At 38.6% G+C, this 118,198-nt stretch overlaps 7 protein-coding genes across 23 annotated transcripts in view; 2 read left to right on the plus strand and 5 right to left on the minus strand.

Moving 5' to 3' along the window:
- Positions 1-22,900, minus strand: part of itpr1b (inositol 1,4,5-trisphosphate receptor, type 1b) — a 68,544-nt gene extending 45,644 nt beyond the window's left edge. For 2 of the 8 annotated variants that reach the window (XM_088422634.1, XM_088422631.1), the window contains exons 1-39: positions 22,759-22,900; positions 21,364-21,474; positions 20,031-20,101; positions 19,593-19,708; positions 18,389-18,475; positions 17,993-18,151; positions 17,070-17,168; positions 16,836-16,919; positions 16,612-16,758; positions 15,744-15,848; positions 15,562-15,606; positions 15,445-15,474; positions 15,097-15,251; positions 14,899-14,998; positions 14,165-14,325; positions 13,187-13,328; positions 12,955-13,113; positions 12,701-12,873; positions 12,480-12,599; positions 12,216-12,407; positions 11,000-11,251; positions 10,342-10,483; positions 10,078-10,231; positions 9,822-10,015; positions 9,616-9,754; positions 8,833-8,887; positions 8,401-8,566; positions 8,119-8,286; positions 7,787-7,858; positions 7,279-7,416; positions 7,062-7,187; positions 6,779-6,979; positions 6,423-6,674; positions 5,588-5,713; positions 5,351-5,479; positions 4,248-4,265; positions 3,815-3,841; positions 3,467-3,587; positions 1,655-1,839 (exon numbers count right to left, since the gene is read on the minus strand). In XM_088422634.1, the coding sequence (XP_088278760.1) occupies positions 1,655-1,839; positions 3,467-3,587; positions 3,815-3,841; positions 4,248-4,265; positions 5,351-5,479; positions 5,588-5,713; positions 6,423-6,674; positions 6,779-6,979; positions 7,062-7,187; positions 7,279-7,416; positions 7,787-7,858; positions 8,119-8,286; positions 8,401-8,566; positions 8,833-8,887; positions 9,616-9,754; positions 9,822-10,015; positions 10,078-10,231; positions 10,342-10,483; positions 11,000-11,251; positions 12,216-12,407; positions 12,480-12,599; positions 12,701-12,873; positions 12,955-13,113; positions 13,187-13,328; positions 14,165-14,325; positions 14,899-14,998; positions 15,097-15,251; positions 15,445-15,474; positions 15,562-15,606; positions 15,744-15,848; positions 16,612-16,758; positions 16,836-16,919; positions 17,070-17,168; positions 17,993-18,151; positions 18,389-18,475; positions 19,593-19,708; positions 20,031-20,101; positions 21,364-21,455 (4,902 nt within the window). In that variant the 5' untranslated portion in view covers positions 21,456-21,474; positions 22,759-22,900. Of the gene's footprint in view, positions 1-1,654; positions 1,840-3,466; positions 3,588-3,814; positions 3,842-4,247; positions 4,266-5,350; positions 5,480-5,587; positions 5,714-6,422; positions 6,675-6,778; positions 6,980-7,061; positions 7,188-7,278; positions 7,417-7,786; positions 7,859-8,118; positions 8,287-8,400; positions 8,567-8,832; positions 8,888-9,615; positions 9,755-9,821; positions 10,016-10,077; positions 10,232-10,341; positions 10,484-10,999; positions 11,252-12,215; positions 12,408-12,479; positions 12,600-12,700; positions 12,874-12,954; positions 13,114-13,186; positions 13,329-14,164; positions 14,326-14,898; positions 14,999-15,096; positions 15,252-15,444; positions 15,475-15,561; positions 15,607-15,743; positions 15,849-16,611; positions 16,759-16,835; positions 16,920-17,069; positions 17,169-17,988; positions 18,152-18,388; positions 18,476-19,592; positions 19,709-20,030; positions 20,102-21,363; positions 21,475-22,758 lie in introns of those variants that run through there. The other 6 variants (XM_088422637.1, XM_088422635.1, XM_088422633.1 and 3 more) reach the window with 5 other exon arrangements.
- A 7,732-nt stretch (positions 22,901-30,632) lies between these two features.
- On the minus strand, positions 30,633-32,270 carry setmar (SET domain and mariner transposase fusion gene). The gene is made up of 2 exons (XM_088423680.1): positions 32,165-32,270; positions 30,633-31,479 (listed from the first exon to the last, which is right to left on the minus strand). The coding sequence occupies exons 1-2, from the start codon at positions 32,249-32,251 to the stop codon at positions 30,694-30,696; spliced, it is 873 nt and encodes a 290-aa protein (XP_088279806.1). The 5' UTR covers positions 32,252-32,270; the 3' UTR covers positions 30,633-30,693.
- Positions 32,271-43,596: 11,326 nt separating this feature from the next.
- lrrn1 (leucine rich repeat neuronal 1) lies at positions 43,597-53,644 on the plus strand. 3 transcript variants are annotated; one of them, XM_088424383.1, is made up of 2 exons: positions 43,597-43,826; positions 49,119-53,644. In XM_088424383.1, exon 2 carries the CDS (start codon positions 49,259-49,261, stop codon positions 51,410-51,412), a length of 2,154 nt encoding a protein of 717 aa, XP_088280509.1. In that variant the 5' UTR covers positions 43,597-43,826; positions 49,119-49,258; the 3' UTR covers positions 51,413-53,644. The 3 variants fall into 3 exon arrangements, with proteins under 3 accessions (XP_088280509.1, XP_088280511.1, XP_088280512.1); XM_088424385.1 differs by lacking the exon at positions 43,597-43,826 and adding an exon at positions 48,226-48,319; XM_088424386.1 differs by lacking the exon at positions 43,597-43,826 and adding an exon at positions 48,585-48,691.
- A 5,227-nt stretch (positions 53,645-58,871) lies between these two features.
- Positions 58,872-61,696, minus strand: LOC148418728 (vasopressin V2 receptor-like). Its single transcript, XM_088422770.1, has 2 exons — positions 60,838-61,696; positions 58,872-59,700 (listed from the first exon to the last, which is right to left on the minus strand). Exons 1-2 carry the CDS (start codon positions 61,694-61,696, stop codon positions 59,441-59,443), a joined length of 1,119 nt encoding a protein of 372 aa, XP_088278896.1. The 3' UTR covers positions 58,872-59,440.
- trnt1 (tRNA nucleotidyl transferase, CCA-adding, 1) lies at positions 59,553-68,549 on the minus strand. 3 transcript variants are annotated; one of them, XM_088423274.1, is made up of 9 exons: positions 68,459-68,533; positions 68,115-68,244; positions 66,770-66,963; positions 66,238-66,376; positions 65,535-65,661; positions 65,230-65,423; positions 64,176-64,429; positions 63,564-63,831; positions 59,553-59,700 (listed from the first exon to the last, which is right to left on the minus strand). In XM_088423274.1, exons 2-8 carry the CDS (start codon positions 68,242-68,244, stop codon positions 63,586-63,588), a joined length of 1,284 nt encoding a protein of 427 aa, XP_088279400.1. In that variant the 5' UTR covers positions 68,459-68,533; the 3' UTR covers positions 59,553-59,700; positions 63,564-63,585. The 3 variants fall into 3 exon arrangements, with proteins under 3 accessions (XP_088279400.1, XP_088279399.1, XP_088279398.1); XM_088423273.1 differs by lacking the exon at positions 59,553-59,700 and having other exon boundaries at positions 62,915-63,831; positions 68,446-68,549; XM_088423272.1 differs by lacking the exon at positions 59,553-59,700 and having other exon boundaries at positions 62,915-63,831.
- A 55-nt stretch (positions 68,550-68,604) lies between these two features.
- Positions 68,605-71,303, plus strand: arl6ip5a (ARF like GTPase 6 interacting protein 5a). The gene is made up of 3 exons (XM_088423275.1): positions 68,605-68,818; positions 69,559-69,773; positions 70,770-71,303. Exons 1-3 carry the CDS (start codon positions 68,640-68,642, stop codon positions 70,934-70,936), a joined length of 561 nt encoding a protein of 186 aa, XP_088279401.1. The 5' UTR covers positions 68,605-68,639; the 3' UTR covers positions 70,937-71,303.
- A 3,120-nt stretch (positions 71,304-74,423) lies between these two features.
- Positions 74,424-112,171, minus strand: frmd4ba (FERM domain containing 4Ba). Of its 6 annotated transcripts, none has more exons than XM_088423866.1 (24): positions 111,969-112,171; positions 98,252-98,317; positions 97,713-97,807; positions 97,508-97,600; positions 97,241-97,325; positions 96,573-96,629; positions 96,306-96,328; positions 91,825-91,908; positions 90,833-90,898; positions 90,428-90,485; positions 90,083-90,169; positions 85,141-85,217; positions 84,517-84,655; positions 82,511-82,646; positions 82,303-82,436; positions 82,078-82,194; positions 80,628-80,856; positions 80,475-80,531; positions 80,247-80,382; positions 79,023-79,187; positions 78,101-78,861; positions 77,879-78,005; positions 76,300-76,455; positions 74,424-75,377 (listed from the first exon to the last, which is right to left on the minus strand). In XM_088423866.1, coding segments are annotated over exons 2-24 (2,949 nt in total). In that variant the 5' UTR covers positions 111,969-112,171; the 3' UTR covers positions 74,424-75,376. The 6 variants fall into 6 exon arrangements, with proteins under 6 accessions (XP_088279992.1, XP_088279987.1, XP_088279986.1 ...); XM_088423861.1 differs by lacking the exon at positions 111,969-112,171 and adding an exon at positions 99,767-99,956 and having other exon boundaries at positions 76,310-76,455; XM_088423860.1 differs by lacking the exon at positions 111,969-112,171 and adding an exon at positions 99,767-99,956.
- Between the last annotated feature and the right edge of the window lie 6,027 nt (positions 112,172-118,198).

The following is a 118,198-nucleotide window of genomic DNA, read 5'->3' on the forward strand; positions in this document are numbered from 1 at the left end:
AAACACTTTGGTAGTGGTCAATTTGCAACACTGTTAAACACTTTGGTCGTGGATGGATGGATGGATGGATGGATGGATGGATGGATGGATGGATGGATGGATGGAAAGAAAAAAAGAGGCTTTGGCCATGCCCCAAACAGAGGGTATGGCTCAAATCTGGAAAAAAAAAAAACTTCCTGCACATGCACCAAAAAAAAAAAAAAAAGACACTACAAGGTACCGCGCACAACATGTAGATGGCTGGGGGAGTGCATGTGTCTGAAATGATCTTCTTAAAGAACCTGCAGGTGCTTCATTCAATGTGTTACAGATAGTTCTCCCTGGTTGGTAAAACCAAATATTATAAACCACGCTGTTGCTGTGGGGCTCACGGTCAGGTCAACCAACAAATGTCTGTTTTGATCATGGGAATACTTCAAATTATTTTTGAAAGAAGATGCTAATTTTCAGGAATAAAAACATATTTGGACTCTGTCAAGGTGATCAAAATCCAATTGGCAAGTCAGAGACAAGTCGAAACAAGTCCTGACTCGAGGACTACAGAACTATACTGTAATAACCTTATCTGTACCAAGACCTCTACTCTAACCTGTAAAAAGGCTGTAAAAAGTAATAAACTGTTGTTGAAAGTTGATTTAGATTGCTGTTTTTTCTTTTGTTATTGTTATAAGGGAAAGTTTTAGGTATACTTTTGCAATTTTTAAATAAATAGATAATGAAATTATTCATAGTTGTTTCCCCTTTTCCAGCGGGGGCTTTGCAACATATAATTAAAAAGCAATGGGTTAGCTCGTCAAATTAAATTAGCCTCAAGATGGCCCCTAATAATGACCAGTCAATGGAAATGATATATTTTTCTTCTCTTTTTAAAAAACTCTGTTTTATGTCCCCCTTCAGCATCTGAGCGTTTTCGTTTTGTGCTTCTTCTACCTGTAAGTGCGAACGGTGGCGTACATATGAGCCATGCGACCACCTGTGACAGGAAATAAGGATGAACTCGTTGGAGCCATGGGATGTCCGTTTCAATGTGCACATTAGGCAAGGTTGAGAAATCACTACGTCTGCTAACCGCAGCTGTATGAGTTGACTTTGAGGAGGGACGTTACATCAGACACTTCTAGTGTATACAACTGTCATATGATTATTACAAGAATTGCACACACAGCAGCTCACGTTCTTGAAAGTGCTTCCAAGAATTTTAACGTGATGGCTCTATTGTGTCATCCATATCAAACTTAACAAATTAAAGGCATACAACATTTTGCAAAGGAGCCTGCATGACGAACTTTGGCAATAAGTTGATACATCTTATAACTAGTTTGCCCTTAATTTGAAAAGAAAGGTACAATGATCCTGTTGCAACATTAAAAAAACTAGATACTAGACAAGATAAAGACTAGATACTGTTGTACTCACCAAACGTTTTGAAACGGATTCATTTCATGTTTCTGTCATCGTACAGCTGACTTATTAAAATAGTTATCAGTTACTTTTCGATCCTTCATTTTTACAGCTCAACATTATACATGTGGCAAATAAAGGGACATGTAAAATGAATCCCCTCAAAATAAATACTGAACCAGTTTATCTAAAAAACAAAGCCCGCGAAACTTTACAGGATTAACATTGAAAATGTTGAAGTCTCTTTGCCCACCTGAAGCCTTTCAATGATATTTCGATAGTCTTTGGAGGTGGGGACCCCAGAATCTCGTCTGAAGGTGTTCTTAGCGGACAGTTTCCAGTTGAGGAGGCTCTTCTGTACAACATTGTTGGACTTGACGAACAAGTTGTTAACTTGACTGTCCAGATCCACTGGGATGGCGATGGCTCTGCTCTTAGCTGGGGTGAAAATGATAAACACTTGTAAAAGGAAAAAAAACAAAAAACTATAAAGCACTCATCTGTAAATAGTGTGGCAATACATGGACAGATCCTGTCTTTGTTTTTTAGATTTGATGTAGCAAAGGTTTCTGACTATAAGCTGCTTTTTTTTTTTACTAGCCACTAGAGGGCAATCTCCTGGTAAACCAAAAAAATAGACAGAGAAAGACACTATCAAAGTATTGATTTTGAGTTTGAACTACTATGTTACTCACAACTCGGGGGCTCTCTTTACTAATAAAAACAAGCAGGTGTGTTACTGTCGTGTTGGTGCAGTATTCTAACAATTCAAGTGTGTTGGTGTTATGTTGAAAATATGTTTCTAAAGATGTTCAGTCTGTGTTGAAGGCGTGATGTTGCTGTAGCCAGACAGTTTGGGGGAAAAAAAAAGTTTTAAATGAAAACGACAATTTGAAAACATTCCATGCATTATCTTTCTCCGTAAAAATCTGATGTCAAAACCTGTGGCTTATAGTCTGGCACAATTTATAGTTTGTAAAAAACAAAACAAAAATAACAGTATACATTTTTATATTTTTACTGCACTGCAATGTTGTGGAAGAACCCAACAACGGGCCAGAGTTGAGAATTAGCATTAGCGATAAGCTCTACATGCATAAAATTGGCTGCAAGCCTTTAACTACGGTGATTCCACAAATATAAGACACACTTTTTCCCCCAAAATAAAGGCCAAAAGTATGGGTGCGACCTATAAATGGTAATTTCAAAATGTATTTATTCAACACCATTCGAGGAAGATTCATCCGTCAGCCACAAAAACTGAGTTTTGACGCACAGATGTTTATTTTTTAATAGGCCGTATTATCACTTACAGTAATGACCGTAACGGGACTAGCTAGAGAGTGGATGTCAGTTGGCTGTTAGAAGATGTAGCAGCTAACAGCAGCTTGTGTTAGCTGAAGTTGTTACGGCATTGTTTACAATAAAAGAAGCAAGCAGACTGAACCGACGTCTGAGTCCATCCTTGTTTACATACAGGAATATTACTAAAAGGGAGAGGATCATGTAAAGGTTATGATGTCTCCAGCTGATTCAATTAAGAGTGCACTTGTTAGAGAACACGGAAAGGTAATCATTTTGACTCGTTTATTAATAGCAGTCTTTTGGCTTATACACATATGATGAAACACAGATGCTGTGCAACTTCGGGTATTTATGGTAAAATGAACTCGAGCCGCGTCGCGAGGAAAGTGGAAAAAAACTGCTTCGACGCATTCAACCTTACACTGATGAGGCGTTCACTGCCTGCTCACAATGTGGGAAATCTCCAACACACTTAACTTGACTCGCCAGAAATATATATAACTTATGGATATGAACACAAGAAAACATGAAGAGTTTAGGAAGAGGAAATTTATTCTGTTTTGCGACAGTTTTTACGTTGTTTCCGAAGTGGCGGTGCAACTTATACACGGTAACATAGAAAATACCAGAATTTGACCGCGAAATGAAAGGTGCATCCTATTCACAGGTATGTCTTATATATGGGGGAATTATGGTACACCTGACTGCATTGTCACTATCAAATAAAGCTTCATCGATTCATTCAAACGTAATGTCTTACCGACGTCTGAGAGAACTTTAATGCAAGCCTCCACTGAAGCTTTCTGCACAGGGTTAAGCCAGTTACAGTGGTATACTCTGAAAACCCCCTGCAGAAGCTGCACAAATACCGGCTGTCGAGTCTGAGGAAAAAAAAAAAAATATTCATCACAATGATGCGGTATTACTTTAACATGAACTGTACAAGAACATTGGCGGTGAGCGACAAGAGCAATACGACTATCAAATTCCCCGACTACAGATTTGAGTGAGCCAGCTGTTTCCAGCCACACCAGTGGTTAACAGCTGCTTGCTACACGGTGAAAAAGAACACTAGTGATTACTCTCAGCCCTAGAGGACAATAAATACCTCAGTTATCTTTCCCAGAATGGCAGCCTGCAAAAGAGTGGTAGTGATATCATCGATAAATCTCGTGAGATCTCGGAAACGATAAGGGTCGGGGACCGAACCGAGTTAAAAGGAAAGCCATGGAGACGTTTCTCGTGGGAAAACGGCATGTGACAACAAAGCACATTACAAACTATTTGGCCGGGTAAGCACTACACCTAGGGCCTAAACATGGAGGGAGCATTTCAAGTCGTTGCGTCATCTCCACCCAGTTCCAGCAAAAACCTTGTGCAACACACCCATAGATTTGGGAAGAACAAAGTCAGAGTGCTGACTAAGACACGAGAAAACCCACACAGTGGAGATACGGGCACTTCTTCACAGACACAAAAAGTTGGAGGGCCGCTTGGGATAGCTTGAAAAACTACTTAAGGGAAGAGCCGTTCTTACTTACATACATACGGCGAGCCATCTAAGCAGAAAGAGGAATTTCATATTTTATGTTACATTACCCATTGACATCGATGAATCAATGGGCCAAAATTAGTTTATTTATCAAAAGAGTTCAAGCAAGCGCTAAAGCATCCCAACAGCCGTCGTTATGAGATGATTTTTCTTTTATTATTGTAACCATGGGGCTCTCGACTAGCTTTTGCACCGGCACGCAGGATTTGGGGATGTACAGCATGACCATATTTCATGATTTATTGTCTTGATGTAAAGATTGACAGTTACTCATATGATATGGAAAAATATTTGAATGCAACAATAACTGTGTGCAACAAGCAGCAGCTTGCAAAACACATCAAATGTTTTATATATCGTAAATTTCGGACCATAAACCACAACTTTTTTCTCATGATTTGAGCCCTGCGGTTTATAGTCCAGTGCCACTTATCAGATTTTTTTTTTTACTAACCACCAGGGGGCAATCCACCGGTAAAGCAAATGTGTTTATCTGTTCAAGGTGTCAATTTATGGAACAACTATGAAATAGAACCGAAAAGATGCGAATCAATGGCCGTGCTCAAAAAGTACAGTATTAAAAAATAACAGTTATGTACAATTTGAATAAATTCGATATACTGTATGTGTATATATATGTGTGTGTGTATATATATATATATATATATATATATATATATATATATATATATATATATATATATATATATATGATGTTGCTGTAGGCAGTTAAAGATTTTACATATATTTTATATATTTATTTTAAATAAAAATAAATTTGGATTTTGTTTTTGAATTTTTTGTTTTTGTTTTTTTTTTTAAACAAATTTTTGGAATTGCAGCTTATATACCGGTGCAAGTTATAGTCCAAAAATCCAGTATCTGTGATGTTGCATCTTACTTGTATTTTCTTTTTGTGATGGGTATCACGTCAGTAAAATAACATGAATGTTTTAACATTATTACATTACTAATTATGTGACCGGATGAAATTTCCACGGGTAAAATGTGATACATTTGCGGGTGAATCGACCCCAGCGTCGAATCCTGAATCGCCAAAAGCAAATACTGTTGACCGAGCATTTCAATTACCTGCAAGCTCGTGCTCTGATCAGAAAAGGGAGAGCTGAAGAAACATGTGACGATGCTCATGACTGTCTCCGTTACGTAACACTCCAGTATGGTATCTGCATGCTTCCTGTCACTGGTGTTGTTGCACACCTAGACAGAAATAAACACGTGTGATGCACAGCCACCGCATCATACCTCACATTCATGAATGACAGCCATTACTTTTCTTCTCAATTCCACGCGCCTTGCTTTGCTCACCCGACAAATGTCCACCAGGAAGTTTTCAAACAGCTTCCACATGTGGTTAGATGTATAAATCTCCTTCATTTCCACTTCGGTGTCGACGTAGCAGTGGTTCAAGAAGTTAATGTAGGCGATCTTTATCTACAACATTTGAAAACCTTGTATTTATTTTAGAAAGGGGCGGGGGGTACCATCCTGTTACCAAACTACGGTGGCCGTTCAAATCATGCCAGTGCTCTTTTTTACTTGTGCGTTCTTTTGTTCCTGTGTGCTCCTATTTTCTTGTGTGTTTTTTTCTTGCATGCTCATTTTTGCGCACTCTTTTGTACTTGTACTCCTTTTTTTTCTTGTATTCTTTTTGCGCTTTTTTTTCTTGCATTCTTTTTTCTTGTGTGCGCTTTTCTTGCATACTCTTGTCCTTGTGTGCTCTTTTCTTGTGTGTGCCTATTGCATACTGTTTTTTCTTGCATGCTTTTTTTGCGCACTCTTTTGCACTCGCGCTCTGCTTTTTTTCTTGCATGCTGTTTTTATCTTGCACTTTTTTCTTGCGTGCTTTTTTCTTGTGTGCGTTTTTTCTTGCATACACTTGTCCTTGTGTGCTCTTTTGTTCTTGTATGATTTTTTTCTTCTGTGCTTTTTTTCTCACATGCTCCTTTTGGATGTTGCATGTGGCATAATTGAAAATGTTGAAATTTGGGAAACAGTGAATATTTAAGATGATAAAATGGTTGAAATTGGAAGGAGGTGAATCGGATAAATAATGTGGAAGAAGATGCATGTCAAAATGTGAATAAAATAATAATGAAAATAAAAATATATCAAAACAATAATAATAATAAATCTTTCTTACCTCAGGAATACAGTCTTCATGTGTGACGACCCGCACAATATCATCCAGGGGCAACAGGGAGTTACATTTGATCTCTGTGTAGACGTTTTTGCCCTCAGTGCAGACGGCTAACAGTTCAACCAGGTGAATGTGGTACATCAAAGGGCTGTTTTCATCCATACGGTCCCGCTCGGAGCGCATCATTTGAATTAACGTTTGAAAGGATGCGCGATCGTTGTAGAAGACCAGGACGTCCTCTCCTGAGTTCACAAGCTGAAGGGGTCAGAAATATTAATGACACTCGTCATTTTGTTGTAAGATTAATGAGTCAAGATTTTAGTTCATTTAAGAAAAAAAACAAAAAAAAACCCTCAAACCTCAGCCATGACAACATCCTGACACTTTTTGATGAACTTATTCTCAGCCTTCACAATGGTTTGAAGAAACTTAAGATACTGGACGTGTCGGCCGTGCGTCTCAGCACAGTGGACAAAGTGTTGAACTACACGCTCATTAATCTCGCTGCAGAGTTGGAAGTTATTCATGAAAATGTGCTGCATGGTAATGGCCTCTAAAATCTAAAAGCAGAAAATCGATAATAAAACATTAACTAAAGGTCAAATTAGGCATCCAAACATCTGATTTTGGTGTGAGCCTCACCCCTGGGTTAAGAAAGAGATTGATATGCTTGTGAAGAAGAATTTGGTTTTGCTGGTTGCCTGCACAGAAATTCTGCAGAAACTCGTGAGCCAGTTTCATGATTTCCTGCATGCGGACGTCCTCACCCTGTTGATAGAAAACACGCAATTTCTTTTTGGTTTTTAGGAATATCCAAATGCCCATGATATAATGTTCACCCTCCAAAGCACATTGGGACCTTTTCATATGGGATCTGGAGAAGCTCCAGCACCACGCAGTGAGCTCCCATGTTTCTCAACAGCCTCTGCTGCTGTTTCTTACATTTTTTCCCAGAGCTCCCCTCTTGGACGCAAAGCATACTGAGACGCAGCAAAATCTACAGAAATGTGGAAAAATAAACTGCAGTCAATTTTAGACCGTAAGCTGCTACTTTTTTCTCATGCTTTGAACCCTGCAGCTTATAGCACAGTGCGACATAACTGATTTTTTTTTTAAACCAGCCTGCTATTCAAAACAAAATCAGGCATATTACTGTTGAGTTGGTGAAGTAATCTAACGATCCGAGTGTGTAGATGTTGTGTTGAAAATATTTTGTTGCTGGTCGCATTGTTAAACAAAAATGTTATATATGACAAAAAAAATGATTTACTGTTGCTATATTCTTGGCACGGCTTACTGTATAGTCTGAAAAATCCAGCAATAACAAACAAAACACTTGATTAAAAATACATTTTAAATTAGTATACCTCCTTTACAACCCTGTAGTTATAGTTGCTGGTGCTTTCTGTACTGCTCTTGTCCAAACTAAGTGAATCCCCCTGTAAAACAATGAACACAATACTTACAATACTCAACTGCAACAACTCAATTTTTGGCCTGCAAGCTGCTTAATAATAAACTTGTTCAAACTCTCCAGTTGGATTCACGTAAACACCTCATCAATTATCAGTTTTTTACTCAGCTTTGCCTTTAGAGTACATGAAGACACTTCAGCGGGAATGTGAGATTTTCACAGGGTTTTCTTTTCAAATTAAGAGCAAATTAAATAGAACATTATGGCAAAATGCAATATAATTACCTTCTTTTTGTTATCTGACTCTGAGGGTCCATCTCCATCCATCCCATCTTCTCCTTGTCTTTTGTACACCCACAGCTCGGACTTCTCCACAATGGAGCGCAATTGGTCAAGGTCTGATTTGATCTGCTTGTAGTTATCCACGTCTTGCCTGGTCACAAGGAGCTGGACCTACAATATATTGCATTAAGTTCCCTTTTAATAATGGATCAAAGATCAGGGTCACCCAGAACTTCAAAGTTAAAAAAAAAAAATGGGGAAGGAAACATCAGTGGTAAGCCTGACCTGCTTGAAAGCCATGAGAACTTCCTGCCTCTGGCTGAAGTGTCGGAAGAGCAGGTGAAGCGCTCCAGACACGAGAGGAGGATAGTCGTGCATGGTGAGGTGTAGAAGGACTCTTAGGAATGTCCGTCCGCCGTGGTCATCCAGGTCAAGTGGAGTGTTCTCTTCACTTCATGGAAAAAAATAAATTAAAATAAAATATATATTAAAAAAAAATATACGAACTATAAATATAAATATGAATAAATAACACAAAAATATGATGTCAAATAATAAATATAAATACATAAATAAACGTATAAAAAAATAAATACAAAAATATAAATATTTAAAAATATACAATAAAAATAAAACATTAAAATAGACTTTAATTATCTTTAATGAATCATGTTTCAAGAGCTCGATGATGTAGCAAAAATGGTCAAGAATTATTACCTTCCTCCAAATATCCCTTCTGCCTGCTCCTCAATATTTTCAAAGTCAAGATTTCCTGAAAGGTTGAGATCACATTTATGATTTATTCTTGAACTATTTTTTTAATATAATCTAGTGGGATAATGCAAATTATTCAGTGCCACTGACGACAATAGACGTTAAGGATCCATTTTTACTGGGCTTCAATGACAGCTATAGAAGCAAAGAAGTTAATAAGCTTCATATAAAACTGATCGAGGAAAATCAACTAAAAAAAAAAAATAATTATGCATTCTTCACTATAATACATTCTATTCGCTCCCAGTCATATTAAAATAACAGTCTGATTAATATTGAGTTTGAGGAATAAGAATGAAGTAATTTTGCCACCTGCTATCGACTGAAAATGACATCACTGTCGCTCCGGCCTCAGGTAACGACCAATCATGCTTCAGCTCTTTCCTAATCATGTGACATTCACAAGTTGAACAGTGATTGGTCATTACCTGAGCCCAGAACAATTGTGATGTCATATTCAGGCGACATCAAGTGGCAAAATGGCCGTCCCATTAGATTGATCAAAACAAATTGATTTTGCAACTTAAATCTTATTCCACAAACACATTATTCATCATAATACTGAGTTTAAACTAGAGGTGTTGTATGGAACCAATTATTGTTAAAAATATTGAATTTACAAAAAAAAAAAAGAGTCACTATAACACAAATTGGCAATAGGTTTCTTCATCTACCAATTAATTTGCTCTTAATTTGAAAAGTAAAAAGACGCTGGCCCTCACCTACCTGGCATGTGAGCGGTGAAATTATTGGTACCATTTTGGCTGGCAGCGTTTTCTGCTTGCTGGTTGTTTTCATCAAACTCTCGTTTGAAAATACAGAGTAGGCAGGAAATCCTGTAGTCTAGCCGCACGTTTAGGATAAACTGAAGAGGGAGGCAAAAATAAATGGCCTGTGTTTTTCCAACAAGAAGCAGTAATGTGAAGTCACACCTGTAGAATCTCAATGATTTTCAGCTTGGTGTCCATAACCATGATGTCTTCTCTCTCAGGTTCCGTTTGGGCTTTGACGACGTCGCCCTTTGGCTGATGAGTTGGAGTTGTGTGCAGGAGACTACCGCCTCGCAGGACCACCTGGGTCATTAGTTCCCCGACTCCATGAATGGACTTCATTACGTTACTTCCTGCTACAGAAACACGACCCTCAACCACGATGGGAATAGCATGAGTCAAATATCAAGATTCCAACCTTTGTTTTGCTCTCCTTTCTCGATCTTGTTAATGGGATATATGGTGCTGACGTGGACGCAGTCTAATATATTTAGCAGAATTTTCGTCAGCCTTAAGAGATCACTGAAGTTGTAGAAGCCAAAGTAGATGAGGTTCCTTGCCAGGTTCACGACCTAATGAAAAATCATTTGAGTATCATTGGTATTCAAACGAATTGGACACATACTGTAGCTACAAAAGGGAACACAATTTATGTTTATGTGGATTATTCAAGAAGAAAAACCTCAAAGGTCAGCTTGTTTTTCTCCTTGTCAGCAAAGGGAACATTCTGGGACACCACCTCTCGCAGGTAGTTTTCGACAAAATCCATGGTAAGGCAAAATCGCTCCTTGATTTCATCTCTGCTGGTTCCGTCATTATCGTAGCTAGGACAAATGGAAAGTCACACAAGGAAAAAGAAACATCAGCATCACTGTAAAACCTTTGTGCCGTACTTTGTCCGTTACGTCAAAGGCATTTCGCATCAAAGGGAAAGCATTGAAAGAAGAGACTCGGGAGCTGAAATTTTACCCACATTGAGACATCATGACAAAGTTCGACAAGTAGTTATCACACTAGCAGGAGCGTACCATCCCTTGACGAAAATACTGCAGTGATATGGAAGAAAATGACCCAAAAACGGTCAAAATACTGCACGAGGGTTAGCATACTTTCGTCCACAATACTGGACATTTGATTTTGGTCTGAATCTTTTGACTCATTGGAACTACTCTATTCATCCTAGTTCACTCAGTAGAGGACATTATGTCCAATCCAAAGATGTCTCATGTGTTTAGGTAAAATGCAATTCACTATGTAGTCTTGCTGAGACAAAATGGACAAACCAACAGACACAAATGAACAGGCCGAGTCTCCGGAGAATATTCCTCTAAGGAACTCACTCATCAATTGTAATTTGAGAGGGGATCTCAGACCAAAGACGGGCGTATTTGACGGGTGTGACCTGCTCCTGGGGGTCACGGTCCACATGCATGTGCAGCATGAGGCGGCAGAAAGACGCCCGCAGGTCATAGGGCAGATCCTCGTCAGACATACAGCGAAGGATCAAATCCACGTCCAGCTGCCCAGAGATCTTATTGATGGCCAGGTACTGGCGGTCCAAACACATCCGGGCAAATAGGTTGAGTTGGCACCTATGGAAAAATGACGTGGGTGACGTTTGCCAGCGACAACAGTATTTGCTTGAGGTCATTGCTGAACAATGTATTAAACCCAAAGGCTCACTTGTTTACGTGTTGTGTTGTATAAAAACATAAAACTAATATTGCATGGAATTTAATTGATATAGGTACAGACCCCAAAAGATTTTACCAGCAATTTATGATATTATTTCACAGAGTAGACCAAGAAAATGTATTTTAATAGTATAACATTAGGGCCCAACTGAAACGTATTTTTTCATGCCGATGCCAATTATTGGCAGAAAAAAAATACTGATATTCGATTAATGGGCCATTTTATTAAAAAAAAAAAATACACAATGAAAAAAGGCTCATTGGCAGGGCTCAACTGTAATAATTTACAATGTACATAGTTTTTGGCCAATGTTTGGAAGAGCCATCATATGACATGATCTGATATATCTTATGATATGATATGATGATATATTATATGTTATGATATGGTATGATGATATATGATAAGATATCATATGAGATCATATCATTTGATATATCATATCATATGATATATGATATGATATATTAAATGCTATATCATATCATATGATGTATCACATGACATGATATCATTTGATATATATCATGCCGTATCATAACATATCATATATCATAATAATGATATGACATGTTTATTCACACTGAAAATAACAAAGTTTTCACTCCTGTGGAACTATTACTATTATTTTCTATTCATTCTTTACTTATATATTGTATATTCTATTTGTCTATTATATTAATATGCACCAATCAGCGCAACACTCCCTATTTCATGGTCTCCCTGCTATACAATTACCATAAAGGTATTCGATTCGATTCTATTCTTCACAATAATAGAGTATCTCTATTCATTCCAATTGAACACATGGTATTATTTCACAGAGTAAACCAAGCAAAGGGTATTTTCAAAACATTTGACCTGTAGTAACTGACGACCTCATGGTCCTCCTTCTGACCCTCCTTTGCATCCTGGGCCAACTCTCGTACGCTCTTACTGCGCACATCTTTAAAATTGTCCTTCCAGAACAGCCACACCTCCTCTTCATCTTCTGCCTCGACTGGGTTATCGCCGTTTGTTGCTACTTCGACTTCAAACCTTGATAAAACTAATCTAATAAACAAGAGACCATTTCGGGTTTTTTTAAATGCTGCAAATACAATCAGCAGAATTGATAAGGCTCACCTAGTTTCAATGAGGATGTCAGCATTGCTCAGATCAAGCACTGCGTTACAGATAAGCTCCTGCGTCACAGGGATGGATTTGTTCATGGACACGCAAAGATCTGACAGGTAGTCCAAAAACCTGTGAAAACAAATACCAGAGAAATCTTACCTAATATTTTGATGTGATCACTATGCAACGTATTCATATGAAATCCCATTTGTTTTTATTTTTTTTTTTACCTTGGCTCCCGATTCTTCCTCACAAGAGTGACAAACGTATCTATTTCAGCAGCGGTGATGTGTTTTTCGAGCAACTTGCGGTTGTTGTGGAGTAGCGCAGTTATTGTGTCTTCTGCAAGTACATCATAACCTATTTGTTTCTGCATGAAGCGGAATTGCTTGGCTATGTATTCCTGTTAAAAGAAGAGAAGAGAGGATGATGACCCAAAGAATGAAGGCCACGGAGTCAGAGGGAAGCAGTGGTGTTGGCCCACCTGGTTCTTCCTGTAGTCCTGCTGAGAGTGACGTAAAACTCTGTAACAAAGTCTACAAATGTGTCGAAAGGGAGCGTGCCGTTGATCGCCCAGTTCTTCCAGGCGTAGCATGGGACCATCACCGCTATCTGTGAAAGGGGCTTGAAGAAGCTTGAAGATCTACAAAAACGGAGAAGAATTCCAACGTGAACTTTTGGAATTGTTGATGGACCTCCTGGGGATTGAAACAAACCTGCTTGAGGATATTCTGCTCTCGCATGAGTTTTTGCCGTTCTCTGTTGGGTTTGTTCACCATGATCTCCAAAACATCTTGTCCGCTGTTTGGGATATCCACGACGAAGAAAACCAGATCTTCCAGAAGCTTGGTCACAAACCTGAAAACCATATGTGTGGTATACGATAGAACATATATACTATACAATGCTCATTTTACCTCTTGAAACTGTTGGACTCGCTATCCTAAAAAACTATGGGTCCCAAAAATTGCACAATAAAATGGACAAAAAAAGTCTCAGGTTCCAACTGCAGTTACAAGACGTGAGCAAAAACCAACAACAGATATTAACAAAGGTCACGGTAAAATTTATTAAAAGAATACAATGAACTTACCTGGATCATCCACCATCATCTTCCTAATACCACAACTACTAATATAACTTAGTCCATTTTGTTGGAAAAGTCCCACTTCTTACTTTGAGTGTTCATTTGTTTAATTTCAACATGTTTTGATCCTCTTCTCGAGCTTCTGAAGTGTTTCGTTTTGGCCTTGTTACTTTTTGGCTCATTGTCAGCTGGTTGTGCATTATTTGACTGATCACCGATACTAAAAAACATTTATGTTATTTCGGGCTAAAAGATAGCACTTTATAGGAGGCCTTTTTTTCCACTAATAGCATTTTTAGCACTGACAAGATCCTGTAGACGAAATCTCACGACAAAGAGATCAAAACGAACATTGAGGACGAAGTTGCCAAAATCGTGAGTGGTCAAGTTATACTGAATAAAAGAGTAAATGGATGATGATTAATATTTTGGTGTAAATTTGTGTGTGTGTGTGTGTGTGTGTGTGTGCGTGTGTGTGTGTGTGTGTGTGTGTGTGTGTGTGTGTGTCAAAGTATGTGTCTAGGACGCAGGGAGACGAGAACACTGATTTATTGGAACATACAAATGAAGCAAAAAAAAAAAAAGGTTGGAAACTAGCCTTGTTTACCTTCTTTCATTCTGCGTAATGGTCCCCTTTTCCAGTTTGCCAGCAATTGACGCCAAAACTTTACTTGCATCATTGGCAAAGTCTAAATCCCGCACCTCCGCTGGGGGCACTGGTACAATGGCAAAAGCCTCCTTATCCTCTTTCACAGCTGAAGTTCCAATCTGAAAACATTTCAAATTGGGCAATTCAAAACAGCAGATTAATTGCAATCAATTAATTACAGTCATAGTTAGTGTTTTTTAATGGCGTTAACCACATTTTAATCTAAAAATTTCTGCTTAGCGTAAGAGAAGCAGCAAAATTTTAGCTTACCACATCAATGCAAAGCATCCAGCTGTGACTGCTGTCACAGTTAAAAATAGCAAGAAATACATGAATGTGGCATGATATAACAAAGCTCTTTGCCAAACTAAACTCGAGAAGACCCTGGGTTTGAGCACATCTTTTGCAAAGAGGCTCAAAGGGGATGAAAATAAAAACAGTTCAAAATAAATGACCGAAGTCACTTTTTGATTTTACACATCAATCTTTAAATAAAATAAAATTTAAAAAAAAAAAAAAAAAAAAAATATATATATATATATATATATATATATATATATATATATATATATATATATATATATATATATATATATATATATATATATATATATATATATATATATATATATATGGACTAAGGTAAATACATTTGTCCACTTGATAAGTGACATGCATTTTATTGAACTCACTCTTAACATAACAGGTTTTTCCTCTTCTTTGTCAATGGGGATGTTGGTGCTGTGTACCCATGTGTTGGTGCACAAGTGCTTTAGCCGCACATAGGAACTCCTTGAAGTGACAACAATGAGAGAAGTTGTCATTAGTGGAGGTGTCAGTCCTATCTGTACGTATGGGAGTGAAGCAGCGGATCTATTTGGAATATATACCTGGGCACCATCGAGTCCCCGCCTCTCAAAGTGGTGGGGTCTAATTCAAAGATGGACGAGATGTCCATGCCATCCGGGACAGGGACAAGAGTGTACATAATTTTCTCCTGTGGAGCCCGTAGACGGCCACGTAAAGCTTCGTTATCTGCATCTAGCTGTATAAAGGAAATGTACAGGGTTGGTAAGACCACCAAAAGAAAAAGATTTCATCTATATCATCTATGCATAATACTGTTGATGAATTCTAATGCATGTGAAACCCTGGAACCTCTGAACGTTGTCAAAGTCTGCCCTCTAGCGGTGACTTTAAGTAAGAACTGAATCGCAAGCAATGTATTTATGTGGTACCTGGAAATTAAAGGGTGCGAAGTCCACCACCTAGAGCAGAAAGCCAAATATCCACCAGAAAAAATTAAAGAGCAACAGTGGAAAGCCAATCAAGGCTCAGTGATCAAAATCACTTACTGCCGATTTCTGCTCAACACTCTCTTCCTCAAAGTCGGGGTTCACCTGTCCAACAAAGCACACGGCGATGAATTAACTGATGACTGAGCAACCCTTCCAGTTAAGATGAATGAAAACATTTTGCCAGTTAGGATAGACGCAATTAAATCAGGACAGTAAAAGATAAAGTCGGAGACACACACCTCACCCACCTCTGCAGCCAAGTAGCAACCGGTTGCCAAATGTTTAAACCTGAACAGGCTGTTCCAGTAGCCTGCACCTCCCCGACATGGGTCATGGTGGACCACCTGCCGAGGTCAAAATGCAACATAAAGATGTTAGATTTTGTGCAATGGTTTGCCATCTTTAATGCTCCATTTTTATTAGCAGATTTTTTTCCTATTCGTGCCATGCAAAAAAGTAAGAAAGAAACAAAGAAAAAGCAATAAATGCGGAAAGAATGAATAAAGAAATAAAAGAAAGAAATCAAGAAAGAAAATATAGAAAGACAAAGAAAAAGAAAGTTGCAAAGAATAAAGAAAGCAAAAGAAAGAAGGCGAGAAAACAAGAAAAAACAAATGAAAAAAAAGCAAGAAAAAAATAAAGAGAAAAAAAACAAAAGCTACAAAGAAACAAAGTAACAGAAAGAATGTAATAAAGAAAGCGAAGAAACAACAGAAATAGAGAAAAATGCAAAGAAAGAAGAGAAAGAAAAAAATCAACAAATAAAAGAACGAAGATATGAAACGAAATAAAGAAGGAAACAACCAAAGAAATGAAAAGAAACAATAAAGAGTGAAAGAAAGAATAAAGATAAAGAAAGAAAAAGAATCAAGAAATAAAAAGAAAAACATTAAAAGAACAAAGGGGGAAATAAACAAGGAAAATAAAAGAAAGGATCAAAAATAAAAGGAAAAAATATATTGAAAGAAAGAATGATAAAGAAAGAAAGCAAGCAAGCGAGAAAGAAAGAAAAAAGAAAGAAAGAAAGAAAGAAAGAAAGAAAGAAAGAAAGAAAGAAAGAAAGAAAGAAAGAAAGAAAGAAAGAAAGAAAGAAAGACAGACGCTAACCTCAATTTCCCAGAGTGCCTTGCTGCTGGTGGCGGATGTAGCAGATTGGCGGCCCGTCGTCCTAAGGAAGACATATTGCTTCTTTCTGTGATCGTCACAAGTGAGGAACTTTTCCTGCTCTGCATGGAACAAGCGGACAACATCTCCCTGCCATATTGCAAAGGTCATTTAGAGTCAGCGCGCTACTTCGCGCACCGCACAAAACGTAAGAACAATGTACCCACCCCTTTCAGGATGGTTTCCTTGTTGTCGCTCCATTTCATGAATAAAACAACTTTCCAACTTGTGTTGCAGTTTACAGAATTAACCTAAATGAAAAAGTCCCGTTCAATACACATTAGAATTTTACCATATAACTTTATTAGCTACCCTACATAGATATCATGCAGTAATATGCAGATAAAACGGTATAATTATTCTTTATAGTCAACAATATTTGCACAAACGTGCAATCGCACCTCATTGCATCCTGGATTGTCGACTAGCTGATGACTGCTGGCGTGTAGAGGTTGTCCTGCGTTCACGGGGTTGAGGACGACTTTATCTCCGATCACCACCTTCGCAAGAGAAAACATAAGCAAAAGTAAAGATTTGAAAAACTATTTTAAGTCAACGGCAAATGGAAAAAAACTGTCCGCCCCACGAGATGAATGAAAACAGATTTTGCAGCTTAATTCATATTCCATGCACTCCATGCACTGATGTACTAATCATAATGCTGCGTTTAGACTTGAAGAGTTGCACAGAAAATTTAATTGGAAAATATTGTTGTTGTTTTTTTTAATATATTCTCTGCGCCCCAATCGTCTTGAAATGGCATTCGGATTAATATTGTGTTCGCGGAATATGAATTACGGTATATCTACCCGTTTTTATCCGCTTTTGCCACTTGCTGGCGACTGAAAATGACATCACTGTTGCTCAGGGTTCCGGTATTGACCAATCACAACTCACCAATTTTCATTTTTAAAGAATGTTGTTTACACACAAGTTGAATCAAAACAAAAACAACAAGGTTTTACATGAGATTCACAAGCTGAGCCGTGATTGGTCGTTACATGATCCCTGAGCAACTATGATATGATTCTCAATCACAAGAAAAAGGGAAAATGGCCGGGTTGACTTCTACGTTATAGAAATTTTGGTCCAAATTCCAAAATGTGAAACATTTTCTCACACATTTGTTTGGTCCATCGCTTGGACTCTGGCGAACAATTTTCAAAATGAACACTAGAGGGAGCTGTGGCTTGTATCATGTTTGACTACAGACCTCTGTTCAGACTGCTTACAGAAGCGACTGTTGACGTTATACCTCGTCAAAAAGAGCATTCTAATACAGCAATTTCTTCCCAGAAATGATGTAAAAAGAGCATCTACCCACACTGTCTCCCAGGGAGCGCAATTTGTAGAAAGGTTGGATGTAAAACCAGGACCCCTCATTTCCGGCACAGTCCAGCGTCACCCTCATGGCATTTTTTTCCAGCAGAGCAGGTAGACGCTTGTTCACCGTCAGGTACTTATTGCTTTTCAAATGCAGCAGCTTTGGAGAAAACAAAACAAAAACTAAATATTATGTTTATTGCTATTTATTTGTTGCTCGATTATGGAATGTAGTCTGCTCCTCTGGGAAGTGAATTGAATATGAATTTCGTTGTGTGGTACAATTATACATATGACAATAAATCTCTTGAATCTTGAACATTAAATGGTCAAAGAGGATGACAAGTCATCAATCTTTGCTGTGCTCATAATTTAACAAAAACAAATTTGAACGTACTTGAATGACATTTCCATACTGGATGACTGATCCAAGCAACTTGCGATTCTCTGACTCATTTTGCTTCTTTTCCAAATCAGCAGCATGCTACAAAAAAGGAAAAAAAAAGTTAAAATCATTGAGGAAAAAAATAGAAAAAAAATGATACTGATTAATGAAATAAAGCTGAATAGATGTGACTCAATGGCTGTGCTCAAGGGCGTTTTAAAGAGTTTGAAATATGTGTATATAAATATGATTTTATCTATGAATTATGTGCAATGTGTTTATTTGTTCAGTAATAAATCAATCAATTTTACAACGTCAGACAGAAGTAGTAGAAGAAATACTGTAATGTATGGGTGCATCCTATAAACGCTAAGTTAAAGAAGTGATTTTATTTATTTATATATTTTTTTAACACCACTCAAGGAAGCTTGACCTGTCAGCCACATAAACTGAGTTTTGACGCGCAGATGTGCATTTTTTATGGGCCTTATTCTTACTTACAATAATTACCGTAACGGGACGAGCTAGATTAGTTGGATGTCATCAGCCAACGCCTGTTGCAGCTAATAGCAGCTCGTGTTAGCTGAGGTATTATTTTCAATAAAAGAAGCACGCAGACTGAACCAACGTCCGAGTTCATCCTTGTTCACACACAGGAATATTACCAAAACGGAGAGTTAATGATGTAATCATCTGATTCAATTAAGAATGGCAAAGTATAAACCTGTGTGCTGTGTTTAGAGAACACGGAAAGGGTTTTGACTCAATTATTAATTGGAGTCTTTTGACACAATCATAAACTTGGTGGAATACGGATAGTGCTCAACTTCGAGTATTTATGGCAAAATGAACGGCGTCGCAAGGAAGATGCTTTGAGCGCATTCAACATTACACTGGTGAGGCATTCACTAACTGCTCACAATGAAGGATATCTGAAACACACTTCATTTAACCCCCAACAAATAAATAACTTATGTATATGAACACAAGAAAATATGAGGATTTTACCAAGATGAAATTTACTCTGTTTTACTATAGTTTTTACATTGTCGCCAAACTGTTGACGCGTGCTATATGTGGTACCATGAGTACACCAGAATTTGACCCTAAATTTAAGGGTGTGTCCTATTCACAGGATGGTCTTATATTTGGGGAATTTTGGGGGGTATTATTATTGTTATTATTATTTTTTTTTAGTTTTAGGGTTGATGGTTACATGTAGTTTGTTGAGGAGAACGGCGTCTGTGGTGCTGTTGCCTCCTGGTTTTGCTGCCTTCCAGAATTGTTTCTGTGCTGAGTATCTGTTCATGGGACATAGTTTGAAAAGGCAATCTGGAGACAAGGGACAAAATAAAGCAAACCCGCATTAGCTACTAGAAGTTATTTGCGTGCACCTAAAAAGTATCCTCATAAAAACTTTGAACTTAATCTCTCCCGAGGACAGTTGGACTCAAACGTTATTACTGCATTGAAAAGAAACAAAAAGAGGCCACTACTGTGGACATATATTGAGTCTCAGAAGGCTACAACTGTCAATGGCATTGGACGAGTTAACTTTTTCGCTGCCAGCCCAGTAAAAATAAATGCTTGACGTCAACAGCCGTCAATGGCAGTGAATGAGTTTTAGAAAACGTTCCAGCCTGCAAAACCTTACCTCTAAATTTCTTGGGTGGGTTGTTAAGGTCACCTGTGTCAGGTTGAACCACGCAGCGGTCATCCACAAGTCTAAGGAAGCAATTCCCAAAATAAACATTTCATCAATCGCATAAATGAACTTGCGATCTCAAATCCCGACTCCAGCAGTCAAGTTTTCTGTGCCACCATAAACTAATCTGTGACTGCACTTTCCTGAAATTTTACTCGTACAACAAAGGTCTCTTTGAGAGTTCTATTAATAAATGCAGTGCGAGTGAATGAGAGGAACCCTGAGGGAGTAAATGTTAAACATTTCCTTGTATTGAGCATTAACAGCGTCATTGATTTGAAGTCTAATTTTTACTAAGCTATGGTAGGCAATGATTTGAAATGAGACTGAGTTGCAGAATTCTACTGATCGGCACCATAGGTTCCTTGTATTATTATTTGTCATACGCAGCACTGTGATGTAAATATTTCTGACTCAAATGTGTACTTTGATTAGTAATTAAGAATTGAACGATTATTGGAAAAAAAATTATTTACAGTAGAAAACTATGGGAACAACGGTATTTATTTGGTTAAGATTTCATTTCACTTTTAAAGACATACTGATGATGCATACTGGATGCCTCCCTGAACCTTTTGTTGGAATTTTGAAACACAGAAAAAAAACTTTGACTCTGAAAAATTATTCTATAAACATATGCTTTGACACATTTAAAAAAAGTTAAGGGTTTGAAATTGTATTTTTTATTTTTTTGTATAAGTTTGATGTCTCTCTTTCAATGAAAATGAACATCAGCTCCAAATATTGGTTGTTAGTCTCCTTGACTACCAATAATCTATATCAGCCCTGAAAAAAAAAATATTTGTCTCTCTCTAATTAGCGTAATATTAAAAAGCATCAGACACAAAATCCTCTGTATACCTACACACACACACAAACATATATAGTAACATATGCAGTAATGTGAATTTGTATAGCCCGTGTAAGATTATACGCATTATTAAATAAAAAAAAAAACTTTCCACCATCCATTATTTATATGACTGCCCTTTGACATTCAACCATAATTTAAGGGGGGAAAAATATGCCTCTCAATGGCTATTTTGGGGTTCAATTGTACTAATATTGTATATGATATACGGATGAATATATACTGTACTTGACAGCAAGCCATTTCATGTTGATGAGAAAAGATCCGCCTTTATTATTTATTGTTATATTATTTTACATAAAGGATCTATAAAGTATCTACTGTATTTCCTGACCTATCTTAGAGGCTTCAGGAGAACAATTTCAAGAACCCTAAAGTCAAAAATGTGAACATAAGAAGTTCTAGACTTACCCTAAGGTGCTAATAAATCCACTGGTGGAGCCCTCTGCATATAGGGAACAAATGTCCCCAATATGGAGGAAACTGGACATCTTGTCCGACATAGCGCCTCACACGTAAAACCTAAAAATTAGCAGCAAAAGCAGGTGATCACAATGAAATGACTTAGGAGGTAACCAGGTGAAACATTTTGCAGCAAAGAAGTGTCATTTGTAAATGATGCACGTTGTGTGTGGCGTGTCTCTCTACACGCATACGAGAGCACGTCCATCGTTTGTCGTTGAATGACTCCTTTACATTTGTTAGCATTATATGAGTAATTCCTCAGCAGATTCACTGTAGCCGTATTATGGACCCTCCACAAACATTAGCTTTGCATTATTACCCCAATTTAAAGGCTTGCGCTGGATTTGATATGATTCTTTAAGGACGTATAAGCTAACCCAAATTAATCCATTAAAATCACCATCTATCACTATCATTTTGGTTTCAGAATATATTTGTAGTTTGTTCAAATGAGCTATTATCGTCAAGTATGCAAGTAAAACTTTAGTATGGCACTGATGTTAAAAATGCATTTGTGATTTTACCTTAACATGTCTCACTCCAGGAAGAGAGCAGCCTCTAGTAATTAGCATTATACGGTTTTCCCTCACTACATCATGGTTTGGTGATTGCGGCTTCACTCTTTTGCGGATTTTCATCCGTGACCAGAACTTTGCAGGCTTACCTTGCTATTTTTCTTCCTTTTATGTCAGACCAATAAAAACACAACAATTTTGAGTATTATATTTATGCAAAAAAAAAAAAAAAAAAAAAAACAACAAACTCATTCAAACTCTTTTTGGGAGGTTTTTTTTTTTTCATTTATGACCATAACTTTATAACTAGTTTACCTCACTATTTGTCTTGGTAATTTTTCCTCCTTCTAAGTCTGACCAAACAAATATATATATATATATATATATATATATATATATATATATATATATATATATATATATATATATATATATATATATATATATATATATATATATATACATATATATATAAAAATTTGGAAACCGTAGCAGAAGAAAAAAAAGTCTATTTTTTGCGGGTATTTTTAGGAGCGTAACCCCCGCGATAAACGAGGGTTTACTCCCACAAGCAACAGCCACAAAAAGTGACACAAATGTCACATTCGTGATGCAACTTCCTAGTTTTCCATATTATATTCCATATTATATGATCTTATATTATATGATCGGTGGCTCCAATACAGAGTCCGATTAAAATTAATGTCGGGCCTCTATTTCAACCCACTTTCTATTGCCTGTAGTTTAAAAAAATGTGTCGAAGATGCGAATCGGAGCACGGTCTACTTGGATGCTGAAAGCTCAACAAGCACTCAATTGAAATTACCTGCCCAAAATGAAGTAAGGGCAGCAAAGCAGCGAAAGACGTTATTCAGGTCAGCACAGGATCAATTCCACCCTTGCTATCCTCGGTTAAGTCCCCATGGTGCTCAAGTCCAGGTAAGGAGTGAAACGGCGTTGGTTCTTCTTCAGCTACAATCGGCTTGCACTCCTCCACATGTCACTGACGGCCCGCCCCTTTCCAGGCTATTTATACTGCCGCGTTGCTTCACGGGAAGTGTGGTTCTTTAACGCCATGTCGCTGAAATGTGAAACAAAAGGACATTTCGGAATGTTTGTGGATGATATAAACACCAGAACGCGAGGCACTTCAACAAATGACAACACTTTTGTTGAGCACCATCAACTAAGTAACTGAATAAAATGACATCGAGGACTTTGTTTACTGATTGAGATTGAAGATTTTTGCAACATTTAACACTCTCAGGCTAAAATTTCGTTTTTTTTTGTTTACTAATAAGTAAAAAAAAAAGGCTCATAAAATATTTCCCTGAAATACTTAAGGGATCCTCATGTCATTGTTGCAAATCTGCAACGCCTGCCCAGAGTGGATTAAAAACAAATGTCAGTGGTGAAATATTTTAGATTATATTTATATGTTTGTCTTATCTCAGAACCACAGAGGAACACAACACTGACAGGGTTCAAATTCAACAAAATCGTGGAAAAACAAGCCATAAAAGCTGCGATCGGATCCCGGTGCTTCCAAAGCTCATCTTTTTGTATTCAATGTCACAAACAGAAACACACGTTGTGGTGTTTAAAAGGTATCAAGCTGCGCATGTTAACCAATGTAGCCGATTAATTACCCTCACTTCTGAACGCTCTTCTTTTTGCTTGAAAAAAACATGTTCATGATGTCAGATTCAGTAGCGCCAAATTTGAGTGATCTGGTTTATTTGTAGCTGACCCGTTGAAATCCCAGTGTGGTACCCTTCGCTGTAACTGGAACACACTCCTCTATAAACAGAGGTACAGCAGATGACTCAAAAGTGAAAGTAGCGTGTGGGTGAACCCAATTCTGATATTCGGCAAAATCATTCTCCAAAGCCGGTGGTCCAGAACCATCCTGCATGTTTTTGATATTTCTGTCTTCCAACACGTTTGATTCAAATCCATCATGATCATTTGAATCATGTGTGTTGGAGGATGGAAATATCAAAAACAACCTTGGTCTATAGATTTTTGAATCATCTAAGCTACCCAACTAAGTCCTAATGTCCTCGGTCGAGGACATTCTGGCCTTTCCAATGATACCTTATGTTTTTTTGGGTTATGATTCATTTCGCTGTTTTGCGAAGATGAAATGGACGCAAAAGAAAAGGTTTAGAGGACTACTTGATTCATTAAAAAAACGTATCTCATCTTTAAATCATTTAATCAGAAAGAAACAACGCGTGAAAATATGTTCAGTTTTTTGACCTAAAATATCAGAAGTAGAATTCAACCATTAAGTGAAAATAGGCCGCTAATCTTGTTGAATCATACTTGAATCAACTTGCACTGTTTTGTCACAGTGAATCATGCACGGATTTATGACATCGCCATATCTGAGGTAATAACCCATCTGCCACAAGTATTTCCAGGCTTTTGCCACATTTGACATTAAGTGATGTTGACTACAGATCACAGAGTACTCCGTTGTCATGGTTACAGTGTACAGAAGACTGGCTGCCTCTGACTATAAAGAAGGGAAATGGACAAACTGTTTTAAAAGAAACTGCTGGCATGTTTCATCATAATCGTAATTCTGAAGTGATAATACATACACTAATATATATTTATATATATAGATCTCATTTTTTTTATCTCTATGCTTTGTGTATGCTTGTTAGACCTGTTTTTATGCATTGGGCTTCATGTGCTTGGGTTTTTATGGGTTGGAACATAAAGGTCAATCACACCCTTGAGTGGACACTGGTTGGCAGTTATTGTGTTTGGCGTAACCTGATAGGCTTCTATCGTGGGTGGGAGGGCACATTTTGGAACAGAAAAAGGCCTGAAGATGGAAGAGCATGTGAGGTGTTGTCAGTCCAATAAATGAGAATTTTTTGTGTTTACAGAGCCCAGACATTTAATTCCAGGCCCTCATTTACATATTTTTCTTTCAAATATTTAGGTCATTGAGGCTCTTAAAATAGTTTTCTATACAAATAAATAAATAAATGATTACCAAATAAATAAAGTGCCTGGGATTGAATACCTCAATTTTCTCAAGCCGCTTATCCTCACTATGGTCGCTGGCATGGTAGGAGGGCCTATTCCAGCAGACTATTGAAAGATGAATAAAAGCTCATCTTTGAGATTGAATGAGTTCAATTAAAAAAAAAAAAAAAAACACCGCAGGCTGATTCAGCAAGAGTGATGCATTCTCTGTTGGGAGCTTGCTTACCACAGAAGCAGCTCAAGTTTAGGCTACCACATCAATGCAAAGCACCCAGCCTTGACTGCAGCCACAGCAATATACAGTAATGTAACAATTATTTGACAACTGATGAAAAGAAAACAGCACCATTCCTCCTGATGTTCAAAACTAAAGATTGCATGAAATATTGTTATTAGTGATTCACTGACTGCAATATAAGTTTTAAAAAAAAGTTTTCACTGGGCTAGCAATGAGCAAGTGAAAGCCTACTTTCTTGCACACAGAGACTTTGCATGCAAGAAAACACACAGGAGACAGGGTGTTGCTAAAAAAGTAACAACCATTAGTGTGGGTGTACAGCTTTGTGAGACTCAACCCTGTGCGTGCATTACAGTGAATATCCTCATGAGCATGTCAGACCTTCCCCAGGCAGCCATGTGTGGGCAGAGTGGTTGGCAGTCTTCTTGTCTGCATCTCTGATGGGTCTTTGTTTTGACCATGTTTGCAAACTAATTCTTGCTAGCAATCAGGTGACGCATTAGCATCTTTGCGTGTTTGTCCAAATCTGGCAATGTTTGGATGCTTAAAGTCGAAAATCAGGATTTTTACTCAACAAGACCATAAAGGGTGTGATTGCTTTTACTTCTATTCTGGATCTGGGACGGTGACCTACTAAGTCATAGCGCCACTGGGAAAAAACAACCATAGTTAAAGGGTTATTCGTCATTCTGAACTAAAAGTAGAATGCTGATACTAACTTCGGGCATCTCTCAATACAAGCTTTAAAAACGATTTTAACCTCAGAGTCCTTTGCTCAGAGAACTTGAAGTCTAGTTTTTCACAAGTTCTAGACAGAATGAGCGGCACACCACGGGATGGATGGTGTGAATACATGCACGGTGAAAAAACTCGTCATAACGTACAAAGTGTACGAGGTCACTCACGAGAAGGTCCATGATCTCCTTTATGTCTGCCAGGCTACTGACGTGCGGTAACTATGAATTACATCATGTCCCTACAGGTTCGAGTAAATCTGAGAGTCACCACTTAAGAGGTTTAACTTTAATTCCTCTTGATCACTGTACTCACACATGAACAAGTGGCTGGCAGAATTTTTCTCAGACTTGCATGAAAAAGGAACTGAAGGAAGGCGCTTCTATTTCTTTTTAATTTTCTCCACATTGTTTTTGTCAATTTCTTCCACCAGATGATGATTATTGCCCTTTTATTCACGGCAGATGACTCAATGGTGTAAAACTAAATCACAAAAAGCACTTGAAATGATATTGTAAAACAAAATACGTTAAAATGCTCCGCCCACTTGTTTGTAAAATGATACACAGAAAGCGAAGTTAGCATTGCTAACGTTCGCGAGCTAACGTGATAATCGCTTGTTTAAATGCTAATACTAACGCAATAATATATCTTCTAATTACACGCAAACATTTCTAGCATCTCTCTGATAGATAATTTAAATAAACAAATCCCATTAATGTATATTGACAGGACGTGTTTGGCTAAGGACACGAAGCTAGTCATTGCTAAGTTCCTTGCACGACGCTAAACAGGAAGTGGCTAACACATCAACTTCCGTTTTGCGTTTCACAATAAAATAGATCTTCACGAAGCAGCTCTGTAACCATAGAAACATAAAATCAACATTACATGGCTCTTAAAGAGACAGAAAATGAAGATTTTCTGTAAACGGATCAATTAATTCATATTCAAATATTCAAATTCATATGGCGGTCCCAGTGGTCACACCCCCTGTCTTGGCTGAATAGCACCCTGAATTAATGTAGCAACTGTCCTCACTAAAAATAAAAGACAATTATGCTAGTATAATGACCTGCATATTCCCACTGGATTATTAGACCTGGGTTATTGGATCTGGGCCTCTGAATTTTGCTGTGCAGGAAAAACAAGCTTCAGACTTGATGCTTCATCTCTAAATCGTCATGATGTGATTAGCATGCGATTAACCTGGCCTCATACTCAAATGTAGTGATGTCAATCAAAGTAACCACGTGCATCCCGCTGAGGACCGCTTCATCACATCCCCATGGTTACTGCATAATCACGATGTCAGACAAACACACACTGGGACAATTTATTCACCAGGTGCTTTATTTCCAGAGGAAAAGGAAATTTCCTGTCATCCAAATACTGTGCACTTGCTGTTCACTGAAACTGACTACTGACTACGCAGTACCCAAGGACTCAGTTTGCCAATGTCACATGAGCAAAACCAGGTGAGACGTGATTGGTCGGTAGCTGATCTTGTAGACACTGTGACGTCATTTTCAGTGGACAGAAAGTAGCAAAACGTTTAGCCTTCAAAAGGATGAAATCAGGTGGAGTTTTATATATATATATATATATATATATATATATATATATATATATATATATATATATATATATATATATATATATATATATATATATATATATATATATATATATATATATATATATATATATACTGCAAAGGAGTCACTATAACAATTTAGCAGTAAGAAGCTTCATATTCCATATAATTTGCTCTTAATTTGAAAAAAAAATACTATTTAAAAAAAAAACATTAGTATAGATTTGTTGAGACCTGCAGAAAATCTGTTAAAATCTCACACATGCCCTAAAGTACCTTTTAGTACCCGCAGGGGTACTTGTACTCCAATTTAAGAACCACTAGCATGCAGAATTAGATCAACTTCTTTTAAGTGCAAAACATAATCAAACAATTTGATCACATCAGGCAACAAATTGGAAAATAGAAAAGGGGCTTCTTGAAGGTTAATATGGTGAAGGCCAATTTGAGGTTTAAAGGAGAAAAATAAACAAGGAGGAAAAAGAAGACAGTTTTTTCTTTGATATTAGTATGATGCTAAGTAAACTGTTGTTTTGATGCATTTATACTGTGACTTGGATTTAAAGCCTGCCTCAGCAATATGACAAGAGGAAGGATGCATTGTGCAGCATCCTTACCATCATATGCGGTTCACCTAACGTGATTACCGGGCGGTTGCTAGGTGACCATCCCGGAAAAGGAGGCCAGCTCTGGTGAGGAGTCCAGCTCCGAGAACAGTCTTTGCGCACGCAAGACACAGCCTGCACTGACCAATCACCACCTGCACACACATTCTGTTGCCATGGCAATTCCAGGGACTCAAACAAAAATGAATCACACAAGCGATGTTGTTCTAAGAAACCTCGGAGATTCATTGAAGGGACAGTGGAAAATTATGTGGTCGATGTGACTGAATGTAATATAGGTGAGCAATTCTCATTGGGATACTTGAGGAGACTTCGGGGGGCGTGGGGGGATTTTTATGAAAAATTAACAGGGTTTCTGCAGGTATGAGCAAATCTAATTTAATGCGTTTAAATGTCGTGACGGGAATAGTACGTGTTTTTTAAATAAGAGCAAATTAATTGGAACATGAAAGCGCCTAACTAATTCAACCCCAAAGACAATATTTTTATTTTTTTGCAAGTCAAGACATTATTTTTATTTTTTAAATGTTTTTGGCTAAAGGAGGATCAACATAGCTGGAACTAAATGAATTTAGTAACCATTATGTCAGCTAATTGCAACCTCTAGTACCTGAAGTAATTGGAGTGCATAATTACAGAAAAATAATTGATTACTTTGGATTCACTTTTGGATTCAAGGTTTCCAGGTTTAGCCCCCCAAATAATGTCTGGACCCTTAAAAAAAACAACAACAAAAAACGTAAAAATACGTCTTTGGGGTTGAATGAGTTAATAGTAAATTGTGTTGAATTTCTGCTTTCTGCCTGGTAAAAGGGTGTCTTGTTACAATATGAGCTTCCCATCATTTAAAACACATCCAAATTTCTCAATGGCACGTCTTATAATTTGCTATAGTTTCAGTGACAAAAAAATAAATAAATAAAAATCATCACTTTGATACTATTCTCCCTGCTGTAGGTGTGAAATAGTTACTCGGGAGCAGCGGGCGCCATACGTGTCCACTCCTACATTCCCATCTCTCCTATGCCCAGAGTGACTGGAGCAATGGTCCCATTTCTGCATGAAAGACATGCTAATTAACCCAGATGTTGATATTAATAAGATGAAAGCGGGTCAAGAGGAAAAATGGGCCACATTGAAAGGAGGCCCCCATTTCAGAAGTAGTCACGCTAAAGTGGGACGCTCCTCCTTTGACTTGGGAATAAAACTTGTTTCTATATCAAAATACCCCCAGGCTCCTTTTAATTGCTCTCAACCTCTCTTGAGGTCCAAGAACGGTGAGAAGCTGAGAATACCAAGCAAAGAAACATTGTTGAAGATTATATAAATGAGTGTATTAGCGACATTTATTATCATTTAAGGTTTTGTTTTTTGTAATGACAAAATAGTTGCCGGCACAAGGTTTTTACTGTTATGATAACAAATGTGCTCTGTTGATATTAAGATATTCTTGGGGGGATGGAAAAATGATACATAAAACAGAGCGCTTCAGTGTCAGTATCCATTCATTAAACTTTAGAACTACGTTTGTAGTTCTAATTAATTCAGTAACTACCATAGATCAGGCAACATTAGCTGCCTTATTTCTGCCTGACAGAAAATAGCAACACCAGCAATTGCAACTCACGTCTGTATGAAACTTAAAACTAAAAGCATCCTTCATGTTCTAATTAATTTGCGCTTAGTTTGAAAAGGAAGTTGCACTGTTCCTGACACAGCAAAAGAGATTTGATGAAAGCTGCAGGAACTCTTGAAATCGCCGGTACCCCCCTGTTATGCTTTTACATAACCCAATTGCTGCCATATGAAAGACTGACTTCCATTCTTTACTTAGAATGACTAATATTTAAGACATGTGTTCTATGTGTGGAAACACTACCATCTAATGGTCACAATTATCACTACTGTGTTCAATTGGCTGATATTAGGTAAGCATTAGTCAAGGGTGTCATCTACCCCCTATATTAATGTTTTTTTTTTTTTAATTATTATTGTTATTACTGTTTTAAAAGAGAAGAATTCTCATCTATGGCCCTGAAAGAGAATTACAAATGTGCTCTATTATGATTATATATTTTTTTGGTTGCGGTATGTGAGGGGAACTCCTTGACATGTTCTTTTCTCGCACTCTTTTGATCAGAGAATGCTTGTCCTCAGCAGGATATGTTTCAGTCATCATGTCCTAGCACAGTGGATCTCAAATGGGGCTACGAGAACCGCTGGGGGTATGTGACTGTTGTTCAGGGGGTTTGTGAGATTTTAACAGGATTTCTGAAAGTATTAGCAGGTCTAATTTAATGCGGTGACAGGAACAGTACATTTTCTTTTCAAATTAAGGGTACATCAAGTGGAACATGGACAACTTTTTGATAAATTGTTTTTAAGTGACTCTTTTTTCTATTCATTCTCTAGACAATGAGTTAGAAACAAAATAGAAAAATATCTTAATATCTTCTGGAGTTGGTGAATAAAATACATCTAAGGAAGCCACTACAAAAGTAGTTTCAAAGTTTATTAGCGCATACATAGATGCCACTTGATGTGAGGCAACAAATTAGGTTAGTTTAAAACCGACAAATCCAGAGGCAGGAACTTTGCACAGTTGTTGGCACCACAGTGACAAGCTTTCTTCTGGACCGCTCCACTGGCCCGGGTGTCAGCTTGCAGAAAATTCTGCTGTCCAGGGTTTTGGTTTCTGTAGCCCCCCGAATAATCAAACGTTAGCTCCTCTTCAACATGGATATCCCGGCCAGCAAACAGTGCCAAACTGGGCACTAAAGAGTGCACACGGACCGGCACCATGAACAAGTTGGGATCGCAGGAATGGTTCAGAAAGCGACCGACGTTTCCCACAGCGGCCGGGTCGACAAACGTCTCCGTGACGGCGCCGTTGCCCGCGTGCTCCCGTATTGCGATGATGTAATTATTGTCCTCAAATCGCTGCGCGAGTTGCCTTTGTCGCGCCTCCTCAAAACCGATGACCTCCCCTGCATACTCACACACAAACGTCCCTAGGGGGATCGGCTGAAGCGCCCGCACTCCCCACCCTCTGCCACTAGAGGCGCATACCTGCAAACGTAGTCTCAGGCCTCTCTGCACCACTCGGTTGGAGCAAGTGTCACTGCAGGAACAGAGGGCGTTACACTCAAACACCGGGGTGGCGTGCCCGACATCCGACTGGGCAATGCTCAGCAACGAGCCATCGCTGCTGTAGGCTTGTCCATGCGCCAGCAGGCAGCAACAGCTCTCACTGACGCATGAGTGGGAAAGGCAAGAGCATCCGGGAAGCGTAACCTCACTGGGGTCAATAGGGCATCCTGGACCTTGAACGTTGACTGGAGAGTACTGAAAAATACAGTTGAACACTAAATGCAAAAATAAAAAGATATGTACATTTAAATACAATCCATATGTGTCATTCTGCATCTGTGAGGAAAGATTTATAGGAAATTTAGAGTGTTGTATAGCAGCAGTCAAAAATTAAAACTCTGACAGTAATCATTAATTTTAAAAATTCAATTATTATTATTATTATTATTATTATTTTTTGCTGAGAGCAGATGATCTCATTACTTTATATCTCCTGAGACAAAAACAAAAGGTCTGATTAGTAAAGTACAAATGTTGGGAAAATGTGTGGACAACACGTTGGAAATTTTAACTTTCAAAATAAAAATTAAACGTTTAGTGTAAGTTAACAATCGGAGTAAATAGAAAAAAACATGGTAAAAAAATTGTAGCGTCCAACGACTTCTAGAACGATGTGTGTGTGTGTGTGTTTAACGTATATTTTCTTAAATCTTATTCTTTTATTTTTTTCGCTGAAGTTTGAAAGAACGCAGTTTCATCTATTTCACGCCCCCAGGCGTTTGCAATAAATATGAACTGTAATGGTTGATTTATTAATAAATTGACGAAATTACTGACAGACGTCCAAATTCGAGTTACGTCCTAGCTCTATAAACGACTCAACGAAACTCGGTTGAAAAAGAGAACCTCGAAATCAAGCTTATCCTCCAAGAAACCTTACCTGGAAAATAGGAAACGCACAATCAGTTTCATCAGGTTTAAATGAAACGATGACATCTTCGAGACAATCGCTCAAGTCAACGTTCATTGCGCTCGGAAAGTATATTTCCGGCAACAAACTACGTAGACGCCACTTCCGGCGCTACAATTGCATACGAGCACCACCCAGCGACAAAGAGAAGCATTATATCGTCCAAAATGCACTTTTTTCGCGGTGTGGCTGTTATTAATTTTGAGACATTACATTACAACATTAACGTCGCTACGGTGCGTGCTTTTTTAATCTTTTTAAATGTAAAATTTACTAATCAGAGCAGCGATCACAATTTTGTTGTATGCCTGCTGTGAATAGAAAAATTCCATTCGTTTTTTTCTCTTTGTAGTAATAACTAAAGCCCAGCAGATGGCAGGCCTGTGCAGAGAAAAACGCTGCTACCCGAGGCCTTCCTTGACAATGATGCATGCTAAAAATTGGCAATAAAAAAACAATTATCCATACAATTATCAAGTTAGCTACAATTTGTTCGTTTCACCAAAATGAACAGCGCCATACAACGAAGAAATGGCTCTGTCCCTAGTCCTCAACTCAGGGGAACATAGTTTGAGTTTTCATGCAGCAGTCAGAAAAAAAGATGAAGGATCTAGAGTTTGTGAAAGTTTGTGAGTCAGTAAAAGAAAAAAATATATATAAAACTCAGCAATGGTTGTTATTCCTTGAGGCTTCTACTTGCATGGTTATAAATAGCATTCATTTGAGGCGATGTGACTGTCTGGTAGGGTTTTTTTTCAGCGGCAACTGCCTCCAATACCAAGTGGAAATGTTTAATAAGGACATGCTATCATGGACAACACGGGCAAGACTTTTTAAAAGAATTTTGCAGTTCAAAGGTTGAAGCATAAAACAACCTCAAGATGGCGGCTTTTAACGAGACTTTTTGCACATCAACACCAGGCGTCGGAAGCATGAGCAAACATTTCATCAAGCCCCCAAATTAATGACCCGGAGGCATGATGAAACATGTTCTTCGGGGAGCTGATCAACAACAGTCCGGTGAATTGTCCTCAAATTGGTTGCGATTGGTCTCGCCGCTCGTGAGGAACTCACTGGCGCCGCCTCCTCGCAGCTGGCCTGACAAGCGAGAACAAAGCCCATTTCAAAGTTTCCTTGGGGTGCATTTGTCAGTCACTGCGATGAAGAATGACTTTAGCCACGCTTCTAAATGACAATCTCTCCCGCTTGGCTGCTGCCAGGCAACTGCGAGGATGCTGGGATTGGCTCACGTGACAAGAATTCAAAGCCGTGCAATCGGGAGAGCGAGAGGGTTCAACATCTTCAATCAGAATATACACTTGTTTGCTAATCTTTACTAAATAATGCATTGAGTGTAAAAAAAAAAAATAAATAAAATAAAAAATGAAAGTTTGTTTCTAATAATAACTCATTCACTAGCATTCCAGCTAAACTGGATTTTTGACTTGTATGGCTGCAATGAAATAAATGGATCTGTGACGTCTATAGGCGTCAATGGCAGTGAATTAACCGCAACCCCGAAAATGGAATACATTATATAATTATTATCTCTTTAAAGTTGAAGTCCACCCCAAAAATGTCTTTTAAATTATGATATTACAGTATGTGCCCCCCCCCCCCCCCGTGTTAGACGCAGAATTCTGATTTACTTTATATTGTGTTTGTGGAACTATGAAACTGGACTCTGTAAAGACGTATAAATACGTCTCATTCTCAACGTACCATTCCGTGTCAGACATTTTCGAAGCTTTCTTTATCATAATATTTGAAAAACAATATCGTAAATAAAAACGTGGGTTTGAAAGTCTGGACTAGAAAGATGTGTGACTACGTCTTCGGATTGGATGAGTTAAAATGGGGTTTGTGGAATTATGAATTTAGCAGAAAAATCCACCTGTTTTTATTTCTTTCAGAGTGTGCTCGTTTCGCCACTTGCAGGCGCCTAAAAATGACATCACAGTTGCTCAAATGACCAATATCACCTCATCCGTTTGCTGAACTGCGATTGTTTGCAATATTAACTCATTCAATCCCAAAGACGTATTTATACGTCTTTATAAAGTCTAGATGATCAAACACATGTTTTTATTTACAGTTTTGTCTTTCAAAGATTAGGATGAAGAAAGTTCTGGATATACCTGACACAGTATGGTCATTCAATCCCAAAGACGTATTTGTACGTTTTTGCAAAATTCATCAATCCGACAATCAATTCGAGGCACTTATTTGCATTGTTATTATTGTTATTGTTTCAAATATTAGGAACCTAGCTGACACTGACTGACTCAATCAGAATGTCTTGTTTGGATTTGTGTTTTTTTTTTTTTTTTCCTTTTTCGGTTCACTTCCTTTTAAGTGTGGAAACAGCTTCAAGCCTTGTGCGCAAGCAATTCTATTCAACACTTTCACACTTCCAGTGTGCTGCAGGCAAAAGCAAAACTTTTTAATTGGGCCCTCAGAGAAAACACCAGAACAATCTGTCCAACAATTTCTTACGATTTAAATAGATCGGTGGTTCTAAAATGGGGTGGGGGGGGGGTACGCGAATGCGCGTGATATTTTCAAATATTAAAAAAAAAAAAAAAAAAAAAAAATTCTATTAAAAAAAAAATCCTCAAAATAAATCCTTTCATTTATATATTTTTTTTAATTTATATTTTATCTATGATACAGCTGAAAGCTTTTTCCAAGCATGTGCTGCAGATGTAATCAAGTTTTTTTTTTGACCGTCCTCAATTAATCATTTATGAACATATAATGCATGCTAGCATGGAGGTGATGCGAGAGCAGATGCACATTCTGGCATTACTTCAGTTAAGGTTGAAAAGCACCAAAATTGTTCCCAGCTCCAGTGTAAAGGTTTAAGACGCTGGCCCTATTCTCCGGGATTGAGTGCAAGGTCAAAGACCCAGCGTGAGTGTCAAGGTGACAAAATGGCAGCAGCCTGCCTCATGCATATGGATGACAGATGCTCCATCTGCCACAATGCCAAATGCAAATTGGCATGCTTCATTCACTTGTCTTTTTGTGGGGAATGCCCTCAATCTGTGCTTCTCAACCTTTTTCAATAATATACCCGCTGTGAAATATTTCTGTTGGGCCAAGCGCCCCCTTTGTTACAATGTAGTGTCGTAGGACCCAGAAGCAACTTCCGGCACATTGTTAATTTCTATTATTCATTCGCAAAAATTAAGCAGGATTGAAACGCAAACATTCTAAGAGGTCATGTCTCAGAGTACTTGTTATAATCTGACAATGTTTCGCAATTATGAAAATCTATTTAGCAAAAAATCACTTTATGGTACAATTAATTTGCTTTTACTTTGAAAAGAAAAATGTACTGTTCCTGTCCTGCATTAAAAATCATTGAATACATTTGCTAATAAAAATTTATGTAGCCCCTTCAAGTGGTACTCTGGAGAACCACTGGAGTATACTGTACTGAACTACTATTCTATATATTACAGTAGCTCAATCAATGCCAAAGACATATATTTGTGTTTTTTTTTTTCTTGTTTCTTTGTTTTTAATGAGTCCAAACATTCAATTCTAGAGACTTATACAGGTATTTTTCTCAAGTGTTTGGCTAACGGCGGGTCTAAAAAATGGCTGGTGAATACAGAATGAAGTTATGAATAAATTAGTTACTTAAGGAATTGATTGGTTGAAGCGCAAGTATTATGTAATTGATTACTTTCGGTATTAAGCATTATAATAATTGATTACTTCAGGCATTCAAGTAATAATGTAATCAATTACTTTATTTTTGAACTACCCACCAAAGTGCTTAATGCAATGAATGTATCTGGTTATTATAAGTACTCAAGTAATTGATTACCTTGGTTAATAAAGTAAATGATTACTTTAGATACAAAGGTAATCAATTACTTTAGGCAATTAAGTACTAAAATCCGTAAGTATCTGATATTTATTGCTTCATTAATTAGTACTAGCCACTCTTAATTAAACACGTCTCCGGCAAACACGAAAAGAAAAAAAATCGATTAAAAAAATGTAAAAATATGTCTTTGGGATTGAATGAGTATAAAGTATAAAGCCGTATGAGTATTGATAAACTGTTCAACGTGATTGCTAAGAGCCAGCGAGTAAAACATATTTGCACAGGGGCCATTTTAATGGCTAGCACTCAAAATCACTTTTAACGACTCTTTGTTTAAGAGTGATTAAAAGTGAGCCTGCTGCTGGGGAGATTTGGTACTGACTACCAATGGACCCCCATTAGGTCTGCCTTTAAGCTCCATCTGGAGGGAGGGGGAGGTGCATATCAACAATCCTCTTTTGCCAATGTCACACTAATGTGTTTAAAAGCCCTTTATTATACTTTTCGGACTGAGCGCCAGCAGGTGTAATCACCCCTTTTGTGAAGCATTTACTCCTTAATGGCTAAAGGATTGGACTCGGCATCTAAAAATATCCAGCGCTGGCCAGCTTCACGATAAGACCTGTTGACATATTAGTGTATTAATAGTATGGGAAGCGTATTCATCATCGTTCTCAGTGAAGATCCAGTTTAGGGATTATCATCGGTCAAGTTCCAGGTTAGGTTTTTATTTCTAAGATGTTGTTCCTTTCAGATCTTTCACAGTTTTACGTGAGGATTACATGCACTAAGGGTGTGTAAACTTATGAGCACAGCTGTACACATCAGCAGTCATCACTAATCGTCAGGGGGTACAAAAGATTTTAACGAGATTTCCGCAGGCTTCGGCAAATCCATTGTTATACTTTTTGAAGGGATACTCCACTTGTTTGGATATTTTCTGTAGTAAAATCAACTTGCATCAATGTTCAATAACTGTTCTTTATTTTAAACAGTGTTTATATGGGTTAAAGTTTAGTCTAAAAGTGAAAAAAATAAATAAATAACCAAGCGCATCAAAGTGCCTGGAACTTAAAAAAGAAAAAAAAAAACACTATTTGAAAAGAACTGAATTAAGTGGACTATCACTTTAATGCCATGAAAGGAACAGTCGATATTTATTTCAAGTTAAGAGCAAATTAAGTGGAACATGATTGAACACATTGTTAAATAGTGTTATTGTGACTTCTTGCTTTTACTTTGTTAAATTTTGTACTGGTGCACATTGTTATTAGTGACTCAATTCCCCAGGAAATGAGCCAGAAATATAACAGATAATATGATAATATAAGAGTTGCAAAGTTGATCAAGTTTTCGTTTTTGTTGCTTTTAAATATGCATCTGAAATTTTTTTTTACATGCCTATTATTCATTTTGGAGTGATGATTGAGGGCTGGCTCGCAATTGCACCATTGGTTTCATATCACCACATACAAATATGCCCATAAAAGGATTGCTGTAACACATTGATTGAATGCAACATGGTATTGTGTTGACACATTATGGAACGTGGATTACTATCATACACAGCACACTGATCAGATTATATGGATTAGGGGCATTTTAGCATGACATTTAGCCACAAAAAAGGACTTATCCTCAGTAAAATGTGATTTTAATACGTATTTAAGCTTCAACAGACTTTTTTATTATAAATACAGTAATCCAAGCATGTAATTATATGTTTATCTTTCAGTATGAAAGGCATCTTTTTGTCTGATGCCGTGCTGAACTGAATGCAAATGTGAAAAGCAGTTACGTACTGTATATTAAAATGAATAGAACAGCCCACTAGTGGACATTTGTCTTTGGTCTATATCTTTTGACTCATTCAAGCTACCCTACTAGATGGACACAACTGTGGACACAAAGGGAAAATTGGATCTCAGGTGGTTATAGAGTCGTTTTTTCCAGATTGTGTTATATCACGGTTTTATTTTAAATCTATCAAAAGCGGGGGAAGGCCAGGATGTCCTTTAGCATGCACACTAGGACTCAAAAGATATAGACTAAGAACAAATGTCCAGTGGACACAAATTAATAGACTAGTTTTCAGGTTAATATAGCGCTCCGTAATGAATACATGGTGAAGTCTTTTGGGAAATGAGGCTGTGACATGGAAAAAGTGAGTCTATATTGTCAACGTTTCCATTCGTGTCCACTGTTGTGTCCATTTTGTCTCAGCAAGCCAAAAGTTGATTGAATCGTACCCGGGCACATGAGGCATCATCGGAAAGGCCTCGATGACCTCGACTGAGCACACTAGGACTTAGGAGGGTTACTCGAATGAGTCAAAGGATATAGAACAAAAACAAATGTCCACTAGAGTGGACGTAAATAAATAGGCTGGGTCGATTACAATTTGAACCCACATTTAACGCACGCACACAAAGACATTTTATTACGGTTTAAATTATAGTGCAACAAAAGCATTTCTAGTTAATACCTTGATCTTCCCTGAAGCCACAAAAGTGAAGAGCTGACCTCTGTCTGCGGCTAATAGTTGGAGAATGTCCCATGGAGACCATGCGTTTGGTTACTAGGCAGATGTTATTAATATTTCAAGACTGTGTTCTGGTGTAAATTCACTTCTCTAGTGGTGCGAACGCCGCACACCCCTTGGGGGTCCTGTGATGTCATCTCTGGAGGCAGATGGCTCCTCTGTTAAGACTGTCGACAGACTACAGAGAAACCCTCTTATGGACTGTTTTCTTATGCATATTCCAAGTAGCGCACTATCATTCAGGCAGAGAAATGGAATCCTCATTTGTGGAAGAGGATGGTCACTTTAGGGAATGTGCTCCACAGGCCTGAATCAAACGCTAAAATTTCACATCTTTCGGGGCTTATATGCATGGATGGAGTTACATTCACCCTGCTTTGTTTTTCACCTGCACAATCTTATCATATACATTTTTTTTTCATGGGGGGGGGGGGGGGGGGGGGGGCACCATTCCCTCTGACATATTGCTCTAGTCCCTCAAAATTGAACCCACTTACTAAAATTAACCATATGAACACTTTGAGCACCAAAGACGTGAAAGGACGTCAATTGATGCACGACGCCATTGACATCATTTGACCTTGAACGGCGAATGCGCTGGAAGCAGTTATTTTTGCTGTAAATACCTGAGGTTGCACACCATCCGTATTTCACTGAGTTTATGATTAAACAAAATTTAATTAAATTAATTCTCTGATGATTATATGCCAAAATTAATAAACAAGTCAGATGAAAGACTTTTCTGTTTTTTTTAACCGTTGCACATTTGGCCACTGTAACCTTCCATAACCTCTCCATTTTATTAATATTCCTGCGGTTGAGGAAGGATGGACTCGGACATTGGTTCAGTCTGCTCGCTTTTTTTCTTGAAAATAATACCATAACAACCTCAGCTAACACAAGAACTGTTGTCAGCTGCAACACGCACTGGCTGCTAACAGTCAACTGATGTCCACTCTGTAGCCGGTCCCGGTAATTACTGTAAGTAAAAATACAGCCGTTATAAAAATGCGCATCTGTGCGTCAAAACTCGGCTTATGTGGCCGACGAATTCATCTTCCTCAAATGGTGTCGAATCAAGCAAAAAAAAAAATGTCATTAAAAACACCGTTTAGAGCAGGTGTGCCCAACCTTTTTATCATCACGCACAGGCCAACGCTTAAGATTCCTTGTCACTTTGTGGGTCCTTTTTTGCTACGAAGTAGCGCTCAAAGTCAAGTAGGACTCCTGGTATTGCCTGTTATAAGCGTACTTTTTCTTCAAAGTTGTAGGCACGTTACCTGTTTCTTGAAAGGACGTCTGTTTCTTTTGAGAAAACATTTGCTACAATTCTGACCCTTTACACGCCGACCTTCCTCACTACAAAATGTAATACCAGCAATGGCCAGAGGCAGCGCCAAAAAACAAAGATCAAGCCAAACAAAGCACATGTAAAGCACAGATCGATAGCTATTAAAGGATGAACTAAATCAGTTCCAAAACATTGTTATTTCGGGTGTGCCGGCATTTGGGGACCTCTGGTTTATAGATGCACTTGTACCTTTGGCCTTAATTTTAGGGTAAAAAAAAGTGCGTCTTATATTTGGGGAATGACGGTATTTATTATTTGATGTTGTAGTGAGCTCCATTCGCTCCTGGCCTCATGTTGCATCTCTTGGCAGGGGTTCATCTGACTATCAGTTGTGCTGACAGTTTGACCTCATGTAAATCCCGTCACGTCACATCGAAAACTGTCTCCTCAATCACCTTCGCACCTCAGTCGCACTTTTCTCCTTCTCAGCTTCACATCACCTGGAAATGAGGCTACACCACGAAAAGGTGTCAGAAAGGAAACAAAAAGAGAAGCTCTGCTAACAAGCTGTTAGGGCGCTACGTTTATTTTAGTTTAGCAATGCAGCGGTGTGATGCCAAGGCCTGACAATCCACACCGGATCAAAAAGACAACAGAGGCAATCAATAGCGGCACTTGATAGCCTGAATACAGAGTAGCTGTTAATTCAAGCCAGGCGCTATCAGCACCTTCAGCTGTTCCAACTTACAAAGAGTCTAAATATAAAAGCAGCGCTAGCAAAATTCTCTTCTCGCCTGAGCTCCACGCTGGCCCAGATACATCATCACACTGTTGGTTGCTTGGGACTTCAAAGTCGATCAAAAAGATGAATTTTGGTCGTTCTTTATTAGTTGGACGGATAAACATTTCATACAGATTGTCCAAGAGGGGGAAACTCATTTTGTATTTCTTCCAGATATTGCTCTTGGATTTCAACTCTCTACAACAAAGAAGGCGTCTTTGTAAATGGGGCATTGCAGCAGCATACAATCAAAAAAAAAAAAAAGTTGGGCCAAAAAGAGTCCGACAACTTTTTGGGTGTTTCATCTCACCCATCTTTGTGAATTAGTCATTTAACCCGCAAAACAACCTAGAACATTGTGTTGTTCTGAACTTAAAAAATGATCCAAATCGGGAGAAAGTGTTCATGTAACCCAAACAGTTGAGTTACCAATTTTTGAGGCAATTTAGGTTACTTTCGACCCAGCTATTTCTTTTCTGTATTTTTTTTTTTTACTATTTATAACACTTTTTACACTCTAGCTTAAATGCCAGAGGACCAAGTAACTTTTTACGTCATTTATTTTTTCCCAAAATGTTGTGTCAGTCAATTTTTGTCCCAACTTGGGTTATTCTTTAAACAAATGTTTTTTCAGTCTACTTCAATTGAGTGGATATTTCAACTTTAAAAACAATTGAGTCAAAACTAAGCCAGATGGTTTCAAAAATGGACGGACCCAACTTTTTTGAAAGCTGGGTTGTTGCCCTTTGACCAAAATCTGGGTTGTTTTTGACTCAACTCTTATAAAGTGTAATTAAAAAAAAACACTGCTAGAAGACTACTTTGGTCATACAATTGGGTATTTTTGTTCTGTTTTAGAGTAAAAAAAAAATAAAAAAAAATAAATAAAAAAAATGGGGGGACCATATGCTGCACCTTTCTTTGCATGATTTGAGCCCTACATCTCATAGTCCAGTGCAGCTATCTAGTTTTTTTTTTTTTTTTTTTTTTTGCTAGCCACCCAGAGACAATCCACCAGTAAAGCAAATTTGTGCATCTGTTCAAGCTGCCAAATTTATGGAACAACTATGAAACTATGAAATAAAACCCAACTTTTTGGATGAAACCAATAGCTTGTTTGGATTTGGGTTATTTTAGACAGAATTGTTTTTCGAATGTAAATGTATTTAGGGAAACAAATTCAACTTGAAAACAGTTGGGTCAAAAATAAGCCAAATCGTGTCAAAAAAGGGTGGAGCCAGCTTCGATTTTACCCAAAATGTTGTATGTTTGATCTGTTTTTAGAGGGTAACACAAAACTTAAATGAGTTCCTGTCGAGTTGAGGTGTCACGACGCTGTATTAAAATGTGTGAGAATCAAAGATGTCTGCAGCTTTAATGGCATCCACACACTTGTTCTCTTCACACCAGGAAGGTGGAATTTTCCGGCTGGTTGGAACCGCTAATTGCCCTGTTTGTTTGGATGACTGAGAGGAACCACATGCGCAAACACTTTAATAGCATTATTGCTTTGAGGAAGACTACATTTCAGACTACCGGATGCACTAGAAAAGACACAAGAGGTACGCTGCAGTGCGCCATGGTTCCCCAAGAAAGCCCGTGGGCATGCTCCGGGTCTTTGCATCCCCAAAATATTTCAGCGCATCCAATGTGGAAACATTATCTATTAAAAGATTATGCAAAGTACCATCACTTTAAAGAAGCGCCTATCCAATGCACTACAAGAACACTCACACTCTCAGTCCTAACGTGGAGTCTTAGGCAGTCTAACAGCCTGTTAATACTCGGTCTTGTTCAGTCACTAAAGCACTTTTGCTTTAAAGTGATCCGATGCTTGTCATTCTGCACGGACGGAGTTATGGCATTGTATAAGGGCATTTGGCAACAACTCTTCATGAATCTTACATGCGGAGCGCTTGTGAAGGGAGGGGGAGGGTGTGGGCGGATGCATGAGGGAGTGACAACACAGGCTGAGCTTGGGGCTGCAGGGAGAGTAAGTGGCTGCTCACCACACTCTGATGCACTGCGTGTTGTATGCACATCAAGGTTATCCATTTTTCTTTTTTTTTTTTTCTTGTTTTGTGGTTGCACGGCTTTACAAAAACGTCATAAAGGCGGTGCGGCAGCCACAGGCAGAGAGGTGCGCTTTCAGCAGACAATACGTTTCAGATCCAGGTAAGAAATGTTGCTACAAAAAAAATCTCATATTTCATAAGAAATTATCTCTTTATTCTGTAGTGGAAAAGTGATTACCAAGTATGTCTCACAGGCCAGAGGTTGTGGGTTTAATTCCGACTCTGGCTAAATTCAATTCCCGATACTTGACGAAACCTTGTTAAAATCTCACGCATCTACTAAATTGCTTCATGTTCCAATTAATTTGCTCTTAATTTGAAAAGAAAAACGTACCATTTTGGGAAGGGTTTAAAAAGCTTAAATAAATTTCCGAGAATAAATTCTCACATATCTCCTAAGTTGCCTTCACGTGCCCCCCTCCCCATTTGAGAGCCACGGACATATTGAACGGCCATGTGCATTTAAGGTTGCGTCTGACTGGTGCATTCAGATAAAAGCATGACATTCCATACGAAACTATGCCTCCAGCACATTTATATTATATAGCTCATTCCGTTATGAGATCTGAGGCTTTGCTTCGGCCAGCGCCGGCTTGTTTACAAGAGTAATACGACAATAGGAGGCTGTCCCCGCCTGTGTCCACCCCCCCATCCCAGCCACGCAAGCCCACCCCGGCCCATCCTTTGTTCTCCTCCCAGCAAGCGTGAGCAGATGGCGCGCTGCTTCGCCGCTTGGCTTGGCGGCGCTTGACAGACACACGGGCTCGGCCAATCGTCTGCCGGCGAATCAGCTGACTGGTGTGGCCAGCGCCAGGTGTTTTGATCATTTGTCCCCCCCGGCTCCCCACCCTCCATCTGTTGGTGGAGAGGAGGACTAGCGTGGCGACAATTCTAGCAGCAGGTTGGACATCTCATCTCTCCGCAGAACGCCATGCAGCCCTGGGACTGATCGGCTGGGATACACGCCGACGGAGACAACGGAAGCAACGTTTCGTGATGCTTTTTGAGTGAGCCGGCCATCACAGACGTTATTTTGTTGTTCTTGCCCTTTACGGAGGAAGGACCGGCGCATTAAATGTCATTGAACTGGAATGACAACAAGGTGAGAGCGTAATTCTCTCTCTTTTGACAAAATACTAGTTCCGTGGAATATGCATTGGGCGGGGAGTTATTCATGGCAACATGAGACAATTTTGGTTTTCCTTCCCGCAGCGGCGTTGAAGCTTTTATTTTGGATCCAGACGCACTCAAGGGCATGGCCACCAATTTAGCAGTCACATCACCTCAGTATTGAGCCCCCATGCAGGCGGACTGTTATTCAAAGTGGCCAAGTTTGCACTTAGGCAGCTAGTTAAGCAAATACGCGCACTGGGCAATGCGTCAAAAGCAAACTTTGATGTCTTTGCCGCACTTGCTGTGCCCGCAGGAAGTGCACGCCCGTGCGCGAGGCTCTCCATATGTGATTTGCATATTAATGACAAAGTGTCATTAATGGGCAGATGTCTACTGCATTGGAAGCCGGAGAAGTTGAGGCAGGGCTTTTTCTGGAGGTATAGATGCTGCTTTAGGTAATGGGGGTGGCGTTGCTTGCTTGGTTGGTAGGTAGGGGGTCCATTGTGGGTAATTGTGCTGCTTTTTGCTGCAGCTGTTGCACTATTGTGATTCTTTTTTTTTTTTTGAGTTAGCCATGAAGATGTCAAGTTATGCAAGACCGAGACGCTGCCGCTACTTGGTTTTATATGTTTTGCTTGAGCCAATTTCCTTTCTAAAATTTCACAACCACTAAGGACTTTTTGATGTGTGCGTCAAATCAAGATCAAGTAGTAAGATTTTATAAGTTAATATTAAGATAATTTAAAGCTTTTCTCTCTGAATTTTGGAGGTAACATCTTAAAAAGCATTTAAATAAATAACTCAGCTAACTGAGGTCTAGTTTTGAGAAGTGTTTCTGACAAAGCCTATGAGAAAAAATTGCTGTATTGACTTCCTTTCACAGAAGAACAATCGTGATCAATGAAGTTATGACAACAATCTTTGTAGTTAAATATTTTTTTAAATGATGATTTTACTGACGTAAATATGTGCTATGCGTTTCATAGATTAGGGTTAGGAGTTTGGACTGTATTTAACTTGAACGATGTGCCTGTAATGGTAATATGCATATACTGTTATTATTATTATTATATTATATTCTGTCTATTATTGTATACATACATATATATACATATATATACATATATATATATATATATATATATATATATATATATATATATATATATATATATATATATATATATATATATATATATATATATATAATTTTTTATAAATATGTATTTAATATATCTAATAACTAGAATACAATAATTATAATATATATTTTACAATATAGTTCGAGCTAGTCACATGCCTGTTATTGTTTTTTCTGTTGTTCCGAAGGCCTTGCTTTTTTACTGTTGAACTTAGTTTATAATATGCATATACTATTATTGTTTTATTTTTATGTATATATTTATATAGTTATAAATGTATATATTTATATCAAATAATTTTGTACATATCTATTATATCTATATCTACATATCTATTATATCTAGCGCCAATATATTATATCTATATTATATCTAGATATATTATATCTATCTAGATATAATATATCTATTATATTTATATCTATTATATAAATATAAAAATATATAAATATAAAAATTACATTATTATAACATTTATAATATGATTTGAAATACATTCAAAGTCTTTCACTGCTTAATTTATACCTTTTTAAATGCGCTCATTAATCGTGTGCTGATTTGCAAGCAGCTGTTTGCATCTATCAGGATGTCTAGGAGACAACGGGGCCTCCAACTTTGCCCCAAGCAACATTTAAGTCTCAGGGGTGTGAGGCGGCGAGAGAGCGATAACAGGAGGCTCGGGGGGTGGGGTGGGGTGGGGGGGGGGGGGGGGTGGGGGTATGAGCTAAAGCCTCCAACCATTATTCATATAAGAAGGGCTAAGGTATTAGCCCCTTTGTCCTCTGTGTGTTAGAGGTCTCACAGACAACAGATGTAGTTGCAGTCCAGCTCAGATGATCTCCTTTGGCATTACGCCACTCAGTTTAAACAGTAAACACGGTATGCTTTCTATATGTGTGCGTCACTGCCATCTGCCTCAGGCCGTTTCACCTGTGCTTGTTGTTTGGTTAGGGTTAACAGGTGTCTGGGGTTTGAACGCAAAACACGCGCATTAACCATTTAAGGTCATTTATTCTGTTTTTTAATTGTGCAATAGCGAGTGACAAAATTCGGCTCAAAAACCTCATAAGTTACATGTTAGTGAATTTTTAATATTATCTATTGGTCAGTCCGTGAGCGATTTTTATTTATCTCTTTTTACAAAGTATTGACCAAACTAAAGTGTAAAAATGGCCTTGCTCACTTTCCCCATGCAATGTTAAATGTTGGACGTACTTGACATTTTTGAGGCGTCTTCAAAAGTGACCCAACACCAGACCGACATGGATTTTTTTTAATCTAATGCAGAAAAAGATTTAGAATAGCCTTTTTTTTCCTAATGATACATTCCAATAGGTGTCATTTACATGCAGATTTTTGCCCATTCAAGGGACGAACTGCTACAAGAATAGCAGTAATACCATTGTTTATATATATATATATATATATATATATATATATATATATATATATATATATATATATATAAATGAGGATTATTCCATATTTTTAATATTGATATTTAATATTCATGATATATTAAATCTGTACAGCTTATCCATCAAACCACACACTGATCTTTTTTTAAGCCCCCAAACTTTGTATGAAACATTGCACAGAAAGGCCATCTTGGACGCTCAAATCTCAATCCTATTTTTAGTTTTAAAAAGATAATATTTACTGTGCATCTCAGTAGCAAGAAATCTGCACCCTGACACTCTTTGCTATACACACACTCACGAGGTTCATAAATAAATGAAAAAGAGCAAAAGAGACGGTAGCAGAGCCACCACGCACGTCTCCTTCATCAAACATTAAATTCTCTTCATTGGGGACCTCTGTCAAACTAAGATAGCGGTTACATAACACTATCAGCGATAAATAATAAAATAAAGAACTTGAAATGAGCCAAGCTTCGGTAGCATTTTTATTCTGAGATTTATTTATTTATATGGCGAACGCAGAATCCTTGCTTACTTCTTCATGTTAGTCCAATGAGATTGCGTACTTTATAGCGAGCCAAACAATTAGTGTAAAATCATAGCATGAGTGTTGTTGATGGTTGGTGGCCTTTGTCACCTGTCGCAAGAGCTATCTTAAAAACAAAAATATTCCCATTTGTAGCCATTGAACACATTGTTAGTTTCAGAGATTTTTTTTTTTTTTCAACGGTGCAGTAATGCATTTTTGGATGGGAACAAAGCTTTAAATATAGTGCTGTGTGCATCTGCAATAAATAAATAAATAAAGGTGTATAGTTTGCGAAGTATAAAAGTTTAGTAATAGGTTCCTTCATGTTCCAATTAATTTGCTTTTAAATTGAAAATAAACCTATACTGTTTCTATAACGAAAGCTTTGAATTAGATTTGCTGATACCTGCAGAAATCTTGTTAAAATCTCACTTAGCCCTTGAAATGCCTTCATATACCGCCATTTGACAACTGCTGCCACAGATATCTACGATGCATTTTCTCACTTGTATTATCCATTCGAAAATAGATTAACTCAGAATGTATATTATTCTCAACATTTTCGGTAAATTGCTTTTCGTAGTTTTTCTGGTCATCCGTGTGTGTGTTTGGGGGAGTAATGATATATTCTGGATGTTTTTTTTTCTCAGCACTGAGACACAATTTTTCTGGATCAAAAGCGCCACATAAGTTGATAGAGGTTGACTAACAAAAACAGGTATAAACATACCTTAAGTTACTTTAAAACCACATTAAATTGAGCAAAAACCATAAATGATCATTAATGTAATGAATCGAATGCCTGTGTTGTCATTGTATAGCCGGTATACAACAAACTTGAGAGCGCTGCTCCAATCAGTGCATATTAAATGAATATAATATATAATAAAAAATGTAACATATAGTAATACATATTAGAGAATAAAAAACTTTGTTTGATATAATTTTTAGTTTCAGTTTGTTTTTGTTCTCTTGCTATTCTGTTACCGTAATAGCTTTACATTACGGAGAAAAAAAAGCGGCTAAGTGTTTTGGCTTCAATTTATATCGCTATTATGTCACACATACTGTACAGTACAGTCTTTTAGCGTGACGCCTAAAGAGCACGACTTTATCCCTGTTAGCTATCGCCACTGCTGCAGCCGGTACCATCGGGAATTCCGAGGGTTGGAGGTGCTGTTGCCAGGCAGGTTCCATTCGGAAAAATTAGTCAGCTCTCTTGCCGGAAAGCCTCTTAAGGACGAGCTTCTTAAGATTACGTGAAGCATAATGCCAGCCACGCAGTGGAGACATGGGAGTGTCTTGTTGCAAGTCTACACTGTGGAGGTTTCCTTCCTAGTAAATACACCTTAGTGAGTAATGGGATCTCTCAAGTGCTGCTGCTGTTAATGTAAGAATAAGGAGTTTGTTAAAGAGCTGCTGGGAAGCTAATCTTGTCTGTAGGTAATTGGGAAGGATGGCATTGCTTGTTCTTTCTTTTACCCTCTTTGTTTCCACATGTCTGATTTTTACATGATGCTGCATGCAGTTCTCTTTTTTGTTTGGATATCCTAATGAGAATGACTTCGAATCACTTTTAGCTATTTTTTTTTTAACAAATGTCATCTGACTAAATGAGATATGACATTTCAGCTATGACCGCCCTCTGCGAGCTATATGTACCAGTGCTCCAGATTTTGAACTCTTTCCTCAGATTCAAGATGAGGAAAAGTTACACTGGAAGTGAACTTTTATTCAACAAATCATCCAACAAAAACCCACGGTTGTTTTTTTTTTTTTCTTCTTCATATTGCCCTACATTCCGTTGCATTAAATTTTTAGCTGTGCATCTTTTCAGTGTGGTTCACACCGATTCCTCATTGTGTTTAATGATGCTCAGTACGATGGTAATGTTCAGCTCCAAAGTTAATGATCAAGTCCTTATAGGCCCGCTGGATAGATGAAAGCTCTCCGAGGATTTTGAGCCATTTCCAAGTAGTTCACAGCAGTGTTTTGTGCTTGCATCATAATGAGCTGACTTGCAGTCTCAAAACTGTTGATGCTGCACATAATTTATTGCCTCACAAGGAAACTGGGGTACCAGTTGTTATTTTTTTCCGTTACCGATGACATACTTGACTCTTCGATACTTTATTCAAAATCACTGCGATTCAAACCATCTAAGATTTTGCATTTGTCTTTCTTTTCAGATTACTCTGCGACATAATCACGTGGCTTCGCCTCCTGGGACTTCCGTTTGACTCAAAGACATATTCGGTGAAAGTCTGATTGATGATTCTTACGCACTTTCTCCAAAGGTCATCTGCCCCTGTTCCTGTCCTCCAATAGCATGGCTAAATGGAGGTTGGGGTGCTTTGGTCCAGGCCAGATGTTTGCCATCCTGCTGGTACTATCAACGAGTATACCCCTTGTACAAAGTAATGATTGCCCCCAGCTATGTGTGTGCGAGATCAGACCCTGGTTCACCCCACAGTCCACTTACAGGGAAGCTATCACCGTGGACTGCAATGACCTGCACCTGACACGCATCCCTGGGAACCTCTCGAGCGATACTCAGGTTCTCTTGCTGCAAAGCAACTACATTGCCAGGACCAGCGAAGAGCTAGAGCAGCTTTTCAATTTGACGGAGCTGGACCTTTCCCAGAACAACTTCAGTAACATCCGAGACGTCGGCCTCACAAACATGTCGCAGCTCACGACGCTTCATTTGGAAGAGAACCAAATCACAGAAATGCCTGATTACTGTCTACAGGACCTCATCAATCTGCAGGAGCTCTACATTAACCACAATCAGATCAATACCATTTCTGCTAACGCTTTCTCTGGACTCCATAATTTGCTCAGGCTTCATCTTAATTCCAATAAGCTGACAACCATCAGCAGCCAGTGGTTTGAATCTACGCCCAATCTAGAGATCCTCATGATTGGGGAAAATCCTGTTCGTGGAATTATGGATTTTAACTTTAAGCCTCTGGGAAACCTGAGAAGCCTGGTCTTGGCCGGTATGGATTTGACAGATATCCCTGGTAACGCCTTTGTGGGTATGGACAACCTCGAAAGTCTCTCTTTCTACGACAATAAGTTAGTGAGGGTTCCTCAAAAAGCCCTTCAGAAGCTACCTAACCTCAAGTTCTTGGATTTAAACAAAAACCCAGTGCACAAGATTCAGGAGGGAGATTTTAGGAACATGTTGAAACTAAAGGAGCTGGGTATGAACAACATGGACGAGTTGGTTTCTATAGACCGCTACGCTCTGGATAACCTTCCTGAGCTCACTAAACTGGAGGCAACAAACAATCACAAGTTCTCCTACATCAACAGTCACGCTTTCCACGACGTCCCAGCCTTGGAGAGTTTGATGCTCAACAACAACGCGCTGAATTCTCTCTATCAGACCACCGTGGATTCTCTTCCCGACCTGCGTGAAATCAGCGTCCACAGCAACCCCTTTCGTTGCGACTGCGTTATCCAGTGGATGGGCACCAACAAGACCGCGGTTCGTTTCATGGAGCCTTTATCCATGTTTTGCGCCACGCCGACAGAGGTCAGGGGTCAGCGTGTGCAGGACGTTATGCAGAAGAACCTCGCGAAGCAATGCTTGCCAATGATTAGCCACGACACCTTTCCCGGTCAACTAGACGTGGACATCGGAGCTAGTGTAGACTTGGACTGCAGAGCCATGTCCCAACCTGGGCCGGAAATCTATTGGGTGACACCAACAGGGTCCAAGGTCATGATAGACAGTGTTTCCGACAAATACGGTCTCAGCAGCGAAGGTACATTGAGTATTGCCCACATTCAGGTTGAAGATTCTGGCAGGTACACCTGCGTGGCTCAGAACTCACAAGGAGCCGACACGAGAGTGACGGCCATACGGGTGAACGGCACTTTGCTAGACAGCGCCCAGCTTATGAAAATTTATGTCAAGCAGACAGATTCCCACTCAATCCTGGTGTCCTGGAAGGTAAACTCCAACGTAATGACCTCTAACCTCAAGTGGTCATCCGCCACCATGAAAATCGACAACCCGCATATTACGTACACCGCCAAGGTTCCTGTGGATGTCCACGAGTACAACCTCACTCATTTACTACCAGCGACCGAGTACGAGGTTTGCCTCACCGTCTCCAACATCCACCAGCAAACGCAGAAGTCCTGCGTGAACGTAACCACCAAACAGACGACCTTCGCCGTGGAAGTGTCTGACCAAGCCACCAACGTGGCTCTGGCGGCCGTTATGGGGACTATGTTTGCAATCCTCAGCTTGGCATCCCTGAGCGTTTATGTCGCCAAACGCTGGAAAAGGAAAAACTATCACCATTCCCTGAAAAAGTACATGCAGAAAACCTCGTCCATACCGTTGAATGAGCTGTACCCGCCTCTTATCAACCTGTGGGAGGCGGACAGTGAAAAAGAGAAAGAGGGCTCCTCAGAGAGTAAACCTAGCCAGGTGGACACAACACGTAGCTACTACATGTGGTGAAAGCCAGCACTTGATTTTTTGTTTCGTTTTTGAGAGACAGAAGCACATACCGTATATGTGCGCGTAGACGTGAACTACCTGATCTTTTTCATGCTTTATTTTCCTTTCTTTGGATTTCTCAGACTCGGCGTTTCAGCTCCTTTGTTAAACATATCGTCTTTTGAACTCCTGTCTATTTTGACAGACACTGGCAGCTTTCTTTGTCTTACTCAACGAAGTAGACGATTTGTTTTATTTATAGGACATGTTTTGAGAATGCGGCATGAGCATTGTCACAGATTCAGTAGATGTGTTGAATCCACACTTTTTAACTTGTTTCTCCAGCAGGAGTTTGAGGTAGGGTGACCAGATTTTCAAAATCAAAAACCGCTACAAGAACTTTTCAATTTGTCGGGGTTGTTTCTCCACTAAAAAGCTTTGCCTAGGTAAAGTGATTTCCCGCAGGGTGTTCTAAGTACCACCGAGCCTCTAAGACATATGTGTCGAACTCCAGTTCTCGAGGCCCGGTATCCTGCATGTTTTCCGGGTTTCTCACACCAACGCACCTGATTCAAACGATTAGCTTACTAGCAAGCTCTGCAGAAGCTTGAAAAAAAACATGCAGGATACCGGCCCTCGGGGACTGGAGTTTGACACCTATGCACAAAGGCCTTTCTGGGTCCAGCTGGAACTTTTGGGGGGAAGGACTGTGCTGACGAACGGCGATTGGTTGGTCGAATTTGAGGGTAGGTCATCTGTGGCACCGTTCGCTAACGGTAGCAGGTAGTGGGCAGTACCTGTCCTTACACGTTGCGATATCGTAACAATGAAGGAAAAGCAAACGGAGGTATGAAGAGGTATCGACTTGCCGTTTTAACGTATACAAATAAAATCACAATGTACAATTTCCTTTGTTTTTGAAAACTTGCCATGTAAACACATTTAAATACATAATACATAACGGTGCTGTGATTAAGATAGTGTTACTCGGATATCGATTGTATATTTTAATGTTATGCAATATGTTTTCTAGTTAGACGAAGGTATGAAAAATACACATACTTTAAAGGTCACTGAATTATTTTCTGTTCACTACAATGATGTTTAAAAAGCCTTGGGTGCCAGTAATGATTAACAACACCTCATTTGCGTAATCTATCTAGAACAATGAGTAGTGGTGGAAATGCTAACCACTTAAGTCACAGGAACTTTCTATTATTCAACTTTTCTTTTTGCCAGTGTTGTCCTACTGTAGTAAAATTTGTATCGTGGAACTCAGAGTTGACATGCGGCTGTTCTGATTTCGGTTTGTCAAATAAATTATAAAACGTTTCCACGTACCACTTAACAATACGCTCACATAATCGTCACTTTTGTTTAGTGCGCTGAATGAGTATTTCTATAGATGGTATGGATCTCCTACTGTGTGAGTGGTCACTGAACACACCTCGTCAACTACGAAACTTGAATGAATACGGCACTTGTTTCCTTTTACTTATGCACACAACTATTGCTTGTTGAGGGCGGGGTTTTTTGTGAAACTGAAAAAAATTGGCACAACATTGGAAACACGCCACCGGAAACGCTCGGCTCACCTTTAACTTTATTAAACATGGAAGCAGGAAGAAGTTCTGCTGAGGTTTGTTTATCGTATAACTTGCTCTGAGGACTGTTTGATTGCTGTAGACATGGCCCAAACAATTGGTTTTGTACCTGGACTGACAAAAACTGGGATGGCGAGTCGCGTCCTACATAAAGTAAAATTGCAACAGCGAAGTTGGCGAAATTAGTCAGGACTCGGGACTCAAGACTCAAAACCGGGACGTCTGGTCACCCTAGTGTGAGGATGCAATCCGATGCAATCATTCTCATGTAAATCCGCTTCACTATTGACTGTTGTGCACTGAAATATATCTATGAATTCAAATGTAAGCTGACAAAGTACGTTTAGACTTTATATACCGTCTATTGGATAATGATAGCTATTTCTATGTAATGTTGTATCAACGATTTGATTTACTTTTTGTAAATTGATAATCACGCTTGATTTAGAATTTGTTTGCGGAGCGAATACCGTAAACCAGCAATAGAAACATGAATGTTCTGAACTAGGTGAATTGATGTAAGCGCTTTCTACATTTCTTTAATACTTTTTATCTTGCTAGTATGTCTACAATCACTTGCTTATTGTTGTTTACACATGTTTGCTGAAGAACAAATGAAATAAAAATGTCTTTCATCTTATTTTTCAAACACTGATTTGCACATTATTTTGTTCCACATGCACTGTCAATTAGTAGGGGTGCCGTGGTTCTCACCCTTGGTGTAGTATAATCTGTTTGACAGCTGGCTCGTCACCCCGAATGACAATGGAAACCTAAAAAAAAAAAAAAATAAAGGCATACAACGTTTTGCAATTAGCAGTTAGCAATATGTTGCTTCATGTTCCAATCAATTTGCTCTTTATGCGAAAAGATATGTGTCCTGTTCATTCAAATTCAATAAATTAGATTTCCTGATACCTGCAGAAAAACCTGTTAAAAAAAGCACACACCCCATGGTGTATACGGACCCTATTTGAGAATCACTGATACACTTGGACGGGTTGTAATGATGCAAAACTTACCGACATATCTTTAATACATCTATGGTAATGTGATGAGAAGAGCTGGAGGTGTTAAATTACAATCCAAGTGTTGATTAAGAGAGCGGGCTGAACATGTTTGCTTCAGCTCAGCAATTATCAGAGTATTGAAAAAACTAACTAATGCGGAAATACAGTAAGCCTCGGAATACTGGCTAAGACAGTCATTATTTGTGTTCCCTCATGTTGATTACGATATCCAAGTTGTGCAAGTCCAAAACCCACTTTTACATTCTTGATTATCTAAGGGCAATGTGAACAGCCTACTTTAACTCCTAGGGGGAATTTTAACCCAACTTGGTCTTTTTGATGTGTGATGTCAAAAGAAAAGCATACACAAAACCCGACTAGGTGGCAAAAACATTGCACATAACAACTTTCAATATGTCATGCCGCCGTCAATGCCAATTCCTTGCAAATTCCTTTCAATGATTTCGATGATTGGCTGCACTTGGACTCCCATAGTGCAAAAATCTTAAAGTCATAATACTCTAATGATGACATAAATACTCCTATTTAAATCCAATACATATACAGCAGTTACTTTTGCTATTATCGCATTTTTACAATTTTTGCACATAAAGGTCCATAAACGTATGGGTAGGGCGGATGCCACTAAACATTTTGAGGGGTTGAAAGTAAATGTTTATATTTGACAATATATTTAAGCGTAAAATGATACAGTCCAAGTTATACTTCCATTATTTGATTCAATCCCAAAGACATATTTTTTTCTCTCAAGTGTATGGGTTTAAATGAGGGCAGGTTCTAAAAGATATTAACATTAATTGATTACTAAAGGTAATTAAGTAATAAGTTAATCAATTAATTTAGGAAGTTGAGTACTACGGTGACCTTAGATGATATTAGTACTTCCTTACCTAAATTTCTTTTTTTTTTGTAATCTGAATTTATTTACTTAAATTGGTTTGTTCACCGTTGGTTGTTTTTCAAGCGCTCTATAAATAAAATTGAGTGTATGATTGCTGTAATGGTCTTCTTAACACTATTGCGTGGCCACTAAAAGCAAAAGCTTTCCACGAGGGGGCCCAACAGTTGACATGCGAGTATCAGCGGCAACATGGATTGATGATGCTTAGGAGTTATAAAATCTCTTTAATGGGATCATTGAGTGTGCAGCCAACAACAGGGCATAAAGATCATCTCCATGGAGATGTCGTGGAAACGGACCCTTATAAATCAAAGTGAGTAAAAGTGGAACCGATTCACATTAGCGATGCTTAATTAGGTGATAGCTATGGCAGCTTCTCTCTGGTGTCTACCGAGCTGATTTATTATTTGATTTCTCCTAAATGTGAAATGAAATGCAATTCCAAAGACAAGGTATGCATTTAATCCTTGTGCACACATTTTGCAAATTATACACATTGCATTTTTTCCCTAATTTTGTAAATGTTTTTAAATTAAAATTTTAAAGGTGAAATAATTTGCTCTGAATGAGAGCCAATAGCTTGCTCTCTGTCCGCCTCTCCTGCAGAAGATGCATGGATGATGAATTGTGAAAGCGCCTCTTGTCGGCAAGACCTTTAGTCTGCTGATAGAAGCTATGTTTTCTGTCAGCACTTTGAAATTCTAATGATATCTTTCGCTTTTAGGTCTCACTGACACCTTTCAAAGTTCTCATGAAAGCAAAGCAACGGAGATGCGACCGCCTGAGCTGAACAAGAACAAAAAAGACATTCGTCCCAAAAATAGATTACAGTGTTCAGCTCAATTGATGCATGTGATCATCAAGCTGTTTGGCATTTTTGTGTTACTGAAATAGATGTGTAGAACTATTTTTGCACGGATACTGTCACGTCTAATTCAGTATTTTCTGCATACACCTGCGTTCTTTTTTTTTTTTTTAAAAGGATATGAGAAAAAAGATGTCTCTAATAGATAAATAGCTCACAGACAAGCCTTGTGAGTGGCAGCTGTGCTTTTGAAACGTGACTTATGAACCAGTGGTGGCCCATCAATAGAGGGACTAGCATGCAGGCCTACCCAGCTGAGAGAGTATTTATGCACATTTATATAGTATACACACGCACACACATGTACACAGTACATATATATATATGTGTGTAGTGTATCTATCGATCGATCGATACAGTAGATAGACGGATAGATAGATAGATAGATAGATAGATAGATAGATAGATAGATAGATAGATAGATAGATAGATAGATAGATAGATAGATAGATAGATAGATAGATAGATAGATAGATAGATATTTATGTACTGTGTACATATGTGTGTGTATAGCAGATAAATGTGCATAAATACTCTAAATTATACTCTAAATTATACTTAAGGATATTTTAACTCGTAAACCACCTTCTGCCAAGTGAGAAGGATTACACGCAGTAAATTTGGAGAATTGCTTTTCATCCCACAGCCTCGTAGAATATTTCACATTACGGAGTTTTTGCATTTCAATTACTTGAGGCTTTGTCATATATCATGAAATAAAACCAATGAGATGTGGCTTACTATAATCAAACAATATAAGTAACTTTGAAAAGACACTTTAGAAATCTATAATAAATCAAGTTGATTTAATGGGCTGTCATAATTCATATGCAGCTGTGTCAGCTGTGCTGTCATAGTGGGACAAGATTGGCGCTCAGCTGGCTGGATGGACTTCTGATTTGTGCGACGTTAATGATCATCACATGGGTACTGTATGTCCAATCCAATGTGTGTGCGTGTGTGTGTGTGTGTGTGTGTGTGTGTGTGTGTGTTGAATAAAGGAAAAAGGTATGTCTGATGAAACGTGAAAGTGTGAGAGAAGTGTGACGTTGAAGGCATGAAGGTACCGCAAGCTATTTCGGAAAAAAACAACATCACCTTCAATTATTCAGCACATAAGAAAATTGACGGTATATGCAGCAAGTGATGAATTATTTACATGACCATTTATGCTGCGTGCTTGACTTGGCAAAATGGAACATTCATTGGAGCATTGTTTCCCTTTGTTTACGCAGCATGAACAAGCAAAACTTGTATTGACTGCACAAAAAAAGTGAGATTCATTTCAAAGATTGCAATGAAAAAAATCCGCCAAGAAAGATATTACTTCATTAGATACGTATTTTAACCACTAATACATCCTCACTGCGCAACAGCTGAGGACCATTTCAGTGGTTGACATGTTTGAGACGGAACTGATATATATTCTTCACGGTCGTCATGGCGATGCCAACGATAAATCAGGAAGGTGTCTTTTCAAGTTAGCTGTGCTCATCAGTTTTTATTAACAAATGTCGCAGAACGTTAACTTCAGTTGTGAAATGGTTTATATCCCGGCTCTAGTGAGAGGATACCAATTGTTTTTGTATTTGTCCCGAGCGTCGTCACAGTTCGGTGCATAGTTTGACGACCAATCGCCTAAATCAATTAGCCTAACAGCAGTCGACAAGGAACAAGTAACAAAACGGCGTCATGGCTGCTTCACAAGACGGACAGGAGATTCCCGGATTGTTGTCCGGTTGATCAGGCGCCGTCAGCTGGGGAAGAAACGTAAATGGAAACAAAGATGCCGGGACGCACTATTGCTAGGCTAAGCTAACTACTCAAACTCTAACTCAAATTCCAAATCCATAAAGCACATGACGGGTGATCTGTAAAAACAACAAAGTTCGGGACAGTTGTTCTTAATACATTACAGAAACTAGGCTATAAACACATACATACACACACCCAAGAAAAGAGAGAGAGAGAGAGAGAGAGAGAGAGAGAGGGCGAACAAATACACAAGTACTTACCAACGTGCAACATTCCTGACAGTATTTTAAAAATAGGAAAATAAGTACATTTCTAGTTTGGAAGCTATGTGAATTTCTTTTGTTGAAACTGTTGATGCAATTACATCCCAAAGTTATTTCAGACAATATAGACAAATTACTTGAAAATAGCCAAATGTTTGAATATTCCTAAGCGGTAGTATGCATCTTGTTTGAAGTTCTCTCAAGGTACGTAATTCTAAATCTTCTCGATAAAACTATGTTGGACAAACGGTGACTTGAAGTACCTGTAATGTATATTAAACAAATAACCAAGAAACCAAGAAAAACATATATTTTTTGGTTGCTATTTCTGTTATATCGATCCAGAACCGAACTGTCATCCCCAGTACGTACCAAACCGTGACTTCTCAAACGTGCCACTCACCGAGCGCTTCTCTTTCCTCACTCACTCGTACACATCCTAAATTGAAGTCTTTTCTAGTCAGGTTCTTCTCAACGCCCCATGCTGAGCAGATAGAAAGAATGTCACCATAAAAAAGCAGAACTAGTGCAATAGCTTAATAAAGTTTGATAGATAAGACAGCACTGCCACCTGCTGGCTATTTCTATAAGTGCAGCACAACAGCATAACGTTGTTTTCCCACATAGATCAACGCTTTGAATAATTTCGATTAATTTAAATTCAAGTGTTTTCTATTTATACAAGTTATGCGCTGTTACCGATACCGCAAACCTCTGTAAAGCAGACCTTCCTAGAAGATAACACCACTATTCACATAGAGCCTTTAACATGTTCATACTATATATGCTAATCCTAAGAGGTAAATTGAGTCTGTTGTGTCCTACTGCATCAATAAAAGCATTAAGCAATTATGTAGATGGGCATCAAAACATACAGCAGACTATCTGCACAAAATTGGATTCTTGCGTTGTCATGTCACGCAAACAAGCAAATACTCCAGCACTGTTTACATCCGTCACACGAGGGGACAACACGGGTCACACAATGAAAAACACAATTAACCGGCATCTCTGCCCTCAGAGTATATGAAAATGGAATAACAGATGGATCTTTTATTTGTGATGTCATTAGATGGATCTTCATGACCTTCCTACTATTACACACCTTACTTACGTACGGCACATCACATACAAGTTGATGCCTGAAATGGGGTAAAAACAACTGGTGCTACTCTCCCTTACTCAAAACAGTTTGGACCAATCATACATTTGTATCAAAAAATCAGTCAATAATAGATGGTAGTTAATAAATGAAATAAATGAGTCAATAATAGATCGTGGTTAAATCAATTCCTCCGAGATTGAAAGGTTGTCTGGTCGTGCATTATAAAAGGAGCTTCCATCCGGTACACAAGAAACTGTTAATGACATCAGTTGATCCAAGGTTACATAGTTGGCTGGGACATTTCAAAACATTTGACATGCAAACAATACACTTTACTGGTCTTTTAGTATTGGATGTGTACACAGACACAATCTTGCAACAGGAATTGTTGGTTGTATGATGACTATGATGTAATCGTACAGTAGAAACCTTCGTTTGGAATCGGAAAATCGATGACATATCAGCTGAACTTACAAACACGCCACATCTGCACAATTGAGATCACCTACAGTACCTTCTCTGTTGTCATATCACATGGGGGCCTTGTCCTGCCACAATGTCATCCGAGGCATGTGGATGTTTGGAGTCAGGCGGGTTCTTGAAATTGATGCAAATGGAGCTATCCACGGTGGCTTCCTCCTGGACGGATTCTCTCCGATGGGATTGGCCAGCGGAGAACAGGACCAACAACCTCTTGGGAATCTTCACACTGAACAGCAGGTAGATGCAAGGGTTTGCACAGCTATTAAGACTGGCGAGCAGCATCAGGATGGTGAAGGTTGCATCTGGTAATACCAGGAAATTCAGAAGTTAGGTTTGATGTATACATTAATTCCTCAACGTCTTCAAAAAAAATGTAATGAGAGTTTATGTCAGGAGAGACTCAGTGAACCGAATATCCAGATTTCTCAGATTATAGAAGGAGCGCCGAAAAGGTGCTCGGTCTCAAACGAGGTTTATTTCTTTTGTGCACCAGGCAATAAGGGGGAGTACTGCGTAAAGGATTTTAAATGTGCCTTATAGGCCGATAAGGGGTTACCATCTCGTTACAAAAGATAATTCGATACGGTTTTGGAAGAAATTTGAGATTCAATGGTAGTAAGATTCGATTTGGTACGACTACCTGTGAGAGAGTATGATGCGATAACTTGACTTTTTTGTCATCGTCTCACATACATTTGGACACTGAGGCACTCTGTTGGTTTGTCACTGACAAACACCGGTTTTGCCAACGAACAAGGAGAAAAAAGACAAACTAAGCATTGACGGAAAGTCGTTTTTTATCTGTTATTGAACACGTCACTCACCAGCAGAGATTGGCAGTTTATCAAAGATTCTTGGTCCATCACTGACAATGTACCAACAAAAAAATTGCCGTCTCCACCTCTGGTTATTATGTGAAGCGTGGGTAAAAGGAAACGGCAGACTGTGGGACTGACAGTTAAAGTTTGGTTCAGCCTGAAAAAAATGGCAGAATGACGGTGAAAAATGTGTAAAATGCCCATCTCCGCATCTGGATGAATGACGGTACGATGACTGTCGCGTTTGCTTCGAAAATATATGTCTTAATTATTGCATATTTGAATCTTGACCAGTTAGTGTAAAAACAATGAGCCGTAGTTTGTTTTTAATCACAAACCATGCACCGCATTTTAAATCTTCATCAGTTGTGCTGCCTTGACGCAATGATGCACTTTTGACAGCTCATTAATTTTACATTATTTGGGGTTTACGTCACTGTTGTAATATCTTTGCCAGCGTGACCTGTCGCAAGACATCTTGACATTGATTTAAAAGCCACGTGATCTTGACATATTTAAAAGTGGAACGATTCGTAATGGATGGATTGACAGATAGACAAATAAAACAGATGGATAGACAGATAGGTAGATATAGTAGGTATGATTGATTCTTGGCTTTACTTTCGGTGGGTGCTTCTTGGTCCCACACGGACCACAATTGCACGGTAAAGAAAGGCGCCCAGCAGATGATGTAGGTGAGCACGATGACCACGGTCATCTTGACAGTTTTCGCCCTGGCCCTGGACACTCCTGCCCCAACGCCAGATCTAGAAGACATCCCTTTCATGTACGCGTCTTCTTCCAGGACGTACTGCGATTTGAGGTGGTTGTTGGAAGAGAAGACTGTGCGACAAATGCATACTTGGCACGCGATGATGGAGAGAACCGGCAAGACGAAAATCACCAAAGTGGTCCAGGTCACGTAAGCTCTCAAGCCCCACGGAGTAACGAATGTGGCCCAGCAGTCAAATACGCCCGGTGCCACTTCCAGCCGGGAGAAAATGAACACCTGTGGGATGCCGCCGAGAAAGGAGACGCACCAGGCGGCGCACAAGGTGCCGTTCCAACGCGCCCGGCGCTTCTGGAAGGTGACCATGGGATGGCAGATTGCTTGATATCTGTCGACGGTCATTGCGACGATCATGTAAGTGGAGGCGAACATGCCGACAACTTGCAGGTACTTGACCAGGCGACACAACGCATCCGGACCCACAAAGCGTTCGGTAATGTCCCACACGAGCTGCGGGCAAACTTGGAAAAAGACGACCACCAAATCTGCGACGCACAGGTGGAAAACGAAAATGTGCATCCTGGAGAACTGCTTCCTCCTCTTCCACAAGGTCAACAAGAGCCCCAAGTTGAGGACTCCGGCTGTGATGAAGATGACGGAGAGGAACGCCACTTCCATTCGGGCTAAGCGCTCATCGCGGGGCTTGCTCTCGGGCTGCGATTTGGTGAGATTGTCGCAGAGTCGATCCATCGTGACGCAAAACAGAACGCAAGCATCCCAGGTGAGAAAATGCATCAGATGGATCGAGAGCGGTCAGGTCCAAGTGTTGCGCATCTTCAGCGCAAGCAAACAAAACTGATTGAAGGGGATGACACATCCATGTTATATATCAACTCTGCAGGAGGGAGGAGGAGGAGCAAGCTCACTCGACTGGTGACGTCTGCGAACGGGGACTTTCAAAGCATGTGTTGCGTCAATCTAACACAAATCCTATGCGCCAACAAAAATGGAACTCCTCATTTGCAAAGAGCAGTTTTGACATGTTCACAGACAATCACTTATTTGTTCATTTTTGCTTCGTTAACGCAGACACTCAGTGGGTTTCTAATATTTCTTTATGGGGGTTAAAATGTTTTCACAACAAACCAGAAAAAAACTCATTTGCTGAACATATAACCTAATGAAGCAATTTGTCCTCGTGGAATAAATGTGCTACGGTTTGAAACTACAACGGGAGAGTGAAATTTCAGTAGAAACCGCATGTTGGGGCTAAATGACAACACTGAAGTATGTGGAATGATAGTGAATGACATGGAATGAATTTGAATGAACTGTCGAATTTGGAAAACTTTTAAATCGGTCAATAAACATGAAAACCAGAGATGAATACAAAATTTCTTAAGCTAAGAAATAAACAAAGTGGCTTCAGTGATCTAAACGTGGTGGTTGGAAGAGTTTGAATCGGTGATGACGAGCGAATGAAGAACACTATGTCTGGTGGGAATTTATTGGGGTGAAAAACTGGAAATTTTTGGTATGTGCAAAATTTTGGCATGTTGAAAATCATCCCAAAGATGAATGAATTGAACAGAAATGTGTTGCTTTCTGAATTGGAAGGATGGTAAATGTGCAATGCAGAATGTGACATTGAAACGAATGGTAAATTTAATTAGGAAATTTGAGCCTCTTTGCAAATGACAGTTTTTGGGAGAATTTTTCTTGATTAATTTGGGGAAAACCATGAATTTTTGGAATGTGAAATCACACCTGGTGTGATTTCTCCTCAATATGTTGACAGCTGAAAAGCGAAAATCTGTCGAAAAATGTAAAAGGAGTAGCATATCAAAAAAGTGTGTTGAATTAAATGAAGGTGACGGTGCAGAATGACATAGGTGTGAGTGCTTTAGCCTTTTCAATATTAGATGTGATCTCAGATACAGTACTTCAGTGACAGCACACCACTTTGGATGCTGGCATAATTTACACTTTTATTTTGGACAAATGTTCATAAATCAACTTGCAAATGCTGATGCATTTGATCGCTACAAGTGTTGTCGAGAAAACCAGGATGCATTCTAAATAACAAATAAATATATATATAAAAAAAAAGCTGCCCAACAACAAAAAATTCATTAGCTGATGGATAGAACATTATTATTTTTTTTTTCTCTTAAGAAATGCCATCTTGCTTACATTGGAATCAAACATTATCGTGCATTGAATGTAAAGCCTGTACTGGAAATTTTGCCCAGAGCGAGGAAAACAATCTCTGTAATGATGCTCAAGCATTGAAAATACAGTACTTATCACTCATTCCGTGGATTTACGGGAAGGGCTGACAAATATGCAAATTAAACGCAACAATGTATTCTCTGCACTGTGGCGTTGATTGCTGAAATGTCCTCCTTTTTATGGAGACGTGTAAAAGGCGCCCTGTGGTGTTATTTAGAATGAAATTGCATTCATCAGTAGGGGTGCATGTCTCTGGTAATGTTCATTTGGTATACATATATACACGGGTCAATTCAACACTAAGCACAAGCATCGTATTACGGTCCTGATTTGTGAGAATCCAAACTGGCATTCTTGGTCACGCACACGACACACAAAAACTTGCCTTTGACGTGCGCATCGGCACATTAGGACTTGACGTAACTGAGGAGTTCTTCTTTGTCCATCTGATAGTGGCTTTTTTTCCAAATGTCACGAAGCTTCTGTAAAGTCGCTCCTATCTCCTTGCCTGTGGTGACGCCTACTTTCCTGAGGTCATGTCCGCTGATGGGGAAGCGAGGGACAGTCCACACGTTAAGGTCAGCCAGCAGCTTGTGCTCGCCTTGATACTTCAGCAGCTCGCTCACTTTGCTCTGAGTGTCCAGTTCGCGACTCTGTTGAAACAGTTACAGCATTTCATTGACGAAAATGTCTTCAGTGGGATACAAGGCAGGAGAGTTCAACTGCATCTTTCTGAATTCGACCCTCAAGTTACAGAGTTAAAGGCTCAAAATTTTTTCATATCATTTTTTTGCAGAACGGTTTTGTGAGTTTTAGACTTGATCTGAGGAACAATGAAGCTGTAAATAATTTTACTGACAGATATTGCGACTCGGATTCCATTTGCGATTCCGAAACTTTGAGAAAGATATGAAATGTATTTAAACTGTTAAAACGACTCATGAGGATGTCTGCAACGGATTTTCTTTTTCGCACAATACATCAAGATCAAACTTACATCTACAATGAAGTCAGTAAAGGTTTTGAGTCCATCTTGCTCGTCATCGTTCTTGCAGAGATCGTGTCTGTATTTGACCAGGAACAGAGCTAAAGTCTTCTCTTCCTTCGACACTTTGAGTCGGGCGTCCATCCTCTCGACTTCCTCTGAGCGGCGGCAGAGAGCTGCTAAGATGGTCATCGGTTTGGGAGAGTGACCTTTGGCATTCTCCCAAACCCGCTTCATCTCATCAAGGTTGCCATCAGAAGGTAAACCTGAGGAGAGGCAGGGAGCAATCTCACACTTTCTTTTGATTTGAGGCATTCTGCATTCTGATCAATCATTTATTCATAATGTACACGGAACCTGGGAATGAGCGCTAACGCAAAGAGCCACAACCGCAAGTAAACAGAGACCTCCCTTAAACTGTTTATTGTAGACTCAATGCATGCAACACTTCCAATAGACATTTGTTTTTGCTTCAAATTAATTCATTGACAAGGGAACAGTTTGTATCAATGATGTGTACATTTGTCAGATTATAGCCAAGAACAGCTAGACACTAGCAATGAAAATTTGAAAGGCCCATGGAATTCACCTATAAACGTAATTGAGCATTTTAGGTCTATTTTGAAATTTCACCGCACCCTTAACTTTTCGTGAGCGACGTGCTTCGCTTAACCACTTTTTGATCTGCTTGCTCCTAAAACAAAACCTTTGGCCAATAATTGTTTTAAACAGATAGCATTTGCAGGCTTGTACCTTTTAGGCTTAAAATTGTATAATTATTTGATGAATAGAACTTTCTTGGCCATAATCCACAAAAATAAATGCAAATTAACCAGGTAAGAACACATACATTCTAAAACCTGATATTAAAGCAACTCAAGCATAGTTACACTTTTTTAAACAACATTTTACATTTTACCCACTTTATATTTTTCCATAAGGTTAATGATGATCATGTCATTTAAACTGAGAAATCTAATGTGAGTTTGTACTAAAATGACATATTCATTGTCAAGAACCTAAGATGACTAAATCATAAAAGTTATAAGTCAAAAGTATGTCTCACCAATGTAATGTGCCAGCCCCAAGCTGTACATCAACTCCAGCAGTTGAGAAGCATGGTGGCCAATTACAATCTTTTTCAGCTCCACCCAAATCCGTTCGCCTGAAATGGCTGCGAGCCCACTGCCGTTTGCTCGAATGGCCTCCAGGGTCTTGGGCTCGTGTTCATTGGGCGTCAGAGCCACCTTCCCATAGAATCTGGCGAGAATATGAAGAAGCCAATATGACTTGACAGCATTCTTTCCTATCATGAGCACCCTGTCTCCTCTTGTTAGTTTCAATCATCTGAATAAAAGAGAAGCAGCCCACCTGAAATAACGCAGTATTCTTAAGTAGTCCTCTTGGATTCGTTGTTCTGCGCTGCCAACAAAGCGGACTGTTCTGCTCTGGAGGTCATCATATCCTTTGAAATAGTCATATAATGTGCCGTCAAGACCTGCAAAGGGACAAATCAACAAAAGCAAGACTGAAATGCGGAATTAACATTCTAAAGGATAATCGCAATAATGTAGCAATAAACAGTGGGGTTCTTAAATTGAGGTACATGTATTACGGGTACGAGAAGGCACTTCAGTATGAGTATGTGAGATTTTAAAAAGGTGTCTGCAAGTGTCAGCGAATCTAATTGAAGCTTTTTAATGAACAGCACAGTTTTTTCCAAATTAAGACCAAATTATTTGGAACATAAATCAACATATTGTGCTATATTGTGTCATAGCGACTCCTTTGCAAAAGCTTGAACAGCTTTATGTTGCTAAGTTTTACACACTGATGTGTATAGTCATTATTGACACAATTTTTCGACAGATGAGCCAGAACCAGACGATGTTACGCGAGCTGTCTGCAAATGAAGTTCTAAAGTTTAGTAAAACAGACCCGTATAGCACAGTACCATGTTTCTTTTTTTTCCCCTATCACAATATAGAAAAATGCTTTGAGCAGTCTACAGGGTACTTGGCTAAAAAATGTTTCACAGGGTATAGCTCACTGAAAAAAGCTGCGAGCCACTCACCTAAAAACATGGAGTTGATGGTAAGATCTCGTCTCTCGGCATCTTTTTGCCAGTCAGTGGTGAACTCCACTTCAGCATGACGACCGTCTGTCTGGACATCCACTCGCAATGTCGTCACCTCAAAATTCTCATTGTGAAGCTATCAAAGATCAACAAATGGACATATTGTCATTTAAAAAAAAATGATGGAAGTGCTGTGCGAGAGTACCAAACGTTGATTATTTGAATGAATACCAGGATCCTTTGCAACGGGGAATATATTACTGCCGTAGTTTTACTGTAGATGTGAATAGTTTTAATGAAATGTCAAATACAATATTTCTCACAAAGTACAGAATATTTACCGTTGTCACACCTTTTGTTTGCCCATTTCTTCACAGGAGACTTACCGGTAATTCCCCAAGGGGAAATTGAATTTACACTCTTGTACGTATATATTTTTTGCACACAAGCTACACGGGTGAAGGTATGAAAGGCTCCAGTTTTGCCAGGCTATGAATCATTTTGTGATTTACCGTCTACTAAGGCTTACCCTTGCTGTAATGGTCCCATGTTTCTCTCCTTTATTGTTGATCATCCTGATTCCCGCAGCCTGGAACATGCGCTTCATCTCATCAGGCGTAGCGGTGGTGGCAAAATCCACATCTTCAGGCCGCTTTCCAGATAACAGGTCCCGTACAGCACCACCGGCTATTCTCAACTCATACTGGTTCTTTTGAAATATTTCTGACATGATCAAGCACAGAATATTTCAGAGGATGGTCCGTCTATCCCAGCTGACCGGTGTGAATATCGCGGTACACTCTGAACTGAGGACCAGCCATTTGCGAGACACATACACAGTTCTGCTCATACTGTAAGTGGTATGTACTGTAAACTTATGAACACATTTATACCCAAATATTGACACTCGCATTTCCGCCTGTGAGCGCTTAAGAGCATACACAAGAATGCATAATAGGTATTTTGAATTATTTTTATTGAGTTATTACAGGGACCTTCTAACTTTGTTCTCTGAGGGCCAAATTCAGAAAAATCGAAGGATGCAAGGGAGGAGGACTTTATCAAGCACACCGAATCAATTATTTGCATATAGTTTAGACAATATTTTTGGAGGGGCTGGCAAGTGGGGTACTTAAATATAATGGTTTTTATATAGTTTTTATTGGATTTGGGGGTTCCTGTAATGACCCATTTGAAAATAGGAACTAACAATCGTGGGCTCGAAACCCAAAACAGACATGTGCAGGTAAATGTAATTTGAGTTTCATTTAAGGAGTTGTTTTTAAATTGATTTTTTAAAACGCCATCCTTCCATGTATTGGATCTGGCAATTCTAAAATATATAAGAGGTTGTCAACTGTTTTTGTCACAAGGAAGGTTTGCATAGAAAAAGTCTCAACAGAGTAAGCAGTTGATGTAATTACTCACATTAATATTTTAAACATATATCTTTATTTTGGCCTGCCAAAAAAGGCATTTTACAGCCAAAACATTGGAGTCTTTTTAAACATATAAAAAGCACATGACAAAATATTTCAAAGAAATTCTTGAACAGTATCCTGCATATACACAAGCAATATCAGTTCGAAATCTTAATACGTTCACTCACATATGTGAAACTTGGGTTAAAATAACAGAAGATAAAATACAAGTTTAAGTGATATTTTTTATAGGCTAGGTGCAAAACGTGTAAAATCAACGTGCCCCAGTGAGTTTAAAACGCTCCGTTTTTACTTTGAAACCTAAGCAAGTGAACTTGGTGTATTTCATGCCTTCTCGTGCTGAATGATTTATTTTAACATAGAAATATTTTAAAACGTTCCAAAGTTACCGAAGAGTCGTTCCATGTGAGTCAAATGCCCTCTGCGTCTCACCTGCCAGTTCGTTCAGTCCATCGGTGAACAAAACCTGAAACTCGCTGCTCTTTAGCTGCATTGTGTAAAGACTCCTCCAGCAGAAAAACCTCCAACCAGTCACACTAGGCCTCAATATTCTGCTCCACATCTGTGGGAACAAATTTACAAAACATGTTTGATACCGCCCGCTGTTTGTAAGCAGTAGTGACAGCACGTTGGAGTGTTGTCATGCTGGCGAGTGACTTTCAGCAGTCTCCCGCAAAAAAAAAAGAAAACAATGTTTTCATTCAAAACCCTCTAAAAATATACAGTTTAAACATTTACGCGTAAATTAGAGTGAAATTATCACCGGAATAGAGCACCTGATGTCCTTATCGCTTAATAGTTTCCATCACGTTTCGGAAATTAAGCTAACCAGGAAGTTTTGTGGCGTCACGTGACTACTGACGAATGGGAGAACTCCGTAGAGCTACAGAGCAAGATCACGCGATAAGTTTCTGACGCGAGTTCCCGTTGCCTTGCTGTCAGATTAGTGGTTCGAAAATGGCAAAAGTAGAATTGACGCCGCTTAGACCATGGGACGATTTCTTCCCCGGTTTGGACAGATTCGCCAAACCGGATACGAAAGATATGATCAGATGGAATAACAGAGTTGTTAGCAACTTGCTCTACTATCAAACTAATTATCTGGCAATGTCTGTTGGCGTTTTCCTTATTGTCGGGTAAGTAACGTTTGCATCTGCTTAATCGTGGAAGCGATCGGCTGTCTTTGCAAATGCATTTATATTTGAAATTTATCTCTGAAAAAGCACATTTTCAAGTTTGGTATCATGCGTTAAGTTTAATTGTGATGACAGCCCGATGAAAACTATCAATTTTCCCTAACTGTCGCCATTTCGGTAACGTGTGAGCTGCTTGGACGCTATCCCAGCTGACTTTGAAAAAGATCTCTTCAAAACAATAGAAAGAAATATATAATTTAGACTCCTGACCATAACGTGCATTTTGGAGTGGCTGAGTTGATTTTACAATTACTTTACCAACAGATGCTATAAAACGTTCTTAAACCTGGTGTTTCCGTTGGCACTCAGTAATTACTGGTGTAAACAACAGTCATATGATGCCAATATCGACAAAATGCACCCGGATTTACATAGTCTATGCAATGAAATAATCGGATCGATATTTAGCCTTTACAGATTTACAAAAAGCACACTCATCTGCCGAGTGTTTAATTTACTCTGCCCTCTTGAGTAGACAAACTATGGAATGTGTCTTTCAGAATTACGTAAATCTGTTTATCACAACTTCGAAACTAAAACCTCTATTATTATAATTTTGAAAAAGAGACGTCATTGAAGTTGTTGTAATTACTCACTCTTACCACTGGGGATCGCTAATGACCAAGTTAAACCAACCGATCTGAGTAACAGTATTCCTGTCCATACTGTATGTCCTGCAGGATAATGAACCCTGTGGGAATGTTCTCCTCCATGGCTGTGGTGTCAACAATTTTCTTGGGCTCAGTGTGGGCAGCAGATAGAAGCGCCTTGGGGAACTTCAAAAGCCAAAACCCCATAACTTTTGTCTTGGCTGTCGTGGTGGCCAGCAGCATCTTGTTAGCCTTTCTGGGGAGCTTCTTGGTGTTCATGACAGCGATCACTTTACCTATTGTCTGTAAGTTTTGCACACTACCAAATGAAAATTTCACAAAAAGCGAAAGTACATTTAACTGCTGTACATTAAATATAGTAAATTATACATTTTTTTTCACCCTATTCAAAATAATTAAAATGATTTTTAAATCTCATGTCACACTGGTTAGGAATCATGACATTAAATATTGCTATAGTGCAAGAAAGAAAGTATATAATTTTTTTCAAATTATTAAAGTATACCTGTGGTGCTGGGGAAACATTTATTTCTATCAAGAAAAAACTGCATCCAAATGTTTTCTGGTTTTACTGTGTGTATTAAAGTATGCTTATAAAAGCTGGGGAAATATTTGTTGAGACAACGCGCACACAGCCATTCTTGCCTGCAGGGGGCGCAAATGTGACACAAAGTTGTTGATAGCGCGTTATCTTGCTAGTCTGATGAATGATTTGGAAAATAATGACTGCCTCAGGATTGACTCAGTTTTTCCCAAGTCCATACTGAAGGATTGAAGCCAGTATTGACTTAAAAATTGCGTGGTTGGCCGAGTGTTCCAGAGTGAGCACTGATGGATTGACGTCAGTATTGACTAAGCAAAATCACAACTGAGTTTTCTAGTCAGTACTGATGGATTGAAATCAGAATCTGCAAAATTGTGTGACTCACTCAATTTTCCAGCGTCAATAACATCGAGCATTGACTTTGGAAAATTGCGAGACGAGCTCAGATTTGTCAGACTATGAGCAAAAATATGACTCATGTTGAATGGGAGCTGAATGAAAGGAAGATCCGCTATCAACATACCATGTCCCATCTCTGCCCTCTGCTGGCAAGTATGGCTGTCTACATGTTGTCTCAGCAAATAGGTTTCCCAAACTTCACTAAGCTTGTTTTAATGCCTTTGGATGCACTTTTTCTTGACAAACAATGTAAATGTTTCATTTCCAGCACTACAGTCCAGAAACACTTCAAATGAAACCAAAAAGTTAATCTTTTCCACATTCTGACCCCCATCAGTGATACTGGCCCATTCTTCTTTCCGCCTACGCAACATGAAGAATAAACTGGAGAATAAAATCGAGTACGCTGGCCTCAAGAGGTCGCCGATGGGCATCTTCCTGGAGACACTTGGTCAGCAAGAGGAGAACCTGCAAAGGATCCAGCAATTCCTGGAGGCCAAGTAAAGAAACGACCGGACTGAGGAAAGGACAACACACATCTGTTTACCAAAGTTAATTCTTTCCAAACCAGCCCGAACGAGTTTCCTAGTATTTGGAAGAGAAGCCAACATTATGCTTTTACCCACAGGGTATTCCACTCCTCTCCGACCACTCCCTAATTCTGAAATCTGTCTTGTATTACTCACAGACGTCAACCCGGCAGTTTTCTCCTCAAGTAAAACTTTTATTACAAGGGAAGAAAAATGCACGTGTCCATGTCCTTGCTGGGATACTCTAAAAGACAGCATTGTTTCTAATATTTAAAAGGTTTGCCTGGTGAATGTAACCAACTATTTTTTTTTTTTAAATAAAAGTACCTTCTTTGTTTGGAGCTGTGATGAATGGACTACATGAATCACGTCACTGTGTCAATGTTTGAAAGTCAGGACTTCAAAAGGGTTTGAGGTCTGAAGCCAAATCCATCGGTATTCCTGTTGCACCCCTCAGTCTTTAATCTCGACAGAGCCCTCTGGGTGACTGATTAGCTTAGTTGATGGGAATCGATGGGCTGCTCCACATTAGAGCGCAGAGCAGTGATCAGGCTGTGAATTCATATCATCCATCTCTAAATGTCAGTGGAGGTCCAGGTTAGCTTTTTTTTTTTTTTAACTAAAGATAATGTAGAGTGACACTGATAGCGCTAACTGTTTTGCAAGGTTACCTTGTTTATATTCAAATTTAAACATTAAAACATTTTTTTGTTCCTCATTCATAAAACAAAATGCAATCAATCCATTCAAACTATTCACTATTTATGTTTGTAAAATATACAAGTAAGCAGTTTTAGTATGTTATTTCTGTAAGTGAAAAATAAAACAATAAAACATTGTCATTATGTTCCAAACTGCATGCATGAGTGATTAATGTTGAACCCTATTTATAATCTAATTGGGCAGTCTTGTTCAAATTTGGTGGACATGGACATGGTGACTTTTGGGCTCAAGAGATTACCTGGATACCAAGAAATGTTTTAAAGTTCAGGAGGTGAAGATGAAAGACCTTTAGAAGTCCAAAGCATAACGGTCATTACAAAGAGAATAAATAGTAGGGATACAGCAGTTTCATCATTAAATACAATTCTGAATTTGAATCATCCGCGTTCATGTCTTCAGGTATTTCTGGAGCGGTGATCTCACAAAAGACTTGTGAAAAAAAAATTCATGGCTGTTTCACAATGTTGTAGCACCATCTCTTGGAAATTGAGGCCTCTGTCAGCGCCCGTGTGTCAAAATCCCCTCCTCAAATTCAAAAACCGCATTTGCCATCGCGTATTCCGCATTGCACATGCAGCATATCTATGGTATAGTCATCTTTCAAATTATTATAACATCACTTCCGGTACCTCTAGCGGTGGAAAGACTTATAACACCAACATCTCAAGCTTCAAAAAGTTCAGAAACACTCAAAATGTGTAATTAAAACTGTGTTTTTACTCACACTATGGTTGACAATGTTCTAGAGATTACATGTACTTCAAACCTTGTTAACAATGAAAATATGAATTTTAACAGACATCCCTGAGAAAACTTTGCTCACTGATAGTTGAAATGATTTTATGGGATGATTCACCAAATAGGTAGGTGTGACGTCCTCCATATTTTGCAACTAGCAAAAAGCGCTGCCGGCTATGAGCTCAAGTCAAATCATGTCTTAGACAGCACAGTGGAGGCTCTTGTTCTCTTTAGTACAGCTGCTCACCAGCTTCGCAGCACGTGCGCACACCCGACAGGTGTCCTACACACAACAGCGTAAACGACAGCATGGTATTGCACGGTATAACTCTTACTTTGAAACTATATATACTGTACTGCTTAGAGTATCAACAAAGGTCTTTCTAAAATATTTAGAAAATAAAGCAGTTTGGTAGTTATGGTTTGACACATATATGTATATATTAGGGATGGGATGAGGCACAAATCTATATTTGGGTATTTGATATCCAAAGCTTTATTTTGATGCACTGCCTGGCCTTCTCACCACATTCAGTAGCATATTCCACTGTGTATTCCATTGCTTTTGAGTTCCAACAAGAAAAAAACAAAATAGCTCTCGTGCAGTGCAGAAATCTGGCGTTTTAATCTTACAAGCTTTCATCGTACGAGATTTTGCACGATCCTTACTATATGACTGTTTGCAATGTAATAGATGAGGGGAAGCATAAGAAGGCCTTGTTTATGTAGCGGAGTGTCAGCTGGAACAGGCCGCCCGTGTCTGTGTGCAGCTGGTGTGAATCAGCGAGGGCCCAAAGACAGCTGGATAGCAAACGCTATCCCCGTCACTGCCTCTGGGTAAAGCCAGGGAGCCAGGATTGTGCGAGACCTCCCTCGAGCTCCGTTAAGAAGCATAACACTGGAGGGCACAACAAGCACGTCAAGCTGCTCAACCGTGTCAAGCAATTCACACTCGTCGCAGTTGAAAATGTGTGTCCGTTTGGGAGCGAAATGAGGTGAAAGGTTAGAATGAGAATGGGGCATGTGTATGGCAGCTTTCTGCCTTAAAGGGAGGGCTCGCTTCAATAAACACTAGCTTGTCATTGACTGGGAGGACAGAAGAAGTGGTTAATTCCCAAAGTGGGTGGGGCGAGATTTAAAGACTGGTTTGGTGGGTTCAGCGTCAAAGAACACACGGAACCAGCTTGGCAAAACAACAGTGTAAAAATACAACATAGATTTTGCACTGCGGCATAAAGACAAACCTTTTCACGTTTACATTTGATCATGATTGTAGTTAGGTGAGAGTTCAAAATGCATTTAAAAAGTAGCATTCATGCAAAAATCCTCTAAAGATAATTGTTACATTATGTAAATCTTTCAGAACAACAGCAAGTTCATGAATTTATTTTCAGTAGGCTATTAAATTTTATATATATATATATATATATATATATATATATATATATATATATATATATATATATATATATATATATATATATATATATACACACACATACATACATATTATACTGTTAAGTATATATAAATAATATACTATTTTTACACCGCACAATGGAAGTCATTAACTTAGATAATGATGGCTAAGCACCATTTAAAGTTTTTTTAAACCCAACAAAAATGCAAAAATGAATAAAAAATCTCACGGGAGCTATTTTGGAAACAGGTTGAGAACCACTTTATAGGTCAATCATTCAATGGAAGGTTGAAAAAGAGCAATGGCATGAGCTAATTTCCTTCTTTAAACAGCAAAAAATGCTGTTTCACCGATTTTCACAGTAAAACTAACACAAAGGGGTTAACGCGGATATAGTGAGCACCTCATTTTGCGTGTGGCACCACCACTAATTGTAAAGTTTCCAGGCCATTTAATTAACTGAACTGGATGAGCAGACATTCAATTAGCTGATTTAATGGCTTTAGATGTAATCCTGCATTCCTCCGTCCAAGTGGATTAGAGTTTTTTTGTGGATGCATCCTACCAAGCAAACAACGTATTCAAACAAAATTTGATTTGTTTTATTCAAACAAGTGAAATTATACAAAATCCTAAGAACCAGCTTAACAACTTTTGCTTTTTTTTGCTATATATTACATGCGTTTCAAATTTGTAAGATACTCTACAAACAACCAGTGTATTCACAATAAAAACATGTTAAAATTCTCATCTGAGAAGTCAGGAGCACCGGTCCATGAGTTCCAGCATGGATGTAAAAGAGCCATTTTTCTTTTTTTTTTTGTTGTTTTGTTAATTTGTTCCCTTCGAAATCCATGATTAGTGTAATAGTGTGGCAGTAACTTTTGTTAAGCTTCTTGGGAGTAATACTGGTGTTAAAAAAACAAAACAAAAAAAAAACACACAAGAAGACATGTGACTCGGTTGTACTCGAAAGTAAAAAAAATATATAGACTTTACCAACGTCACAATCACATAGAAAGCAGTGTGCTGGTGAGAAGCGTTCCAAAAAATCCTCGTACATGATCTGCTGGCTGCACAGTGTTCCAGAAAAAAGACTTTTTTTTGTCCGCTTTTCTCTAAATGACTTCCTTCATTTTTGATCGGGGTATAGTAACGATCCTTTTCTGGTCCTTCATGGTTACGTGTAGGCAAGTGGCGTTGTTCATTGCGGCTCAGTTTGGCCTTCAGACACACAAGTTCAAAGTTTCAAGAGCGAAACTTGGTACTTACATGGTACGGTTCCATTGCACACGTGCGGTCCCCATAAGCAAAAGGTCCGTTTTGTGCGTTTATATTCCTTCATTCTTTGGATCCCCTTGCTCAGAAAAACAGGTTAAGTGCAGTCGAAGGCACGGGGACAACTTGCCTATGACAGGCAGCTCATACTATCGTTCCCGAATTGGAGTCTTCGTGCCAGTGTATCCCATCCTGCGGGTCCAAGATTGTTGGCTTTTGGTTGCTCATGTCCATTTGGTTGACGTCTATGTAGGATCTGAAATTGGGGGGAAAAAATAGAAGCAATTAAGACTGGTGCGGCTATTTCCGTGAATCGAGGCGGCGCTTTCACACGTGTGTAGAAAACCAAAGCGTTTCATCTTCTCATTATCCCCGTCTGATGTTTTACCGAATGTTTGAAGTCAAACAATGAATCGGTAAAAATTTGGGGTCATTGTGTTTCAAAGTAAAAGCAACTCAAGTAACTTGACTGAACATTTTCTATCGGGAGGTTGAAATTCTGAGTGTTCTGGTAATTTTAGGCTTTTAAATTATAATCGATCATATGAAAAAATTACTTTGATAATTATTTAGACACCTTAATAATCAAAAGCAATTATTTTGACAATTAAAGGGCGACTCCAGGGAAGAACCATCCACATTTGACTCCATACATTGTTTACCCGCTCTCTGTTTTGAGCATAGTACACTTGAGATAAGAAAAATTCCCACGCAGTAAATGAGCATATAGCACAGACACCACACACAGCAATGAAATCCAACAATGCACAGGGGCCACGTTCTCACTCTGCCACATGAGTGCTCCCTCGCCACGAAAACACACCCAGAAGTTCACATTATTGTCCCTCGTCTTTTCTGTCGTGACTTATACTCTCGGGACAAGGGGTCGAATTTCCTGGCTGGTATAGGTACGCCATTCACAGGGCCGACAACTCGGCCGCGGAAATTGCACGAGTGGGCGAAAGGATGAATGGCATCATGTGGGCAGGGGAGCTCGCAGAGGAACGTGACCGCTGGATGACGATTACAGTGAAAAAAAAAACAGGGCATGTTTTGTGACAAAGCCGTGTGATGACCTTCTCGTGCGTGACACTGAGCACACAGTCAACATCTCAGGTGCAAAGTTGGCTTGACTACATTGGCAAATACGCAAGCTCCGCCCGTGGCCGTCTACTTACTAGGAGCTACCTTTAGCAAGGAGCGTGTTTCTGGGCCTGTGCCCCACCTCCGTGGAGCTGGACATCGCCAGCTTGCCTTGCCAGCCAGGGGAGAAGCGAGAGGAGGGAAGGCAGGATGGGGAAAAGGAAAACACGCAGTGTCCCCGGCCATCAGGCCTGTGTCAAGAAATGGTGAAATGCTGTCAAGAGCGACATCTACATCAAAGAGAGCTCTCTCAGTAACGCTGAGAGATACGGCCAATTTTTTCAATTATTCGGAACAATTATTTCGATCGATTTCTATAGTGATCGATCAAGAACTTTTTTCTCATGATTTGAGCCCTGCGGCTTATAGTCCAGTGCGGCTTATCTGCGGGGTTTTTTTTTTTTTTTGGCTGGCCACCAGGAGGCAGTCCAATAGTAAAACAAATGTGTGTATCTTATCTGTCATTGTTGACAGAGATAACAATAAGGGGCAAACTTGAACACTTACGGGGATCAAGACGAGGAAAAAAGTAGCAAAACAACAGACTTGGAGACTTGACTTCTCTCTCACGCCATCAGAGTCAACTGCCCGCAACTCCATGGGGTTTTTACTAGACACGCCCACACACAGGTGGCTCACATCAGCATAATGACATTGCATGATTACCTCAACATTTAAACGAAAATATCTTGCCCAAGTGTCCATAAAATAAAAACGTAGATTGTTACAAATTAGAGAGCATCAGTCATTTTGTGGAACTACTATGAATTATAGCTGAAAAAATGCAAACTAATGGCTGTGTTCGAAAAGCGTTTTAAAAATATAGTACTAAAAAGATAAAACTGGTGTATGAATCTGTATCCTTTTTAACATTAAAAAAAGAAAAAAAAACTAATCACCTTTCAACAACTGTTACTTTACAGGATTTATGTGAATTATAGCTTAGTCTAAAACAGAAAAAAAATAACCAGCTGCATCAAAGTACCTAAATCCCCTTAAAAAAATCGGTGCCAATTTCAGTCGTCAAAAGTTAATATTTTGCCTATAATCAATATGATAACTCTATTATTTCACTTACAATTAATACCTTTATAAACACATTTTTCTACTTGCTGTCGATGGAAAATGATATCACCCATGCTTCAAGGCTCAGGTTATGTGTAATCCTGGCTCACTTGTTCATATCGTATCACATCACATTCATATCACATTCATAAACTGAACCCTGATTGGTTGGTTGTTACCTGGGCCTTATAGCACATGTGATGTCAATTTCAGTTGACAGAATAAAAATAGTGTGTGTCATAGTAAGAAACACAACCGGGATAAAATATGAGTTTTAAGCAATGGGTCGAAAAGGAATTGGCTCGCCTTTATGCAACAGCGCTTGTTTTAAAATGCTCTATAAATAGAATCAGAGTTGTAACCCCGGAAATTAACTGTTACATCAAATAAAAGAATGTCAATACTTGGGATGGGAACCACAAAACAATTTTATACCATCGATTTCATGGGCTATGCTCAAATCAAGGTGTTAAAATGTTGCAGTTAATATTGAGAAGAGGAGGACCAGGGAGTGGCTTTTGTGATGAAGAGAAACATTTCGCTTGTTACCTGCTGTGGGCGGAGCGATTGAAGGGAGCTGTCGTGTAGGAATACGTCTGCGGCATCTGCTTGGGCATGTCACAATCCACCCGCCCATGACCACTGATGTGGCCGTGCCAGTTTCCGTTGGAGGAGGCTGAGAAGATTGGACGACGTCAAAAGTTAAAAGTGAACAACCTTGCATGCCAACATAGGATTAGCCGATTGCCCTAGCTCGAAGACTCGTCTAACCTGATGAGTAGGAAAGGCTTCTGTTATTGTAGCTGAAGGGCGCAGGCATTGTTTGGTAGCTCAGGCTCTGTTGGGATCCTTGGTCGTAGTCGTAGCTGTACGCGGCCTGCTTGTAGGCGGTGTTGCGATGGTACCAGCCAATCAGGTGCTCGGCCACGACGGCCTTCTGATAGTTCTTGGATATCTGCTCTTCGCCGCGGGGAGCCGGCCGGTTCCTGGGCGGCCGAAGCGTGGCGTACAGGTTCCGCGACGCGCCGTCTGGCTCGTCGTTGCCGTAGCGACCGCGCACATTTTGGCCGCGATAGGCTGCGTTGGTGGAACGGTATGACGGATTGACGCTGTAGTGTCCCTCCGTTTCGTTGTCGTACATATAGACGCCGTTGGAGTAAGGCTCGGCTTCCGTATGGTTGGGATATCCCGTGATGTAGAAGGCGGTGGTGGTGGGTCGGTTGCGGGGCTGGTAGGCGTAACAGTGCGTCTCGGGCTGAGCCAGGTTGGGCATGCTGCCCGTGTTGGCGTAAACATCTTTCCTGTGGCGGCCGCGCACTCGCCGTCGGTGGTTGGGGTTACCGGGGACCGCGTACTCCACGCTGGATTGGCTGGTGTAGGACGAGCCGTCGTCGAGCACCTCGGTGCTGTTGCTGCGTCGGCTTGGCGAAAAGTTCAACGCGGGCACGCGAGCTTCGGGCTCCGTCGCAAACTTCGACTGGGACTCCAGGCTCCCGCTGCGGTGGCGGAAAAGCTGCGGCGCGTCCTCTGATCTGGAAGTGGCACAAGCAAATCAATACAAACTAGCCTAGCAAGTAACGGTTAAAACCACATCATCCTTCTCGCTATGTATGTAATATCAACAGCGGCCAGAGGTGACGCCAAAAAAAAACAAACAACAAAGATGATATGAAGGAATCCGAAGATGACGTACTTGAGCTGAGTACTACTGTAGGCATTGCGTGTGAGCATCGGAGTGGGAGGCATACTGCGGGCGTCACGTTGTTGTCTGGAAGCTGATTTGTATGGACTGTTGTGGCTTAATAAGGCATCACGGTGACTGTGGTGGTGCGGCTCCTGGATTTGACTGTAAATTAACCTGGAACACAGATAAAATGTATATTTCTCTTCTACATACATATAATTTTGTCTTTTCAGGCTGGCCAACAGGAGGAAAACAAAAACACTGCACCGTCGTCCTAAATGCAGCATTTAAGTCAGACCGCCTGAAATTAGTCTGCAAGACAGCAACAAGAGGCTAACTGCGATGCAATGCCACGCCAATGTTTCGCCTCTCCTCTCTGCTCCCATATGGGGATTGTTGGTTGCACCCTCACAGGCATCGACACGCTCTTTTCATTCTATTTTTAAAACGGGTGTTATTTGGGCTGACAAGGGGTGGGGGGGACTTTTCGAAGCAGGGAAAAGGCAATTGGCAGGAATGCAGATCTGGAACCACTTCACAGGTCTGGACAAGCGCCACACGGCAAAAGCAGCAAAAGTGCAAGTATTAATATCATGTACGGCTGCTGCAACTAGCAAGTATTTTATTTTAATAATCGATTTAGCTGTCAATTGATTTCTGAATCTGATTTTTTAAAACATACTAATTTTCATTCCTTTATTAAAATAATTCCATTTTTTTTAAATCGACAAAGTGGAAAATGCACTAACGTTGCTGGATTGTTCTGTTATGTCAGAAAATCGTCAAAAATGTTGACCACTGTCTTCCAAACTAAAAGGGAGTGTTTGCAAATGTCTTGTTCTGATTCAACGCAGTCTGCCTTCATTTTCTGATGAAAAGCTGAAATTCTGAGCATTTGGACAGTTATAGGTCTTTAAAAAATTAACTGATTCTGAAAAATACTAGTTGATTATTTCACTAATTAATTAGTTGTCTATTGATTGATCATTTCACTTCTAATATCTCGTATACCACAGGTGACAAGGCAGATTATATATACATATGATGGATCGATTATTGGCGTTGATTTTCAGTATTTTGTGGAATATTGGCCTTTTTTAAAAAATCTGTATCTGGCAAAATATAAATACATGTAAAACTGAGTTGATTAACTTAAGTGATTCATTTAAATTTGCTGGCAATTCAATAAAAGCATCATCTATATCTTTTTTTGTTTTTTTCTCTCTGACATACCTGTTGTCAGTGTGCTGGTCACTAGCCGAAGCTCGTCTCTCGTCGCTGCAGTGGATGCGGAGTGTGTCCGCATGATGGGGTCTTGGGGAGTACTGGACCGAACTTGAGCGCTGTCTGTGGGAGTTGAGCTCGTCATCTGGGAGGTGAAAAAGGCTTGCTTGAATCCCATGTGGACTCCGGAAATAGGCGCACAAAGCCTGTGTGAACTCCGACTAAAATGGGTCATACCTTCATCCAGGTTGAAGCTGTCAGACAGAGAGCTGAGTTCCGATGGATTGGCATCATCTAAAAATTGGAAAAAGAATGAGTTCAAAAATGAGGGTCCAATGCTTTAGTATTAACAAAAAGTACACCATTGTCTTCAAAGTTTTTTTATGCTACCTGCTAAAACCAAAGAAGCTCTTTGGGTGGGTTTCTTTCCATTCTTGATTCTATAAGCGTTGATCTCGCCTTCAATCTCCTCCAGTTTTCTCATTGCGTCCAGACAGTTATTTTTTCTCTTTTTCTTCACTGTCTTGCTAAGATCCAGCTCGTTTGTTAACTTGATGGCTGCTTCCACAATCTTCTGCTGCAAGGCAAATCTGCTTTCCAGATTCCTCAAATAAGGGTCCTAAAGGAAAATAAACAAGTTAGAAATGTCCCTAAAATAGGATTGCGTATCCTCCAGGGACCAGCATAGTCATTTGTGTCTACTGTAGTAGACATTTATTTTTCACAATAAGTCCTAGTGTCCTCAATAAAGGACACTAATTATGTCCCGTGTTTGGGTGCAATGCAATACACTTTGCTATCTTGATGAGAAAAAAAGTGGACACAATGATGGAGACAAATTAATATAATATTCATATAGACAGTCAGGCCGAAGGAAATGCATTTTTTCATCCTTTTCAGATTGCCTGAACTTGAATTTCTGTAACAGCTATCTGTGAAATGCCATCCAGTGGGGATGACACGCAGCTATGCTTGCAGTTGTTTTAGCACAGCAATGCAATGTACTGACTATAGAAATGATACTGCGTAATAACCAAGGTGTCATCTTGCGCTGTCGTAATGTAAAACCCGACAGGAGAACCAACAACATATTTTTGGCTGAGAAAAAAAAAATACTGCTTACTGATCAATCAGCTAATTCATTTTGAAAATTATAATGGATGAAATAGCATCTATTTATTTTTAATCCTTTCAATTGGTGTCAATTATATGCAGATTTTCACCTTTCACAGATTGCTTGGTATCCATTTTCCGCAAGTAACCGGTTAACAAAATATTGCCTTGAAAAAAATCTTTCCAGTCGGTTTCCCAGAATGCATTGTTTGATGCAATTAATCAAGTTATAAGGGCATTAATTATTGTCATACGTGTTGGAAATGCTAGTGGTTGAACATGTGTCATTTTAATCATATTTATGCTTTTTTTATGTTGCACTATGTACGGTTTATTTTTAACTGGTGTTAAAACTTTAGGTTGTGTGTAAAGTAATGATATCCAGGTCGATTCTTTGCACAACCTTCTCGCATTACTCAATCATTGCTCGCATGTTTAAAGATTTGCTTTGTTTTAATGAAAAGGCCACAGAATAACCTTATCAACAAAATTCATGATATATACTAAAGAAAACAAGGTTACGGTGTGTATTTATATGTATTGAATAATGACTACTGTAAACGGTTAAAGTACATAAAAATTTAAATATTTAGCAAATATCAACCATTATTTTTGGCTGATGTTTGACGGGTCATAATTGGCAGATTTAACTGGCTAGCCGATTAATTGGTCGGGCCCTACTTCAAAGCCACACCACCTGCAAAAGAAAGAGCCTTTTCTGTCTCACCTCGTGATAGGGGAAAAGGTCATCAAGCTTGAACGCTGTCCCGACACGCTTTCGAACTTGAGGGGTCTTTTCGCCACTGACCAAGGGATACTCTTTAGGTAATCTGCCCGTAATTTCCTGAAAATCACAACAATCGAGTTACCTTCCAATTCGCATGCTTTACAGTAAGGGTCAACTTGTGGTCGACCCCTACTTTACAGGATTCGGGAGGAAAAAATAGATTACCGCTTCTCGCAGACAGATCTTTTTGAGTTCCTCAAGTTTCTGCGTCAGTTTGTCTTGAAGTTTTTTCTCTTTTGTTTTTAATTCTGTAATCTTCTGTTTCGCCTGCTCCTCAGCAACGTCGGAATCAGCAGAACCTGTCAGTACATGTAGAGGTAACTTAGGAGTTGATGAGCACCCGAGAGCAGTTAGAGATGAAGCTGTGACGTACCGGCTGAGATGAGGCTCCCGCTGCTCGCCATGATAAGCTGATCTTTGCCTTCAGGAAATTTACTGATGCGCTGCGTGCTGATCTCTGTCAGATCCATGGCAATGTCTCCTGAGCTTCTTGCTGTCGTCATGTTTGACTGCGCGGAGAAAATTGTTATATTTAAGTAGGATGGCAGGGTTGAAATTAAAACGTAGGGATTGAGAGCATGTCATTTTAATAATGTCCTAAAATAGGCCTGTCCTATTTGAATGCTGGGTAAATCCACTGCTCTCATCAATCAGGTTAGTCAATCTATTTTTAACTCAACACATGCGTCATCTGCCCTTGAGAGTCAAAATAAGGTTTCTACAAATTTACGAATTTCCCCTGCTTTTCCGAACCCACATTTTCAAACTTTACCTTTTAAATCAGATTTCATAGTTGTGTATAAATCCGGCTAAAAGCTACAAAACCTCCTTTGACTGCAGCAATACTTGCTGTGTACCTTTGCTGCAAAAGGGGTGTCAGCTCAGCAAATGTGCTCCAAGAAGCACAGACCTAATAAATGTGGTGTATTTTGCATCTTTGTGTAATTGGACAGCAACTAAAAAAAGAAAAAGAAAAAAAAACACCACAAGCAAGCCCTTTGCCATGTTATCATTATCTTTGCCTGGGTGCATTTTTCTCCATTCTAAGCTTAACTCTGCACATTTTATGTAGGCTATGCATTTCCTTTGGAGCCTCCTAACAACCATGGTAATAAAAAAGACAATTCAACTGATTCACCACTCGGCCAACTCAATAGCCTGAGAAATAAAGTGTTCACTCAGCGCAGTAAACAGCTCTTGCGCATCAACAGTTCTAACTACTAGAACCTCTTCTGATCTAAAATCCTTTCTATTCCCATTAACTTTGAAGTGTCAACAACATAAAAAATATACAACATGGGTGCCATTTACAGTACTTTCAGACTACAAGTGTATAGACACTAGGGCTGGGCGACATGGCCAGAAATTTTGTTTTCCACAGGTCGTTCGAGACTGTTAATCAATTTTAATTGAAGTACCGCAATTCCCGAAATATAAAACACACTCTTTGCAGATTTTTGTTTTTTTCCGACACCATTTGAGGAAGGTTGATATATCAGCCACATAGGTCGGGTTTTGATGCACGGATGCGCATTTTTATATCGACTGTATTCTTTCTTACTATAATTACCGTAATGATTCGAGTTAGAGGGCAGAAGTCAGTTGGTTGTTAGCAGCTAACAACATTGGAAGAGGTTATTGCAAGATTATTTTCAATAAAAGTTCACATATTGGAGTATTACTAAAACAGAAAGGATCATGCAAAAGTTATGATGTCTTCAGATTCAATGAAGAGTGTCAAGGTATGGCTTTGTGCACCGGTTAGAGAACATGGAAATGTATTTCATTTGACTCGTTTATTAATTGCGGTCTTGAGGCATATACAGACAATCATAAACTTGGTAGAACACTGATGGTGCGCAACTTTTTATGGTATGCTATTCATGGCAAAAATGAACTTGAGCTGGGTCGCGAGGAAAAGGAAAAACAACTGCACTCAACGTTACAATGGCACAGCGTTCACTGACCGCTCACAACGTGGGAAATCAGAAACACATCTAATCTAACATGAAATGTATTGTTTTGCTATTTATTATAAAGTGTTTTGGGTAAAGGGTCAGAAAATGGCTGGCACTGAATGAGTTAAGCAGTTCGTAACTAACCATTGTCCAGGATTCTGCCATTTTTGCAGATCTTTTATTTTTAATTTGATTAAATAATTATTTCAATTTATTACCAAGCCCTAATACATGTGATCCCAAAATTGTTGTTCACCCTTTGTTAATGAAAGAAAAATACTAATAATAAAGAGTAAAAAATGTAATCAGAATTATATACTAAAGGTAATTGGCCAATAACAATATTTATTATATTTTTTTTCTTTCATTTCATGCACATTTTTGAAATAAATGGAGCAGAGACAAAGAGGCAAATACTCACTCTACTTTGCTTTCTGTCCAGGTAGAACTGGTGTTGACTGATGGCCATCACCCAGATCGTTTTAATTAGAGAATGACTGGCATACCAAGAGTGAATGACAAGGCCAGTCTGTCCAAAGGGCCGCTTGTTCACTGTTCGGCTGTTAGAGATAAAAAATAGTTTCTTATACCATATCCGGCAAAAACAAGAGCATCATAAGAAAGCATCGAAGTCACCAGAGACCATACAAATGATTCTCAATTCATCCTGACTGATTCTGGTTACTTTTCCAAAGCTCCAAAACCCATTATAATATATTTATGTACTCTTTTAAATAATGAGCAATGAGGAAACGGTTAGAAAAATTGAAGGCAACCAGTTTTAATTAAAGCTCTGGCGGAGAGTAGAAACAAACCCAAGATGGAATGAAGTGCCCCTCGAACAGCAGGACACACTTGTTTGATAATAGGCAGGTGTCAACCATTTAACAAGGCGCCCTAAATTGACCACTGTCGACAGACGCCTTTCACAATGTCCAAGGTGTAGGACGAGAACGTCCATGACAATAGTGCAGCGCTAATAAAGACGTGACAGCAAAGAGAGAAAAAAAAAAAGATCAAGGCCCGTTAGGGTAAGTGAACTGACCTATGGGGGTCGTTGACCTCCACGGCAAATTTCTTCTCTCGGAAATACAAATTCTCCAACTGTTTCCACAGGAACAACTGCAGACAAGAGACATTGCTTGCCTTGAGAATTTAAGATTTTTGTAACAGCTTCATTTAAAGGTTTGGAAAATAAGTACACACCAGCAAAAAATTGGGATACAAAATACATTTCTCAAAATTACATAATTCAATTTTTTTTTTAAATATCGTGACAGGAACTGCGTTTCTTTTTAATAAAAAGACAATTAATGGGAACATGAAGCAACGTGTTGCTAAGTTGGAACAGGAACAGTACATATTTCTTGTCAAGTCTACAAAATCTGAAATTCAGATACAAAATGTTTTTCAAGGATGTAATCCCAGATTAAAAAAAATAATTGTTCTTTTTTTTTAATTGCCACAACAGGAACAGTACAAATTCTTTTCAAACTAAGAGAAAATGAATTGGAACATGAAGCACCTTCTAAATTGTTATTTTAAAAGCAGTGTCAGAAAAAAACATTTTTCTTTTCAAGTCTATCAAATACATTTCCCAATAATTTAATCACATATTAAACAAATTAAATAATTTAATGTTTCATAATGCCATGACAGGAGCAGTACATTTTTCTTTTAAAATTTGGAGCAAATTAATTGGAACATTAAGCAACTTATTGCTGAATTGTGTTAAAGACTCCTTTGCAAAATGTTGTAGGTTTTTATTTTGTTATGTTTTATACGAATACACGTTGTCATTAGTGATGCAACTTTCCAATAGACTTCTGGAGTTGCATGAATAAAATACGCCTACAGATACCACTACAAATGTAGTTAAAATTTAGTAAGTCAGACATAGATGGCACAGCACTGTGTCAGAGGTTTTTTTTTCCCCTTCTTTCAACCGCATATGCCTTGTGTTGGTTAAAGTGTACTTAAAAACTATTTCACAGGGCATATACATCCTTGAACGAAAATCACAACTTAGATTTGATTTATTATGAAAAGCAAGATTTGAGATTGGTGAAACAATTCATTTTTTAATTAAAATAAGATTACATGTAATATTTTATATACATTATTTGTATTACATCTGTTATATTCTATATTATTAGCATTCATTTTAATGAATGAATATTAAAAAAAAGTTAGTCATTTTATTCATGGTACTAGCAGTAATATGATAGCAAATGTTGAAAGTGCTGGCAGGAAACTCAGGTAGCGATATCTTTGCGGAAATCATTATATTGTGCAACCGAGCAATAATACGGGTATTGCAATTGATATTGCAATTATTTAAATGCCTCTTATGTTTTATAATAACGCCATACATTTTTGTAACACATCACACAGAGAACCAAAGTGAATTGCTGAAAAGGTGTCAGCATTCATGAGAGGTTTTAGTCTGCAGGAGAGAGTATGTCTCGGGGGAAAAAAAAAATCTCAAGCTACACTGCAATTACAAACGACAATCACTCTCATCTTTTAAAAACTGTCAAATTTAGCAGTAAAATATGAATAGGTGGATCTAATAAAGGCTTACCTTTAATTTGACTTAAGATCGATCCTTTCTGTATTCCTGTCTATGAAATCCTACTGCCTTTTAAGTTTCCCACAAGGCTTGAGCTTCCTTGAACAATGCTCTTTCTTGTCTGTTCTCCGGGAACCAGATAGGTGTTGCAAGAGTTTCAGCTGAGCCACACCCCTTTAACCACCCCCGTCCTCTGACATCACAAGACACCTCACCCTCTGCTTTGCACTGCACTGAGCTGCCCCCCCCCCCTCCCCCCCTCGCCTACACATAGCTCTCCCCTTTTGAGTCAGACCAGACAAACAGGTTGTATTCACGTGAATAAGAGCCCATTTTGAAATTGATCGATGATACAAAATGACAGACATGATCTTTATACTCACGTTTACACATATACCACAAATAATGTAGTACCGTACATGTGATAAACGCAAACAAACGAATGCATAGATGGTATCAATATAGATTAGATGTGAAGAAAACCACAGTACATGTCACGGTTACCTGCATGAAAGCCAATCAGAGAGTTGACACGCATGCTAGCTTAGCGCATAGAAAACTGCTTGAGACTGCATCTGAGGGCGCTGCCAAAATATGCTTGGGATGTGACACACCTCAAAGTGTGCAAAAGGAAACATGCATGAGACTACGAGTCCTTTTCTTGCAGATTGTAAGATAAAAAAAAAATGTCAGATTTCTTTCATGGTGTATTTGCTTATCCTGCAGGTTTTAATGAATAAAAGGGTTAGTGTTTACAGAAACATTGTTGCCATATCTCCCATTACAGGTCGGGATGCCTGTGGGTTTTAGTCAGGTCTATACAGATCATACCCGTGGTTACAGTCTGGATCTGTGCGTTCATAACCAATAACACGCATAATCCAAGCACCTGGGACAACAAATTACCAAAAACAAAGACCAACTCTGTACTTAAAAAAGGGCTGCACTCCACCTTTTGTAATTTGTGTCACATAATGTACTTAGATTACTTTGCTCATTGTGTAATACTTCCGTATGACACGATAAGTGATGTCATACAAATATACTGTAAAAGTGATGCGTACATTGCAGCAGCTTCTATTTTCAATTTTTAGGTATTAGTTCCTCTATATAGAACATGATTCAGAAATCTTAAGTAGTATTCTTTCATTTAACTCAGTAAAGACATTGCTTTGGTTCTATGGAACATGATTAGGAAATCTCACTCGTGATTCATTAGTTATACCTAAAATAGACATTCTTACAAAAATTTAAATGAAAGTCCGAGGGTGCAAATCTTTGTCTACCAATTTGATTTGATCCTAATTTTTAGGGCCATGATTTAATTCAGAATCGATTTTCAATTCAAAATGATTTGATTATGATCTCTGCTTCGATCAATAGATGTGCAAGGGATCGTCATGACATTCTCCAGTCTGCTTTGCAAAACAGCATGTGGACTGCAACTGCTATTCTACTCTTTATTTTTGATTCTCTGACATACCAAAAACTGAAATGGAAGAGAGAAGGTTATTTAATTAAAACTATGTGACTTTATGGGCCATTTATTGTAAAATAATAACATAATTTCACCCTAATCATTCTTTCTGATATGTTTCAGTTTTTATAGATTGATAGAAAGCCCACATTGTTGATACATTTATGATTATTAAAGTTTAATGCATAGACTTTTTTCTGCCTGAGTAGGAAATATCCCAGTGTTTGAATGCATCACGGAGAAACTTGTGGGGTATTGTACAATGCCAGAGTATATGAAAAGGGGTTTCTTTGCGATTTAATGTTTTTTTTTTTTTAACGGCGGTGTGTCGATAGCTAGGTAATGTGATGGCAACGAAAACGTGGCAAGTTTTTATCGAGAGGATTAACGCTAGCTGGTAGGAGTCACCGCTGCCAAGGCCACCTTCAAAATAAAAATGTACCGAGGCCATCTCATTGACAGGCATGTATTATTCGGTGTGTTTATTTTGAAGTTGACGGGATATTGTTGACTCTTCCTTGGCAGTGCACAGACGGTGTTATTTTATTTTTTTAGTTTATACAATCAAGTTTGGAAATTTAAAATGGATTGTGAATTGTACAATTTTTTTTTCACACGTCTAATAAAGACAGTATATAATAAACTCCTCGCAATGAGAATTGAAGATCAACAAATATTGCACTGCATTTAAAAAAGCTGCCGTGTCTTCCCCCAACAACAGGGAACTACTGTGAGTGTAGGTTCTCTAACTCTATAACACCCACTACTGACACAGCTGGCGGAGTGCCAATGCGAGCCCCAGAGGCTTGTTGCTTCCTATGGAACACGAATACCACACACGTGCTAGCTCACTGATGTTTTGGGAACCAGTGGAACAACAGAACCTGCAGCGTCAACAGGTTTCAGCTTTATAGTGGATATAAAAATCCCACACAACCTGGTTAACATGCTGGAGTTTTCCATCAAAAAGGTACTTGCACTGAAATGACATTCAAACATACATTTTAAAAGCACAGTTTTATGTAGTTCACTGGGTTCCCTAAAACCTTTCCACAAACACTTCCCATTCCATCCCTCAAACTTCATTTGACCAATGTGGGTGCTCTGCCAAATTTTCCACAGTTGAAACAATTAGAAAAACATAGACCCACAGTCCTCTATTTTATTCAGGTTATCTTTTCAATGTTTTCCTTTTCCTTGTTCACCTTAACCTTGACTCCATAGCACCAAACATGATCATTTCTTTCCCACCTACTCTGTTTTCTTTTGACTGACGTGGGAATTGGGGATCTTCATGAAGCTTATTTACACATTGAATGGATCATTAACCATGTCAGGGTGAACAAAATATGCCTAGCAAAGTTTCACAAGGAAGTACTGTTACAAAATAATAATAAATAAAGTTTAAATCAAATAACCTAGGACAATTGAAGTAACGTGGGGGTACATGAACGTGTTTCAGGGAGTACGGGTGATTTTAATAATGTGTATCAAAAATTCTAATGTATTGCTTTTTAATCGTCTGGACAGGAACAGTGCATTTTTATTTTCAACTTGAGACAATATTCGATGGAACATAAATCAACGTATTGCTAAATTGCCTTAGTCACTCGTTTACAAGTAGTCGTTATCCTTTATTTTGTTACATTTTCTATGGATGTGCATTGTCATCCGTGGCACAATCTAACAATAGACGACAGCTTGTTTTCTTTTCCGATTTAAAGCAAATTAATTGGAACATTAAGCAGCGTATCGCCGCCGCTGTGTTACAAAATGATCCGTGCCTTCATTTTGCTCCATTTTACACTGAGGTGCATTGTCAGTAGTGGATCTCCAGCAGACAAGCCAGAGACAGCCTGGAGTTGCAAAGTTTAAGAAATCAGATTTGCACTGGTTGTGGAGTACTTGGCTTAAAAAATAAATAAATAAAACAGGTACCTTTCTTGGTTTTAGCTTGTCTTGTAAGTCATATTGGCCAACTCCTCTGTAGCTGACACCTAGCCACCAGGGTATTCCTTGCTTGTCCTGTAGAAAAGAAAAAAAAAAAAACACATTATCATCCGTTATCCCATTAGTGACAGTGTGACAAAAATATTTGTCTCAGACTCACAAACAGGAAAACCAAAGCTCATCAACATTCTATTAGCTGCGGTGTGTCGATATATGTACCCTTCAAATTCATTAGATCTAGCAAGACACCAGGCTATAATGCTGCATGTTAAAGAGTCTTTGAAGTTTTCACAAGTGGGGCAAGTTGAGTTATACGGAAACCACTGATGTTACCTTCACTGGGTAATAATGGACTCCATATGTTGGCAGGGACTCCACCAGGGTCAGATACCTGAAGAGAGGGGCAGGTTAATAGGAATACACTGACTTCCACTCCATCACTGCCAACCTGTGGCCTTTGTACAATCTGAGTCATTGAGAAGCGGCAGTAATTTACAGCGGGAAGCAAATCGATCTGCTTCCCACTGTAAAAACAGATGAGGGGGAGAGTCCATTGATCAATTCAAGGGCACCAAACATCACTATGGTGTTCTGAGTTACAACCCCGTAAAACACAACAGAACAATGAGCCAGTCTTGCCTGCTGAAAATCGCCACTTGTGCATAACAGACATGTACATGTACAAATAAAACTTAAAACAAGTGCATTAGAAAAAAATCATAAACTAAATATACTTACTTGACAATGGCCTGTCCTCTGGTTAGTCCCTTGAGTTTCTTGTAATGTTCAATCACTTTGTCCTCACTATAGTGAAAATAAAAACATTTAAAGGGCAAGTCAACCAAAAGTTTCTTTTTCTTAAAATGTTCTATACACCCCAACTAGTTTTAACATGCCATTCTGATTAATGTTGCATTTGTGGAATATGAATTAAGTAGCAAAATCTACAGGTTTTTATCCAACTCAGGGCGCGGTCATTATGTCGCTAGCTGTCACCTGATAATGACATCACGCTTGCTCAGGTAAGAACCAATCACGGCTCAGCTATTCTAAGAGTTAGGTAAAGTGACATTTGCAAGCTGAGCTGTGATTAGTTCTTAGTTGAGCTTTTGCTAACTTTGAAGTTATTTTCCATCAAGAGCAAGAAAGTATAATTGCAATAAAATAAGAAAATTTTTTTTTTTATAGTTTCAGGCACTTTGACGCAGTTTTTTTCAGTTTTAGAGTAAGCTGTAACCTGTGTAAAAGCTGTAAAAAATAATTGCTTTTTTCTTTTGTTAATGTTAAAAAGGACACGGGTTTAGATATACAATGTTTATAGATAATAATCTTGTTTAGTCTGTGCGTTGAAGGGGGGCGGGGCTTGGCAAAATATATTTGAGAAGCACTGATCCTGAGTAAGAGGCAAAATGTCCATACTCTGAGATGGATGAAAAAGACGGAGCAAGTAATAATCATAATTTTGTGAGGGGGCCCATAGGATGATCATAGCAAAGAAAAATTTGAGGTTGGTTTACTTTTAACTCACTCAATTCCCAAGACAGATTTTAACTTTTTTTTTTTTTAAACGACCAGAGTCGTACTAAACAGTGGTACTAAATGAGTTAGTAAACAGTTTTACAATAATTAAAGATAAGGAGGGCACTTTTGTACTCTCGCAAGTCTAATGCAGAAAATTAACTGGTCAGATAACAAATTTAATCTACAGTAACCACTTTCAGAATACTTACCAATAACTGAGTGAAGGGTGTTTTCTGAGAACTTGGGTGGGCAGAACTGGAAGATGCTTTAGGTTTGCTTTGGCAGTTTCAGTACTGTATAAACAGATAAAAAAAAGAACAATAATACATTCATTAACAACAAGAGTTCTTTTAGAGCTATCCTAAAATAGGAATCAAGTGTCTTATCTATAATTTATGGCAAGACGGCCAATTCAAATTCTCCATGAGTAATCTCAAACTCTTGTGCTGGTGGATGACTCAAAAATGGGGCATTTGTCATGCCTTTTTAAAGCCTCAAACATTTGTAGGGAAACGCTTGAGTCATGTTTGTGCTTCCAAGTGAACTCAAGTTCATGTTTAGGGAGTGATAGCAACAATAACAATTAAGGTGAAAAATCTTAGAAAAAGCACCATGGCGGAAAAGTGTTTCATCCCTCTTATCTTCCGTGCAAAGACAATGAAGGAGTGTGTATTCCAAGAGTAAACTTTACAGCTTAACTGATGTCCTGCCAAAACTAATATGTATAGCAAACGGGGGGCCTTTAAGCCATAGAGAGACTTCTGAAGACATATTAAAGCCAATAACCCAAGCTCTTTTCAAATAATACAAGCCGTTTCAAAAATATTGTTGGTGAACTACAGCCATTTGATTTAGTGTGCCTTTTGCTTAGTAGTCAATCAACCACGAAAGATTTAACAGCTAGAGTCCCATGAGCTCTGCCAAAAATGTCAGTCTTGTGCGAAATACCCAGACTGCCCATGTTATCTGTACAAATGGCGGCGAGAATGTCTTTGTTACTACGTCATGAATGAGATAGGAAACACTGTTGAGCTGCAGGCCGGTCCACTAGGCAGTGGGCACCTAAACAAAAGCAACAAAATTCAATAACACCTGGTGTACTATATTGCATTGGTCCAAAAGGTTATGTCGAAGTCAGATGACAGTCCAAAAAGCAGCATTTGGCATCTCACTCAGCACACCACTTCAAAGATGAAATCAACTAATCCTATAACAAGAACCTCAATATGAAACTAAAAGGATTTGGTTTTGAACTCAAAGGTCATTTGGCCTCGAATCGACTGTTGTAATTGTCAATTGAAGTCTATTTTGATACGAATAATTCAATTTACCCATTGCTGCAAGTGCAGGCCAGACATATCATGATCCAGTTATGTGAACTAGCTTATGAATCAAAAACGAGGGTGAGCTTTAGATGCGCTCGCCGCTCCCTGCAGCGACATCTTCCAGGTTGGCTGGGTTTTGCTGCCACGGCACTTTGCTGCGTGTTTGATGGCGTACATTTTATGAGGAGCCGGTGCCTAATGTTGTCGGGGTGATCTACTCCACCGCCACGTTGCCCTGTCAGCAATCTGGAATTCATTACTACCTCTGTTATCTCCCCACAGCCTGCCTGCAGTATGGGCTCAACTGCTCCAGCCCAGCCCAGAACCGCCTACCCAGCGTACTGGACGTAATATTCCTGTCCTGTTATCAGCTATTCAACACGGCTAAGATGTCAGGTGGGTGGCAGAGAGACCGTACTAGAATGAACCATCAGCCAACACTCACAGATGCAACTAGGCATGATTAGCTCGCAAGCTAGCTAGCTACTTATTGGGAAAGATTGATAGCTAGGCAGCTAGCTATCAAGATAATCATCCCAATGTAGGGCCAGCTAGAAGGCAGGTAGGCAGATATCCAGAAATGGAACTAGCAAGCTATCTTTGTAGCTAGCTTGCAAGACAATCATCTCCAGTCACTATATATCGCTAGCTAGAAGACAGACAGTTATCGAGAACTATCGCTAGCTAGCGATGTTTATAGCTAGCTAGCAAGATGATCACCCCGAGTCCCAATGTATCACTAGCTATAAGACAGACAGACAGTCAGATAGATAGACAGGCAGACAGACAAATCTAAATAGCAACGAATGTTTTCAAAGAACCAAAACTACAGTACACCCGATGGCGCATTAATTCACCTCTCAGCAGGAGGTTGGCCCACTCTGCCACAACTTGGCTTAAGTTGTCTACCATTGGACAGTGGAGCGGGCTCATCCCTCTTAAGAAAGCTAACTGTTGGAGGAGGAGGAGGTCCCCAGCTAATCTCACTGCTACAGGGCCCTTTGCTGATACAGCAGAGAGGAGGCCCATTTCTACTTAAGGGATTTACTGAACCTCTTCATGAAAAGAAGCAGAAACAAAGGGCTTCATTGACAGGAACGAGAAATATGGCATTTGGCAGAGGGATGCACCTGTGTGACGACAGATACAGAACATTGCCTCTCCAGTTTTTTCACAAGTGACCCGAACAAGCAAATTATTAAGCAGGGTTGTCCAACTTTTTCATTTTAGGTCTGCATATAAAAAAATGAAAAGATGCAATGGGCAATTTAAAATTCATTGATTTTAATTTGTCAAATACTGTACACTGAAATCAAAGAAGCAATTACATATTGTTTATATGTTTTGCTAATTTGATAAACTACTGCAGAATAATTTTCTGGTAATGGTGATAAGGGAAAAAAATTGAAAATTTTACGATTGAAGATTATCCCACTACCAGAGGTGTCAAAAATACGGCCTGCGAACAGGTTTAATCAGACCCGCAAGATGATTTTGTAAAGTATGAAAATGAGTTGATTTTTTTTTTTTAATTGAAAAACAATGTTTTATGATAAATAGTAATGTGAATGTTTTATGATGAATAGTGACGTTATGGTTGCACTCTTTTGGACTGTATTAAAAAAGAATAATAAATATGAAGTTGATGTTTTTAAAGACATAAATATATGCCATGATTTTATTGGTTCTGCACTTTTGGGAATTGATTTTGGTCTATGCTGCCCGCAAGAAACACCAACCAAATCTCATCTCCACTTTATGAACCAAAACAAGTGAAAATCTGATTTCAAGTCATCTTTATTCACAACTGTGCTTTTAGCTAAACTTTTCATAAATTGTTTTTCATTATCTTTGCATTGTATATCATCTAAACACTATATAAACCAATTTACTACAGTAGTATATGTGACACCTGTTTTTATACCTCTCTCTCTCTTGTCATCTGATTTAAAAAGTTGAATTGTTTAGTTTACACTACAGACACTACAATAAAGAAAAAATTTGAGTTTAAAAAAATAAATCAGGACTCTCCATTGCAATGTGCAATCATACACGCCTCATTTCTTACGGAGCGCAACTCTTTTGTGATAGCAACAATGCCAGAGGCCATTTTAGAGGCAAATCATTTGGACAATACACGAGTTCTGCAGATCAGCCAGACGCTGCCGAGCGGTGCTTACAGGTCACAGCCAATGAATGCTCTCCATTCCTATGCCTAGCAAAATAAAACAACATACCTTATCAGCAGGTCAAGCCTCGGAGGCCCACTGAAAGCTTATCTCCACTGCGGGACAGATTATGGAGGCAATCTCTAAAACTGTCTCTCTCTCTCTCTCTCTCTCCCTCACACACATACACATTGTGCAATTACAACACATGTAATTCTGCATTTAGACAATTCAATTGTTTGGATTAACATGGCGGCCAGGAGGGCGGTTCCATGTCACAAAGGTAATTCAAGGGAAATCATTAACTAAGAGGAGGAAGAAATCTTTCAAGCTGGTTGAACATTATCTACTGTAAAGCACTCATTACACTGGGACCAAAAAACAAACAAAAAAAACTAATATGGATTTCCAGTTTCTAGACTTTGAACACAATGCCTCTTGCCAACAGTACACACAGTACTATTATGTACATGCTAGTTCATGTCACTTTGTTGACGTACTATAACTCACTTCCCCCTAAATTATAATTCATCTACAAATGGACTGTCTTTATGTATGAAAAAATACATATAATTTTTCAAAATAAAGTATATATATATCAATAGGCTGCATTCATAGACATTCAATGTAAACCATTTGGGACAACTCTTAATATCTTGCAAGATCCAATTAAAAAAGAAAAAAAATCATTTGCTTGCAGCCACCCAAAAATGCCGTCTGTTTTGTCATTATTTTATCACACAATAAAAGCTTTAAAGTTGAATTATTTCATTTAATGCAAAATATTTATTTGGACAAAATAAGGAGCAAGTCAAATGTTAAATTCAAATGTTCTCACACACATTAAGGAGTCACTAAGGTCAAGTTATTAACTTTTGAAAATGCAGTCATTCCAGTTCAGTCGTCAAAATAAAAACATTGCAGCTGAAAGCGTTTCCAAACTTTTGACTGAGCGCTATCATCTAAAACCACTTGATTTTAATATTACAATCACAAACATTATTTGTTATCGCTCTAGAGCACCAAAGTAGAAATATGACAGAGCCGCATGTAGGTCTGGAACCGTGGGTTGGACACCGCTGATATCTTTGCACCTTGTGTCTCGTCAGAGTTCAAATAAGTTGCACAAAACGCTTCACTTTCAGAAATTCCTCACATGTTAATTTTCATAAGTCTTAAGTATAGAAATGGTCTTACCATGTGTAATCGCCGTTGACCTCCTAAAAAAGATAAATACATTATAAAATAACAACGTAATTATGTTTCAAACACTAGTCAGCAACTTTCAATTTAAGAAATACCTGAGCTTTTGGTTACGTGCAATGCATTGTATTTCAAATGAGCAACAATAACAGTATTGTTTTTCTTCCACCAGTTTTGCCCCAGAAGAAACAAATTTCAAATGTCGCTCGGTCCGCCCTCCACACTGTTAGTTCAACCATCAAACCAGCGATTCTTTCTTACCTGCAATGCGAATGCAGCTAACTTGAAAACGTGCTCGCTCTCCACTTCGATGCCTTCCTGTTTTATTTAATAAAAAAAATAGTTAAAATTAAACGATACGGTTTCTACGTACGACCATAAAGTGCAGTTGAGCCAAACACTTAACGGTACCTCTGTCCTCTCGCTACCGACTGAACCACTACTAACACGGACACAATGTTGTATTAAAAACGGTTGGTGGGCTGCTATTAAAGATTAATTTGCTTCTACTTGAAGTAATAGTTTTTTATTGATAACGTTAACAAATTCAGGTATTCGGGATTTTTTATTGAGCGACAAGTCAGAAGAATTAAACTCCCTCGTGGAAGTGGTACAGTCGGAGCAGGTTCAACAGTCTCCGTCTCCCATGGTGACCAGTATGCTCTCCCCTCCCCGCGGGGGGAAAAAACATGGATTGACCGTTTGTTGCATTCAAGTGAGACTCGGAAATCGTTAGACTGTCGCAACATGGCATGACCTCGGCGCATTGTTATTATTTTGTAAAGCAACAATAATACGTATCAATTGCTTGTTTCCTAAAGGCGTTAATAGACTACTTTTCACGAGACAAATCGTCTTGCGTGTTTATAAATACAGTGGAGAATATGTGGAACATTTTGTCAAGAGAAAATACATCTCCTAACACTTACATTAAACACCAGAGATTTCGCATTCATGAAGAACAGCTCCACAGTCGTATTCTCTTTTAAATAGGCGATTTTCTCGATGTAAAACCTGGGAAGAGTATATTTAAGGTTATGTTAAGAATCAGGCCATCTCTAACATGAAACGCTGAGATGTTGTCACAAGATGCCACCTGCTGGTTCAAAACGTCTTAACTTGCCATGCCATGTAACGGTCAACACATTCTCCAGTACAGTACCTAAAAAGAAAGGACCTTCTGTGCGTCTGCTCACCTCACTAGGAATTTGATTTCCAGTCCATCTGAAGTCTTACAGAAGTCATGATCAAGGACTTTTCGATCAAGCTGAAGCCAGTTATTTTGACCACTAAAAGTGAATGAGAAAACGGCATCAGGCACTTAGAATAATGAATAATGAAAAACAAAAACATTATTTTATGGCACGAATGATTTTTGCATGTGTTGAATAATGTACTTACGTGTCATCAACGAAGCAAAGGCCAAAGTATTCCTTCTCCTTCAGGTTGAAATAGGATGCCACCAGATCTAGCAGGTCTCTCGAAAAAAGCTTTGGCTGGTTTAAGAAAAAAAGAAAACTATTTTTCATCTTAGGTTACAGTGTTCCCTCTTTTATTGCAGGGGTTACCCCCCCCCCAAAAAAAAAAAAAAAAACCCAAACAAACAAACAAAAAAACCCAGCAGGAACCATTAAAATTAGATACACAAAATCATTTGCTTTTGTCTGGTCTGATTTTAAAATAAACATAAAAGAAAACTCACTCATGAACAAACAATTCAATAAATAAAATTGTTACTTTTTTTGACTGGTCTGACTTGGCAGTAAAATAGCAAGATAAACCTGCAATTGAGAACAAGTAGTGCTGTCCAAAACACGAATATAGCTGAAAGAAAATAGCCTCAGTCATTCATGGGCCCTTACACTCATCATCTCTCCCCCCTCTCCTTTCTAAGCACATTTCATCACAGGAATGCAGGATCACATGTCTAAGTTCCGTACCTGGACCAGCAGCTCCAGATTCCGACCGTCGAGTAGGTGTACCTGGCACTGTCTTCCCTCAGTCATCTGAAGAAAGAAAGCAGATATTAGACAGTGCAACCTGATGCCTTCATTGCAAAACAAGTCTCCAGCACCACCTGCGGCCACGCATAAGCCATGCTTCCACCTCGAGCCTGGAGGGAAATGGCTGTGACTTTTGTTAGGACAAACGGTGATTCACCTCAGTGTCATGTTTGCCTTTGTTGTGAATCAATAGGTAAGTTGAGCCACTCCACACATTTCCACATGAGGAACCTTACACCAGCGAAGAAGATCCAATGCGATGTCCAACATTAATTTGATTGCTATGACAATGGGCACAAACCACAATCTATTTATCTATATAGTGTATTACATTTACTGACGAGGCCTTTCTACACTGTAAGATGACAATAAAATCACATAAACTCAATCTAAATCAGACAGCAGATTACAAGCAATTATTAAATAAATATGAAATGAGATTTTCAATTATTATACATTTAATGAGCACCTTTGAATAGAAAACAAAAGACAATTTACTAAAACCTAAACACAAATGTTGATATAAAATATAAACATTCCAAGTGAGTAAACAGTACCCATAAAAATGAAAGTTAATTATTTCCCCTTCATTTCTATTCAGAGCTAATATTAAATGGATAACTATTGGTATTAAGGTTCTCATTTAATTTATATTTACTCAACATCAAGCATAGTGAATCGCTTGAAATCTGTTGCCTCATTTCAATTTAGCATATGTATTTTTTTTTCTTACAGTGCATTTTGTTGTAAATATCACATCATGTGCTCCTGTAAATAAAAAAAATCACATTTATGTGCTTAGTTTCGTAAAAAATACTTCGATACTATACTCTAAGTACAACATATAAAGCATTAATGCTTCTAGAATAAAAACAGCCAACCTTTAAATTTGGAGGAGGAAAACAAAGCTAACTATAAAAATGATGCTGTGGTACCTCCTAGCGGCCGTTGATACTATTACAACTTTTTGACACATCATTGCAACTGAGGAGCTGTTAAACGTCTAACCCTAACCCAACTAGCGAACCTTCTATTGGACTCTCCTCACTGACCTAATAGCAACCTGCACCGCCTTTAACAAAAAATAAAACAGTACATCATCCAGAAAACAAAACTAAACAAGACAGCCTACCTTGACAAAATACCCAAACACGTCCATAATGAGCTCAAATATCCTCAGAAATAAAAGTGCAAAAATCACCTACGAAGCATTTTTTTTTTGTACCCAAAGTGTTTAATTGCATAATGTCTGTACACCATACCAACAGTATTCCAGCAACAATATAGCACCTTATATCTGGACAGTGAGATCAAACAACAGTTTTCTCTGCTTTGTGATGAGAAGCATTCAACAGTGACTCAATAAAGCATTTTTCCATTCATTGGATGCTAAAAACGGAATCAATTTTACTTTTAATTATTATGAATCCAATAGCCAAGAAGTTGCCGAACCTGGTAGCCTTGTCCAATCCTAAACCAGGCAAGAAAGTGTTGGCACGGCAACAGCGCACGCTCGTACCACCTCTTCAAGGTCCCGTGCGCCAAACTCCAAATGAGCTGACTGCTCGATGCCACTAGGTCGTCCATATTGCGTATCATGCGCACAGCCATGACTTGGTGTCTCTTGCCAACTTAAGATGGTCACACCTCACAAAACCAGGAGGAACGATGTCCCGCAGATCACTTGCGTTCGTTCTACTCAAAGAGCCGTTAATGTGATAAAAGCTACTATTCTGAGGGACAAACACACATTGTGTGCTGTCGGCCCGGTTGACGTCATGTCGCTGGGAGTCATCAGCAGTCCGTATCAGGCATGATTCTGGCCCAAAGACAGAGTGATGATCTAAGGCATAACTGCATAAAATCACATGAACAGTAAAGTCCTTAAGACATAAAGGAGTAGAATGATGAAATTAATTAAATGTACATAATGTTATTTCGCTAAAACTGTTGACAGGAGGCTTATCCTGCGCTTCAAACAGTATGTTTGTATGTTCTAGTGCCAAGATGAATTAAAAAAAAAAAAAAAAAAAGTCGACCAGGTCGGGTCTGTCAACTTTAAAAATAGATCAATTAAAACTATCCGAAGCTTTAGGGGAACCACATTGGCACCATCATTTTGTTAATGAGTCTTTCTTGGAGAAGTCAATGCAAAAACCTTATCATGTTTTTATTTCGAAGTTGCGCTGGTTGCATTCCAATTTGACACTTCCCAGTCTCAGCTAGCTGCTGACATGAGGACGAGACGTATGGTGCATTCAAACGCAGTTGGACTTTTCACTTTCACACACAATGAAGGGCCATTGATTCATTAAACATTGATAACTGTAATAACTATAATAATAATAATAATAATCCGTTCATAATCATACTATTTAAAAACAAAAACCAAAAAAAAAAATACTGCAAAAAAAATAGAAAATTGCTCCTGAAACCAAGACAAAGAGTCACAAAACTCCTCTACAAAAAATATTTTGAGCCTGCCATTATTACATATAAAACATTTAAAAATGTTTACCTACCCAACTCTATGTATTAATACTATCAGTATTAATAAGGGAAAATAAATATTTATTCATGAAAGCTCATTATTGTAGCCTACTTAATCATTTCGATAGTAGACTAATATAGCCTGGTAGAACTGACACAGCACAATTGAAAGTGTCAAACATTTGGAACACTTTTGATGTGAAATTTCGCTATGCGGAAATGCTCACGTCATTACCAGATGTTTTGGTGTGTACATCTGTGATTCATGAACTAATGTGCACACACTGCACACCTAACTCCAATAAATAGAGAAGGCGGAAAAAAATTTGATGGAAGATCTTTTAGTATGAAAACAATATTAAGTTTTTTGTATTGTTTCCAAAGTAAAAAGTGCTTACAGAATAGATGCTGTTCCTTTAAACCTTTAAAGAATCATATCATTCTAAAACTGTTATAATGTATAGGGTGCACCACATTATAAGGCACATAGAATAGAAGCTACAGTAGTGGCTGGGGTTGCGTTATGCATCCACTAGATGGAGCTGCGCTAAAGGGAACGTCACCGAAACCAATCAAATAAGTCTGTCAAACTTTTCAATCAGAAATGAAGAATAAAGATGATTTGGGGAAAGTACTATCTAAAGAAGGGGAAAAATTCGTGATACTCTCTTTTTTAACTAACTAAGGAACTACGGGAAAAAAACGACAGGCATGAAAGGTCGCAGTTGCCTGGAGTGACAAGCCTTACATATGTTGAATACGTTTCACAGCTGATCACGCATTAGAGAGTCACATGTGTGAAGAATAAACGCACTTTGAGGCCCGCATATACGTACATCTGATAATCAGTTGGCCAACAATATCAGATCTCTCGGGAAGATTCAACAACAATAAATCTACCGTATATAATGTGATTAGTAGGATTGATGCGATTGGGGTACAATGGACCCACAAGTCAGCTGGTATCAGCTCTAGCTCATTCAAAATCCTGTTCTGTGTGTGTGTGTGAGAATTAAAAAAAAATAGTTTTGCTTTTTTTTTTTTTTTAAATACCTAAATATTGAGTTGCACCTCACAGCTGCTGACAAAATCTGAATGCCCCCCATCACTATCCTGGCACTACTACGACAAACACGATGACCTAATGCCATTCGATGTCACTCTAGGAAGCTACACACTGCGTACAAGAAGCAGACAATTAAAAGGTCCATTGTTTTCAAGCTGCTGCTTTCATTGTCCTCAAATGCACCACGAGTAACTCGAGGGGGAGCTAGACTGCAATACCCATTTAGGAACAGCAGATGGGGAAATGCAGCTTTATTTAATTAAAGTATTTATTCATTTATTTAATGACTAACTTTTGTTTTACTATATAGCTACATAAAATACATTATATAATAACGTAAGAAAATACACGTAGGAATAATTTTTTTATAGTTTAGATTTTTAACAAAAAACAATTCATTAAAAATAGAAAATAAATAAGAATAAATAAACATAACAAAAACAATATGCCATGAATAAGCCACTAATTTTTTTCTCACACTTTAACCCAGTGGCTTATGGTCCAATACGGCCTATCTGCAGGTTTTTTTGTTTTTTTTACAAAGCACCAGTAAACAAAGGGAAGTATTAGAGAGTTTGAACTGCTATTTCATTTGCCACAAGCGGGGAATCTCCACTAATAAACACAACAAGTTGTGTGATTGTTGTGTCGGGGCAGTATTCTAACAATTAGAGTGTGTCTGTCTTTAGTTTAGAAATATTTTGGTGCAGCTCTTATTTCTAAACATGCAGGTGCATATGTTCAGTCTGTGCTGATGAGATGATGTTGATGTGACCGGGTAGATTGAGAAATTTAAAAAAAAAAAAAAAAGACGCTTTTAATAAAAACAAAAATGTAAAAAAATTCAATCTACCATCTTTTTGTCTGAATATCTGAGGCTGCAACCTGCATCTTGGAATCCGGCGTGGCCTATGATTAAAATACATTTTCTGTTAACATTTTGTTGATTTCTTTTTATTATCTGTTGCGTTTTATAGTCCAAAAATACAGAAGATTCATGATATATATTATTAAATAATTTCAAATTATTTATTAATTTCCTAATCATTTCAAATTTCCATATAAACATAGCTCCCCCATTCACAGTTTTAAAAAATGCAAATGTGTAGCGATAGATAATAATGTAAAAACATTTTTTTTCCTTTATTGGGCTACAGAGTGTTGTTTTTTAGTTGATCTCTTGTTTTCACTTATGAGACCTATACACAAGAGCTACTCCAAATGTAACCAATCCTTTGTCTCTCATTATTTTGAGCTTACACTGCCAATATCATCACACTTCCATTCCCTGAGATCATTTCCACATAGGATGGCAATTAGCATGTAGAGTAAGTGGCAGATTAATTGTTTTCAAAGAGGGGAAAAGCCTTCGAGGGGGTTTGGCGCAGTGTGAATGGAGCATATTAAAAAAAAAACAACAAAAAAAAAAACAGCTGTCAACCACACAAGCCCGCAGCTGACAAGCTGTAGCACATACTGAGACTCCAGCTGACAGGCTGAATGCAAGACATGTGCTGTGTGCCCGACACACTCACGCAAACACACACGTGCAAGACGGTTAACGTGCCTCACAGGACCTCGTTTGCACCCTTTCACGTAGGAGAAGACAGCTGTCAAAAATCCTCATCTTGCATAGGTGGACAATATGTAGTCATACATAAGTAAAAAGAAAATATTCTGAAATATGAAAGTGGGCCATCTCTGGTCATGCATATGCACCACTATTTCATGGCTTTTAATCCTAACAAACCCCAAGTGCTGATTATCTGAAAATCTAGAAACAAACAATGGACTATCATCTGGCTTGAGTTTGCAAATACTGCTTTGTTTGTCATACAGAGATGTGGAACTGCCAATGTGGAATTAACATTTTTAACTGGTACATTTCAATACAATACATTCAAACTTACCAGCAAATATTTTCAAACATACTTACAAATGTTTGAAAAGAATTGTAAATATGCAATATGCAATGAATATATACAATGACTGTACAATGAATTTGGGAGCGCTGCTACAATTAAAGCAAATTCAAGAAACAATAAATAGAATGAATGGTATAGAATAAAAACCATGGCGGGATAAACTACAAGCTATTTTTATTTTTAAGCTTTTTTACATCCCCACACTATTATACGCAGATTTAAAAAGAGTTTTTTTTAAAAGTATATTTAACGCACATTCCAAACAACTGCTAGACTAATAGATGATTCATCATAATACAGTATTAGTAAGCTAAATATTATGTTCCGATCAAGAAAAGTTCTTTAAGGCTTTCAGAATGTAAATGCCAAAAACATATCATCCCCAATACATACATACACACACATATATATATATATATATATATATATATATATATATATATATATATATATATATATATATATATATATATACAGTATATATATATATATATGTGTGTGTGTGTGTGTGTGTGTGTGTGTACACACAGTATATACAAGAGCATGTGAAAGTCAACACCCTGTGGCTTTATGAAAAAAAAAAACATTTTAAGCATTAATGCATGTTTGTACGTAATTGCAAGTAAAGTTGAATGTATTTGGATGGAAATACTGTATGTTTGAATGTACTTATAAATACATTCAAAGATATATTCAAGGACGGTCTAACAGATTTGCCAGTCACATGTTTACTCCTTATTGCTAGCTTGCGTATGTTAGCATTAGATGTGAGGACCTAAGTTGAGAACAAAAAATGGTTTCGCCTTGAAACTGTTATTATTCATTTAAATAACATATTAATACTACCTGGCTGTTCGGCCGCTGTCAATGTTTCATGCACAGTCATTTGGTCATGGGGACATAGTTGCTTCTGAAGAAAAAAAAAAAAAAAAGGCCAGACCAGATCATGTGAGTACAGCCCAGATGCTTTAAGGTCAGAGCAGGGAGGAATATGAAGACAGCAGTCAAACAGCAGAAAGCACTCTTTGAAAATTTGACCGTAGGGATTGTGGAAGATTGTAAACTTGCAATTTTTCAAGGGAACAAAACAATAATCCCTTGTAGTGCTATACACTATATCATATCCTAAAGAAAGGGGAAATGCAATTAGTTCGACCTTCAGTAGAAATGACAAGATAAATATCAGTCCACATGATTTTACTTGATTACTTTTACCATTCTGTACCTCAAACCATAAACGCACCATGATCCACAAGCATTACTAAAATTAAAAATTCAGCAACCCTGCCATTGGCTGTCCTTGCTCCTAAAATATGTAAAAATGTAAATCATTTTCATGGTAATATAGGTGACTAAGGACCGTGCTTAATTTTGCTATGAATAAGAATAAAGCCCAAAAGCGGAACGCAAGGGTAGTTTGGAATTTCATTGCGGATAAGCCTTCTCATCACAGGAATATATTTTTACTAATCTAGATCAGTGGTTCTCAAATGAGGTAAGGCTTAATGAGGGTACTTGAAATGTAACAAGGTTCCTGCAGACATCAGCAATCTAATTTAATCCTTTTTAAGTCACATAAGTGGTTCATTATTCTTTTCCAATTAAGGTTAAATTAATTGGAACATGAAAAAAAAATCATTGCTAAATTGTGTTGTAGTGACTCCTTTACAAAATGGCATACTCCATTATTTTGTTATGTTTTATGCAGGCGCTCATCGTCATTGGCGATATCATTTTCCAGCAGACAAATCCAAAAAACATGGCGCAACATCTTGGTTATAGCACTTAGCTAAGTTTAGCCATCCCTTGGTGAAAATACTGCCAGAATGATGTGGAAGAAAATGACCCGAAATTGAGGACAATACGAATTCCAAACAGAATTCATTTGATTAAATTCCTTAAAATCAAGAGCAGCATTAACACTAAAACACTCATTTTCTCTTTATTAATGGAATAACATTTGTTCATAACACACCAAAATAACGTGATGTAATATACTTTTTTGGAATGGATTTAAACCCACAACTTCAGAACTATGAGGCAGATGTGTCACCCAGCCGGCATGTGTACCCCCAAATGTGTAATCATCATAATCATAATTAGCAAACAGACCATATGCCTCTCATTCTAGTTTGCTACCTCCATAATTTGACGCAAGCAGCTGCGGAGGCTCATTAGGCCCGACCACATAAGATCCAGATAATAATCCAGACGGGTTTCTGTGTGGAAAACAGCCACAGTTCTATGACTGCAATTGGAACAATGGTTGGGGTTTGGTTGCCTTAGGGACTGTGGAAAAAACGTCAAATTGTCTTTGACAGTAATTCATATGAGGGTTTGTTTGCAAGATTAAATTAGCCAATTATATGAATAAAAGCCGATTACGTCCCTCAAGCAAATCCAAAAACATTGCACCAGAAGCACTGTTGGCTCACTGTGCACCTAACTTTGTTTTTCAGGATCATTATGAACAAAAATAAATACAACAATAATGGAGAGATACAGAAAGTGATAAATGCTCTTAATAGTTCAGTAACAGATAGTGGCAATGTAGCAATTTTTTTTTAATTTTTGGTTCTCGCGCGCATGCCGCACAACTGCCACAAGGGGGCGAGCTGATTAGCGATACAGGCATGTGAATCGCAACATAGATATAAATTACAATCGCAAGATGCAAAATTAACTACAGCGGGGTGCATACATAAGTGGGTGCATACATATCATGAATACTGCTGCTTTTGGAAACATAAATTTAGAAAAAAATATGACAAGGCCTGAAAGACACTACTGGCATAGCATAGCAGTTGGTATTTTGAGACTTATCAAGACAAAAAGAGCAAAACTGAGAATAACAGATATTTCTTTTTTTCCGAGAGTTGAACAGCAGAGAGAATCCCCAAAAGCTTAGCTGGGCTCTTTTACTTATAGCGGTGAGCTAGCAGCTAGCTATGACTTAGGAAAATTTCATTTTGTTCCACTGTTATTTCTTTTTGCATTCTTAGATTTGCAAAATGAATGTTCTCAAAATTACTCAAATTTACTCATTGCCTTTTATTTAGATGATCTAAATTAGTGCAAAAAATGTACACTGTGTTTCTTTTTGTTTATGTTTTGATAATTGTAGATAGCAGTGTTTCCAGATTTATGAGGACTGTTTCTTCAAATCACTCTTAAAGCCATGTGAACTGTGAAGCCGCATCTTTGTTAAATAGTATTATCAGAGGGCTCCGCTAATTTCATTTTCGCCACACAGACCATCAGTCATTCGGCGGGGTAAACTAATTACACTGTAATAATCACAGTAACATATGCTCAACTGTTACACGCAATGCAAAAAACATTAGAGAATAAAATAAAAATATAACCACGGTTAGCCAATGTATTCTTGTGGATTTCAGAAAGAGTAACTTTGAAAAGACGTCTCATTAAAGACAGTCTGTGGGAAGGTAGGATTTCCAATGACATGGTTTCCTTCTCCCTATTATGTGGCTAAACACCTCCAGTACATCTTCCCTCCATGTCGGACCCCGCAGGGTGCTTGGTTTCGGTCCACAGGGCAGCCCATAATGACTTCTCTCCCCGTCCCATTTCTGCTTCACTTATAACCGCATAACTCAAGACCAGACCAATTTTCTCCACATAACTGTGTGTGTGTGTGTGTGTGTGTGTGTGTATGTATATATATATATATATATATATATATATATATATATATATATATATATATATATATATATATATATATATATATATGTGTGTGTGTGTGAATAAGAATCTTTTATTGTTTCTACACACTTTCTCACTGACCACGAGACTGCACTGTTAGACTTCTCACTTATATTACAGTGGGGCCTGTGATTTTTTTTGTAAACTAGCCACCAGGGGGCAATCGCTTGGTAAACAAAGAGTGATAGAAGAAGACACTATTGAAGTATTGATTTTAAATTTAGACTGCTATTTTAAATGCCACCAGGGGAAACTCTTAGGCAAATAGGCATGTTACTATTGTATTTGTGCAGTATTCTAATGATCTGAGTATTTAAGTGGGTGATTTTTTTAAAAATAGAAACAAAAATGTAAAAAACCTCCATGTACTATCATTCTGCATAAATATCCAATGTTATAAACTGGGCTTACAGTGCGATGAGGCCTGTAAAGGACAAAAATACATGTTCTATCCAATTTTCGTTGATGGGCTTTTAGTCTGAAAAATACGGTCTGAGGTTCTCGGGGGCTACCTGGGGTTCCATGTTATGGATGTATGTGTGGGTGTTTGCATTTGCATTTGGTGTTGGCCTCAAGCATTAACCCGCTAAAGGGAGAGACTCCATGGATGATGAACCCTTAGCTTGAACAGACAAACAAGCTCCGCCCACATAGCCACCAAATGACGCCCACGCACAAACATCAAGCACTGATGTAAACCAGACAAAAGAAACAAAAAAAAAAAAGAAAAAGAAAGACGGGGGGTGAAAAATAGTAGACAGGAAATAACAGTGGACTTAAGAGACTGGAGACGAATGGAGACTGAGAAGATCCTGCTGGTCTCCAGGGTGTCTCTCTCCATCATGCCTCCATCTCTTCTGGCATATAATGTGAGAAAAACTCACAAGAGGCTTGAAGCTTTGAGCTCTATTGATTGCTCTTAGACCTGAGGCAGTTTAATATTTTTTTTTCCATTCATGAGTAAGAAGTAATAATATAAGCTCATCCCATTGCACAGGTGGAATGGGGTGAGACAGACAGACGGGTGGGTGGATAGGGCCAAGCAACACAAGACATGCCCACCTCTTGTGGAGCACACAACCCTGCAAGGCAAGTACTATTTTCTGTCCTGGTATTTTCATCTCTTTCCCTCACTGCAATTTAGATGCATGCCAAGCTGACGCACACATAGACAAGGGCCCAAATGCACAAATGAAGTTCTGGTTTCCACGCTGCCTCCATACTGAATTTTACTGTGTATATAATCTGATATATCATTTCACACTGAACAACCAGGCCTGCAATTAAAAAAATACATGAATGACCAAGTATCAGAAATGACACCAAAACACAATCACAAAAGTCTCACAATTTTGTCCCAGGTTATTTTTTGTTTACAAGTCGATGTTAGTACTGAGTCACCATGCGTGTGTTTGGCTGACTCTTTGTTAAACTCAGGATGTCCTGTCTGCGGACAAAGCAGACATGAAACAAGGAAGAGCGACAGCGTCTGCAGGAACACATTCCTGTTCACACAACTTTTGCCGTGAACCACATTGACTGAGATTCCATTACGAGCAAAAACACTTTTTGTGGCTTCACTACACTAAGCAAACAACCTCTTCACTCTTGTCTGCTTGGGAAGGTCTGAATTGATTTCTGTCGCTGGGCCGATTGATAATCACTGACCCAAAAATAATAGACATCCTGAATGTGAATTGAGCTTCCAGCCACCACCATCATCCACAGAGTTTCACAATTATGATTATTAATACCATTATGACCTAAGCAACTTGAAGCTTATCCAGGTGATGAAAATATCAACATAAGAAGCCATCTGTGCTAGCACTGGTGCAGCAGCACAACAAGCAATCAAGTAAGTAGCCAAGATTTTAGATTTGTTAACTACATTTTTGCTTTTTAAGTTTCCTGGAACCACCTAGCAAAGCGGTTTTCAAATGAAACTATGTGAGATTTTCAAAGTTTTTTTGCAGTCAGAAAATCCACTAGAATACTATTTATTGCCATTAAATTAAAAAAAAAAAAGTAAATTGAGTCATAAAGGATTGTTGGGTGAAAGGAATAGTCCAGTTTTATTATCAAAATAAGAGCTAATCAATTGGAACATGAAGTTACTAGTGTTACTGAATCAAATATGCCAGATATCACGATAAGTATAATTCCAAAATTGAATGATGGCACAATAATCTTATTTAAATCTCTTGTTTTTCCACACCAAAATAATTTGGGGTGGTTTGGGGAGTCTTGGCTGAAAGATTTGAAAAAGTCACAGGGGGTAGGTACATCATCAAAAAAGATTGAGCTTTTTTTAAAATTCTTTCTATTTGGTTCTTTAAAATGTGTTTATACAATGAATCAATCAATCAGTGTAGAGCTCTAGTAAATAATATTAGCTAACTAGCATCTTATCCATCACTGGCTGCACAGTACGGCTAAGGTTGTTAATGGGCCATGATTTGCGGCAGTGCTGGAATATTCCAGGGGTTAGTAGCTTTATTGAATTGGAAACGCTGACCGCATTCAAATCAACTAAATATGCCCGAGTGAAGTTGACGGAAAGCTGCGCCACATTTGTAGTCTGTTTGCAAGTATCAAACAGAAAGCACATGTTGCTTTCAAGAGGAGCAAAATGCAAACTGTAAACACAAAGCAGCTGACGCAGGGAGTGAAACAGTCTTGGATGTCAGTTAAAAAAAGACAAACTAACTCAGATACGGACTTTTCTGGCTGTTTATGCTCTATCATATTGTTATCACCTGAGTGTGCACCAGCTGCATGTAGTCAGCGTGCAAAAACAAAACAAAACACGGATGTTGTTCTTCACGCCTCCTGTCCTCAAGATAAACCTCCTTGTCATAACAAATGAAAGTGTGGACACTAGGTTATGTGTGAGTTAAGATGGTATCACTCTACTTTGTAAAAACATTTGTGCCATGCTAGTTTTATCATTTAAAGCAGGAGTGTCCAAACTTTTTTGACTGAGGGATGCATATAGAAAAATGGAAAAAGGTAAGAGCCACTTTATTGTTTATTTTTCTAACATTATTGTTATTTATTTTTCTAACATTGTACATAATAAAGAGTATGAAATGTGATAAGGCCTTGCCTACCTTTCTTTCCCATGTCCAGTGATCTCCTAACCATAGTACAAAGGTCTTTTTGAACACAAACTTTACTGTATTTTCTTGTACAACACACAGTGCATCAGTACGGTGCATGGTGAGCGACCGCTAACTCTCCCAGCACCCGTGAGCAGTACACTCCCCGCCCATTTCCCAAAGTACTAGTTTTCTTAAAAGGCCAGACACAGTCCGGTCACACCCCACACCCTCCCCCACATGTACATTTATGCACAGCTCTCTCACTCATAGCCACAAGCGCATCGCCTCATAAAAGAGTTGTGAACAGGTGTTGTTGCCGAAACACCCTTATATATTGTCACGGCCGTCAATGTAGACTGATAAGTGGGTTAGTTTGTCTTCATTTGTGGCTGAACAAGACCGAGTATTAAGAGGCTGTTAGACTTCTACATTAGGACTCAGAGTACATCCGTTAAGCAATAGTGTAAAGCAGGAGTGTCAAACTCATTTTAGCTTACGGGTCGCATAAAGCAAAATCTTTTCCCAAGTGGGTCGGACCAATAAAATCACTGCGTATATTTATATAACAACTCGTTTTCAAAACAATCCAAAATAGTACAAACACAACATCACTATTAATCATAAAACATTTCAAGTTTTTTTTGTATTCATTGATCAAATTCAGCTAATTTATATACTGTATACATTATAAAAAATATTACAAAACCATCTTGGGGGTTTGACACCACTGGTGTAAAGTGACAGTCTTTTACAAAAAAAGTGAAGCGCAAAGTGGCAAGGGAAACCTGTATACCACGGGCCGCTAAAATATGAATGGCAAGCCGTAAATGGCCCGCCGGCCATGGTTTGCACAAAAATGATTTAAAGTGACACAAGAGCCCTACAGGATATCGCGTTCCTGCCTGCCCATTGTTTGTTTTGTCCAGGGAAACAGGATATTCACACAGTTCTAACCAGCTGACACAAGGAGTCTGAAAAAAAAAAACCTGCATGTCAGTTAAGAAAAAAAGATCATATTCGGACTTTTCAGGCTGTTTGTGGAGCATCACATCATTGTCACCCAAGTGTGCACTTGCTGCATACAAAAGAAAAAAAACACTCAATGTTGACATGTCAATAATTCCCAGCTGAGAGCACAAAATCTACCAATCCAGTTCCAGAAAAAAAAGCACGTTGAGTTTTGAATGGTCACCTTTCCAATTCAAACAATGGAAATAAAAGTCAACAAATGTCGGCGCCAGCTCTGGCCAATTTACCAAACCGTCGTTTGTGTTTTATTGCAATTATCATCAAAGCGAAACATCTGGGAATGCTTTATAAAATGTCGAGAAATAAACGCCTCTCACCTTTTGCCTTTTGTTGTGCTCGGATCGCTCCCACTTGTTTTTGTTTGAGCTCAAAAGGTGTCAGCCAGCCTACCCGCGTTCATCCCGAGCCTATTTAACGCACACGATCGTGTTAAAATGGACAAATGAGTGGACTTCATCTCAGACGGGACTGTTGGAGGCAGGAAACGATACCGGGGGGCTTGTTGCAAAAACGATAGCGTTCACTAGATAGCCGGCCGGTCCCATCATCATCTATTCGCACTGCCCGCCTCCTCTTCTTCCTGATGCGGATCGTTAGCCAATCAGAAGCGCTTTCTGTCCCGGGACCGGGAGCACTGGAAAACAAGTTTTTCGGGCGTACAGGGGCGGAGCTATTGCCCTCGTTTGTGTCTGAGCAGCTTTTCGGCCATCCCTCCACTTTGAGTGCAAAATGATGGTATTTATGGTGTTTCTGATATTTCTACATGCCTGTGGTAATCGGAGACACCTTGATAGCTGCCGTGAGTTATCTAGACCAGGGGTTCTCAAACCTTTTGGAGTCAGGAACCTTGTATCATATTCAGTGACTAAATAATCAAGTTCTTTGATGATGACTCGAATTACAGGGTTCTATTTGACAAATGAGGGTGAAAGCCTTCAAATTTCTCGGCACCTACATCAACGAGGATCTCTCCTGGTCCCACAACTCATGACAGCTCATCAAGAAGTCCCAACAGAGACTGTCCTTTCTGTGGGGACTGAAGAAATTTGGTATGTCAGCAAAGACTCTTGACAACTTCCACAAATACACAATCCAAAGTGTCCTCTCCACCTCCTTCACAGTCTGGTACGGCAACTGCACAGCACAAGACAGGAAGGTTCTCCAGTGTGTGTGATCAAACCTCACAAAGCATCCGTGGATCAGCCTTACACTCACTGCAGGACATTTACCACACCAGGAATCTGCAGAGAACACACAACATCATCAAGGACAAGACACACCTACAAAACATTGTTTGAAATGCTGCCATCAGGTAGTCGCTACAGGAGCCTGAACGTCAGGACTGCTAGACTGGCAAACAGCTTCTAACCACAAGCCTTCCGGATTCTCAACAAATCCCTCACAAACTAATCTGCCTCATACTGCAATATTTTGCACTAAAAAAATCGCACTACGTGATATTCTGCACTACTTTATTAGCACCATTGTCTGTATTTATTGCTATTTATTTATCGCTCAATTGTGGAATGTAGTCTCACAATTTAATGTAAAATAAAATTAACACAAATATATATATTTTATTCACTCATTCAATGCCAAATACGTATTTTTACGTTTTGTTCTTTTTCTTTTTTAAAGAATCCAGACATTTTTTTTAGGGTGGTTATGTTTTGTTTGCAATTGAAATAGGGCATGATTTGAAACTTTGCTGAGTTTGCGATGACTGCATCGTAAGGGAAAGGGAAGGAAAGGAGTGCCGTGCTGATGAGGTTTCAATGTTGTCAGAACAATGGGAAAGTCAACTAATCCACTGAAACTACAGGAGCAAGGAAATGGGGCACAACACCTACTGTAAAGTACAATAGTACAGTTGAATAGCTGTGTGGTTACGAAATGTGTACATAAAAGAACAAAAGAAGATTTTTTTTTGGGGGGGGGGGTGGTAAAAAGCTTTGATCAAAGCATCAAGGGTCACCCATGACTATAGGTCCCCCTCCCCCATTTATGACGATTTATGCCAGCTGTGATGAAGCTTAACCCCCACTGCCACGCGTGTACCCCCAGACACACTGCGCCCATTGGGATTAGCCCCTAGCAATTTTTCCAATGACATTTCCTATAAAATATTTTCACATTATGTATGGTGATGCAAAACATCACATAAAGAGTGAAGGGGGATCTCAGGGGTTTTGTGTTCAAATTCAAGTCACTTCAAAGCACAAATCATGGATTATTCAATTGCCTTTTAATTTGCTGATGATGATTTTGTAGACTTTTAGTTCATTCAATCCCAAAAACGCACCAAGCAACATTTACACAATATGTCTATACCATTATCATGCTACAACCTTTTTAAATAATGATATAAAATTATCTATGAAAAAAAAACTCAGGTTCCTAAAGATTTTAAAGTGATGAGGTAATTTAGAGCTTTTTTTTCAAACTTACTGTATAGCTTTGTTTATCAACAAATCATTTTTAAAGTAGTCTTAAAATTAAAATACTATTCCACAGGCCACAAAAATGTAGATGGCAGACCACAATGGACTGCATGTTAAGAAACAAGTACCAACACATAATAAGCACCAGCATAGTTTGATCACCAACAGCCTTGGATTGTTAGAATACTGCACCAACACAACGGTAACAAGTCTGACTTTATTTACCAGAGTGCCACCTTATTGTGAGTAAAATAGCAGTTTAAACTTAAAATCAATGCTTTAATGATTTCTTCTCTCTCCCATTGTTTACTGCCCCCCGCAAAAGCCCTGCAGATAAGTCACACTATGCTTTAAGCCCCAGAGTTCAATGCGTCTGAAGGAAATACCGGCTTGTAGTCCTCAATTTCAATCGCAACCTGGTGTTGAATGTCTGGACATTTGAAAGGAAAATGTCTTTGTGATTGAATGAGTTAAGGGGATTCTGCTGTGTTCATGTAGCAGATGTTAACACAGTGAGGTCAATCCTCCCGAGGGCCCCCTGATTGACACACTTGTCACAGAGTTATTGGCCCATTGTCAGTGCGCATGTTGTCCTTTGGTCTTTAGCTGCATATTAGGCCACACCCCTCCAGGGCAGATTAACTATGTCCCCATAGCATCAGCCTTGACCTTGATGGACTACTAATGTGATTTTCTTTTGTGTGTTGACTGACATTGACTCCATGACAAAAAAAAAAAAAAAAAAGCATTCACACCACAGGAAACGTTATGCCTTTATGAGAGATGACAATGCGTTGCATCGAAAATGAGCGAGCGCCGACCTTTAACCCTATCACATGTGCTCATCAGAACTCTAAGCAGGTCAACTGTTAGCCTTTAGTTAGCCATAAAGGCCATTAGCCTTTATGGGTGACACACTTGGACATTTTTGTCTCTCGTAGTTTATAGGCCAGGGTGGATGCTGAATTTTTTTTTTTAATAATTGATCATTTACAAAGCACAGAATAACAACAACTGACCAAAACTATCAATCATAAATGAATTGCATAGATCCTTCTGAGAGCCAGTCTCTTCATTTGCGTCCACTCTATTGGACATTAGTTTTTGGTCTGTAGATTTGGACTCTTCCAAGCTATTCTACTAAGTATTAGCGTGCCTAGTGGAGGACATTGTGGCAATTCCAATAAGGTGTCCAATAAGGTGTTTTTGGGTAGGATGCAATACAGTTTGTTGTCTTGCAAAAACAAAATGGACACAACAGTGGACACAATTGAATAGGCTGGGAGGATGTAGACCTAAATTTTCCACATTATTTTTTGTTACAGCCTTTTTCAATAATTTCCAAAATAATTTTCTCATTAAGTCATGTGGTTATATGCTCCTGAGGCCCACCCTATTCGTTTGTGTCCACATTAATGGACATGTGTTTTTAGCCTATATTGTTTGAATAATATGGCTTATGTTTCTAAGAACTAGTGTCCACAATAGAGGACCTCATAGCCTTTCCAATGACTTATCATGATTTTGTGGGATACAGTTTACTTTGCAGGGACAAAATGGACACAACAGTGGACACAAATAAAGAGACTGGGTCTCTAGAGGATGTAGACTTGCCTTTTGCAAATATTTTTATGTTACAGCCTTATTCAAAACTTTCCCCTTAGCTTTAGCCATTAAGTCATTATGGGGTATTATAACCGCTTGAGACCCAGTCTATTTATTTGTGTCCACAGAGAGGACATTTGTTTTTGGCCTATAGCTTTTGACTCATCTGTGTCACGCTTCTAAGTCCTAGTGTCCTCAGTTAAGTACATCATGGCCTTTCCATTCGTCTCTTGTGTTTAGGTGGGATGCAGTTAATGTAGCTGTCTTGCTGACAAAAAATGGACACAACAGAGGACACAAATGAATAAGCCGGGTCTCCCATTTAGCTTCTGCAGTCAATACCCTTCAGTTCCACGGTTTTTAACCGCGGAACTACAGCAAAAGTCAGCAATCTTGTCCCAACAATTGCACAACACCCATTGGCGTTTTACTACCGCTCTCTGCTGGCCATATTTTGCAAGAGCATTGACCGTGGAAACCAAATCTATTCCACGTCCCAAAAATATGAAGCCCAATGGCGACATTACAGCATTCGTCACAATCAAACTACGGCATTATCTTAACTCCATTTGAAATGTAGAAAATGTGCTAGACACACGTACAGTGGACGTGACCACATGTGACTGCTTCAAACATACCATGACAACCCCCCCACTTAACAACTATCTACAATTTCCCACTAATAATACAAGACAAGAACAAAAGACCAAAGACAATCAACATTAAATGCTTTAATTCAAGCTTCTCCATAAACTACATTTAACTAATTAAGCTGGCTCCCATTAGAAAAACAAAGTTTTAATAGCATTTTAAAAATTTCAATTTGTTTCACCATAACCGAGAAGTCAGTTAAGTAAGATTTTTTTTTTTTTTTTTTTTGCATAACTGTGGGAAATTATGTACAAATAAACAGCAGTACAAGCAGATTTGTTAAGCATCAATATGGCCGGAAGCTAAGGAGCGAAACCACTGAATCTACATGCTATAGCCTAAAAGAACTTTTTGACATCTTCTTGACGGGAACATAATATTACTAATACTGTATTATGATGAATCACCTATTAGTCTAGCTGTTGTTTGGAATGTGCGTTAAATATACTTTTAATAAAAACCTCTTTTTAAATCTGCGTACAGTAGTGTGGGGATGTAAAAAGGCTTAAGAATAAAAATAGCTTGTAGTTTATATCCTGCTATGGTTTTTATTCTACACTATTCATTCTATTTATTGTTTATTTAATTTGCTTTAATTGGAGCAGCACTCCCAAATTCATTGTATAGTCATTGTATATATTCATTGCATATATATATTTATATATAAAGATTTATGTTGATTATTATTTTCACACCGTAGCAAGAAAACAACCTGGAAGTCATAGTTCATCATCTCACATCAGCACTCATGCTGTCAAGAAATAAAATAGAAAAAAAGCAAATATGACACACACACTCTGTCATTTTGCAAATTTATGTGGATCCAACTTTGTGAATTATGACGCAAGATTATGACCTCAAAAATAGCTCAAAGTTGTTGTTCTTCCCCACAATGTCATCTCTTATTAAATTGTGGCATTGCTGGGTCACACACACACAAAAGGCTGCAAAACGGCAAGACATCTGTATCCAACATTTGATCTTTTCAATAACTAATTTTTGTGGATAGGGAACAAATGGTGCTTTGAATCTGCTTCTGCGCGTAAACAAGTAACCTTATAACACGTTGCATCCGTGCTTATCAATCAGTAAAATGCATTTTCATGCTTCCAGTTATGGAGCGGAGAAACACAAGGCGAGATTTGGGCCGGCTGTCTCGCTTGAAGCGAAACACATTTGCCGTGGCTCATCTTCCTACGCCGCACAATCCCCTGCTTCATGCTTTTATTTGATTGTCGAAACTTATGAGGTAGCATCCAGCCTACAAATGAGACATGGGTGTCATATACAGTATCTTTAAAATCAATAAAAGAAAAAAAAAACATGATTTTTACGTATTATTTGGAAAACACTTAATATGTTGTGAAATAAATCTATGGCCAGTTCACTAATCTCTACTCACGCCATTGGAGGAAGATGATAAACCAGTCTGGAAAATAAAGCACACATTTTTAAACTTCAGCATTAAAATGGCTGAATCACAACCCATGCTTCCTGTTTTCAGTGGCAGGAATAGCACGCCGAGAGTTATGGTTTGGCACCATTCAGTTTTTTGAAAGACAGCTGAAACTTGCCCTTTGTCACGTTTCTTTGCATATCCCGCAGTCAGAAATGACGGTTTTACATCATTTATCTTGCGAGTTAAAAATAAGCAAAGCAGTTACTTCAATAAGAGTTCAATGAGGGCGCTGTCTGCAATAAATATGTGATTGTGTTACCATTATAAAATGGTCAGTTCGCTAAATTGTTACACTTGTAAAATTCAAGATATTATATTCAGTGAGTTAATTGAAGACATTATGTGCAGTAAATATGTGATCGTGTTACCATTGTAAATCGGTAAGTTCGAT

The sequence above is a fragment of the Hippichthys cyanospilos genome, chromosome 9, assembly GCF_059441005.1.
Source record: "Hippichthys cyanospilos isolate Australia breed blue-spotted pipefish chromosome 9, RoL_Hcya_1.0, whole genome shotgun sequence".
NCBI classification, from domain to species: Eukaryota; Metazoa; Chordata; class Actinopteri; order Syngnathiformes; family Syngnathidae; genus Hippichthys; species Hippichthys cyanospilos.

Excerpts from the sequence above, each read along its gene's own strand:
- LOC148418728 (XM_088422770.1), bottom strand. The coding sequence starts at position 61,696 with ATGGATCGACTCTGCGACAATCTCACCAAATCGCAGCCCGAGAGCAAG. Across the intron at positions 59,701-60,837 it reads CCAAGAAGCACCCACCGAAA|ATGCAACCTTCACCATCCTG; the intron begins GTAAAGCCAAGA and ends TGGTATTACCAG.
- trnt1 (XM_088423274.1), bottom strand. The coding sequence starts at position 68,244 with ATGTGGAGCAGAATATTGAGGCCTAGTGTGACTGGTTGGAGGTTTTTC. Across the intron at positions 66,964-68,114 it reads TGGACTGAACGAACTGGCAG|AAATATTTCAAAAGAACCAG; the intron begins GTGAGACGCAGA and ends TGATCATGTCAG. Across the intron at positions 65,662-66,237 it reads CATCAACTCCATGTTTTTAG|GTCTTGACGGCACATTATAT; the intron begins GTGAGTGGCTCG and ends GTCCCTTTGCAG.
- arl6ip5a (XM_088423275.1), top strand. The coding sequence starts at position 68,640 with ATGGCAAAAGTAGAATTGACGCCGCTTAGACCATGGGACGATTTCTTC. Across the intron at positions 68,819-69,558 it reads GGCGTTTTCCTTATTGTCGG|GATAATGAACCCTGTGGGAA; the intron begins GTAAGTAACGTT and ends TATGTCCTGCAG. Across the intron at positions 69,774-70,769 it reads GATCACTTTACCTATTGTCT|TGATACTGGCCCATTCTTCT; the intron begins GTAAGTTTTGCA and ends GACCCCCATCAG.
- setmar (XM_088423680.1), bottom strand. The coding sequence starts at position 32,251 with ATGAACGTTGACTTGAGCGATTGTCTCGAAGATGTCATCGTTTCATTT. Across the intron at positions 31,480-32,164 it reads GTGCGTTTCCTATTTTCCAG|TACTCTCCAGTCAACGTTCA; the intron begins GTAAGGTTTCTT and ends TGTATTTTTCAG.
- frmd4ba (XM_088423861.1), bottom strand. The coding sequence starts at position 99,925 with ATGGCTGTGCGCATGATACGCAATATGGACGACCTAGTGGCATCGAGC. Across the intron at positions 97,808-98,251 it reads ATCTGGAGCTGCTGGTCCAG|CCAAAGCTTTTTTCGAGAGA; the intron begins GTACGGAACTTA and ends TTCTTAAACCAG. Across the intron at positions 90,486-90,832 it reads AGAGGACAGGCCATTGTCAA|GTATCTGACCCTGGTGGAGT; the intron begins GTAAGTATATTT and ends CCCTCTCTTCAG.
- lrrn1 (XM_088424383.1), top strand. The coding sequence starts at position 49,259 with ATGGCTAAATGGAGGTTGGGGTGCTTTGGTCCAGGCCAGATGTTTGCC.